Genomic DNA, 122,975 nt, shown 5'->3' on the forward strand with positions numbered 1-122,975 from the left:
TCTCTATCCCCCTCCCCCCACCCCCTTGAATGTCTGTCAGTTCATACTGATTATCCACGTATTTGTGAATATCCTTGAGCCTTTTGCCTGTCCTTTCCATTCCACGCCTCACACCTGTAGTTTTATTTTTATTAACCCCTCTCTGCTTTCTCAGATGTCACTGTTTTTATTCGCTCTAGCATCTTTGTTATTTGTCTCTTAGTCCTCAGTCCATCTCTTATGTAACCTAGCACTGTGGCAGAATGCAAAAACACTTTCACTAAACAAACAATTTGATGTAACACTAGTTGCCAGCCAAAAGAAGGCCTTGAATTGCAATACATGCTTTATTTCATTTAGGGAAATCTTGCAATTATGGGAATGAGGGGCATACTGGGAGTTTGGCAGGCTCACCGTTTTCCTGTTCTTGCTTCGGATAAGTTAGCTTTTCAATTCAAAGATAATTTATCATTTTTGCAGCTTGCCTCTTCTCTCTCTCTCTACTAACTCCTAAGCAATGATGCCAGAGCAGCAATCTTCATGTGTTTTATGTGTTCTGACAATAGTTTATTGGTGTGAGCTCAGGTTAGAGCATATGAATAGCTGATTTTCAAAATCATTCCTTATAAGAAAACTGTACTTTTTACTGAGTTAAAGTTTCAAGGTTTACTAGTTCTTACTTTAGTTTTTTTGTACACAGCATGGCTATCAGGGGTGTATGTCTTATCTTGGGGAAACAAACTTACATCTGTCATGTCAAACTCGTAGTAATGTTTGTGCTCTCATCGGGTGCTCGGGACGAGCTGCCCAGTTGGAGCCGTGGTTGGAGTGTGTTGCTGGTTGGTTTGTTTGTTTGTGTACTCTGGTTTGTGCAGCACATAGGGGAATTATGGTATGCACCGTTTAGGCAAAACCGCAGAGCCCCGTGCGAAGGAGGTGCAACCTGCACTCTTTCACCAGGCAGCACAGTAGATGTGCTGAGACAGCGAAATGAAAACAGACCCAAAACTGTTTACCAAGATTTTATTTGTCCTTAAGACATGCAGTGCACCAAGTTTATCATGAGAAAACATCATCCAGGTGTTCAGTATAACCAAGTACATAGTTTAGGATAAGGTTTAGGATTAGGTTGTTAGACATGCTGAGGTGGGGAAATTAAACCATTTTGGTTGTGGTTCATCTCAAATTTGCTTGAATTGATTAGGCGAGATAAACAACTAAAAGCTCCCCCCTCCGCATTTACCTTCCCCTTTCCAACACACCAGTTTGTAATCAGCTATTGTGCCAGATTAATCTGTGTTAATGTGCACAGACTCTCACCAGAGGTGCACTATTTGGATCAGTGTGTCTGACTAATCCCTCACTCAGAGACCTGTGCCAGTTCAGAGCCAGGACAGTGCAGGCCAAAACTCCTGGGAGGGGGGCAGAAGTATGTTGGACTGGGAAGCTAGCAGCACATCTGCACATGATGTAGCACCGTCCTGATCTGACGGTTGGCTTGGGACACTCAGTATTTAGAAAGACAACAATCTAAATGAATTCCCGCTTGTCGGCAGGCCATTTAATGCGTTTTGGCCATAATGAGGAAAAATAGTCTGTTAAAACAAATAATGCACAATACATGCAAATAAGTCGTATCACCAGAGCACAAAGAGAGAGATGAACTCTGTGTCAGGTTGTTACCAGTCATGCTTCTCATACTCTCATGTACCGTTGTGTCTCAGAGACTTTCCTTTTGCATAGCTCAGACTTTGCTTCCATAACAAAACCAATCTGCTGAGCGTTGACAGCTAATTACGCTGTAGGGCTACAATAAAAAGGCTGCCATCTTAACTTTGCTTAAAACGAGCTGAGAGACTGAAAAGGAGAGGCCGTGCCTGAATGGCAGCCAAACAGCATCGCCGAGATACGGAGTGACAGGGCAATTAGTGTTGATTTTCAGGACATGTTTTTGTATTAAGCAGTCGTAGAAACCTCTTTTGCGCTACAGTAATATTGTGAACAGCCCTTTAAATGCTGTTCTTTCTGTAGAATTACTAACAATACAGGATCTATGGACATTAGATGTAATTTGGAGTGGAAATAAAACATGAAAAATCATTGTGTTGCTGTGAGGTTTTTTTCAAATAGAATCAAATGCTCAAAGCAGCAGATATCAGTTAAACAGTGCTTAGCCTTGCAGTTAATTAATTACATATCCGTGGATTAATAAAGGACTTTTTATTAGTCTAGGTTGTCATTAGGTTGGTGGTATATGTTTTGGAGATTAGATATTTTGTTGCCCATCTGTGCGTGTTAGTGCACAAGCATCGATGCCCGTGCATTTATTACAGATTAAAGACAAAAGTGAGCATTTGAGAAACTCCCTCAGCTCTGCTTTTTTGGCTTGCCAAGTGTGTCAGTGGAGACAACTGACCCGCAGTGACATGTACGTGTGTGTGTTTTTGACCGTGGCTAATGCATTTCCCTCCAACAAGCTTACAATGTGGGTCAGGTGGTCTGTATATGCATGAAAGTAAAAATAGCAGAACACCCATTGGGCTCGTGCTTAAAAAGTGTGTCATCTTCATCGTACACACACTTGTTCCTTTTTGAAGTCCAGACACACTGTATACGATCAGCCGATTAAAATGTACACTGGATGGGGGGGGGGGGGACATGTGAGACAGTGTGTTGCTGCATGTATGTCTGACATGCCATGTGTCTGATGCGTTGACCCCGGGCTTATATCCACTTGGCCTGAAGTGAAGCATTTGACCCAACAGTTTACACTCTCAGCTCTGTGCTACTGTGTCGCACAGTCTGCGCCTTTGACACTGTCAGCTATACAAATTTAAACTGTGCACTGTCATAAACAATCAACTCCCTGTAAATAGAAAAATGATAAAGCCTGTCTGACTGCTTTTTGTTAGCATTCAATATTCAAAGCACAATATGTTTAGCTTGAACAGACATACTTCATTGTTGAAATACTTATGCTAAAATATCATATATTTTGCATTTATATCTTTCATAAATATAAAACTTACAAACACTGTGAACTATGTGTACTCGTTGTACGCATATTTAAAGGCCCTTGTGTATCCATGCTGGTCTTTTCACTTATTCTGCCTAATTAGACCTCTGCTCTGGTTCACATTGGTTGGAGCTATTTATGAGGTCACCAAACTTCCTGTCATAGCAGAAAAAGCATGAAAAGTGTAAATGATAAAATTAATTATAGCTGTATTCCATTTAGCTACTTCAGTTTGGGGATCCTGACTTGATGCATGCGGGCTCAGGGTCACACTGTTGCATCTTACTGGGACGCTGGAATGTAAATGAGTTGTTATTAGTAAAACCTGTGCTTTTCCCACTGTGACAAGTCTAAATGTCTGCTGTGAGAAAGGCTTATAGTCAGTGTCATCCTTCCAACCATAGGCACATCAAAACTAAGGGTAGGAGGGTCAGACAGGTGTTTATCAAGCACAGAATGAGCACCTACACAGTCCTCAGACTACACACTTATATTGCTGGACTATGAGGGGTAAGCCATTTAAGTGAGTAATTAAGTATACATAATCCTTTTCATGAGATGTCTCTAGATTTAGAAATAAACAAGAAAATTGAGACCAGAGCCGACATGACGAGCTGGAACCTGAGACTCATGCAGAAAAAGATCATCATCAGTCTCACGTGAGCTGCATATTCAAAGGGAAAAGATCTAACAGCATAGCATTCTCCAGTGGTGTGAAGCATTAAAGGCCCTGCACAAACACATGATGTATTCAGCTGCTGAGGCTCATTAGACCCAATTGGAGCAACACAGGGTATTACATGATGTCACCGATCTCTGTGTCCTCTGTGGGCATGGTAAGTGTAAACATCTGTCTAAGCGTGCTCTGGGTGTGGACAGCCTTTAAGGAGGTGCTCGGTGGACCTCATGTTTCTTGGCATTCAGAGAGTCAAACTGCAACTCCTTGTCCTGGAGTCTTTCACAGGCATGATGGATGTAGCTCAACTAATCTTAATGCCCAGCTGGCCAATGTAGTAGGAACAGTAGTAGTTGACAAAAATTGCTGTATCAATGCTGTGAATTCCTAATATAAACTGGATATTTTCCAGTGATCAAAGGTGATGACCTGAACATGAAGGTGGTGGCAGACTGCAGTGACGTTTTACCTCGGAGGACGCTGCCACTTCTACAACCCAAACTCTGTGTATCTCAAACACGAATCTCTTCAGACTGCAAACCTGCAAACAGCATGGCCTTTAATCTCCAGTGGGTGACACTTTCATGTGTTTGGGTCAGAGGCAATGAACCCTGACGGCTGATAGTCGTCACGGACGCAAAGTAAATTAGAATTGCTTTCCTGATTGGCAGGCGTATTGAGCCGACAGCGGGCACGCAGGACTAAGTGGGCACGACTTGAAGGAGTGTGACTGCCAATAAGGAGCACACTCATGGAGAACAAACATGTTCCCGTTCTGCACATTTCAAGCAGATATGCTCTCCTCATGTGTGACAGCTGCTGATAGTTCAGCGGTTAGTGGTCAACATTTTGTGAAGTTAGGAAAAAAATAAATAGATAATATATCATTTAGAAACTGCATTCAAGAAAAACTTGCCAAGGATGACAAGGAAAAGGTATTAAGGCAGAATTCATGTGCTTGCTGGTAATACTGACGCACTTGCTGGTGATTTCTTACTCTGTTGGGTTAGAATAGCAAAGCTGCAGCAAAGTCAATGCAAAGTATTGGAGCAATTCCTGCTGTTACTGTATAATTAAATGATGGAACTGATGAAGTAATGGTGGTTGAAGCTGATGAATTTAGAAGTGCTATTCAGCCTGGGTATGAAATTTCATCTCAGTCTCTGAATATTTCTCTGTTTGTTCTTTTCAAATCCCCTTTGCCAATCTCTATCAGGGACAATCATTCAACACTTTGAGTCAACAGACAGCAGACATAATCCTTCCTGGCCGTTTTGCCTCGCTCAGGACAGAAACAGGAAATGAAATGCGTCAATCATGACTCTCTGGCTAACCAGCGTGGCCAGAAGTCGTCACATTGTCTTGTACCATGCGGCATCATGCAGTAAATGAGCCAGTCGCTCTGCGGTTGCTGAGGTCAGGCAGAGACCAGGGCATAAGCATCTCTTGCTCTGTCTCTTCATGTAAATGTTATTCTTGTGTCATGTTTGAAATGCATTTAGCTTTGGGCTGGTACTATGCCGATAACTCATGCATAAGCAGAACGGATCAGATCCTCAGGGATCTAATTTCATGTGGTGAACGTGTACAGTACATTACCTGTGCATCCATTTACAAGCTAGATGTTTGTACTACGATATGCATGTGTGGCCTACTTTTGTACTCTCTTCTTCATGACATGAAAGGGATGGACAAAATAACAGAAACACCTTATAATACGTAAAGTGTTCAATGAAAAACTACCCAGTTAATGCAGGATCCTTTTAGAATAATGTTGTGCTCTGTCCTCTTAAACAGAGGAAGAACTATTGACAATTGAACACTGAATACTCTCACAGATACTAAAACGAGAGTACAGAGAGTTTGCACCTAGCATGCTGATGTTATGCAGGTAAAATGTTTACCATGTTCACCATTTTGCTTTAGTGTGCTAGCATGCTAACGATTACTAATTGGCACTAAACACAAAGTACAGCTGAGGCTAGTGGGCAGGTTATGTTTTTTGAAGGTGTTTAGTCATAAACCTGGACAGTTTTGACCAGATAATGGTGTGAGATGAAAAGTCAAGAAATTAAAGTCTTTACATGCTATGTATGTGTCAAATTTCACAGTAAATCATCCATTAGTTAAGTAGATATTTCAATAAAGACCTAAACTAATTAAAATAATGGTAATATATATATTGGTTTTATTTTTTTATCATAATTATTCATATTTTATTGTTTTATTTTACTTATGCTACTTGACTTGAAATGCTTGCGTTTTCATATTTTTCGACTCGCTATGCTTGTTGTTAAGCACCAAAACAACAAGGCAAAATCTTTGTACGTGAAAAACGACTTGGCAATAAACCTTTTCTGGTTCTGATTCTGAAAATGTCAGCCTCATGGTGGCGCTCAAGGAAAAGTCAGAGAATGTCTGCAGAATACATTGTCTGGGCACCGTGGATGTCTGTGCCAAATATTGTGCTAATTTATACAGTTGATGTTGAGAGAATTGACAGAATAAGTGAAAACTGTGACCTGGTGGTGCTAGAGGAATAAGTCAGAGGTTCAGGAAAGTCAGTAAGATCATCCTCTGTGGACCATGAATGGTATCATGGCAATATCACGGCAATCCATTCAATGGTCGTCCATATATTACAGTCTGGATCAAACCAACAGACCGACATTGCCGTCCCTAGGGCTATACTGCTAGCATAGCTGAAACTCATCCTCACATTTGCCACGCTGTGTCACAACTACTGTTGAATAATGCAGTTGTCCTTCCTCAGTCTTTGAAGAAAATCCAGCATAGTTAGGTTCACGACATCCAGTAGCTGTTCTTTTGAGATGATTTCTGAAAAAGGAAGATGTGAGTCTCTGTTTGCTGTTAAATGAAATCACTTGTATGCATGTCACCCTGCTGTCAGTGGGTGGCATGTTTGCTTGTGACTATGTAAAGAGCATCATCCCCACTGTTCCCAATGAACCGCAGTTAGTCCAGCTGTTTAACACATGGCTTGTGTCCTGGAAAAGGAACAACTGAGGTTTCAATAAACATGTCAACAAATCTTTGAAAATGGCGGGTTGATAGTTATTGCACCTAATGAGGCCTGGTGGATTTAGCGGATTATTCTGAAGGCCTGCAGAGATCATCCTCATCCTCTAGTATTCCCATAAAGTAAATAAATGTAAGATGTGGAGTATTTGACCTCTGAAAAATTGAAAAACAGAAGCTAAGCACTTTCATCTACACACAGTTGTTCCGTTGGAGTACCGGAGGACGGAGATGATCCCTGTAGGCTGTGGGAAAAATTATTTTCTGAATGTGAGGCAGTGTTGAAAAACTCTCTCTGGAAAGGAAATATACAGATAACACTGTGCGGCCTAGTTAAACTTGAAATAAAATGAAATTAGTAAAATTCAAATGAGGCGATGACAGAACAGGATCTGTGTACGAGTCACTACAGAAATAACCTGCAACGCAGTAATATCAGCTAGGATGTAAGAGCTAGGACACAAGCTACTGCTGTAACACAGTAATGACCAGCCTGATCAAAAGAGAGCACATAAAAACACTGAGCTGGCTGCAGGATTTTAGGCTGCAGCACCCATTTCACATCTTTTTCCTTTCTTTCGGATCAGTTTGCTCATTGACCAACAAAAACACCCTCAGGCTAAAGACTGCTTTTCACTCTTTCAGCCTTGTGATGAGCCATGTTCTTACCGAAAAGAAAGAACGCCTACAGGCTAATGATTTAGCAAACCATGGAACTACTCATGTGTCACACAGACTCAAGTGTGAATGTGTTTATTGATACACAGGAAGAAAAAAACGCCCGAAGATAGTTAAGAGAAAACAATATTAAACACCTGGAATTATAACAAATAAAACAAAAGAACCACAATATTAATAACCTAATTAACTCAAACAATAGGAATGTCACTGTACTGCTTTTCCTGTTGTGTCTTAAATGGAAGTCTAGTATGTTAACAGGCAACATCATTTTGAGTGAATGAAGTGCCGGATTTATTTACCTCACCAGTGATGCCAGGAGCATTTTTACAACTTAGCATCTACATTAGTTAAGAAATTTTTTTCCTTATGTACATACAAAGCATAATCCGGTCTGCATTACGTTTCCTACAACAACATATCTGTTGCAAATGAATTGTACATAAACAACTCCTTTTTCCAGGAGACAGGCGTGAGTACCATTCACATCCTGCTAATGTTTTCACACTGTTGTGCTCATTGGCAGTTGGTGGTAATAAGGTGCCAGGAAAAGAGAGAACAGTAATAAACAATACATGATTAAAAATATTCAGAGAAAAAAAAAAGAAAGACATGCGCTCAGTGCATTTGTTAGGCCTGGTGAGAAACGCTGAACGTAAATGTAACTTATGTTTGTTGACCAAAAACAAATGCCACAGGGCCTTCATCGTGAAGCAGATGTGATTTTGAATATGTACAATGTACACAAGGACTACTACATACGTTTGCACTGTTACTCTGGCGTGAATACTGTTTTCATGTGTCATTTTCCATTAATGTGTAGAACTAAAATAGTCAGTTTCCACAATATCGTGTAGCTCTGTTTACTGGAAACTATGCCTCACCAAGCATCCGTCACGCTGCCGTGTTCAGACCTCCGGTGGTTTGCATGTGTGTTCTTGTTTCGCTCTCATATGATTTTCTCCCAGAATTCTGCATCAGCTCCTCTGTTGTGCTTGTCTGGGTGGAGAAATCGACTGGCACAGACAGCCCTGAGTTAAAACATTCCAGTTAAGTTGTTCAATAAATTAAAGCCTTTGTCCAACCGTTGCCGAAAAGCCCTCCAATTGACTGTCGCTTTCCAAACCAATGAGTAGTAGTAAGAGTACTTTCAACTCATCCTGCAATATAGTTAAATTAAAACTATATATATTCATTCAGATGTATCTGAACATTAGTCAAGCAGTTAATATATATATTATGTACTGTATCTTTATTTGAACTTGAACTCGAGCCTTTAAGTTGTTAATACATCTATATTGTACTCAATGTTGACTTGACTCCTACAATTTAGCAAAGCACCCTATACCAAAAGTATAGGGTGCTTTGCTAAATTTAAAATCTCATTCATTCAAGCACTAATGCTGTCAACTCATGTCAAGCTTAAACAACTGCCAACTGCCAGTAATCTGCTTTTATTTTGTTTGTACACTTAAAATCACATCCTTTGTAAAAAAAAAAAGGGATTACATGTCACTATAATCCAGCACAGTTGTCAAAAGCCCAGAACATTTTTATTATTGTCAGTCAGATACTGTACTTTTCCATGCACCGTGACATCAAGCACGTCACACTGAAATGTGCTGATTGGTTGTCAACATGGGCAACAGTTTGAAGCATAGCAACCTGCCATCCACTCATCACTGTGTTAGTGTCACAATGCTCCTCTTTGCAAATCCAGTTCACTTCTTTATAGACTGTGTTAGTTCTTGGCGTTACCAATTAAAACAATAATTTCTTACTGCTCGAGGTGATCTTAAGAGACCTGAACAGCGAAGTGGAGGCAATCTCCTCCCATCTTGGCTTTTCCCCTCTCTCCATCAAGTGTTTATTTGTTTGCGGGCAACAGGAGGTGAAAAGAGGGGCTGGGTGTCAAGTGAGCGAGTGTTGCAAAGAGGGACTTGGGCACAGTCGAGGGCTTTTTATGTTCTGGCAGATCTGAGAGTGAGGCTGACTCAACTCCAAAAGACTGCCAACACCTTTTGATTTCTCTTCTTTGCTCTTTCCTTTTGCACGTCTTCATTTTCAGCCTCTTCGTCTAGTTTCATTATCTGTCTTTCTTCAGTCTTCTCCGTTTCTTACTCACTTCTTGAACTACTGTTTCTCATTCTTTTTTTCTCATTCCCTGAATTTCTCTTTTGTGGACTTTTCCCACTGTCTGCTTTTTCTCTCATTGTGCCTCCTTCTTTCCTCCCCTTCTAAGTCAGTCATGCTGGATGTTTCTTGTTGCCAGCTGCTCCATGTCTCTCCCCTCATATGCCCTGCATTACTGATGTCTTACCCATACAAAAGACTCCTCTCCTGGGCTTGATGCCAGCCAGGTTAGCCCCTCTCTTTTGCTGGACCCCTGGAGGTGTCAGATTCAGAAGTGACAGAATCCCTGTTTTTCTGAAAAGCCTCCAGGTTACCATGCCAACTGAAACTATGGGATTGGGCCTGTCACGTTGGGGTTAAACTATAGGGTTACAGAGAAAAGTAGAAACTGTGTCCAAAGCATTCAGACTTAATTGTTTTTTCTGCATGTAGGCTGTCTTCAGTAGCCTGCAGATACATTTTAAAGTCACCCTCTTGTCAAAAATTAGTTTTGCTTATTGTTGCCTCAGTTGGATGCTTGACCTTCAATGTGCAGAGTGATGTATGTGCAGAGTCGGACACGAGAAGACTGCTGAAGGGGGGAAAGTTTCTCGAGGTGATGAGTGTGTCCTCAAATGTGTTTATGCAACATCTCAACTAGAACAACTGTCAAACATGCAGTTTACTTAAATCTGAACCTCTAGTGCACATGCACATACAGTGAGGAAGGAGCTTTTAGTGAAGAACTGTAGAATATATACAGAAATATGTTTACAGTCACATTGTGGGGACTCGCCTACGTTGTGAGGACAAAATGCAGGTGTCCATAATGTAAATCATTAAATTTTAGGATGAAGGGTTAAGATTCTGGCAAGTAAGGTTAGCGTTATGATAAGTGTCCAGGGAATGAATGTAAGTCTATGTTATGTCCCCAAAAATGATGGAAACCACACTGTGTGTGCGTGTGTGTGTGTGTGTGTGTGTGTGTGTGTATAGCCTCTTGTACCCATACTTATGAGGGCTGATTCTTGAGAGTCTTGTATTCTTGTGAGCTCTTGATTGACCTTTTACACCCTTACAAATAGAACAAGTCCTCCACATGAAACAACAAAATACGTTGTTTGTTCCTTGCTTCCTGGATGACACATGCTGTATACGTTTTCTGATCTAACACCCCGACAGGACGGCATAACTATCAGTGTCTTCCACAACTGTTCCAAACGTCCTTTTGAAAAATAAATCTGTTTCAGGATCTCACGTCAGGTTTGCGTACGTTCAGGCACAAACATTGCTTGGTCAGGGTTAGGAAAATATTATCATTTGAGTTAAACAAGAGTACTTTGTTAAGATTAGAGGACCTTTGTTGTCATGGTTACAATAATAACCACATGGTTAATGGTAGGGAACCATTGTGGTTATGGTTAAAAGAAACGTTTTGAAACAGGAAATGAACAGCCGTCCCCCGTGGCAATGTCCTACCTTTGGTTGAGTCCCCCATCCACCCATCCACCCTGAACACCTCCCTATTTGGGGTGATGGCTGTGTAATAAGTCACCCAACTTCCTCCTTTGTTCCCAACTGGTGAGAACGCTAATTGCTATGGCCGCTTTGTCACTTGAATGTAAACACTTTGTTTTCGGGCATTTTCGAACAGTTGACGCTTGTCTTGGGAGGACAGTCTCTTGCAAGTGCACATTTTCCTGTCAAGCTTTGTGTACTTTCTCATACTTTTATTGTAGCTTTTAGTCAAAAGAATGAAATGATTTACAAGACATCTTGAAGCTTCCATTTTAGCAGCAGTAAATGCATAATGAATGGCATCTTAGATTGAGTATTTTATTCAGAATAAATGTGCTCAATTTGATATAGTTTCAGCAAAAAAATATATGTGTGACACTGTAATGCAGTGATAAAAAGGTGCTTTTTAATTTTGGACATTTTAAAGTACGTTTGTATGTAATGTGATTATTCCAACTTTTCACAAGGTTAACAGAAGGGTGCTTACACTCTTTGACTCGTGTTGGGGCCGTTTCGACTTGGTTGGCAGGGTTTGGAAAATGACATTTCACAGTCTGGGTTAGGATAATTTATCTCCCATGGTGATAGAGGTAGGGGTGTGCTGAAAGAGTATGGCAAAGTGAGGGATAAAAGGATGGATAGAAACACCAAACAGAAAAAGGAGGCAGTGGTTGGGTGGGGGGGTGGGGGGCTGGCTGTGGGGTTGCTGTGAGTGAAGTTTGAGAGACGGACAGGGAAGGGCAGAAAATGAGAAGGAAAGATGTTCAGTAAAAGATGTAGACTGATGTAAAAAGAAGGAAATGTAGACAGAAAGAGAGCGAGAGAGAGAAAGAGGGAGATCGGCATTGTGGCCCAAAGCTGAATGCCGCCTTTATGAGCAATAGTTAAAAGGACACTGAGGCGTGAGTCCCTGTAACCATAGCAACTTCCCAGGAGCCCTGTGACGGACAGATAATAGAGTGAGAGAGGAGTTCCTTTTCTCCTCTTCACCCCTCCCTCCTTCCCTCCCTCTCACTTGTTCTCACTTCCACTCCTCTCTTGGGCAGTTTGTTGGATCCTCGCATCTTACGGGATTTTCCTTGACTCGGTTGGCCTGTTTTTTGCCTTTTATGTGCGCTCTGAAGTTTGAATCCCAGCCCAGCGAAGGCTGCACCAGACAACTGTTGCCGTAATTGCTTGTTGTTATCTTTCTGAGTCACTTTTATGGACTCTCAGAACTATTTGAGGACTTTATTTTTGTGCATCCACAAAGCTGTTTTGCGTTGGCACAGAGGGAAATGTGCTCCAAAGGCACTGTCTCAGCCCGTGATTCCTTTGTCTACATTTCAGAGGCTGTGCTGTCAAACCATGGTGCTGCCCCCGAGACCAATCGCCCTGAGAATATGCAATGCTTAACAGTAAGTATAATCAAACCTTTTTTAACTTTCTGTGTGTACGTGTGCATGGTAAGCTGAAACATGCTCATATCCTTTGCTTTTTCTGGTCTCTGTGTGTGTGTGGGGGTGCATCTGAACTTGAGCAACAGAAATATTTTGGAAGTTTAATGGCTTGTGTGGGCGTGTGTACATACAGTAAATATCGTTTAACTCTATCGGTGTATTTGTTTGAAGTTTTGGCCAGTATTTCTCTCTGCAAGTGCATAAGTTGTTTATTTCTCTGATTGATGGTAGTTTGTCTGTGCTCTTTTGTGTTTTTTTATTTGTTGCGTTTGCGTGATGCGTGCACATTGAATGGATGGGCCTGTGTTTAATTTATACAAAGTAACTGACCCGTGACATTGCACCATGTCCAACAAACTCATCATGCATAAACATGCCTTCAGTAAGGATATTTACTGCATGAATTCCATGTTACGCATTCTCAGCAGCCATAGCAACTAATTGAATCATGCGTTTGAGCTTTGAGCAGTGAATGGAGCAAGATGCCATTTCTTGAAAGACAATATCTGTCAAAAAGCTCACTTGCGTGTGGAGCAGAATGATGGTTTGTCATGAGAAAGGGGAAAAGGGGACTGTGTAGTCGGATGTGAAGCCAGTTTTTCTTGTCTGTTCATGCACATCACAAATCCTTCCTGCCTCTCTCTCTCGCCCTTTACATCGTACAGCTTCTCAGTAGTGTCCTAATGTTTCAAGTTTGAAGTGTCTTTAAAGTCCATTTCCGCATTGTTGACTGTATGGTCGCCATGAATTAATTAAAAATTAATGAGGAACTGTTTACAGAGACACGAGAGCGTGACTGATGATGCTTTTACCCATTTTACAGCTGGGATAGGTGATTATTTAAGTCAGCATATGCTTGACAACAGCAGCAATAATGACTGCACACAAGAACAGAAAGATCTGTATATGTAAATACCTCAGTCCTCAGCTGTATTAAAGCATAGTTTGGGACCTGTAATGGACCTGTAAGTGGCAGTGTGTAAGTGTATTATTTTTAGCTTTTGTGGATTTTCCCTGTTTTTCTTCTGTTTGAAGTGCTCAATCCCCAATGACCCTGCGGTCCTTATCACTGCTTACTCTACTGCTGGCCTCCTGAGGGGTGAAGACAACTGCATGCTCCCTCCTTAACACATGGTTTTGCCAACAGCTTCTTTGCCAGTGTTGAGCTTCACTTTCAGGGTGTATCATGTTCTCGGCAGTTCCATTTGGTTTTTTTGGGGATAGATCCAATCAAAAACAATTAATTTTAGCAGCCTACAACACCTGCACCTTGGCAGGCTATTACAGAAAAGGTCCATCAGGGGAAGTGCACATCGATCTCCAGGCTAGTTAGCCAGTTAGCTGTAGCTATCTCCACATCTTAATTTTTTTTAATGCAAAGTGGAGCTTCTTCAGCTATCATTACACCATTTGTCCCTTAGCTTTTAAGCTGTAGTTAACAGAGTGTGCTGCCTACAATCTTGTCCCTGTCCCAGAATCAGCTCAGCTGCCAGTCAAAGACAAAGCAGTGCAAGGGCCTGTCCCCCCAGAGGCTTGAAGCTAAAGGAACCGTTCTGATTCACTTCCAAAACTGTTTCTTCTTCTCAACAATAAGATCATCTGAGCGATAAATTTGAAAATCGCTTTTCAAACTTTGGCTGCAATAAGGAAACTTTAAACAAACTATGACTAATCTAAAACAATTATTTGACTTTTTCCCTGTGCTGTACTTAGTGCCTCGTTGTACCAGCTAGATTAAACTTAAAGATTTGCTTACTTTATGCAGACCTGAAGAATTCAATCAATATTAATTTAAACATGAGCTTCTTTTCTTGTATATATGAGCTGTTTTAAGTGATGCTTAAATGCTGAGTGACATTGCCACAAGTTGTTCATGACATACAGACAAAAAAACATAAAGATACACATATATCACTGCTGGCAGAGGGCTGCGTTTGTCTTTACTCGCTGAGTCATTTGACCTGTCAGATATAGGATTGCCTTGTTGGCTGTGAGCGTTGCATCTTTTTGCATACTATTGTTCACTGCAGCTGTTTGGGAAGATTTATTCCTCTATGGCTTGCTAATCGTACTGTGTCCTGACTTGGCAAATTTCCAGAGTGACTTTCATGGAAAATTGCCACAGGCTTCTGTTCACACACATGCCAATACTTGAGCAAATTCACTTTAATAGGTTACGATGCATGTGTGACAGTGGCTATATTTAGATAGGATCAGCTTTTATTGAAAATCAGAGGGTCAGCTGTCATTTAAGACATACATACAGAGTAATATCCACCCCAGTAACAGCCTGTTCACCCTGCTGAACAGGCAGGCAAGCAATACAGATGTATCTGCTGCCATACCACCAGACTACAGGGCAGGGTAGGGGCTTCATGGGTATTTCTGGGATGCATCACTTATCTGCAGCACCAGATACGTGTTATATATGATACTTTAGTGGAGGTGTTGCAGTGTATGGAGCATGAATGTGAAAAAGACTGTACACAAGCACTTTCAATTCCAACTACACCAGCTCAGCTGATTTTTCTACTGCGTATTGTCAGAAAACAGCACCGCAGCATCAGGCAGTAGCCTAATAAAACATTCTGAGAGACCATAAGCCCAGAGACAGTGGAAGCCACAACCACACGAGGCCTGGCCGCCTGCTTTAAGACAAATGCCTGAGTGTGCTCCAACTACGCTCGCCACAAACAAGGAAAAAATTACATTGTGTGAAAGTGTCGCCCAAAACCTTCAACTTCCACTCGTACCGACTGCCTACAGGACAAACATCCAGCAGAACAGGTAACAGCTGCAGTAATCAGACTAAACATATAAGCCAAGTTTGAATGAAATGAGAGCCAAGCCTAACTTTAGTCTCTTGTTATTGTGTGGTGTTGCTTCACAGTAACTGTTGCGCTGTTGGAGTGAGTTAAATATGGTGGCCTGCATAATATTTCAATGTGCAATACAAATACAAATACAGAACATCCACAAAAAGAGTCTTTTTTTGAGCTGCATAGTTGATTTATGGTACAGTCTCAGTCTGAGCTGCTGCTCTGAAGCAGGTGCCGCGGTGTTGCAACCCTCTCTTCTAGAAATTGCATTCACATTGTACGAAATTGTTAATAATCTAAAAGCTGGCTGGGTTATGTTCGCTGGCAACATTTTTTTGAGTTAATGAAGCTCTGCTTTTATGTACCACACAGAAGCGGAACAAAGCACAGGACCTTCACACTTAAGCCTGGTTGTTTGCAACCTGAGTCTTGTCTGTGCTTAGCTTTCGGCAAAAGAAAAACTCTTGTGTTTGATGGTGCAGTACAGCAAAGAGGGAAAGTAAATAGTTTTTAATCACCAAACTGGGCACTGTTGGTTAAAAAAATGGTCTTAAAAATGACCGTAATGACTTAGTCACCTCCTGGGACTGACTGCCAGGCCTGTTCATGCCAGTGAGACAAATATCCGCGTTGCTTTTGAAACACTCCAGGATGTAAACTCTGTGGAAAGCAGTGGTCATATGGACTTACTGTAGCTAAGAAGCTTGACTGGACAGGATTAGACAGAGGCAACCACTTTACTTTCACCTTTCACACACTCTCCCTCTCTCTACACATGATGCACACACACACAGAAACATAAGTCAGGCATTACTTATCTCACAGTGTCGTGGATTTGTGGCTTTGTCTACCTGACACACTGTACTTGCCAGAGCGTATCATAAGCAAAACGCTTCATTCTTTGTTTCTTGCCGCAGTCATTAAATTCCTTATATTGCTAGCAGCATAGCAAAAACATCCAGTATGTCAGAAGTCTGAGCGGCGTTTGAAGTCTTATGGAAGGTGAAGAAGGCAGTAATGATGTGGCACAGCGCTGAGATGGAAAAGTTTTACATCCGTATTTGTGAACGCTCCTTTCCTCTCTCCTTCCTTTCCCCTCCCTCCCCTCTCCTCCTTGTTCTCTCTCTTCCTCTTTATCTCCGGGTGAATCAAAGTAACAGATGATTGTGCGGTTTGTGTGGGACAGTCTCGGGGGAGAGTTAAGGGAGGAGGGGTGGGGGGGGGCACATTCACAGACTAAATTAGTGGAGAATGGAAAACCTTTTAGACTTTTTCTTCTTTTCTGTACCCGTTTTCTGTTGCCTTGTCCTTGCTCCCTTCCAGACCGCTGCGTATGCCTCCTTCACTGTTGTGGCCTCCTCCAACTCCTCTCTCTTTCCTCTCTTTTCTCCCTCTATCACCCCATGGCATCACCCACACTGCACAAAGAGCTCTGTTGTATCATTAACTGCCCACTCTTTACCTACTCAACCATTTTTTAGTGTTTGATGATGGCCTTACACATGAATAATTTCAGTGATGAACACAGAGCTCACTGAAGGCTTTTGAACACTTCAGATGTTGATGAAGATGATACTTGATATCCACAAAGAAACGTCCCTCAGACAACCGCAACACTATTTCAAAAACATTTTCCTATCCACTGACTGCACTTTCACAACCTCCCCCCGCGTTTTTGCTTTAAATCATTGTTCTTATGAATTTCGATAATTACTATGTGTTTGAGAGAAATCATGCTTTAAAAAAATGTCACACCCATCAAGCTCTGTTCTTTTGCTGTTTAGCTAAGTTTCTTAGTTTATCCTAAAGAACCAGGTGTGATCATGGTTTGCAGACGTTTAGGAAAAATACCAGTCATAGTCAAAGTAATGACATTTTGCCATGTGAAGTGATCCTGCTTCTTTCAATCAGGGTGATATTTAGAGAAATTTCTGCTTTAAAAGACTCTACCCCAATGCCTTTTTGATACACCTCATTTGTAAAAACATCTGACATTGTTCCCGTTATCTTGATTCATAGGCATTTACTTAAAGTAAATACAGATGTATGGTGGCCTGTGAGAAAGCATCATGAAATGTTCACATCACAACAACGATCACCTGAACCAAAGCTAAAAGACCGGACGTGCAGCACAACAAGGATTCACCTCCTCAGCTGCCATGTCAGCATTTACAGGGCAAAAACATCTGCCCATGTCACTGACAGGGTGCCGGAGAATTCATGAATACTGTAAATAGTATTCAATAGTCACGCCCCAGACAACGTGTCCCCGCATCACTTTGCTTGTCAGGCAGCATTAGCTCCTAAACCGTCTCTGTGAAAATGGGTCTGACACGTCTGTCTGACGGGAAAGATGGGAGGGGAGGGTGAGGTGAGCTGAAAAGAGGACAGAGAGGTTAGATCTTCTGACCGGCGTCTCAGAATAAATTAAGAATGGTTAATTTTATTGCCAGAACGTATCCCTTTGCGAGTGTTCAAGGCCCACGGTCCTGGCTGCTCCGACGTCCTCTGCTAGATGGATCATGCTTATACTCTTTTCATGCAGTGTTTTCATCACATTGTACAGACTGTACAGAGTGAGTTGCCCAACAATGTTTGGGTTGTTCAATCCCTGCATTCGCATTTCATGTCCTTGAGCAGGATCCTCAACCCCAAACTGCTCCAGATGGCCAGCGCCTTGCATGGCAGGTCCGCCACCATCAATGTGTTAGTTTGTGGATGCATGAATGAATGAGAGGCTTTATGGTGGTCTTGTTGTCCCCACTGGATGAATCTAATGACTTCTTGAATATTAGGCTGCTGGAAATGCATGCAAAGCTAATGACAGTCCCCATCAACCTCAACTGTACTTTGTGTTCAGCGCCAGTTAACAAATGTTAGTATGCTAACATGTAAAACTAAGATGGTGAACACTGTAAATAGGTATATCACTAAAATTTGACAGATGTCAGCATTGTCTTTGTTAGCATTTGGCTCAAAGCATCACTAAGTGATCCTCACAGAACCGCTTGCATGTCATTTGTTATTCTTGTGATTTATTTTATTTCACTTCCAGAATTTTTATTTACATTTTAATTCTCTCTTTATATTTTGCCATTTTGTTCAACATCATCTGTTGTGCTCTTTATGTTACTACTCTCTTGTTCGTCTTATTAGTTTGTCATTGAGCTATTAAGTACTTACGTATGCTCAATGACAAACTAATAAGACGAACAAGAGAGTTTGACGAACAAGAGAATTTGAATTTTTAGTAGCCTGGCCTAAGTTATCTAAGATAAACATGGGACTGCTCATTTAGATTTATAGTCATCTCACTCTGTCTCATGTTATGCACAGTGCCAACTTTAAAATGTTGCAGTTGTCGCGTAGTTATGAATCCAAATGCCGAGTCCCCGCAGTTTGGATTTTAAGTCCGGCCTGAGCTGTGACCCTGAACTTGGCCTTAGACCCATCTTGTGTGTTCACTGGCTTGGAAGACGCCTCCCCCTTTGATAGCTGTTTATTCAGGTCAGAAAGAGAGAGAGAAAGAGAGAGAGAGAGATCCCACACTACCAAACACCAGATTGGCCTCGTCTGGCTCCCAGACAAGCTTTTCAAACTCTTCTTTCACTCCTCTCCCTAATACATGCTTTCTTCTCTCCCTTTCTTCTCTCCCTCTAATCCGTCCTTCTGCCTATTTAGAGGTGAACAGCGCAGCATGAAAGAGAGAGAAAGTGTTTTTTGTGTGCTTGACGGGTAACCCTCGCCCTTTTGAAAAGGCAAACAGGGAAAAGCTGCCATTACTATTGGCATGAAGGGATCTTAAGACAACGGCCTTTTCTGCCACTTTATTAGCATTGTAGAGACTAGTGCAGCATCGCTCCTCTTTCACCCCTCTCTTTCTTCATCGCTTCTCTGTCCATGTTTCAATACATGAGCCAGACATCCCAATGATAAAAAGGAAAAGAGGCAAGCCGGGAATTAATGGGGTTGCTAGGGGTTAGACTGGCCACTGTTTTAGCAGTAATTTAACAGGCTTTTTTTTTTTTGCTCTGTCGCCGAGCCGTTTGCTGTTATTTTTTTTTTGCAGATTACCACCTCGTTCCCAGGCGTACGGATATTGAAAACAAAAATAAAAGCGGTGTTTGGATAACTGGAAGGGGGGGGGGGGGGGGTCAGAGAGTTGCAGACCTGTGAATTTCCGTACCGTGCGTTTGGGAGTGAGGGGGAGCAGCTGAAAGGAAAAGCAGAGGAAATATGGAAGTTGAAAACATAACAAACAAGCATAATGTCTGGACGGAGATTTGGGAGTATGGCAGTTAAGGTGGAAAGAGTCAGTTGAGGTGTGATGTCTGATTTTGAAATATGTTTGTTTTGTGTTTGTGTGAGAGAGTATGTGCCCAAACAATACTGCTGTCACTCTCTTTTGTTGGGAAATGTGGTCATTAAAAGTTGTTAGCCATTAGAAACATTTCTGCTTACACTGCACATATGGTGCGGAGTTTAAGTCCTCTGTTACAGGTTTGCAGACTCAGGACTGCCCTACAACTCCTATTAAAAATCCTGCCTTTCTCGCTCTGATTCATCCATGTCTCCCTTTTACCACCTACATGAGTCACTACAGTGTATATTTGCAAATGACTGAGAGCTATAGCACCTCTCACAGCCTCATAGTGTGGACTCAGGAAGCAAACTGGCCTTATCGGGGGCAGACACACAAAGCTGTCCTGGCTGTGGGGTGGCGAGGTATGCGTAAGTGCATGTGTGTGTGTATGTGTGTCGAGGGGGGTGGCGGTGGGAGGCACTTCCTCCTATTCTTCTGCTGTTGAAGAGTTCCCATGAGCGCCCCTGCCAGGAGCTACAGTGTGGCCTGAGCAGGCCGAGCCAGCGCCAGTCTCGCCTGCATGACGCCACCACACACTCTCACACAGCTGATCTCAGGAGCTGCTGCAACTGCTGCTGTTGAGGCCACGGAGGACGGAGCGGTGTGTTATGGGATGGGAGACATGCAAGAAGAGAGGAGAGAAAAGAAAAGTTAAAGGAAAGACTGAACTGAAGTTTTAAAAGAGCCAAGAGGGAGACATGAAGCTGTGGAAGAAACGACAGGTCCAGACTCATTAAAACTTGTACGCAGGAATGTGCATTGATGGCTGGATTCGTTACTTACAAACCTTGAATGGATAACAGTGCGGTTGGAGGTCAGTGGCAGAGTGACGCCAATTTTGCAAAAGGACCGTTACCAAGAAAATTGAATCTACTTTCTCATTTAGAGAAAGTTGATGCAGAGTGAAGGCCAGAGAAACGGCTGAAAAAAGTCTCCAAGGACACATTTTTATTATACTGAACAGATTCCCGTCTGTCTTCCAGCAAGGTGAGACACAATATCATTATCTAAGAGCCACCTCTACTGGACTGCCACCTGGAAATCGGACATTTTGAATAGTACAAGCCTGGGCAGCTGCCACTGTTGAGATGATTCATAACACGCTCAAGTCCACCCAGCCAGCGGAGCGCAGCCCCAGGAGCACGCACTCAGCCGCACAAAGGAGGCTGTGGAGATACTCGGGCTGCAGAGGGGCCGGCCAGGTGGAGAGTCACCGTCGCAGTGTGTGTGTGCTGGCTGCAGACTTGAACGCTGGAGGAGGAGGAGGAGGGGGTGGTGGTGGTGGCGGCGGTGTGATGCACACTATCCACGGGCTGTGCCACCTCTGCATCGGATGTAGGCTGCCTCAGGTGTGTTTGCGTTACAGAGAGTAAGGCAAAGGGGAGGGAGGAAGGGGGGTCGAGAAAAATAGAAAAAGAGTGCATCTAGTGTGCGCTGTCAACCTGTGATTGTGACTGGGAGAAAGAAAAGTTTCAATCTCTGACCGCTGCCAGATCCATCAATGGTGCAACAACGTAGTCAGCTGTCAAACTAATACCAAAAGCAGTGTATGAAAAATTGATGTGGCAATATCTTTGGGATCCTGATCATTTTCCATTACTGTGTGGAAGAAAATGCACTTTCAACTGCATGTCCGACACATCCGGAAAGTGATGATTATCTGCGAGCGAGTATAGGAGACTTAAGGGACGTGTGTTTCTAGAGAGGGGAGAGCGCGCTTTCCTCTACATTATTTATCCTTCACATAGTGAGAGAAGGATAGCAGGAGTGGAGGAGAGGAGAAAAATATTTGCTGTGATATGAACTGATGCCTCTATCCTTATGTAAGCCACTTTGTACATTGGATCTGAATTGCACATTAGAGCAAATGGGAAATCAAATGTGATTAAACGGAATAGAATGTGAAATATGAATAGATGTGTATATCTTGTCGGGATTTAAAAAAAACAAACAGCTGGAGAGTATTTGAAAGACAGGGCTTACGTGACAGAAATACAGCATAACAATTAAGTTGTGTGTGTGTGTGTGTGTGTGTGTGTGTGTGTGTGTGTGTGTGGGTGGGTGGTTGGTGTGTTCTCCTTGTCTCTGAACAAACTCACCCTGATGTCGCTGCCTCACCACCGGTTGGTAGATTTAGTTCGGTTTATGCCGACCTGTCTGCACTCGGTGTTACCTCTGCTGCACTGCAGGAAAGCAGACATGTACTGTCATCATCAGATGGAGGCTGGCAGGAGTTCTGCTCCCGGCTCCATGCAGTCATGTCTGAAAGGGTGGTGCAGCACTGAGGCACGAATGTAAGAAAGGGAAGAGCTCTGTCACACATGCATGAACATATGCACACGTGGGACACGGGGGTCTCTCATCTAAATTCATTGAAAGAAAGTTAAGGTCTTCATCTAGTCAGGTCTTACACAGCCCCTTTGATTGTATTATTAATTCATCAATGAGGCCTAGCTCATACAATTTGAATATTTAATGCACACTGGGATTTCCCATTCATTTATCTTCATTTATTTTCAGTAATATGTCTTGTGATTGATGCACTGAAAACACACTCTCTTTAAAGAACATCCATGCAGATTTCTAGCAGTATTCCCAGGTTAGTCTCCTCTTTTTCTTTTCCAGTTTAAAAATAATACCTCTGCTTTCATTTACAAGTGGGAAAGGGGGCATGGAACTGCTTCTCCCAGGCAGACCAGAGGGGTCCAAGTTGTTGGACTCAACTATGCTTATAAAAATTGAATTAACGCTGTAAAGTCTCTGGAGTTTGGATGATTGGCCCAGGTTAGGCGGCTCTTAGAACTCCTTTAAAAAGGACACAGGGTCTGAAACAGCTCTGAGAGAATCGAGAGAAAGGTGAGACGCGATAGGTCGATGCCTCTCTCATTTCTGTTAATTCTGAGTCGCTGTCTTTGCTTTTCAACAATTTTGTTCATGCGTTAAATTTCAAGCTGATCCATCAAATCGTTCGACGACTGTTTGTTGTCTTCCTTAATTCCAGTGAAATGTTGTTTTCATGCCATCTGTTCCTGTTCGTCTCTCTCATCTGCTCTGTCTCCCACTGCCCTCTTTTATCACTATTTAATCTTTTATCCCTGTTTATCATCTTATCATCTCTCTCCACCTACAGTCGGTGTCTGTATGTCTCTCTCTCCATTCTCTTTTCTTTAATTTTGTCTGCTTTTCCCTGTTTCTGCTACACACCGACTCGAGGATTACTCGTTAACATCCGTCTGTCTTCACACAAAAAGTGCAACTCAATAATTGTAGCACCACCTGTACTTCTTGTGCAGTCATGCATGAAGATGAGGAGTTGTAGGTGCACCCTTGTGTGTGTATTTTAGAGCTTATTCAGCCTTAAAGGAAGAAGGTCAAGCTCCTTATCATAAAGGTAGCCCTGACATACTGTGTGTCCTTTCTAATTAGACAGTACATGGACGCTCCCACTGCTAGCGTTTGTCTGCAGTGACCTGTATGCTGTCAGAAACAAGAATTATAGAGACAACATCACATTGGCTTCATCGAGTGAGACGGTTAATCAAGTTTCAGACACATCAAAGAGGGTACATGCGCACAAAAATGGATGAAAAACCTAAAGCTGGGTGTCAGTTTGGAGGTTGGTTGAAACAGGGAGAAATAGGAGGGATGAAGGGTAAAGAAATATGGTACTGTGGCCCCTAACAGCGTGACACAGGGCAAATAAAATCATCGGACTATAAGAAACCACAATCATACTCGACATTTTAGGGTCATCACGAGCTTCGGGCCCCTCAATAATCACCATATTTCTCCAAGTTGCTGCGTCTCGCTCATGGGTTGACTGTAAGTTAGCAGCATACACATGTAGTTTTCCTCTGCCGGAGACAGAAAGGGAGGGACGGGGGGGAGGGAGGGGGAGGCGGCAGGGATGTCTGTGTGTTCTAGGCCCCTGGTTGTCAGCAGATGAGATGGAAAGTGAGATGTTTGGGACGGAACTATGTTGACTTTGGCTCGGACCAGCGGGCACAGGTACCGCATGTTTGACGATGCAGGGTCAAAGACAAAGAGAGACAATGGGAAAGAGCCATCATGTGTGTGTGTGTGTTTGTAATTGTGATGTTTTAGGTTTGTAAAATCTTAATGTCAGTAGAACTGATCTGGAAAAATAAATGTTTAAACAGTCTCTTCACAGTCAGTATTAGTTGTACTTACAAAAGCAGTTTTGTACCGTAGAAGTGTTCTTTTTGCATACCAACTTTCCAATATTTAAAAAAAAGAATAGGCGTGACTAAATAGGCGGTCTGCTTTTCAGTAGATTCAGTTTATTCAATTCTTCCCCGACTACTGGACAAAGAATGTCCGTCTTCCATCGCTGAGTTGTTTTTCCCACTAACTCAGCTAATTGGCTTCACCGGGAAACTGCTGTCAAGACAGTTTTAATAGGAAGTGGAAGCAGAATACAAATCTACTTAATCGTCCTGTAGGAAGGAAGTTGATTATTTTGCCAGCATGCTACTTTTGATTCCTACAGTAGTGTGTGTGTGTTTGTGTGTGTGTGTAGTGGAGAGGTCCTATCTTCCTATCACAAATTGACTGTGTGTCTGTGCGTGTCTTCTACAGGTGACCATCCTTCGAGGAAAGGATGGATATGGCTTCACCATCTGCTCAGATTCCCCCGTCAGGGTGCAGGCTGTTGATCCAGGCAAGTTTTGCACGCAAACGGCTGTAAATTAAACACACACTTTGCAGAAAGAGGCTGTTGTTTAAATTTTGCCGCCCTTACTGTTCTGCGCTGTCTTTAGGTCTTTGGACCTAAAATGCTTGGAGGTGGAGCAATATGTCTTTGATTTGCACTCTTTTTATGCTTTTGCTTATAATATTAACTTGAACCAAATCCACTGCCAACACCCAAAATCATTAATTTATAGAAGCATTAAAAGCAGCAGTAAACAGTTACTTTTCTAAAGTAGATTTGATTGTAATACTGTGTGCCTGTAAGTGATGGTTTTGATTGTCACTTGCAGGACTGCCAAGAGTAGATTCCTAGTTTTAACTGTATTAAGTAAATGAACTTGAGACTCCACACTGTTCCACAACGTATAAAGTATGTGGTATCGAAGCACGTAGCTGATCTGCTTTCTAAGCCAGAAAATATTGATTGTTTTCCCTGTATTCCCATTTAATGGCACTAGACTATGTAAACCAGGCATCTCAAACCGGTTCCATAAAGGGCCGCATGGCTGCAGGTTTTCATTCCAACCCAGGAGGAGCACATCAGGCCAACCAATCAACATCAAGGGATCACTTAGTTAACAGCTGAAGACTGAGATCAGCTGATTAATTGATTCCAGCCAGGTGTGTTCCTCCTTGGTTGGAATGAAAACTTGCAGCCACACGGGCCTTTATGGAACCGGTTTGAGATGCCTGATGTAAACAATATTGCTAATGGCTTATATTCCTCTAAAAGTTGCTTTCGCTTCACACTGCTTGACCTGAGTTTGGCATCTCATGAATGCACCTCACATCATGAAAGTTTCATGTCACCTGTGGGTGATTATTTATTTATTCATTTATTTATTTTCCGCTGGTGGTCGTAGCTTGGGGAATTTCTATTAGCGTCAGCTCAGCCAGCAGGGTGTTGCACTTAATGGGGAGCCTGTCTGTCAAGTGGACGAGCTGGAGAGATGAGAGGGAAGGCAAACTAAAAAATTTCAAAGCATCGTAATATCAGATAATTATGTTATTGTTTAATCTGTACTATTGTTGTAAAGATGAAAAAAAAACAATACTACTAGTATAAAAAAAAGAAGACTCAATACCTTTCAACACCACGGCAAAAAGGGAAAAAAGTACACAAAGGCAATTAATTAACAATCTGCAGACAGTACAGAAGAGGACACTGAACACATTTGTAATAGTTTTAACAGTAATGGTTGAGGACCAGGTGATTTTCTTCCCCTTTGCTTCATCTGCCCAGCCTTGGGTTGAAAATCTGATCGCAAAAGTATTGATACTTTTGGCAAACTTCATCTGTCAAGTAATACGCTGTACTGTACCTCCGATACTGCAGGAGGGAGCTCCATACATAAAGGAGCTGTAGCTGTGGATAGCATGAAAGGCACGTGAGAGCGTGCAATGATCTGAACGTTGTCTCTTCACTCTGGCAGGGGGTCCAGCAGATCAGGCGGGTCTGCAGCAGTTGGACACTCTCCTGCAGCTAAATGGTCAGCCAGTGGAGCAGTGGAAATGTGTGGATTTGGCCCACGCGATCAGGTAATGAGTCCAGCACACCAGGGGATTATGGGTGGATTTACACCAAAATGTTGGAGAATCCTTTTCATGAGCTTACTCAGGACTCAGCGCCGGTGATTTGTAACGATTATCTGAGAGACTGAGAGGTTTTCGCAGTTAATTTCGCCATCATGATTGACCTACAGACCAATCAGAGCCATTCTGATGTGTATGTATGGCTGAGCAAGGCATTTGGTGTATAAAGATCGTCCATTTGAAAGGCTGAGATTGCCTGTGGCCTGTAAGAATTCAGTTTACAGTCAGATGAGGTGGGAATTACTGATCTGATGCAGTGATGTCAGTGATTGAGTTGATTGATTGAGTTTTCCCAAATAACAGACTTTTATGATTCAGTTAATTTTAGCAACACAATAGATTTCCATAGATTTCTTTCTGTTTTGTGATTTTCTTTAATTTTTATAAAATAGACATGTAAATACAATAATTAACATTTCTTCTGATTCAGGGATTTACAGATACATGTGCAGTTGATTTAAAAAATATACATTTTGAAATTTTTTCTTTCTTTCTCATTGTAGAAACAGCGCAAATGAAATCACAGTGGTGGTGTGGCGCACAGGCCCTTCAGCTAAGCCTAATTTCGAGGGCCTCATTCACCGGCCCTCCTATAAGCCCTCCACCTCAAACTATGATGCCCCCTCGCCCCCCACTCGCAGACGCGCACCAGATGTTGGCACCAGCAAAACCCCCCCAGCTGTGCCGCCTCTCCCAGCCCACCATCGTGCCACCGCCGCCCGCAGGCTGTTGGTCAACGGCTCCGAAGCTGGAAACAGCAGCGGAGTAGGCGTGGGGACGCTGGGTTGGGGGGCCCAGGGAGGGTCGGCTGAGGAGCTGGATGGGAAACCGCGACACCTCCATCACCCTCACACTGCCACACTGAAGGGTACCAGGGTGAAGGCATCCAACGGGGACAACTACATCATCCTGGCCCCCATCAACCCTGGAAGCCAGGTACCGCAAACTGGTGCTGGGCTGCATCTTCATCATCTTCTTCGTCCTCCCCATCCTCACCACGGTCATATGGTGGCTCATCCTAGATATGTCTCCTTACCTTACATCCCTGGTGCTGGTAGATAGAAGGACTGTGTGTACAGCATGTCTAGGCCATTTGGGTTACTTCCATATCTCTGATTTGATGTTTTGAACACGCTGCATACATTACATACAGGTCAATGAAGTGTAGATATGGAGTTTAGACTGCAAGAGGAGACAATAACATGTAATATGTAGCTGTTAATAATACTTTGTTTGCCTGTACTATGTGAAGCTATGGCCATATTTCTTTCATTACATTCAATCAACTAAGCAAGGCTCATATTAGGAAAACAGTACATGTGTATCTGACATAATTTATCTTCCAGATTTCATGTAGAAGACAAAAACCATGTGCCATGGATTATACATCACTTTTTTTTAAAACTTATAGCATTTAAAAAAAAGATTCAACAAAAACTAGTATTTTAACGTCTACTTAATGAAAATTCACATATTGTAAGACTGGTCCATTGCACAGTATGCAGTTTCAGTATAATATGCACGTACATGCAGACTATGACATGTACTGTGTATGACATTTTAGACAGCATGTGCTTATTTTTTTCATCCAGTGACATCATGTATATGCGGCAAAGGCTTTTGATCATAAAAAAACAAAATAAAGAAAACTCATTAAATCAAAAAGACTGAACTGAATTCCTCAGCTGTAATGATGCAATACTAACCTGTTAACCACCTCAGGGTAAAAAACACATTGAACCACAACATTCAACATGTGTTTGAGGCTCTCTCCCTGCAGCAGTGCCCTCTGTCTTCTATTGATTATTCAGCCTACACTGCCTAAATAGTTGCTCAAGACTTCCAGAACATTTCTAACCAACTAAATTCTTTGGCTGTCATACGTAGAGTTGATAGCTACCTTAAATTGTCTTATTTCCTGTATCTCTTCCTCTGTGTCTGACTGCTTATAACTGTGTAACATGGGGGCTGCGCGTGTGTATATGCATGTGTGTCTGTGCGTGCGTCATCTTGTGTCCATCTTCATCTGTGAATGCTTCTCAGGTTGAGGTTCAGTGAAAGGGCACGGAGATGAGATTGATTTTAGAGGGAAGAACAGAAGTGGACTCGCAGAAAAGAAACTGAGAGCAGAGTGTCGTGGTTCGCCTCTGGAAAAAGATTAGAGGTTGCGCGTCGACGTAGCGAACAAACATTCCCCTTCAAACAGCCACCACTTCTATCCCAAACAAAAGAGAAGGCAGGGATTTGGTGAGATTTTGCGGTGGCCATCACAGGCTAAATATACCAAAGGCCCTGTGGAAATGGGTCATGTTGGTGACATATCACACTGACACAATACTCTAGCTCACAAACAAAGAGCTTTGAAAGCCCACACCGCAGAAAATATTTATTATGATGGGCTGGCAGAAAAGCAAGCTAATGATACGTTTTAAACATTTTTGCAACTTTCCAACCCCCAGTTCACCTTCTGTGCTAATCTGAGCGACATGGTGACGTGGTGGGCAGCTTTTCCGACTTCACTCCCTCGGCCGATTGTGATTTGTTATGACACGTGGAAGCCATCATTGCCTCGCTGAGTTCAGCTCAAATCAAGGGGGCTCAGCTGAGTCATGCAAGAAACGACACATGCTAATGTTCAGCTTGAAGCATAGGCTTGCAACACAGAAAAAGAGCGTGTCTCATGAGACCCTCTTCCTATCCAGATCATCTATGATGGCGATCAATATCACGTCATAGAAGGTTCATCCTCTGAATTGCAACTATCACCATTCTGTCAATTTAGCAATAAAACAATGACACACTGTATCTCGTGTCATTGTTTGAATGTCGTTTGGCTTCGTTCCATTCTAGATGTAGCTTAGATGTCAGCCCCCATTTTGCTGAAGCAAACCTTTTTAATATTAATGTCCTTTAATATGATTCTGCTTTTCAGATCTTGAGGCCTGTTTACCAAGACAGCCAGGGAACGTTAGGTAAGACGTGTGCAATGTTTTAAGCTCACACTCACACAACATTTTGTTAAAGGCGACAGTGAACTCTTAATTGGGTGTATTGGCTGAAAGCCTTTGTTTAAATTGGCTTTGATGCCTTTATTATTTTGGATCTAGCCCAATGTTAATTAAATTTTTGACTTTACATTTCAGGTTATTGTTATTTTAATGAATATGATTAAAATCACTTAACATTTGGCAACCCAAAATAGTCTCAAATTAAACTGACCTCAGAAATGCAGTGGATGCTAAATACTTTTGATGCTCACTTACATTTTACTGCCTTGTTGTTGTTCGTTTTATTTCTGGAGCCTGGCCAATAAAACAGCTTAAAATATCCAATATGTGTCCTCTGTCTCGTTCAGCATTATGGAGCTCTCTGTGGTGAGATCTCTGGCTTTTTCATGCCGAGCCAGCGTGGTTAGCCCAGCTTAGCGTGAACTTTTCAAAAGGGGAAACAGCTAGCCAGGCTCAGTCTGACGGTAGCAAAATCCTCAGTTTGTCATTCTTACACTTCATTTTTAATTGTACGGACTAAACAAATGAAGATAAGATGTTAAGTAGTTAGCTGTAGAGGTGCCGGTATGCAGATTTTGTAACAGTTCAGCAGAGAATGGCTAGCTTTTTCCCTCTGTTTGTAGTCTTTATGCTAAGCTAAGCTAAACAACACCCTCACTTGCTTCACCTTCCTATTTCTGTTCCACAGCTGCCAGGTTGTACCCCACACGGCAGGCCTCTGGTCCACAGCCTCAGGGTGGCGGTGGGGGTGCTTTTTCTGGAGGCGTGAGTGGCGGTGGCGGCGGTGGGGGTCTCTCCAGCCGCACTGGCTTCCTGCGGCGGTCCAACAACTCCAAGTCGACAAAGAGTTCGTCCACCTCCACTAATGCCGCTGCACCCAACTACCAACAGCAGAATGCCAACTTTGCCAATTACCAGAACTGCACCATTGTCCGCTCACACACTCCACATGCCAACTACGGATATGTCAAAGTGGCACCCAAGATCCTCATCTTCCCCATCTTTGTTCAGGTAACCCAGTTTACGTGAATATGTGTGTGTGTTTAGGTTTTATTCAGTGGTTTTATGTCAGCTTTGGGACATCCTGTTTTATGCTAAGCTAACCTAACCGGCTCTAGCTTCAATTTTAATGGAAAGATATACGAGCGGTGTTGATCTTCATATCTAACCCTCGGCAAAATGTCAAATCATTTTTTTCAAGTTTTCTAATCTCAACCTCACAAGAAATTAAATCTTAAAGGACCAGTGTGTAGGATATAGTGGCATCTAGTGGAGACGTTGCAGATTGCAACCAACTGAATACCCCTTGCCTCACCCATCCCTTTCCAAGCATGTAGGTGTGCTACATGGGGGCTTCCCGCACCCCAAGGACTACCTCGTTGCCTGGGCGACTCCATAGTTGAGTGAGTTGACTGAGTTCTGTTGAGGGGCCCAAGGGCTGGGCTGGGGCTAGCACAAGAGGGGCTGTTCATCCTCCAATTAGGTTATTATGCACTACTGAACACATACTTATGAATATATTCAATTTCTGCCATATTTTACTAATAGATCCCACCTTATCTTACACTCTGGTCCTTTCAAAAACCTTTATGTGTATGCACTAAAAGGACGGACAGGATATGTAGGGAGAGAGAGGGGGAGAGCATGCAGAGGCCAGCCTAAACTTGAACTGTGCACCACTGTAGCAGTTATGTGGTGTGGTTCTAAGACCACGAGGTCGCCCATATGCTCTGAAAAGCAGTCTTCAGTGGTCAAACAGGGAAATCCATATATAGTGGTGCAAAGGATAATATCATTCTTGATGTGATGGTTTTCCCCAGCACATTCGGGTCAAAAGGAAATTTGAGGTTTGCAGTTATGAAATTCATTAGCCTTTCTGTCAGAGCATTTTATATTTTGCAAGTCATGAAGGCTGCATTATCACACGTAACACATTTTAGATATCCAGACGTTTCTTTGAATTTCTGCCTTAAGGCCACAGCACTGCATGGTCTGTCTGTCTGTGAAGACAGACAGGAAATTATGGGGGTGTTAAAATGAACCGAGGAGGTCATTGTTTCAAAGTGAGCAACCAGGCTACTTATTTTCTGTACTTATCTTTTAGAGAGAGCACAAGAAAACAAGTGTAGTGATAAAATTAAAGGGCTTATTTTGATTTTTATTTATGTCTTATTTATAATTCTTCCAACTTGTATCTGTACATACAGTGTTGTTACATACAGTATATTTATGCTTCATAGTTGGACAATTGCAAAGACAGTTTGTGTTTTGCATTCAGGGGGAACTGTCCAAATTAGGATGCAGAGGCAAGTTATGTCAAGTCATGTGTCACTGCAAAATAAGTGCTCTCATTTCTGCTTCAGTACACGCAGTACACGGTTTTTGTAATGAATATTTCGCAACATCTGTGAAAATTGTCGTTGAATGGTATTTGTACCTCCTGCAACTTTTGAAATACTCTTGGTATCTTGAGGTCTTTCAGCCATTTGTGCACTCAGAGTGCAGGGATGGTGGTACTTCTGTGAATTCACACAGAAATGTGCAACCCTGACCTTGCTTCAAACTGTATGCAAATGTTACACACACACACACACACACATTGAATTTGCCCTCTGTCACTCGCTGGACTTGAGAGGAAGTCCCCTCCTCCAGTGTTCCCGCACTAGTTGATTTTAAGTGTCAGTGTCTTGTCATACACAGACCACACAAAGCGCCTTGCAGTCACAGCTCGCTGTCTGTTGTCATAGAATCAGTTTCAGTTGTATTTCCCACAGTCAAGAATAGGCTTTCTGTTGGCTGTTCTGCAGATCGTTTGGACTTCCGAGCCAAAATGGATTTGGTACTGCAACGTCTCATGTTTTATTTCGCTCTGTCAAACGCAGTATTATGATCCTGACATCAGGAGGAACACTTCATGATTTTGACAATTAATGAATGAACCTATGTCCAAAAACTGTGTGTTAATCTGTCTGTGTTATATGCTGCTGTTTAGCCTCTTGACCTGTGCAGCCGAGCCCTCATCATATCTGAGGAGATGATACTACACGAGAGCAAGCACCACTCTCTCAAGGTAAGTGGCAGTTAATGATGTTAATATGTGTCATTTTAATACATGTTAAAAACTTTTTTGTGTGTCTTTGCTACATGTTTAGTTTTTGTATAAGCTCAGTGTTGTGCAGGTAACTCTTAATTCACTTTAGTATTCTGCACAGGGATTTCAGGTGTTGTTATGCAGAATAGGACCTGAGACTAATCTAAAGAAAACCCAAAAGCTGTAGAACGGTAGTTGGAAGAGGCAGGATTGGATCTTGTTGATCTGAAAGCAGATGAAACACAATTTTCTCTTTGCTCCTTCAAAGAATTTTATTATTTGATTGATGCACAGAGATGGAGGTTCTCCTCTCCTCTCCTCTCCTCTCCAGCCTCTTCAGATTGCGGACAAACAGACTCGTAGCAAACATTTTGTTGGTTTGTCACAGCCAGTTATGCGGCCTGTTTTTCTGGCCAAACTGAAAGTGACAGTCCATTGCCCCGATGTGCATCTTAAGTCAAAACGTATGTGTGTTTTAGAGTTGCATGCACATAGAAAGAGGGAACAAGCGGAGAGGAACATTCTGAGAGGAGCAATGGGAGAGGAGATGTCTGAACGCCTCTCAAGAATTTGTAACTACTCTGAACTATCAAACCCATATCAGTCGAGGAATATGAATAATTGATAAAGTAGGAGAGTGCTTGAGATCTGACTGACAGAAATTCTGTTTTATGTATCAAAAGAAACTGTAGCTCCTTCAGTATATATTAATGATTCTTTCACAATGCGTTAAGCTCACCTTACCACCATTTTCTGCATTATGAGGTCTCTTACACAGTATATTGATGAAGTGGAAAATGTGGAATACTTTTGTATCAAAAGTTCTGTCAGAAGTTTCAGAAATTTGAAATTTTTATTTGTGTCAAAGTCAAGTTCGCATAGAAAAGCTGACTGCAACTCAAGTTAATATTAGCGACTGTTAGCCACATTAGTCTACTCATACTTACGTTACAAATATTAACATTACCTCAATAGACGTCCTGCAACATTTTCCCTGAAAGAAGAACTTGTGACTCAGGTCAGGTTTTCATATTTTGGGAGTAGAATTAATCACAACCAACATCACAGATGCAAAAACTTTAAAAACGATGGCTCTTAGAACGACAGGTGGATGAGGGAATGAGGAAATCCTGTCTGACGCGTCATTGTCATGATGTTTTTCAGGAGAAACGTGTTAGCAAAGTCTTTTTGTATTCGGGAAGAGAAAAGAAGGAGGAGAGAGCCCTGTTTTATTGAATTAAGCTCGTCCCGCAGTGCTTTAATTTGCCCTGTCAGATAGGCTTTGCTGTGCGGTGCAGTGAAGTGCAGTGACTGCTGGCATGGAAGGTAATTCCGGCCTCTCTCTGGGGTCGGTCATAAAACAAATATTTAACAGCCAGTGTTTGTCAGGAGGGAGTTTCTCTCCACTGGGCCACTTTATACAGACTGTTTTTAATGATCGGCCAGTGCTGTTCCAGCTTTTCCTCTTTACTCGCCACAGATTTGTGAGCCTGCCCGGGAGCCAAACAAACAAAGGCTGCTCACAAAAAACATCGACTACTTTCATTATAATATCTGAACACAAATAATAAGTGCAACAAAATCTGATTTAGCCCAAAGAGACATTTGAACAAGATAGACTTTTTCCAGATTAAATCATTGTAATACTTCAAAGTGCCATTTGGACATAACAGATTTAACTGGATTTAATCTTCTGAATGCTTGATAAAGAATAAAAAATGTCCTGAAAGATAGCTATTAACATTTAACGTAACAAGTAAATTATTTTATTTTCACTTATCAAGTAATTATGTAAGAAATTCAGTCAGTCTAAATGCAAAAAGCCTGCACTGATCAGTTTTACAACTTGTCTTCTTTCAGACTAGAGGAAAAAAATCTTTATTGAAGTGCGGCTTTCTGTTCTGAGCTTTTATGCAAATTGATGCATAATCAAGATATTTTCATTTGCGTATTTTTCAAAACATGCGCAATACAAAAAACAACGGACAAGATGTAAGTAATCAACAGGGGAAGTTTTATGGTAACATCTAATTAATTTATCTATTAACCTCTTTTTTTTTCTAAAAAATGTGTGGAATTTTGCAAAACATGTATTTCAAGGCCGAATGAGTATTTTTTCCTCGACTCTGAGCCAGAAATCTCCACTTCAGTAGCACTTACATACACAAAACTCTCCAGTTTTAATCCTACCTATATTCTGAAGGGTTTTAAAGAGAGATTTCTTCATATATCATTCATAGCCTGATTTATATAACATGTTATTCTTAAATGCAAGGCAAAAATGGTGGTTGACAGTAGAAGAGATAACCAGAACTCCCTCCGTAAAAACCTTTGTCTCAAATATGTAAAAAAACAAAAACAAAAAACATTTTTGAACCCGACTCCATCCAATCCAGATTTCTGTTGTGGAAATGCGTGCAAGAATTTCATGAGATAATACCTCATTTCCATATTCAAACGTCACATTTCAGAAAACAAGCAAATGTTTTAATACAAGTAATCGACTGGTCACGTATCATGGTGATTAAAATTGTTAACCTTGTTCACCTGTAGTGCCTCCTCTTTAAGAGAGCGTGTGAAGTCTTTGTGCATTTCTGAACAGTGTGTATTTGCGCTTGTATGCATGGGAAGTGTGTGTGTTTTCTCTGTATGAAAACTGTTCGCTGCTAGCCTCTCATTTGCTTCGTCCTTGTTCTTTACTCTTACTTACATCCTCTTCCACCCACTCAAACCTACACACGGACACACACACACACGCGCACAAACACACTCACACACACACTCTAACCACATACTGGCTGCATCTGAAATACCCTCCCTGCTATCTCACCCTTCAGAAGAAGCCACCAAAGCAAACACTGTCTGAAAGCAGTGCCCGTGTACATGAATTACATATTGCATGAAAGCACAAACTCACACAAGCAACATTCATGCGTACATCTAAGCTGTTTTTTCTTTGTTTTTGTCATCTCCTTTTTTCTCTTTATTCTTCATGCTTTGTTCCTCTCTTCATTAATTTCCATTATAATGCTTCTCTGGCATGACTTTTCTTTTCACTTAGCCTCTGCAGAAGCATAGTGCCAGTCATTGGCTGTTTTGACATGTTGCAAAACTCCTGGTCGAATCCCCACAGCCACAATCTGAGGTTTGTGTGCAGTGAATATGGAAGTTTGTAGGTGATTAGTTTTAGGCTGCATCACTGCCTCTTCTGCACACATTGTTCACACAGAGCATCAAAGATTCAAGTTTCATTATGTAACATAATGAATTGTAAGTCAGAAAGTATTGCAATGTGAGTTTGAAGTGTTACAACTTTGTATACATGTGCATGCCATGAGTACTAAAGTGTGAACTGCATTTCCTGTGCTAGGACATGAGGTTGATGGGGGGGTGGGCATGTTGAGTGCTAGGTGGTGTGTGTGCCTCTTACTGGATTGCAGATGTGCGTGTGAGATGTGATCACTTTGAGGTGTGAACTCCTGATGACAACATGTGAGATCGAGATGTGAAATAACATTTTTCTTTTTCTGCCTTGCTACCTGCCTCCCCTCTCCATCTCTGTCTTTGTAGGTGACAGTGTTTGTCTACAGTGACCTGATGCTGGTGACAAGAGAAGATGAGCCAGGCAGGTGCAACGTCCTGCAGAGTCCCCTGTATCTCCGACAGCTGAGGCTCCAGGATGGTACGTAAGCGCTAACACACCTGTCCCCAAACTGCGTGAAATCTGGGGTTTATCAAGCTAAACTGTATGCACATGTCAAACTGGCAACAAGTGTAGGATTCAGCATCTGCTCTGTCACTTTGAGCACACTTAGGTCATCCCTGTGATCAAAAGATTCTCTAAAGATGGTTCATGCTTCATTCAGCACAACAGAGAGATCAAATTCATGTTACTTATCAACATATTTCTTAAAAGTCCAAAAAGAACAGTGCAGCAGCCAAAGCTGCAAGATGTGACTAAATCTCTCAACAATCTTATCTGTGTGTCACCACATTAAACCACATTTGACCTTTAACAGTCAAACACAGACGAAAAAATTCAACACGCAGACACACAAATTGCACAACTAGAAATAAACACACAGCACTATGCTCGCAGTGATATTTTCAGTTGAGCTTAACCAGAGGATATTTAGGGAAAGGCTGCCCGAGTTCCTGTTGCTTTGTCTTTTTATTTCACCTTGGTGTAAACAACCATCTCCTCTAACAGTATGGAAAGAATAGTTTGGCCATCGGCGCCGCGCAGAGCCGAGGCAAATCAAATAAATAGGGCTCACTGTAAATATCTGTGTTTAGAGTGGTTGGCAAAGTTTGGAGTCACGCTTGGGGCAGAGCAGAGAGAGGGCAATGCTGAAAGCCGATAAGTTCATGGGTAAGAAACGGATGATAGGCTCTCTCCTGTCATTTTGGGTGTCAGGTCAGTTGATCATCATGCTGAGCAGGAAATTAAGCAGAAAACAAGGGATGCATGATTATCAAAAGGGTGTATATGATTGATTTACCAGGATAACATGTGTTAAAAGGATGCTGTTGAGAGGATAATGTCTGTTCTGTCCCCCAGAGTGATGATTTTAATGGGAGTGTAGCATTGTGTTCAGAGCCAGCGTGAGTGCAGAGTGACTAATAGGTTCGACGCTTTCAGCCCCCTACAGGTGTCAGTGTAGCCTCACAGAGCCACACATCCTCCCCAGGCTGCACTACTGCAGGAGATACATGTGGCAGAGCCCGCCGTCATTTGCCACATAACTCACTGGGGTTTTTGCTTAATATTGTGCTGGGGGAAATCAGCTCATGAAAATGCATATCAGTTTTAGTAACATTTTTGTCTTATTTGTCAATATTGGAGCGCACATCTGCCCGTCTTCATGGTTTGTTGTTTTGTTGACGCTTCTTGTTTTCTTGTTGTAATTCTCAGTGGAACGTGGCTACATTTACTTCAGAAATCTGCTTTTTTCCTCCAAGACTTGTTAGTATCAGTCAGCCATAATGAAACTGAAATGTAAGATGCTGCCCATTGGTGCAACAGGTCAAGCAGCTGAATAGACTTCTGTCAAAGAGAGAGCCTATGTTCTATGCACATCTTTCAATCAAGCTGCATTAAACACTATTAATTGCAAAACAATAAGGTTGGCATGGTGACGAATTGTACTGAGAAAAACATCCAGTGAACCCTCCCGCACAAGCATTTCTGCATTGCAAATATAGCCTGAGCTGCTCTGACCTCCCCAAAGACATCGCTGGTCTCCTCTGGGCCACTTCTGACCTCCACCCTTCACCCAAACAATTGGAGATCACCAGGGAGGAGATCCAGCACAACTTGTGTGTCCGTGTGTGTGTTTTACGAGAGGACACACACACAAACAGACGGACACGCATCTCCACCCTGCTGCCTGTCATTGTTATTTTGCTTCGGCAGCGTCACTCAGGAAAGAGGCGCCGGGGGATTGTGTTTGTTTCAGCAAGGGTGTGTTTGACGTGGGTGTGTGTGTGTGCGTGCGTGCGTGTAATGACACAGTACAAGTTCAATACAGGGGCTTTCCTGTGTTCCTGTCACCCCGATACTATGCTGAGGAGCGTGGGAAACACTCAGAATGGTATTAAACACACATAAAACCAAAATGAACACACGTCAGGCCAAACATTATCATTGCACTAAACAAAGTTAGACGACCAAGACAACTCCTGCACCGTCGTTAAAGGTAAAATGATGCTCTTTCTTTATTGGTGCGTGTCGTTCAGTAGCATAGGAAAGAACTGGACTTACTGCAGCTTCGACATACCAGTGGGTCAGTTATCAGGTGAAATGTCAGTGTCAGGAAGTCAGTGTGTCTTTTTAAAAGTATGGAAAAGGTTCTGATGATTTTTCAACCTAAAGAATAGAATCATTCTTTAATTTAAACAAAAAAACATGGACATTGTAAACTGTGTGTTTCCAGGTCTTCACCTCATGCAGCAGTAATATGCTGTACTGTGACTGCTGGGTTGTGAGCAGAGAAAGATATCCAACAGTGACCTCTGCTGTTGGTGCTGAAAATTATACATATATATATTTATTGATAGGTAAAATGCAGCATTTCAGACAGGCCCTGCTGTTCCTTACCACGACCTCTGCTAAAGCCATGCTAGTCTCTCCTCTGTTCAACAGCGTGGGCTTCATTAGTTCACTGACCTCGCATTCAGAAAATACAGCAACAGGAAACAGTAAAAGCTGCCTGCGGACTCCCGCTGCAGTGGGAGGCTGCTGCCTGTTATCAGTGTGAAGAGGTACACACTGGATTCATGCACGCTCCTGGGAGCATAATAAACAATCTTTCAGCGAGTGCAAGAAGTGACTGCAGGTGTTTTCTCCATGTGTGGTTGCCGCTTGCTCTGTTGAGAGAAAGATCTCTTCAGTGTATGTTTTAGATCAGGTTATTTTTAAACATTTATATGACGTGTTCGGTCAGTTCTTCATTTGAAAAGTGACACAAAATGTATGTGAAGGATGAAAAAGAGCTAGAGAGAGAGAGAGAAGTTCATAACCCTGCTTTACCTTTGCACCTTGGCACTGCTGGCCAATCATGCGGTTTGTTTAGAAAAATGTGATGTCACATCCTTCTTTGCACCAATCAGGATTTAGCAAGATTTGGGTCACAATCTGATCTCAGCTTGTGGGTTGTTTGATCACTGTCAATGAAATCAAACCACACTCACAATGTTAAAATAAAGCATTTTTAGGTGTTAAACTCCAAATAAATAATACTTAAAGATTTTCTCACTTTGATAACTGCTTATTTAGCGAGGAATATTTAACATATTAAAGAAATACTTCAGAAATGAAGCTAATTTTTTAATAGATCCATAGATACTGATGTGGGATAAAAGGAGGGATGGGGGAAAGGAGGTATGTAGGTCTTAATGGATGATCCCCGTCTCTCTAAAACACAGTTTCAATCATTTTAAATCTCGCCCCAGGGCCGAGCCACTCCTCTGCGTGACACCGGACAGCATTGCCAATCAGTCAGCACGTTGGCTCCTGTGTGCGCTTACTTCAAATAAAATAGTAAACATCACCGCAGCATGTATGAATGGTGCGGGTGTGTGTTTGAGTGTGAGCGTGTCTGTGGGTGGGGGTGGGGGTGGGGGCCGCTCGATTAAAACCATCTATCTTGACTCCAGACCCACGGGCCTGTCTCACAGAGTGCTACGTCAGTGAATTATGGGTGGATGTCTGCGAGGCCGATCCAAAGTAAAAGCCTTTGATCGATAGGAGTATTTTGGCAATCATAATCGGAAATCAAAGATGCCGCTTCGCGTGCGAGAAGGAAGGGAGTGAAATTTAAACAGAGGGAAGACGGTCGAGTTGTTGGCAGGAAGGAAAAAGATGGCACAGAATTAAAATGAACCTCTTTGCTGTTTCTTTGTCTTGCAGATTACGCCGAAGAGCTGAGATTCTACCTGATTCACATGACTGAGGTAAGAGACAGGACTGTGTGTGTGTTTGGAAGAGAAAGAGGGAAAACGAGGGTCTAATGTGAAGAGCCTATTTTGTCTGTGAGCCGGAGGGGCAATTGACTCTGGTGGAAATCACATTACAGGGCAGACACACGGATTAGCAGAAAGCTGCAGTGAAAATGTCTTTTCTCTGCGTGTCTCAGATCTGACCCCATCTCAGAGCCGTCTCTGTCGCACACACAGTTGTGTGTGCTTTTACATGTATGCCACAACAGGACATGCTAAAACACACACTGTAAAGATTTCTGACCCAGCTAGTGACCTAGTTGCACCATCATGCTATTTTTTGCCTTCCAACAGTTGGCTCAGTTGGTTTGGTGGTTATTTTGTACTATAATTGAGCAGAAAATTCCTAGCGTAATCCTCATTTTAAATACGGCTGTGGAGTATAAAGTACTGAGTGTGAGGTAGGTATTATGCATCCCTCTGTTTACATTGTGATTTGTTTTGTTCAGTTATTGTGAAAATCATCCTTTCTTCCATCTGCTGTCACGCCTCTCAAGTGGGCACTTTAAGGTTAAAGGAGAAAGCATAAAAGGAAATGATGAATATTTGATCACTGTGTTCACCAATTATTCAACACCGGGTAGCTGTAATGGCACTTTCACAGCTAACGTTTTCAATCGTTCCAGATTTCAGATTTGATTTCTAGAGCTATGAGGAACAAAACAGCAAAACAGAAACATTACATTGTTGCCTTAAAACCACTAAAACATGATCTCGACTATGTTGTTTGAGATGTGACGTGCAGTTTATTTGATATCACCGTGTTGGTGGTGTTCCTACAGCATCATAATTAATGTTGCACCAGCAAAATCCCCAACATTCACATAGGGAGCAGGTCTTGGTGGATGAATGGGTTGCGTTACTTTCACCTGGGAGACTGGGGTTTGTGTCCTGTGTGGAACTTACTGTTATACTATTGATTTATTACTGGTCCTGGGGTGACTTCAATTATGATGCTGTAGGAACAATAGCAAGACAGCAACATCAGACTATTAACTCCATTAATAAATGCAATTCTTACTTTACTGCAGCTCCACATAATTTGTTTTAAATCACTAAAAATGTCAGTAGAGGTTCTACATACTGTCTGTCCCCCAAGTAGTCCGTATGGTGTTTGGACAGTTGTTTTCAGATAAAAAAACTCAAATCAGTTGCACTCAAACAGAGCGGGAGAGAGGAGACAGAAGCCATAATGGCAAGCTGCTGGGAAGCGGGCATAAGCAAGGAGGATGTGATAGCTATCTGACAGATAGACCCTTTTTGGATATTTTCCAGTCTTTAAAATTTCTTTTGTCTTGGCAGATCTGTTGTAGCGAGTGTGTTTGTGTTGGTGTTAACCAGTCGTCCTGTCCTCCACCTCTTGAGCTGCCCCTTCCTTCCCACTGAATAAAACTGCAGGTTTCCTCACGCCTTTAATGTTGCCGTATACATGATTTTTTCATCACTTCTGGTCATGGCTTTCTTCTGCCTTCTTGCATCCTCTCCTTCCTCATCTTGCACGTATATCTCAAGCTGTTGTTTGTATCCGACTGTAACAGCTGCCTCACTCTCGCTGTTGAAGACATGTAAAAACATCATGTGTCTGGAGACCTTACCACCATCACCCCCAGCCAGACTTATCCTGATGTGAGAAATGTCATGTGGCAGAGCATAAAAGTGTGCTGAAAACTGCCTAAGATGCTATTTCATGTACTAACAAGGATGTGTAGCTGGGTGGCACCATGGTGAAGGGTAGGACTGAGATTCAATAGCTTTTTATCAAGCCCATAATCCAGCACTGAACCCCCTTACAGAATCCAAATCCCTTTGAATCTCTAACCAAATATATTCAGATTTAGTTTTGAGTGTCATAAGATCTGCATTTTTTTTTTTTTTTTGGACAAGACGGCAGAAACTTGTCGGTTTTGAGTGGTACCCTGATTAATATTCACAACCTCTGGCCACAACCTGAAAATGAGATGAGGAACATAGGATATGAAACAATGATTAAATCTATCTGATGCAGTCTACTTACCTTTGTACCCTGCTTTTCTTGAGGTACTTGCTTCAAAATGTTTTAATGTTAATTAGACACAGTTGTTATACAGTGATGTGCTGCTGATGTTGTTTGTCATTTTAAACAACAAAAGCGAAATCGCCGGCTTAAATAAGAAGCTGTTACCAAAATATTTTCTCCGTGTGCTCGTATTATTAAGAGTGAGGAGAGACCAGAACCAAAATGGAACCCAACCTTTATGGAAGGGGTGTTTGATGACAGACAAAGTTGAAACAGCCTTTTTAAAGGATAATTCAACATTTTTTTAAAAGTCTGTCCTAAGGCAATACTCACATGCCCAAACAGTGTGAGGCCTGTGTGAAAAGTTTGCTTGGAGACAAAAAGAGTTCGCCGTACATTGGAGTTGGGATCCCTTCACAGTCGGTGTGAACAGGGGGACCTTTTGGACATGTGATTAAAGGAGCTGGATCGTGTATCTGCGGATGCTGAGTCCGATCTGATCTGATATTTAGCTAAATGTTAATTATTATGTATCTGAGACACTGAAATAACAGCTGGAGCCTTCTAAATTTGGCACACTTTTCATGAACCTTTGGAGGATTTTGATCAGATTTTAGATTGACATTGAGATATGTCCGGAGTCTTTCTTTCTGGTCTTCTGGAAACCATGTTATTAAACTTATCAGCACTCCTCACTCATGCTGAAGACTGAAAGCCTCAGAGATGTTTTAGAATTAAAGCTCAAGAGTATAACTGAAGGAACAACTTCTTGCTTTATCCGCCCAGCCGCTGCGACTCCTCTGCAGTTTGTTGCGGCTGCAGATGTCTGCTCGCAGGGATAATCTTTTTCTCCGAGCGACTGCACGAAACCCAGCCCCTCCTGCCGCAGACACACAAACACATGCGCGCACATATCGTCACACTATTCTTGCTTTGAAATGTGCTGCATAACCTCATTAGCAGCTTATGAATCTTCTTTCAGACATTCCAGACAGAATGAGAGGGGCCTGATATCTGTCCCATGGGCTGGGAAAAGAGGAAGGAAAAGGCTCTAAAATTATTCAGTCTATCCAATTAGGCAACATATATAAATAGAAACTCTTACGTAAGACAGCATGGGAGAGAAGGAGAGAGAGTTTGACTGAGTTAAAGGCAGATTTTGGATTTTATGCGACACATTAAAAAGGTTGAATCAGCTCTTGTGTTGAAGCTTTTATTGTTATCATATTTTCTTTCTCCAGTGCTGCCTATCTGATGTGCTATTTCCTCCTGAATTGTTTATATTATTATTTTTGTATTCTCTGGGAAGCCCTTTGTTCCTTGTTGCCTTAAATATCTCATATAAATGGCATGTGTGAGCAAATAAATCTCACATTGGCCAATCACGCTCGCAGCAGCAGTGACCACTGACAGTTTGACAACTTAGGCTTGAAAAGACAGATCGATTCTCCGGCAAAACAGCCAGCTCAGGCAGCATTGCTCCCAAAACACCAAACTAGTGCAACACACAGCGCAGTATATAAGAGAAGACATACAAGAAGACAAACAGCAAAGAGATGCATTGCTGTGTGCGCGGGCTTGTTTCCAGTAAAGATTTACTCGCCTTAGCTTCCCCTCTCTCCTCTGTCAGACTCGTTCCTCCAGCTGTCCTGTCAGATGCCCACACACAATCACACACACACACACACTGTGCAGTCATCTATTATAGTAGATACACCTGTCAGCAGTTCATTTCATACCTCAGGGAGCAAACAGTAGCCACAGTAAAACACTGCATGCAGCTGGCTCTTGCTGTACCGTAGCGCTTATCTCGCTGAGGCACTGCCAAGAGATACAGTAAAAAAGTTTTTTTTTAGATCACTCATTTTGTCTTAAACCACCAAAATATGCTGCTTAATTATCAAACAACCAATGAGGACGCTCTCGCTGTATTTCAGGCTCAAAGATAGCATCTGCTGAACAACTGTGCCGCTGAATTATCTTTAAGTAATGGCAGAGTACGTACAGAGCGATTGACCTTCTGGTCCCGCTGAGAGGGCACACTGGTGTGTGAAATGGACGACGATGTGAGGTAGACGGAGAGAGGGAGGAAAAGATATTAAAAAGGACCAGCAGAGAACGTCTAAGGAGGTCTTGAATCGCTGCTGATCAGAGGAGATGAAGACACGCTTGAAGTGTTTGAGTGACCCTGACCCTCGCTGCTCATCGTGTGTGTGTTTGTGTGTGTGTGTGTTTACTCAAATGGGTGATGTGTGGTATGTGATGGAGTCTAATTGAATTGCTCTTTCTCGCCTGTCTGAGCAAAGGTCACGCACACAAGCAGAGAAAGAGAGGGATTTAGGACACCGTCTTCTTGCTCACTGCATGTTTTTAGTTAAACATTGCCTTTGCCTGGAAGACTTCTCTCCTGTATAATGAAATGAATTAACCGGTGCAAAGAGGAGCCATGTTTATGCTTTTTCTCATTTGATTTGTTATTTTACGGGTGATTTTTCTTGCTGATTCCATACCAGTTTATCTTTGGTTTGACGCCTCTTTCTCTGTGCACATAGGTTGTGATGAGTGATTTTATGCTTATGCAATATGTTTGAGGTCCTATGTGGCCGAGGAACTGTGACACAGAAAGTGAGATAATATTATATAAGTGTACATTTAGAAATAACTTCACATGTGGTGGTGTACTGAATAATAGAATAGAAACACATTTACAGTGCAAATGTGCACTGATTTACACAGGGCCACACAGCAACATATGCGGCTCCTGCGCATCACCTCATACAGCTTTTCCCAGCTGACTCACTCATCACGCCACAGACCACTTCACGTCCCTTCATCACAGACACCATGAAATGCAAAGAGAGTACGAGTCTCTCAAAATCGTGTGTCGCCCACGTCAGTTTATTCAGAATTTTCCACTGTGTTTCTCATTCATTTCGAAGACGACGTCCATCTTTGATATTGCCTCTTTGCACAGTGGCGCTTTCATTCTACAGAAGTAAGGAAAGCTCTGTTCGTTTCTCCTGAAAGTGAACGATTTCAGCCCTCTCCTCCATCTCGCGCTGCCACAGTCCGCTCTCCTCCCTTTGTCTGCTCCTGCCCTTCTCCTCCGTCACTGGAGGTCATCCTATTTTAGCGCTTGCTCAAAACGGAACTGATCTAACCCAGATTTAAGGAAAGTCAAGTGTGTGTCGTCTGTGTGTGTATGTGAAAGTGTGTCAGTGACGCAGGAAGCGAGGGAGCGAGAAAGCGTTGTGTAGGTAAACGGAAAGCACAGACAGCAAGGAGAGACGCTGTATGAGATTGTTGACCGGCGGAGCGCGTCAGGGTCATCACAGAGTCATCATGGGCAACTTGGCCGACCGGGTCGGGCCTAAGAAGAGGTTCGTCAGGGGGGCGAGCTCTCTTCAGCGGCACCTTCTATCTGACTCTGGAGATGTAAGTGCCACTGATTAATGGTTCTGCTCGGAGTACAATAACAGGTTTAGAGAAGCAGATTTGTGTTGTTCTCACTGTGTGGCTGAGCTGCATGAAACAGGGAGAACAGAGATCATAGCTGAGCAGAGCAGTAGTTGTAGTTTAATAGAAAAAAAAAGTCACAGTCTTTAGTGAATTATGTGGTGTACATATAATCATTTGCATGAAGTTGGAGTACAATTAGCTTACTGTATGCCAGACTTGATAAATTCACTGGCTATGCGTGATTACAGTAAGCCTTTGTGTAGGTTAAAGAAAAACAGCCATATGATTTATTGGTGTTTTCATTGCACTGTGTAGCACTGAGAAGGCCAGTTCCATTATATCTTACGTTATACTGTGCTGTTCCTGGTGTTATACTGTACCGACACTGGCTGTATAAATGCAGTTTCCAGTAATGGTTGATGATGTGTGTGAAGTCTACACAAGTGAAAACTGAGAATTCCATTAAGTGCGTAGTCACTTATTCACTTATTTCCCCCGCATCTACCCATTAGCATCTAACTGGCACAATGTAGCGGCTACTAATCACAATGAAATCATGAGTAATCTCCAATTACCAAAGCACAGCAGCAACAATGACTGTGTTTGGATACACGCTAATATTCCACTGTTATTCCAAATATGACAAAATTGCGAACTTGTTAGGGGTCATGTAAACAGCTTGGATTTCCCCAATTATGCCTTATTATAAAAATAGCATTTTCCGATTAAGACGTGGGATATGTGGATATTACATCGGTTTTAGGAGCATGTCTCAAATGGGGTTTTTACCACAGTTTGCAAAACATGGACTCTTGCCCATTTACAGTCAGTTCTGTGTAGAGGAGCGTTATAGAAATGCAGTCCATTTACAAGTTACCAAATACAGTATTAATTCTACTTTGTACGCACGGAACAGCATAAAGAAAGTTGTGACTGAGAAGATATGAGATAAGACACACCAAATGCAGAGAGATGCTGCCAAACTAGGTGAAATCACAGTGTGATGGCTTTCGTGTAGGCCGTGGAACAGCAAGGGAGCTCTGTGATCAGGCTAACAAAGCACAGCGCTGTACATACAAATAGTCTTTTTTTTTCTGCAAGAGGTCTGCGCCATAAAAGGTCAGAGTGTTCTTGGTTTTTTTATGCGTAGGGTGACGTTCATGTGACGTTTGTGGACACAGTAAATAATGGTGCAATTTTAATTTCATGGCTTCAAGTGAAGGCTCACTGTTGATGCTTTTTCCAGCACTAAGAAGACATCTTGAACATATCAATAAGGATGTATGCATATAAGTGCTTGTTTGCTATACCCGCATGTATATACAGATACAGATATATATTTCTCCGGGCCTTTAGGCACATCATTGACTGCATGATATACAGGCTGCCACTTATCATCTGACGGCAGGGTGTGAATAATATGCACTCAGGGGCTCTTGTCAGCAAAATACCTTCTTTATGGTCGCCATCCATAACATGGCCAGGCCAGGCGCAGTCTCTCAGGGGTCTGATTGAACGGAGGTGCACCCTCTTCTTTCCAGTTAAGCCACAACTTAAAGTCTACTTTGCCTTTTCTCTGATTTAATGTTCAAGCACAGATGGGCAGGATTGCAGTGACAGTGGCGATACGTCTAAATATAATCACTTAAAGACCTCCATCTTAGCGATATGATTGCACTGAGATCTACGACCACGAAAGTATTCTCCTGTACTGTACTAAACTGTGGTTTATCTTCCTGTTCCATCAGTTGCAGAGCAAATGGTAATCAGCATCTGAATTATTCACCGACCTTTATGGGAAAGTGTGCAGAAGTCATTTCCAAATGAATAATTGATCTTTCATTTGCATAGGTATGTACATACAGTATTTAACAACGATTTAACAAGTAACTATCAAGTTCATATGAAGATCACTTACATATTTATCATACATATCCCCAGTAAATGACCTGAATGCTAATCTTGTCTAAGGCTGGATATAGTGCATTCATGCTTATGCAATGAGAGCACAATTGATACAGTCATGCAAAAAGGCAAAAACGTGGCCAATGAGTAATGATCATGACGAAAGCAAACTGGCAAAAATACTGTTGCCAAAAAAGGCACCCAAAAACCTTTCCGAAACAGTACATGACTTCACAAGACTTTGTCTAGCCCTATCATGTGCTTATCATCCTACCCGGTGGCTATAGGAAGGGCCTTGGGCCAAGGACTCCAGTGTACATGCTTTTTTCATGGCTGCTTTGCAAACCGCAGAAGAGCTCTGAGGTGGAAACTGGAGAAACAATCTGGAAAATGATGAAAGGGAGTGGGAAAGCTGCTGAGTTGAGAGGAAATCACATTTTCTGTGGAATATAAAACATGCATTTGTTTGTGTTCAGTGCAATTTATTGACAGTTGAAGCCAAATAAAGGGTCACCTTTGAGACCACATAGCAAGCATGAAACCAGAACCTTTACCTTGGAGCATCACAGGGACTCGGTCAACTCCAACCTAAACTGAACTGGGTTTTTAACATGTTTTGTATTAGATTGCGCAATATTGTGCATGTGCTGTTACCGTGTCCACCTCCAGTGTAGAGAAGCACACTTATACCTTTGATGTCACACTGATTGTATTGGAATGAAATTTTCAGCCATCTCTCAATACAGTCATTCATGGGAGCGAGGATCCATTACCTTATCCTGACCTCAGCAGACTCTCTGGTACAGTCAGATGTAGTCTCTTGTTTCATGAACGGAAACGATTAAAAAAAAAGAAAATTGCTGTGGAGAAAGAACAAGACTAAGTCACGCTGGCAGTTCCAGCAGGCATAGTGGTGCTTTGAACTGAATGCTTTAGTCATGCTTACAATGACAATGCTAACATTGTGACATCAGTGAAGATTCTCAGTCAGGTCATGGTCATCCAAGGAGGGCTAGATCAAAGGCAAGTGGACCCTGTTGTAGAAACTTGAAAAAATTTCGCCTCGCCGGCTTTATTTATAACTGACTGCTGGGAAGTCCCGAATTTAACCTGTGTGTAAACTCAAGGACTCATCCTCTTGGGACCATGAATGTTTGTCCATAATTTAATGTCCTATCGATGCTAAGGTGTCTCTCTCTTATAAAGTGAGAAGGAGGAATTCAAAAAGATCACAGGAGAAGGCAAGCGATGATGAGATGATGCAGAAAATAACAGGGAAAGAGCGCACAGCATAAGTGGCTTCCACATCCAGTGACATTAGTGATGATATACTGTGCCAAGAGTCAGTGAGCTGCTTAAGCATCATTAGCTCTTGTTTACATGTCACTTAATTGGAAGCCATAAGCCCATTAAATGCTACAGTTACAAGCGTCACTGCTTAGAGGTGAAACCCTATAGCCCGCTGCAGAGAAGCTGAAGGTTTTGTCCAAAGGTTTTAGGCTCAAGAATAAAGGCTATATACTAGGGATAAGTATGTGAGACATTTTCTATCCCGCTATACACACTATCCTGGGAATCCATCGGTTTTATTTCAAGCAACAGGAAATGCAACAAGGGGAAATATTTAAAAAAATTGATGGTATTAATAATTACTAAGGCAAAACAAAGCCATTTATGTTTTATAAAGCTGAGATGGATTCCATATTCTGTTAGCGTTCACAGGCTGCTGGAGCGAGCCTTCTGTAATAGACAAGCAGTAACAGACATGGTACTGAAGTCAGTGATCACTCAAAGTTTAAAAGCAAAGCTCACAGATAGCTCTCACTCACATTCTGGAAGGATTCTTCAGGAGGTTATAGCCGTCTTTCTTCAGTGCTGCTCTGATATAGGCACGTGTCTCCATACAGTTATAAGCTCTCAGTGTGTTCCACTGGCGCGGACACACAGCTATTGCACAGGTTGTAGGACTACATATTTTATGAATATATTCTAAATGTTTTTTTTAACACAGAAAAAAACTTTATTTGCATGGATATTCCCGGGAATCCTGTTTCCAGGGATTAAATCCTTGGTTATATTAGTGTGCTCTTCTTAAGTAGAACTATGAGATAATAGGACGTGATGTGCTGGTGGTTGCATTCAGCTCAGCTGTGATGGTCACGATACCGTTTTCAGCACCAGTATATAGACTGTGACTAACAGGGTGTGACATTGCTTAGTGTTTCAGTGTATCGGATCTCATTATGGAGAAAAAACCCCTTTGATCTCTGAGGAGCACGATACGAGCACTTGATCTAACTTCATACGTCAGCGTTCCTGCTACTGTGTCTGGCAAGTATCCGCAAAGCTATTTTAGCCATTTACAACATTATAAAAAATGCACTTTGAAAGCATTTTCACAATCATTACCATAATCCTGTAATAGCAAGTGCTGCTAGTGACATTATGACTTCATTTAGACCTATTTTACTGCCTTATAGAGATTTCCATTGCAGCACTGAGGATATGTGTTCTCATTTTAGCGCTGCGATATTCAGCCGTGTGCACGTTAGATGGAGCAGATTCCACTTTCTTCTGTGTGTTTGTCATTGGATCACTCTCCCGTTATGTGCTTTTTAACCGTTTGTTTACAATCTACTTTGAAAACTGAGCCATATCTGCCTCCAATGTGTGCTTTCAAAACACTCTCATGTGTACCTGAACACACTTCAGATAAAAGTCCGTCCCGGCAGCAGAATGAATTTTTTACATCTGTGCAACACCGGAAGACAACAGGGGCAGGCATTTCAAGCAAATTATGACGAGCTACAAAAATAGTGCTTGTAAAAACACATCTGTTTGCAGGAGCTCCTGCCGAAGAAATACTCTTCACGAAGCTGCCTCAAGTCATTATGCTAAGCTACGCTAATTAGTTGCTCGCTGCTTTATATGTAGCATACAGATATAAGTGTGTTATCTGTCTTCTCATAAACTCCTCCTTTAAACATTCATGATATATACGCTATCTTTGCAACATGAGAGAAAAACATTAGACTTGGCCTTCATTAGCCGGCAATATGAAAAAAATGATACCTGAACCTGAGCCCATTCAGTGGTAGCATGTGCATTAGCTGCTAATATGTGCTGAAGCACCTTAGGTGAGCTGTGTTGACAGCAGTCCAGTGACACACTGAAAACTCATCTGCCAGATGGCTCAGGGGGAGGGTGCACTTTAATCAATCTGATTAAGGGGAAATGCTGCCTGTATTTTTAGCCGCTCCATGGCAGGCCAGTGGCCATTCATTGGATTTTGTTTCATTAGCTTTCATGTTTATCTCTTGGACGGGTGTATGTATAAAGGGGGTGGAGTAAAGCAGGAGCTAGAGTAAGGGAATCATTTGCTTTTTTAGCAAGTGTACTAATCATTTTATGAATAAGATAAATAGCCACTCCATTATTCACATAGCAATGACAAATTACAATTGCTCTTGGAAAAGGGTAACTTATTGTTTCTGGAGCTGCAGCCCGGGTTGCTGACCGGATGCTGTTTAATGCCAAGAAGCAGCATGACCTTAACATGAAAATCCCCACAGACCTGCTTCCACAGACGCAGGGAGATTCCAGTGAACTCCCCTCAAACTCAGAACAGTCCAAATGTCGAAGGTGCTTTGGTCCCAACACGAATATGATGTTATTTTATTCCGTTTATTTTCGTGTTAACCCTAAAAGGAAAACGAAGTTTCTGTGTGCATCGCAAAAGTGAAGTCGCACTTAAATCCGGTTCAAACTAGCAGACAGCTGTTCTGTAAAATATACAGCAGACTTACATGATAGAAAGCTCCAGCTGGCTCCAGAAGACTTCTGCTTAAAATATGTGGTCTGTGACCAGCTGTCAACAGTTTACTCATTTGCTGGCATGACTGATTATGTTAACTGATATAATGAAACGACGTGCAAGTCGCCGTCAGGGAAACTATCCCAGATTCCTGCAAAAATGCACACTTAAACAGCACAAAAACAGCGCCCGGTTTAATAGAAATAAACAGGAGAAATTGAAATTTATTGCTGGAATTAACAGCAAGAGACAAATAAATCATCATTAGTAGTCCCCCAGCAGAGCATAGTTCATTTTGAAGAAGTGATGCAAAGGACATGCACTGCCGTGTATGATGTATTACTCATAATAAAAGTGACCTCTACGTTATTCTATATGCGTCAACATCTGTTATTCCCCCGTCTTCTCTCTTTACTATAGGCAAAATATGCGTGATGTCAGTAAGTGGTTTACAGTATAGTATGCACTGCCACATATTTACACACCAAGCCTGTGTAAACATACACTCTTCCTGTCTTTGACACATTAGGATGTAAGCCTCATGCTGCTTTGAGACCTGTGCCTTGCTCTGACTCATAGAGCAGAGAGTCCCAGCTGGTTGCCTTTTCGTTGTTATGTTTGAATCATTATGTGCTGTTGATATATAGCCACAGTAAGACTGTATGCTGAGAGTTTAAACCGGTGCTGTGTACAGATTTGAGAGCTGGGTGAACGTGTCTGTGGATGCAGGTGCATGTGTGCCTCTGGGACCCTGAACTGCTTCATAGCAGATGTGTTTTCTTCAATGTTGGGCGGTAGGGAGTCGCCCGGAAAATCCCGGCCATATGAGGCAATGTCTTCTGGAAAGCCTGAACCTTTAAGCATTATTTTTTACAGTACTACACATTCCAAATATATATTAACTAAGGCTCAAAGGATTTGGAAGACAGAAACATACTCATCTTTTCTTTATCAGACTTGAGTGAAGTCGGAAATCAAAATGTGTGTGTGTGTGTGTGTGTGTTGGGAGGTGCTGCATGTGTGCTACACTTCTGACATTAACAAGTGTCATTAGCGTTACATGATTGAACGTCGGTTGGCTTGGGGTGTGACCGTGTGTCATTTTGGAGAAATTCAGACTGCACACTGCTCCATCTTCATTTTGTGCATGCATAGGTAGTGTCGCTTCGCTGTCTCCAGGCAACCATAAAATCAAGTGATGTCAATCAATCAGCTATTTAATGCCATTAGCTGAGCAAAGAGGAAAACTCCTTTAATTTCAACCTGTATACAAGCTATTTATTCATGTTCACTGTTCTCTCCTCCATACATTTGTTTACATAAATAAAAGCAAAGAAAGGCCGGAGCAGATTGAAATGTGTGTGTGTGTGTGTGCTGGTGTTAAGGGAATTATTGTGGCCCAGATTTGAAATATCTTCAGCTTTGGGTGTGCCGGTTTTCAGTCCACTGCCACACTGGAACCACTGTGAGGTGGAGTGGTGCTTTGAGCCTAATGGTAATGCCAGCATGCGAACATGCTCACAACGACAACGCTAACATGCTTAAACAATGATTACCACAGTCACCATCAAACTTTAGCGATGCTAACATTTGTTAGTCAGTAGTAAACACAAAAACACAGCGGAGAATGTTGTAAACGTTGCAGGTATTTGGCCACAAACTGAAGTATTGAACAAATTAAAATTTTGACCTGATGACTGAACCGGAGCAAACATCCAAAGTCATTCGGATGTTTTCTGCCAATCCATCAGTCCATGTTGAGATATTTCACTGAATGATTGAAAACTTGGACCTGTCGGTGATGCCGGAGGAAAAGTCAAAGGATCGTTTCATCCTCTGTTGGACCATGAAAGTAAACTTTTCAGGATCATCTCCAGCTCGGTGGCCGTGCATCCTCCACTTTACCCACTGGATTTTGAAGTGCCTTCGCTGACCTGTAGAATATCATGTAATCCTTTACGCGAGAACTCAAAGATAACCTCAAATTGAATTACGAGATTTTCACTGGCGATATTGTAAGGGTCTGCCCAGGGGCTCGTTGTTTACATTGAAGTCGGTGTGTGCGTGTGTGTGCATGCGTTTCAAGCATTACGGCCTCTGCTGCACCCTCTTAGACTCACATTCAGTACAAATGATGGATATCAGAGAACATCAACATTGATTTCTGTCCGCTCTGAAGAAGCCACTATTTCATCATCTTGTGGTGCAATTGGAAACAGTCAGGCTCAATTTCTTAAATGCTTTTGCTAGCTAACCTGCTTCTCTGTCTTGTTTTTGTCTATTTGTCTCCACTTTTGACTTGAAAAATTGTTTTTTCTGCCTGTTACTGTACCTCATGTGTTGTTCCTCTTTGCCCCCGTCTCTTATTTTTTCTTGGATGAGTTGCAACAAAATATTCTGCTCCCCTTCTCCTTCATATTGACACTTTAGATGAACACCCACCATGTCCTGTATGCAGTACATTTTATACTGCATACTTCAGGCCAAACAGTCTTGACATTAATACCATTAACACAGGCTTTATATGCCCTTTTACCCTGCATTAGCGTCACTAACAATGACAAGACTTTAACCACCAAACACTTTGTGCCATTAGACCCTACAACAGCAACATCCCCATCTTCAGCAGGACATTGAATGACATTGAAAGAGACAGATAGTTCACCAGATAGCTACACACCAGGTCATGCAACAGCCCGTGCAGCCAGGGAATGGGCAAATACACTAGCATCATGATTCACCACTGACCAGGGCAGCAAGTGTCAAGAAAAGCCCCGAGGACTTCAGTCTGAAGACTTGCACAAAATGGAAAAAACCTATTTATAGCCTGACTTGTGCCCAAAAATGTCAGGACACAAATGTTTTTCCCTGATGCCGCCGGAAGCTGAACAACCGAGGTAGATGGAAATGATCAAATTGGAGAGAGGGGGGAAAAAGCTGCACTCGAGCACAATAGGTTCCTTTCATGTTGGAGTTTAATCCGAAGAGGAAGGAGTGATGGAAGCAGTTTCTTCAGCTGAATATGCCTCAGTGATAGAACAGCAAAGGTGGATGAGAGGAGCGGATGTGAGTGTGTATGGCTGTTTGAGTGTGCAAAAGGATGGGGATTTGGTAGTTGGTGCCTTGAAAGCCATATGTTTTGTGCTTCAAAGGAAAATGCAGCTCCTCTAACGAGGCCTATAACCATGGACTGTCATATCAGAAGTGTGCTGTACCTGTGTGCGCTGAATGATACCAGCCTATATGTGTGAGGAGGCCTTTACTACTCGTTACATCACAGTATTTCCACCAGTATGTAAGGCTATGAGGTGGTGGGAGCTAAAATAATGGCCATCAATTAAGAGAGATTGCAGTAAGAGATATAAAGCCTGGGGACACTGAAAAGAGATATAAACTTCTCCATTATACACAGAGGGTTTTTTTTTTTTTTTTTCAGTTTTACACATTGCAGCCCAGACAAATCAAATGGGTCCATAAAACTATTAGAGATTTAATGTGGACATCAGTGAGATTAAACACAGATTCTGGATGTCCTGCAGAGTCTGTCGAGGGGTATTAATGTCCTTTTGAATGAAACGCTGTTTGATCGAGCTCTGCCAACTCTGACTCAACCGCTGGTTGTCAAATACTTGTATTTCCAAGCCGGGGGTTGTATTGATTTGTACTCTTTGAGGACCACCATCTTGCCATCGGCAACGTCATCATTTTGTCAGCATATCAAATTCCGCCTGAAGTGGACACTGGCCATGATCTAATTTCACTAATGCTAGCGTTTTGCTACCCGGTGCCACTTTCCAGTCTGTGATGACAACTGAATGTGCAAAAAGAAAAGTCACAAGCAGACAGTGACTCTACACTCTTGCACACGATAGCACAACACTTCTGATACTGCACTTGTGATGAATTATGCTCTTTTGTTAGTCATTATCTTATTGGAAAGCACTCGCTGCTCTCATCATCCCGTGCAGTGTTAGCTCTGCTGTTGAGGTCTCATTAAAGAGGGAATGTAAGACAAGAAAAAAAAAACTTTTGCCTTTCGTCCATTTTTTTTTTTTTTACATTCATACGTCCTGTTGCGATCCTGTAATTTGCTCCCTCTACCCTTCTCGAACCCTTTAACTACCCGAGTATTGGGAGACACTTCTTCCTCACTTCTCTGACAGTAGATGCCTAATTGCCCGCTGTCTGTTCCTCCACCCCTCTTCCTCCTCTCTCTCTCTCTCTCTGTGTGTCTCTAGAAGTGTGACTGCCTGCTCAGCCTGGAAGCCTATTCAGCGGACCAGAAGCGCCGCGTGTGCCAGTGCCTGAAGGACAACATTGACAAGCAGCTTCAGCTTCACAGGAGGGAGCCTCACGTTCCGCATTTCGAACAGGTACGGTACACAGACGCTCACACACACACACACACATGCACGCACACGCAAACACACACACATCAATGAAGATTTCCAATCTCATGTGAGGCCAAAGATGACTCAGAAAACACATGAACACATGGGAATGCATATATTTGTGCATTCCCCCCATCACAGATACCCCGTGAACATCACACACTCCCAAGCATGCACGCTCGATCAGTGACATATAACACTCTCCTGCAGCTCACATTACCATCATTCCGATTTCCCACTCAGCTCTTACATTTCTTTGGGTGAGTTTAATGCTGTCTGTTATCTGGCTGGATTTGAATAGTTGCTCTGCTTTAGTGGAGTATCAGCTCAGTCCAATTTAAGCCCTGCCTGGCTCGGTTCAGTTCTGCCAAAAGACTGATATTTGCTGGCAAAAGCAAGTTTATATTCTGCACTTTAAATGCATTAATTGAACTTGACAGAATCACTGTGATTACAGCTGTGGTAAACTGTGTTTGTTGCAATCATTTGAAAAACAGTAGAGTTCTGACGCTGTGAATATCAGGTGTTTTCTCAGTGAACCTGTTTAACTCTGGTGATTGACACTCTGCATTTATGTTCAGCTTCAGTCTCATTGTACAAAGTACTGAGCAATTGTCGTTTATTGCTGCTGTTGTTCTGACACATGAAGGCCAGTTAAACCAGGCGATAAGGATGTGTTTTTGGCCAAAGAAGATACCTGCAATAAGTGATTTTTGCTGTGGAAACAAGTTGTGAACACATCACTGACTTCTTCTCACATTTTAAGTTGATACGTATATATATGTATGTGCTGGCAGTAGCGGCTGCTTATTTACACATAAAACTACTATAATTACTATTACTCATCAACTTATGTGACTGTTTACCTGATAACTTTAAGACCAATATTTCCTTGAACTCTACCAACTCCTGAGGGAGCTATCTGGCTCTTTAGCTGCTAAATTCTTCACTATGATCGACAGCTATCTGCTAACTTCGCCTGTTGTTTGGTAATGGGATCTTTTGTGCGTTGAAGGTGAACCAAAACAGTAAAATTACAGGCTAGAAAATGAGCTGAAAGATGAAGCACCAGCACTGCTGGATCGAACTGTAGCACCCCTACTCGTAATGTGGCACAATGGTGGTGATGCACTGTAGTTGATCTTTAAAGTGCTCGCTGGGCTTCGGCCGCCCTGATTAAGAGGGTGGCTGCTGGGAAGATGAGATTACTGTGGCCCAATTCGGTCATTTCAAGCATTACCAAGGGAAATCTACTCAAAATCTTTTTTTCTTCTCTTGTCAAGTTCTCCAATTGCTATTTGAGGAAATTTTTTGTGAGAGCTGTGCGAGTCAGAGCCAATCTGCCAAAACCTTGGACTGAATGGATACACGTCCTCTGGAGCAGTCGGTGTGAAATCAAGATGCATTTAATCCATTAGATTTTAGCACATTATTCATTTTCTTTTCTTTATTCCTTCCTTCTTTCATTTTTGATGAGCGGCACATCCCATTCACCTCACGAATCTGAAAACAGCCCAACATTTGATTTCATTTGAGTTTAGCTGAAAGGTGATTAAAACGGATAGCCTTGTGTGGAGTTGTCACACCTGTTGTACATTAGGGCTTCATTTCATCAGCACATGAAAGAGAGAAAGAGAGAGGGACACGCCGACAGTCTTTCATCCCTTTCTCTCTCTGCATGTGTGTGTATTTATGTGTGTCCCTGTATATGAGTGTGTATTTTTGCCCATATGGCTCATCTGAAAAGATTGAGGATGGGACCTCATTAACCAGAAGTGTGAATGACCCAGAACTTGGCCCGTATTTGAATATTCTCCAATATTTGAACTACTTTAGGGTGAACTTCATGAACTTAATTAAGATTGCCACCAATTTAAACATTTAAACACTTTTTCAAACATAAAATCCTTTGGCCTCCACAGCAAAACGACCTCCCGTGCTCTGTATCAATCAGGTGCATCCACACATGTACACACACTGCATTGCTCAATACGTTCAATAACAAAACAGCTTCGCATGCATGCTAAGTCACGTAACTCATTCCCATTTGCTCAATCTCTACTGACCAAACCAATGTATTGATCAGTGTATATGTTAAAGGAACTGCTGTGCTTCTGAAAGCTTCGGCTTCATTTAAAAGAATTGTGTGAACTTGAGATGAGTCTCATGGGAGGAGGTACCTGAGGGAGACCTCCTCCAGGTGTGTTGTGGAAGTAGTTCAGGTGAAGAGAAAAGCTTCCTCTAACACACTCTATGATCACTCATTTTAAAGTCGCGGTGAAAAACATGTATGGCCCTCGTTTTGCGGCTTTCCCTGTCCACACCTTGGCCTGGAGCTCCGCGGCAGCAGCTCTCACCTTTGCTGCATCAGTCTGCTCTGCCCAGATGACTTGACGTGTATGATTTCTAAAACCAGAGAGAGAAGTTTGTGGTCTCTTTGGATGTTTTGATATATGGTCTTTACTGTGCGTGGTTTAGGCCTGCCCCTGCCCCTTTCATGCAAATTCTCCTGATTCTCTGAATCTTTTGAGGATATTATGGATTGCAGATAGTGAAATCCCTAAATTCCTTTATTCCAATGGACTACATGCCAACACACTTTCTTCACAAAGTGGTGCAGCTCGCTCCATCCTTGCTTGTGAACGACTGAGCCTTTCCAGGATGCTCCTTTCATACCCAATCATGATACTATCACCTGTTACCAATCAACCTGTTCACCTGTGGAATGATCCAAACAGGTGTTTTTGGAGCGTTCTGTTGCTCCTGTCCCAACTTGTTTGAAATGCATTGCTGGCATCAAATTCAAAATGAGTCCATATTTATAGAAAAACATTAGTTTGAACATTAAATATCTTGTCTTTGTACTGTATTCAGTTGAATATAGGTCAAAAAGGATTTGCAAACCATTGCATTCTGTTTTTATTCACATTTTACACGCATTCCAACTTTTTTGGGATTGCGGTTGTACATATGAAAGTATTCATTTTGTTGTCATACAACGCTGTGATCATAAAATTGTGATTTTATTGACAAAATCTGCCTCAGTTTTTTGCTGTTTACTGACCAAAATCAGATGAACTGATTTTTTTGTTATTGATATTTAGCAGCAGGACCATCATGCGTCATTTCCACAGATAAACAGTGTTCTCACATTTGGCAAACTTAGCAAAGAGCATGGTTTCAGACACACATGGTCGCACATATTGCTATAGAAAGGTAAATTCATCCAGCAAAAAGTGATGGTACCATCACAGTGAAATTCTGCATGCAAGTGTCCATGTGTGTCATGGCCTTTATTTCATTATACCTTCTTTGTGTAGTTATTAGAACCTCTTCCTGTAATCTCTTATTAAATGGAAATCTGAACGGTGTCCTGAAGGCAAGGGAATACATGCTTAATCAAAACATTTTACATCTTGACAAATTAGTTCACTTTTGATTGCATTTCTCCAGACTACCTTAGAGGCAAATAGTTTGTATTCAGTCAACTCCAAATGTGTTTAACTATATGCAAATCAGCTTTGTGTAGTACAGGAGATATGAGGACAATGCCCGTGTAGTATCTGTTACATGGGAGCCTTTAAAAACAAACCTGTGTATTTTACTCGGCTTCTTTGGAAGTAGTGTTTGGGTAGTTTCATATTGGCACAACAAAAGAGGGCACATTCCAATAGATAGATGTGTAGACGTATGTGGGTCACATCCTTCCGCTGCATTAAATAAACACTTAAAAAACTTTAAAACCTACGTAAACTACACTAAACTAACCACAGTAAAAAATTTTTTTTTTTTTAATTGAAGCTTTATCATCTCAGAATGATCCGTTAATAAAATGTAGAGTTCAAAACATCTCAAAGAATTTTCCAGCAATTTGACATGGAAGAATATTACTCTGGTAGCGCTTAAATAACATAATTTCTGCCCCTATTGTGACTGCTGAGTCAACACTGGAACTTATTTTGAAAACTGAATAGAGTGTATCTTTGATGCACTGTGTCTCTTCCTGCCAGTGAGTAAGAACTGCGGCAAAGGAGCTTTCGAAAATCACCCATTGACTCAGACATTTCTCTTTTGTCAGAAACTGCATTTGTCCTCTCATGCACAAAGCCGAGTAAATCCACACTCAGCTGAAGCATGCGCTTTACTCAGGAGTTATGTTCAAGTGTGCAGGGAGAGCAGAATCCACACACATGCTGTAGAAGCTGCACTGATTCTGTCTATTTATGTGACTTTGTTCATTCATGGTTTTCCAGCAAATGGGGTTACTCCTTCAGAGTGTTGGTGTCAGCAGCTGCCTTAGTTCCCCCAGCCCCTCAGTGCTTTGAATGCTTCCCTTTGGAAGAATGTTGGACGTGAGCCGTCTTCACTTGGAGACTCTCTAATCCTCCCGTCCCTCTGTGAGAGGGGCATGATGAGAGTTTGCCAGTTTCTATTTTGTGCAGAGCTTTATTTAAAGTCAGAGGATTTGGGGCGAATGTTTATGATGACTAACCTCAACTTGAATAACTGATGCCTCTCTTTCTTTCTGGCTTAGATGGGAGCCAGTCAAAGGGATGAGATAGTCATGGAGATGGAGGAGAGAATATTAAGCAGTCGGAGACGATGCACAAGTTAGGTTTCCATCCAAATGTACTGCAAACCTTAACCAAGTTTTGAAAAAGTCTACAAAAGGCAATGTGAATTAATGTGCATTTCCATCCACTACCATTACGCTATTATTAGAAGTTCCCTACTAGTGTTCCATTAAACCATTACAGAAGAAGTGGGCTTATTTAAGGCAATGTAATTAAATGAGCAGCTCAAACCTCATTTATGGTTGTTTTACATCATTTTTCATCACCTTGGTGGATGTTCAAGTGAAGGGCTTCACGTATGTCATGATTTATTCACTAAGTCTATTTCCACTGTACTTTGTCACATCTTGCTCTTATTGATACACTTTTCCATCTCAGACAACCGTAAAAACTATTTTGGGATATTTTGTCAGGTGTTATAACTTAGGTTGATCATGGCCAGAGACCCTTCAGAAGCTGTCAAAATGGCAAAAAAAAAAAAAACACTGCTCAATATTTATTCATTTCCATCGCATACGTCACCCTGATCACATCCTTTGCAGTGACTGAGCTGAACAGAAGCCAGTAGGGATTTTTGCCTTCAAAGTAAAAGCGAGAAAGTTTAAAAATGCTAATGTTGATCGTTAAAGTTGTGGTAGCAACTGCAATGCTATTTTTATGATCAGGGATCCTGAATCAGACCATCAGAGAGCATCCAACATGCTATAAACTGAGGTTTGGTATTTCACAGCCATTATGAGTCCTTCCTTGGAAAGCTTCCGGCACATTCTTGTCTGGGCATCATTAGCCATTAAGCTATTGGACAAATGCATTTGTTCAGCTGCACACACACACGCCTCCAAATGGGAATTAAAATTGGACAGGCCCGTTAGAAAATGACAGCCGTACTTCATCACTCACGGTTAGCATTTGATGAGCAATGGTGACACTCCTTCTCTGAGTCAGAAGAGGAAAGCAAACTATCTGCAGTAAAAGCGGCGTCGAATTTTGTACACGAGAGCATGGGCTCGCATGGACAGTGAAAAAAAAGATGGCTGCTGCGAATGAACGAAGTGTGTCTGCTGTGGTTTGAAGGCAACTTGTACTGCTGAAGTGGTTATAATACAGCATTTATGTTGGAGGAAGCAGTGACTCAAGGGCAAAGACCCTCTCTCATTCCCTGTCTGTTTATTCATGATGGAATTAGACAAAGCTCCTCTGGCTTCCTCCTTTACCATTTCCCTCCACCTCCAGGCAAACGTGTATGCATTCACTCGACGATAACCAAAACTCTGAACGGATAAGAAGCGTCGGCGAGTGTGCATGTTTCGAGAGGCACATCTCACTACGAGGGCACGCTGAATCTTAAGCAGCAACACAAAATTGCGAACAGAAAACAAGCCGATGACTCCAGTTCAGTTCAGGACTTTTCAGAAAACTGAATAATTCATCTTTTCCCCATTTTCCCACTACGCCTGTAAAGATGTTCAAGGGCCACACACGGCAGCATCCTCACTCGTGTTAACTTGTCAAGCACCGTCTTACCGTTTCTCCCAGCGTTGCATCCCTTCAGAGGAGCAGCAGTCTTATCACATTTACTCCCCTCATCGGCACATGCTGGCTAACGTACCTCAACTGCTTCTTCAGTCTGAGTGACGCATTCTGCGTGTGCTACAGGCTTCGTTTGAAGTTCGAGACTCCCCGCTGGTGCCTGTTACACTTCCGTCATTGATATTTAGCAGCAGGACCATGAATTGATGATCAAAAGTCTCACTGAGAGATTGAAGATGAAGATTTACATAAATCTGTTGTCCCTCACTGTATATTAAACAAAGACAACAAGCATTTAAGAAATTGCTCAAAAATCCAACAGCTCCTCAATGAAGAGTAGAATGATGAGGATACAAGGGGAGAGAAGGACTTGCAAAATCCCTTTGAGTGTGCTGTAAACATGAAACAAACCCCACAGTAGTAGTACTCTTAAAACTTAAAGTTTATGCACAAAATAACATTGCACTAGAACTCTTTTACTGTCTTTAAGTGTACTTCAAGTACAAAATGACACCATGAAGTAGTTCTGCAGCATAAAATACACCTAATGTGTATCTTGAAGTACACTTGTAGAAACCAAAAGTAAGTAATAATACACTCCTACAACAACAAGTATACAAACAGTTTATCCAACAGTATATGAACACAAGTGTCCTTGTTCCCAGAAGTGTACTTAATGGTGTGTTTACATGTTGTTTTTGTAAGAGGACCAATGACTCTGTGTCTTCAAGCTCATGTTTATTGCTCCAAATTGGACATCTGGTTTGCAACAGAACACAAGCTTCAAATCAACAGAAGAAATAAAGTAAATGAAAGATGACAAAGGCCAAAACAAAGAGCTGGGTCGTGGGTGGGAAAGGGACGGTGTAGAGCGAATGTGTGCTGGACCGGAATGAGACACTGGTTGCTTATAAACTGATCGAACAACACCCCTGGTCATTTTGGCAGGACTAAGGAAGAATGGCTTGTTAGGAAGACAGTGATGATAGAGGAGGGAGCATTTCAGAAGTGATAGTCTGGTGATGGACAGTGCGTCGAGACAGTGACGAGTACAGTTTTGAAGTGTACAGAGACCTTAGAGAGTTGGAGAGGAAGATGGCTTCACTGGTTACAGTTGAAGGCAGCGAGTGACATGGGAGAATGTGAGGAGAAAGCTAACAAGTCCTTGGAAGGAGGAAATTAGGAAGGGAGTGAAGGAAACTGCTGCACACCTGTCGTCTCATCAGAGGTGGGGAATTATAAACAGCGTAAATACAAATATTTACACCGTGCATGTCAGATATAAGGAATTTCTTCAGTCTGAAAATAACAAGGTCATACATGTAAAGTGTCTAAATATAAACTAAAATCTGGGCAACATCCGCACCAGCACATGTTCATGTGATTCACATTTCTCTTGCTCTCTTTGTTTCTCTGCAGCAGACACATACTTTCCCCTTCATTGTCTCTAATTAGACACGGATGAATTCCATTTGTCTTCTCTTTGCTCTTCCTTTTTCTTCACCAACACACACACAGGCACACACACACACACACACACACACACAACACAAACAGCACGCTGCATGCTATTCTCGGGATGTGTCGTCTTTCAAAGTGTGACATCCATATTCAGAACCTGTTCAACTGGAGCAGGAACGAGGAACCAGGCTGAAACACTCGCCATCGTGTTATTACTATTTCTGCTTCTGCAAACATGCTTCTAAAAGAGTGCGATGGAGTCGTCTGCTGGTTAGAGAGATCATCTCTCAAGAGGTTTAAATGCAGCATCTAAACCCCGCTTCTTAACGGAACCTCTTAGGGTAGCTCATCACAGGTAGTGGCAGAGGACTTGTCAAGGATCTGGAGCAAAGCTATCAAAAAGTTCTACACTCTGTGATGCATTTGCAGAGTTATTTCTGTGTGTTATCACGCGGAAGGAGAAACACGCCCAGGACAGCTTGTCCACAGATAGCTGCAGTACCTTGTCAGTTATTTTGTGCGTGTGAGCGACAGAGAATAAAGTAATAAACAGAAACTTTCCCTCTTTTGCAGAAATCTAGAGCCCACATGGTAAATAATGAGAAACTCCGGCGTATTCCGGATAATACTGCTCCTATGTGGATGCATATGTCAGTAGTTTGAGAGCATAGTGTTTGTAGTATTTCTAGTGCACATCATTCCACATCACCTCAATACGGAGGCTTTAGTTGAGAGCGATTAATTCTCCTCTCATCTTGTGTTCCCTAAAATCTTTGGTTTTTGCTTCAAGCACAATCTTCTCATGTCATTCGCCCCCTTTTTCCCTCTTCTTACGCTATACTTTTCTAATTTATGCAGTCTTTCTCCCTCTCTGTCTGCCTGTTTAGTTTCCCTCTGCTACCTTCCTCTCCCTCTCCGTCAGAAACACACACACACACAGACACACACACACACACACACACTCGCAGCTCAGTGATGTTATTCATTGTGGCTGGTAGTGTAGGATTAATTCCCATGTCTCGCTTTAAACATTAATGATTCCCCTTTGATGGAGTGGTGTTTGGCTTTATTTTAGCTCGCCTTTAACTATTCATAACTGCGTTACATAATGGCAATTTATGCACCAGCACGGGAGCCAGTATCGACGAGAGCCTCGCGGACTCAGTCGTAAGGAGGTACAGCAGAGCATGAAATCCATTCACCGTCAGTCTTAATTACGCACATTCTTTACTCGGAAAAATGATGTTTGCTCCGCTGAGCGTGCAACGGAGCCGGGATAATAGCGGGGCTCTTTTTGACATTTTGATTAGCGCACATGTTTGATGACAGCAGTGAGTGACGCTGGGAACTTTAAAACCTCCTGCCACCAATAAAAGAGCAAAGTGCTGGAAACAGACGAAACAGGCAAAATCTGGTCTGGTTGATTTGTCCACTTTCTGAATGTTGGCCATCACTTTATGCATCAGCTGGAAATGTTTCTACAGGAATACCTTTAGCTGGAGACGGTGTGGGAGACAGAGGTCTGCGTAGTGTTATCGACAGTGTTTAAATTAGCTATTTGAAAAGCCCATTATTTATTAGAACATGATATGATTAGATGAGGCCTGATGAATAGCTTACATGGCTCCCTTCAGGTCTGATGCAGACACATGGTCATTGTAACAGACAGGTGTGTGTGTGCGCGTGTGTGTGTGTGTGTGTGTGTGTGCACATGCGTGTGCGTGTGTGTGTGTCTTATTAGGTGTGAAAGACATGGCCCTTAACATCCTGCTCTTTGATAGGGTTTGATTCAGTGCTTTGATTTGCGGCAGAGCAACTTCTAAAAATAGCATGTAGAGGAAGAGAGGGGGAGACACACACACACAGACAGAGAGAGAGAGAGAGAGAGAGAGAGAGAGAGCATTGGTCTCCAGAGAGTTAGTTGCATTTGATCTTTTCATAGCCATCCCTCCCTCTACGTTTCTAATACATCACATTTTTTTCCAATTCCCCCTTTCACTCTCACACCTCCGTCTCATCCCAATTCCATCTGTCTTCATTTCCCCTCCTTCACCAAATCCCTCTTTTCCCACCCCCCTTGCCTCTCTTTTGCGCACACGTTGGCACGCACGTTATCAAGCTGGAAAGGGGGGGGGGACAAGAAGCTGGGACTGCAGCAACAACACAGACAAGAAACAGAACAAGGAGAAGAAAAGAAGCACTGACACGTCCTGAGAAACGGACAGGAAAAATAATCCCATATGGTCACACTGGATTAGCTGCCTGTGTCTGTTCGCGCTGCACACGTGCGCTCTCACAGTGTGTGAGACACACTTAAACACCTACAAAGCAAGCGAGCACACCACGAGTCCAGATGCCTGTGTCGAAGGTAATGTGTGTTATCTTTTGTACTGGTATGAAGGTCAAACTGAGAGCTCTGTCTGGAGACTTCTGCTGGTGCCGCTGTCGATCAGATTCAGATTATCGTGTTTGTCTTATTACTGTGATCGTGGTGTAAATATCTTGCCTGTATGTGAATCTGGCTGCGTTTCGATTGTGAGTGGAAGTAGCACTTATTTGCAAGCCGTGATCACAACTCTTGTCTCACATTTATGCAACCTGAGACGTCTTTCTTTACGTTAGTGTGTGCTGGATGTTTGGACTGTGTCGTTTCTGTTAACACATGTGCAACAGATTAAGAAGTATGGGAGAAATTGGGCAAATTTGATCACTAAACTACCTCTGGGTGCCCTATTTTTGCTGTCTATTTATGTATATAATTGTATTTTTGGAGAAACTCTACTACTGTTGACCCAGTATCATTGTAATTGTGACTAACACTTTTGAGTTTGTATTTTTCTTCCTTCACTAATAAGTACTGAAGAGTTACCGGCTATAAGCGAAACTGTCTTGTTTTGTGTTGAACATTTACCTCTCGAGGCGTACTGTCAGTGATGGATAGTTAGACCCAAGCAGCCGTGTAGAGAGACAGCAGGTGTGTGTGTGTGTGTGTGTGTGTGTGTGTGTGTCTTCTACCGTTCAGTGTCAAATGTTCCTTGTCACAGTGAGGAGATTAAAAAAAAAACCCTTTCCCCTGAGTAGCAGCAAGAGACTCTTGAGATAACAGAGTGAGGGAAAGGTGAGAGACTCGAGAGAGAGAGAGAGTGACTGAATGAGTGACAGAGCACCATTAGCCAATTAGCCATGCAGGTACAGCAGGTACAGCAGGTACATTTGTTTATCTAACAAATAGGTAGGTTTCCATCCAAATGTAGCACACATTTTAACTGAATTCCCAGAAATTGGCTAGTAGAGATAAGGAGTTGGTGCCATTAAACCATTGCAGAAGAAGATGGTGCAACAAAGTTAAAAGAGCACCAGTCAGACCCCAAATGGTGGAAAGCAATGCAGAAAATGCGATGGAAATATAGCATTTCTGTTCATTAAATGTGTTCATTTTGAAGAACAGTGCAGTTCTTCAAAACTCAGATCTGACGTTTTCGTCTGCAGCAGTTTTTAGTCTCTTGAGTGGATGTTTAAGTCACATGCTTCTTTTATGTTATGATTAATTTGCTAAGTCTGTTTCTTTAGCGCTTTGTGGCATTTTGTCAAGCCAAGTGTAAACTTTTGTTTTGTGCGAATAAAAACAGGTGGATGGAAACGCACCTACTGATTAATTCACTTTAAATGCTTTTATCATATGTATCATTTGTTGATATACGTACAGATACGGAGGGCATAAATGAACATTTTTGCACCTCTGCTTCATTAACAATGGCACTTTAGGATTGGCAATCTTTAGAAATAGTCCCCAAAATTAGTAATAGTTTAGTTTTAGTCAAATATTTACAGTTGGCATTCAACACTTGGTCACATTCTTTCTTGGTTAGGTTTCAAACTATAACTTATTTCCATATTTCCCAGCAGTTCTTGTACAGTTGCTTGTGTAAAAGCAACATTTGTGTTGAATTGGCTCACAAATTGAACATTTCTTAAGATACCCAGCCCTAATACACGTTTGTGTTTATTAGGATTTAGTGAAATTAGCAGCACTTGATACAGCTGTATTGCAGTAGATTTACAGTGTTTTCTTGTTGGATGTTTTTGTCTTATTAACCTCTGGAAATGTCATTGCCTGTCTGGAAAAAACAGTAAAATCAGAAGCTGCCATCAGCCTGGCTTGGCTAAAAGCAGCCCTAACATTTTCCAGCTATCTTGCTGGGATTATGAAGTCCTTCCTGGTCTCTGGTGCACTGATGTCATCCGAGTCAAGGATGTTGTGGCAGGCTCTGACTCAGTGCAGATATAGAGTGCAAAATGAATTTTATATACAGCCATACAGTGCATATCTACAGCCACTTAGCACCCATGCTTTTACAAATGTACGCTTTCGGTTGGATTCTTATTTCTAGGCATTCAAAAGAGGAATTTAAGAAGAACTTAATTTAGAGATGTGGCCACAAAACCAGGAAGTATAGCATAGGGACCCACACTTTTTACAGTGCACACATTTGACACGTATGACCTCTCAGGCTTATGGCTGCAATTAAACAGCTGTTATGTGTTAGTGTTTCCTTTCCAGATAGGACATTTTTTACAACACGGTTCCTGCTCCCTATATGGCGGCTGTACGGCTTTGTAGCCGCGTTGTGTGTCATGTACGCAACATGTATGTGCGTTTCAACTTGTACTGCAGGTGTTCGCGTGTGTTTCCAGTGGATGTGTGTCCGTTGTATGCTTTGTGCATCCTGTGGGACCTGCCTGTTGTGCCTTAACGTCTTCACAAAGAAATGGAGGGTGTGGGTGTTGTGTGTGGGCACAAATGGACACAATATATGTGCACATATGTTGGACAATATTTGTAGACACATCTGCGGTCGCGGAGAGCAGTTAGTATAAACACAGATCATATGCATGCATACGCTTCTCTCTGAGCTCTCACCGCTCATTTATCTCTTCTCATTATTGCTATCTCCTCCCTCTCCCTCGTTCCTTCTCCCTTGTTTGTGCAGCTTGGGAGTCTACCTTCTTAGCCTATTGGGCATTTGCTCTCCCTTCCTCTCTCTCTCTCTCTCTCTTCCCCCTTCTCTCTCTCTGTCTCTCTCTCTCTCTCTCTCTCTCTCTCTCTCTCTCTCCTCTCGCTATATGCACAGTTCAGTTGACCTAGCCCACACTGAGAGAATCACACACACCAGCCCCAGCTAGCCAGCCACAAACACTCTCACACCAGTTTGACAGAGGAAGTAGGCCACTTTAATGGGGATGTGTGGAGTGCCTGTATCTGCCTTAAGTGGATTGTAACCTGGAACTGCTTCCTCTTGCCAGGTAGGGCTTATAAACCATCACTTTTTTTTCTCCTCTGTAGAGTACATCTTCTTTTGTGGCTAGTCTGAAAGGAGAGGCGTCATGCACATGGATTTTATGGTGCTTTTCTTTGGCTTTGGAGGAAAAAAAGGTTGTTTTTGACAAAAAAAAGGGTATTCATGCAGTTAGTTTGAGTTGCTGATATTGTGGTGCTGCTGAGGGGCAGGGAGTGGTTTGGCCATAAGGAGACAGAAGCAAGACAGAGAGATGGGAGGAAAGATAGGAAAAAGCAATAAAGGCTTATTTATCACTAGTCATCTTTATGGTAGGCTCATATGAGGAGGAGATGGTGTCAGTGTATTGCGCTATTTTGATTAATTTAACTTCACTATCTCTACCCTCCTGTTTGTTTGCTTTCTCTTTTCTTTGTTTTACTCTGTCTCTACTAACCACCCCCCCTCCACTTTCAGAACTCATAATTACCTTTAACAAACAAGAGTTGTGGAAAGCGTTTTCCGAGCAACAGATTGTTTACATCCCTCCGCTTGGCACTTTTATTCCAGTCATTTCTGCTCTGGCTGTATGCCAGCGGCGTGATTTAGCCCTCCACATGGCTGGGGGGACTCGTAGGGTAAGAACAAGGGGACTGAGAAGGGAAGAAAGCCATGTTAGAACCAAGCTGAACGTGATAGAGACTAGAGGAGAGAGCAAACAGAGAGACCAGAGGGGAGGAAAACAACAGGAAGCACACTGGGGAAAATTGCTTCTCTCTTTTCCTCATTAGGGGAATTGTGGGGTTAGTCTCCACTTAGAAGGAGAGAGAGAGAGAAAGAATTGGTGTTGTTTGTAGGAGTTTGTGTTTTGCCTGTCGGAACACAAATACGCTGACGATCAGTAATACACCGTTTGAGCAAACGGTGTCTTTGTGTTTGAATGAATTTTACAGTGCAGTGGTGTATAGAAATGGAGTGTCCTCCCCTCAGTCTTTCCCTTGTTCTTGATCAATAGTAGACAGTGTCAGTGACCCATCCCTCTGCTGCACAAACACACACAAACACAACACACAAAAGACTGAATGCTGCTCTTGCACAGCCAGGCCCAGCTCGAACAAATGAGATGTTTGTTATAACCTGGGAAAAAAACAATTCCACACACACACACACACACACATCACAACCCCACACACACAAAACGACGCAAAGGATAAATGCTTCTTCTCTCGCTCTCTCTCTCTCACACACACACACAGGCTCACACATTTCCCTCCGCTCCTCCTATGAAGGCCTTTTGCTGCCTTTTTCAGTGGTCACATTGTCTTCAGCTGCCTGGCGTCACGGGGCAAGTTACGTCAATGACATTTTCTCCCTGAACCCTCCGCTTCTATCAATAATGCCTTTGCATCTTTGGATGTGACACACTCACACACCCCCAAAAAACCCAACCCCCATCCCATTTCTCCCCTCTGTCATGGGCTGTGGCTGGTTTCTGTGAGGGAACAAGCAAACTGATTCCTCCAAAGGTTTTTTCTAATTTATTTCTTAATGTGAGTTCAATTGCAATGACTAAAACGCGGACACATCCAGGAAGGCTACGTCACCAGCTGAAATATTAATGAGAAGAGGCGTCATGCTAATAAATTGCAGTAGACATCTGCAAGGTATTGCTGTGCCATATTGAGCCACTGTATTTCTTATGCTGTTCAATTAGTGGTGCTGACATACAGAATTAACCTGCTACCCTGCAGCTCTGGTACCTGAAATGAATAGCAGCGTTGTCGTAGGTGAACTTTAATTACATAATGATAATGTTGCAATTAAAACTAAAAATCTAGACTGACGTAAATACTAGAATAGAAGCATTTTATTGTGACTCCATGCCAGTGACAGCTGTAGCTGGAGGCTTTGTGTTTTTAGGTTGTCTGTCAGTCCCATTCTTTTGAACGCAATATCTCAGGAAGGCCTTGAGGGAATTTCTTCAAATTTGGCACCAACGATCACTCAAGGACGAAGTGATTAGAATTCGAAGGTCAAATGTCAAGGTCACAGCCCTCACAAAGCACAATTTTGGCCAGAGCTCAAGAATTCATAGGCTAATAAAGACGAAATTTCACACAAATGCCTCATAGGATAAAACCATGAAGTGATGACATTTTATATCCGAAGGGTGAAGAGTCAGCCTCACTGCAACATCGTAATGTTCTGCAGAAACGCTTTTCGGCCCATTATTCAACACCATAACTCGGGAACAGAAGAAGAGATTGTGACCATATTTCACATTTCAGATGCTGAATTGGTGACACTAATCTTTGGCGTCCACCTTCACCACCTGTGCTGATTGTACAGATCTTCTGTGCTTCCAGGTTGGAGATGTGTGTAAAACCTCATTGGTTCTGCTGATATTGAGATTCAGGTGATTGTCGTTGCATCATGTTATGAAGCTCTCTATCAGTCCTCTGTGCTCCTCTGGAAAAGTAGTCTCTAAGCGAAGACAGCATGTTTCTCATTGGAAATTATTTACTGGAATCACATGTCAATATAGTGATAACTTCCATTTAAAAAATACCTTTATTAAATTAATTGAAAGTCCTCAGTAACATTTAAATCTGGGAAGACAAGGATGTAAACTGCAGTGTGACTGGTTGGCGGAGACGGTAATTCTAGTGACTCTCTCTCCATTAATCTTTTGGTACCTTTTTTTATGGGTCAGTAGAAAAAATGTACTTTTATGTTCCCAGTGTTTACCTCAAATCTTGTCCTTCCTCTTCTATTCTCTGTTTTCTCCCTCCCTTTCAGCCCGATCACAACGGAGGGGTGCGACAGCTAAACGACTATAACCATCTAATCGCTCCTCTCTCAGTGAAATCGAGGGTAAAATAGGCCGGTGCATTGCGGCGCATATAATGAGGCCATTCAGAGATTGATCATCAATATGGTCTGGCCCCTTGATGAGTTATTGGCATTACGCAAAGCAATAAAAGCTCTTATATCTTCAGACCGCAGATTGTTCTGGATATGTCAACACATGCCTAATATACGTTTAGTCGGCGCAGACATGCACACAAATCTACGGATACACACACACGCTATGTCAAAGAAGCAAAAGGCGTAAGGATGATTATCATACAGGATACTGCATGTCAAGCGTATCAACACATACACCTCTTCCAAATCAGACAGAACATGTGGGTTTTGTAATGTGTAACCTGTGATTGCAGGAATGTAGAAAATGAGCGAGTTTACGTAACAACCTGTGACGTGGGCTGGAGCAAATGATTTCACTTAAGGCAAATAAACAACTTTGCTTATGTGTGCATGAAAAGGAGTTAGCGGAAAATGATGAGGTTCACTTCACAAACACTGTAGAACAAGTTCGCTGTCGAGGGAAATAACAGGCAGCATCACGCCCAGAATTATGTTTATGGTCTGTAAATGACAATTTTGCACAGAAACACACACTGATTTTTGTTCAGCTTTAGATTTAACAAGAATTTTAAATTTAGCTTTAGTCTAAGTTGTTCACTGAAAATCGTGGCTGGTTATCAGAGACTGATAATGACTAACAAACTTGACAAAACAGACTATTCATATATTAAATTCGGCGTTACGTTGCACTCAGTAGAAGAATTTGATAAATTGTTAAGGCAGATGAGCGTCACCTGGGACGTTCACTTTGCATGGAGCTAAAATGAATACCGACTTATGTTAAATGTCTGCCGAATGAGCTATTGTCTGTTTACAAGTCGTAAGAAATCATAAATGATCTTTTAGAAGGAGTATAAGTTTACATTTCGGTTCGACTTTGTTAAATGTAACAGTTTATTAATGGAGTAAGGCAAACAGGGCAGAGCATGTAGAACAGAGATTTCACAGTAATTTTTGTCGGTATTTTTTCATTAAGGTTGTCGTTACAGTTTGTGGCAGGGTTTGTGGGCGGGAAGCTGTTGAGGGATCATGTCTTTGCTGCAAGGCTGAAGGGAGGACCTCCATACAATTATTGCCCTTCATGGCAAGCAACTTTCTTGTGACTAAAAAGCAACTGTATGTCACTTGATTTTAAGAGTTGCATATGGCTGGACATACAGTACCACCTCCAGATAAACATTAGAGCTAGAAGACGGACTACATGTATGAAATAGTCCATTACAAACTGGGTGAGAAGGAAAAGCATGCAGGCAAAAAAAATCTATATCGAAACTGCTTTCTTTGGAAAATGGTCATCAGTATTCTGGGTGTGTGCTGTAATAACTGGGCCAAAACAAGCAGGCTAAAACAAAAACTCCTGATGTGGTTCTTCAGTATGTGACTGAGGAGAGGGGAATACTTGTCTCATCCGTCAGTGTAAGTAGACAGTGTAAATGAAAGGAGAACAAGTGCGAAAGTACCCGGTTTGTTCCTTGTTCTCACTGTGTTCATTTTATGATTTCTCTCTGGGCTATGTAAGCAGGAAATCTTTGTCTAGACTCCACTGACCTCACATGTCCTTTGAAGAAATCAATGAGCTAAGGCAGCGGGCAAAGAAAACTGAAGAACGGGGTAAACAAGAGTAATGCAGACTGATTGGGTGGAGTTACATCACCTAGGCATCCTGCCAGCCAACTTGCTTTCATACAGAGAGAGGACGAGAGTGGAGACAGAGGGAGCGGCGAGGAGGAAGAGAAGAGAAAACACGTCCTTTTGTTTGGCAGTGCATAATATTTTTGCCAGCATCGCTAATTGAGTTGAGATGGATTCATTAAGGTTGGACGTGGATTTGGCAAGTTCAATGGTGGAAACATTAAAGCATTAATATCGGACGAAGTACAGTGAGGCAGGGGAAGACTTTAATGCTCTTTAATGTAATGTCTTACTTATAACAGGAAAGTAAAAGGAGAAAAGGGAAAGGAGGAAGAGGAAGGAAAGAGATACGGATGACAGATGACACCTTGAAATTGAGACGCGGGAGATGTTGAGGGAAACCACGATGGTAAAGTTCAAAGGTACAGCGTTAGCTTTTGGAGAACGCACAGCACAGCTGCTCCCCTGGGATGGGTCTCTCATCACCATGGTAACTGTGGGACAGAGTTCACACGATTGTCTCTGGCTGACTGTCCAAGAGTGTGTTTGTGTGTGTGTGTGTGTGTTTTCCTGTCATTCCATCTTTATGAGAAGATTCTGACCTTCAGAATGAGATTTTTTTTTTTTTTTTGCAAAGGAGGTCATTTGTGTCAGTCTTTATTTCTTAAGGGAGATATGAAGGAAATAGTACTTTTGGAGGTGTTCACTCCTCTCACCTGGTTTCTTCTGGGTTTCTTTCCCACCCAGTCGACATAGTTACTCCAAGCATGAGCCACGAGTGAGTAATTTGGCAGATGCCTCTGGAACTTCTTAGCAGGTAGTGATAGAAACTGTGTTTTAAAAAAGCTGTGAATTTTTAAGAATTTGTTAGTTGGAGTAGGATCATTAGACAGCTGAGTGCATGCGCAACATCATTTCTATCCCTATTGCATCAGTGCTGGGAGCAGGTAAACCCATTAATACAATTCAAAGTGTAATACGTGTAGAATTGTGTTCAATGTTCAAACTCAATTTGCGACATGTAAATTGTGACATAACGAAAGCATGTGATGTCCTACAGTTCTGGATACAGTTTCTGAACTCTGTGTCTGTAGTTATGCATTTACTAGTCTGTGAATGCAGGAAACAAGGTCAAGGGCAGCTTCCCTCCACGGCCCATTTCGACTTTAAAAATCCAAATTTCCTATTTTGAGACTCCCAAGACTACAAGCATGCCTATGTATTTGGCATGCACTGTTTGCGCCACAAGATTTGTCTGTGTGCAAAAAGTTGTACAGTATCTGTGTTGCTGCATTTACCATACAGACTACAGTGATTATGCCTCAGGGGAAGGGACATAAAAAAACATAATTTAATTGAGTTGGCCATTTCAAGGGCTTTTCCCCAGTATTTTTTTCCCTCCAGTCTTAAATTTTGGACCTAAGCCCAATTGCACTCAAAGGAAATGGGACTTAACAGACCCAAATATAGGAAATGTGATAAAGCTCACCATCTGCTGATGTATGAGTTTCCTCTAAGCCCACATACAGTGCTTGTGTCTGTTGCCTTATCCAGCTCTTAACTGATACATTACCAAGACTACCTAGCTGCTTTGTCAGGCTGTTATGCTCATTGTAAAGAAAACCAAACAGATATTAAGTATAAAAAATGGCCAGCGGGGGACGTTAGAATGAAGACATTTCGCAGCCCTAAAAGGGTAAAAGTGTTCAGGGATGTGCGTGACAGTACATAGTTTATTTGTGTGGGTTTTGTGTAACTGTAAGCACAATATGTGGTGATGGGCAGCAAATATGTGAAAAAATGTGTTGGAGACATGTGAAATGAAAGGTGGAGAGAGAGAGAAAGAGAGACAAGGTGTGTTTTCTGCACATTACACATGAAGAATTGTGTAAAAAGAAAAACAGGAATTCACCAGGGGTCACTAACTCGTGGTGGAAAAAATGTCAGGAGCCTCTCGGGCTGCCTCCAGGCCTTGAGCACAAGTAACGGGCACAATCTCTAACATGATGAAGCGTAGTTTTAGCTCATCGAACACGTGGAGTTGGCTCGCCAGGAAGGCATTAAATCACATCTTCTCAGTGAGCTGAATCCAATCTTGTGCTGTTTGAGCCTTCACCACACAATTGAAAAAAAAAAAACCCAAAACACTTCCACCTCCAAAATTATCTTTGGAAATTCATATTCGCACAATTCATTTATCGTTCTTGGTAGCTTATTGTTGTATGTGAGAGAAATGTTGCCTGGGAGGGTTAGAGTTCAGGGGCCATTCGCCTGTTAGACCAGTAATGCTGGTCATGGTCTAATCAAAGGTAAAAAAAAAAACAAGATGGACAGTTTCCAAGCTTTATTCTTCTCTTCTCTTCTGCTTTATGTCGTTCTCTCTGCCCTCTTCTACTTACTCATCTCATTTCTGTGTCATTACCGTTCACTGACTCCCCTCCTCCATTCTGCTTGTCTTATCCACTTTGTCTCCGCCATCTATTCACTCCCATGCCCTGCATCCCACTCGCCCTGCCTTTTAGCGGTGGTTTTGTTTCCACGCTTAATTGAGGCAATGCCAGAGATTGTATTGTGTTGAATCATTGATGACTCTGAGTACACGTGTATCGTGCTTTCATGTATACGTGCATACAAACGCAAGCGCATTAGCTTGTGTCCTTTCGTTTGTCTCTTGAAGCCGGCTCACTGGAGAGAGGATATGAATGTGGGAAATGTCAGAACTGGAAAGTGTCTTGAAGATGAAGACGTTCGTTAATCCTTCATGAGATGCTCGGATGAGACGCGAGGACAGACTAGAAAGACGCAAGGGGTTAACTTGATTTTCCGTGTGGTTGTGTTTCTGTGTGTGTGTGTGTGTCGGCTGTGAGTGTGAGATGGAACGAGTGTATCTGACAGGACAGGTGGCTCCATTGTGTCTCAAGCCATATCTTCAACAGTCAGGGTTTTATGTATGTAAGACAGGGGAAGAGAGATGGGGGGTCAGGGAGGCCGAGAGAGGGAAAGAGAAGCTATGTAAATCTCAGGTCCACATGAATGACGGTTAGACGAATAGATCAAAGAAACAAAGAAAGAGCTGGAAAAGGAGTGGCAGAAAGGGATGAAGACAGAGGCTTTACTTCCACTTTCCTCCAAGGGTGCTCTTATGAAAGTGCATTTCATTCTAAAAATACCCCTCATGCACCGAGTGCATCAGTAAGAAGCCTCAATGTCTTGGTTGTAACACTGCTGTGAACCATTTGGATAGGATCACGGGGAGGTTAAGAGGGAGTTAGAAGGGAAAATGAGAGGTCTGGATCACCGTGGGCCACTTGCGTATATCCATGAGCATCAACACGAGTGAAGTTTATATCTGTAGCTCTGAGTCACAGGCCTAGTCTCCAAGAGCTTCACTGTGGCCACAAATGGTAAATGAAACCGACACCGGCCAAACAAACAAGCACGGTATAAGGTTTGATAAATGTTGGGTCGTGCTGCTCAGAGGAAGATCCCTTACTAGGATGAGACGTCATCCTGAAGGGAGGTGGCTGCCAACTAGGTGTGACCAAGGACCGGTTTTTCAGTTCTCCTCTTTAGGAGTTTGGAAGTTGCCAGAATTTGTTTAATGTTTGAACCACCGGGTCCTTTAAATGCAAAGGAGCAGCGGCTTTGCTAGCTCCTTCCGGATGTCTGAGCTCATTACCCCGTCTGTGAGGATGAGCTCAGCCACTCTACTCTCCATATCCACACTCATTCCTTCAGTCCCTGCCCAAAGCTTGTGACCATAGGTGTGGATTGGATTGGAGATCGACTGGTAAACCAAGAGCTCAGTGTGAAAATGGAGCTACTCCTTCAACGCAACAGTTTGGTACAATACCTGCATCGCTGATGCTGCTGCACCAATACGTTCGATTTTACCCTCACTCTCGAACAAGGCCGCAAGATGCTTGATCTCCTTTCCTTGAGGCAGCAACTCACTCCCAACAATCCACCATGGCAGGTGAATCTTAAGATCCTGTTCATGAAGATCTGGGACAGCCATGGCAGAATCCAAGACCCGCTGATGTAGTGCTTCATTGCAAGCCAGACCTTTAGCCAATGTGTTACGCTCAAATGTCTTTAAGCCATGACTGTTGTGGAGTGATCAGATTTTGTTTATGTGTTTGAGAGATTAAACAGGTCTGCCAATAATCGAGGCTGCAGTCAAAGCCCTCTAAAATCTATCAAGTTTTGTAAAAAAAAAAAAAAGCAGCAGATAAGAGGAGTTTGAGAAGAAAATGTTCATTGAAGGGTGTATTTATCTTACTGTTTTTGGCAAACAAAACTGTTGCTGTCAGAAAACTGCAGTCTTATTACCACGCGCAAGGCTGTAATTTGAATATGCACAGCAAAGCACTGAGTTACTTTCCACATGGGAAAATGTATTATCAGATGGTAGAATAGTGTCATTTTCACTGGGATTCAATTTGGCTTGATATATGTCATTGCTGTAGGATACATTTCTGAAACATGACTAAACCCTTTAAAAATGGCCAGCATGGGAAAATGCCCCTCGACCACCATGTGATAAACAAAAGCATGCAAGCCTCTGTGGGATATCTAAGTCCGGTGCAAGACATCAGAGGTAAAGGTTTGCAAGCAGTTATTCATATGTGTACACAAAGACAAAAAACGAGACTGAACAGCGTCTTGAGGTTCTCCACAGCCCACGTTACAATAATATGAGGTCATATTGTTGCAGGAGACACAGTGACCCTAATTCCAGATCTCAGTGTCCTGTGTCCAGACAAACTGTTTTCAGATTGTGTCTGTATACATACCGATCATAATCACACCATTCAGTATCCAAATAACCACATACTGTACATTTCCATTTCTATTTACAGACTGACAGCATGTGATCTTCAGACAGTATGGTTAACATTAGTTCAAGGATTGTTTTTCTGAGTTGATCTGAGCTAAACGACCTCAAAGGTCTTAGGTCGAAAGTTTAGAGGCGAGTGCAACCAGGGCAAGAGTACCTGGGGAAACTAATTTGAGCTGCAAAAGTACACAAACAGCTTGTGAAATGTCATGCGAGCTGTCTGAGAGGAGGCAGCATTATCTCCAATTAGAGCAGAGCGTCTTGTGACTGCAGCTTGTCATCATGGGTTAAGTTGTGCAGCACAATGAGGCCCTTCATAGGAACTTGCTGCAGATTTGAAGGAGGTAAATTGATTTTTCTTGTTGTGATACATTTTTAATACTTTGTTAAAGTTATACTCATCCTTGCTTGTGTCATTATGTGAAATGGAAAAAAAGTTTTCCTAACTTTCTAAAGCTTTTTCTTAACTCAGCTTGACATGTTCAGCGTCATCGAGAACTTTGCGATCTTTCGTCGAATTTGAAATCCAGTTCTGTGAGTTTGAGTGATATTGTCCCACTCAAAATGCATTTGTAATGATCCTCCCACTGAGGGCTCTGCAAGCTTTCAGAGGTTTCTGCAGCATTTTGAAGTAGCTGATTTTGGGAAGGAGCTAATGCAGATAGATCGCCAAAGGCAGAGGGCGAGGACAGGCAGTGTGCTGTGGGTGTGCGTGCACTACACACACGTGCACATGAGTGTGTGACAGGAATATTGTGTTTGGCCCTGGGATGTGGGTGAGGGCAGACTCGTATGTGTGTGGTCATTTAGGCTAGAGTGAAAATTACAGTATGTTGGAACGATAGAAACATATCAGGGAGAAGACTGATGGGTAAACAGACGTGTGGCTGGTGGTAACACTTTGTAGCAGTAATTGCATCAATTTCTGCAAGAGATTCAGCTTGCTTTTTACTACATAGTGCCTAAAGGCACAGTACCAGTTAGTTTGACGGAATAAGTGCAACAAGCTCCAGTGTAGTACTGTAGCTATAGCAGCACAAGTGAACAAAACAGCAGTATATCACAATATGAACTCACTGGCACTGATATTACAATGTGGTCTCTGGTAGTTTCAGCCTTTTATCAGTTTCATGAATGAAAATTAGCATTCAGCACAACTGTTTTTTTTTTTACAATAAATAAATAAAACAGAATGTGTCCTTTTTGGACAAATACTCAATTAAAAACAAACATAAACAATTTATCTCATGTTTGACCTCGACAGCTTCATTGATTTTTGCAAATATCTGCTCATTCTGAATTTGATGCAGCAGCACGTTTCAAACAAGTTGGGACAGGAGCAACAACAGACTGGGAAAGTTGTGGAACGCTCCAAAAACACCTGTTTGGAACATTCCACAGGTAAACAGGTTGATTGGTAACAGGTGATAGAATCATGATTGGGTCTGAAAGGAGCATCCTGGAAAGCCTCAGTCGTTCACAAGCAGGGATGGAGCGAGGTTCAACACTTTGTGGAGATCAGATTATATATAAGTTGTAAAATACAACCTACCCTGCATCAGGACGCCTCATGAGGCCCTGATGGAAATACTGGGATTTCATTGTTCTTATGCTGTCATTCACCTAGTTTGACAGCATCCACGATGTGCTTTGCAATGCCATGGTTGTAGACATTCCAGGAAGTCCAGATCTGGCCCCCCGATTCCCAGCTCACGGATCATGAAAGACTATGTAGTCCATCTCTCGGGCTAGTCACAGCAGGACTATCATCACTCACTCTATAATTGTGATCTTCTCGAAAGCCATAAACGTCATCCAGTCTGATGCTACTTGTCTGATCCAGCATCTAGCATGACGGCTGTTTCAAGACCAAATTCAATAACTGGTGATGGAATAGTTGTGATAAGTGGATTTGCTCACGGCAACAAAGTAAATCTCAGTCATGCTGAGTTAAACAGTGCATTAATTGTCCAAACAGATCTGGCTAACTCTTTTCTCTCTCTGTCTTTCTTTGTGCCCTTTTCTAGATGTTGGAGCCTAAGGTGGATGCCCCCTCATGTGAGCTGGGCGGAGTAGGAGGAGATCGGGGAGGCGTGTGCCTCCACCTGCCCCCCCGCAACTCAGAAGGTGAGGAAAGCAGCCTGTACCCCTCCAGCCCCTCAGAGCCCCCAACCTTGGGCAGTCCTCACCCCTCAGAGCCTCTCACCCCTTTGGATGATATCTACATGCCCCTTGGGGGTCTGATGGGATCCGAGGAGCGGCACAAGGTGCCTCCGACACCACCTCCTTCCACCGAGGGTGAGGATTGCAAGAGTATGGAGGGGATGGAGATCTGGAGAGAGGGGAAGGAAGAGGAGGGCAGGAGAGAGGAAGATGAGGAGGAGGACGAGTATGGGGCCAGCAGAAAGAGTCCAGGGAGTGAGGGGGAAGAAAAAGAAGGAGCAGAGGAGGAGGAGGGAGAGAGGAATGAAGAGGAAGTCAACTTAAACCTGGTGGTGTCTAACACAGATGAAGACAATGCCTCAGAGCCACCCAACACCAACGCTCCCCCCTCCTCCTCCTCCTCCTCGTTTGTCATCCCCGAGTTGCGCCTTGATCGCTCCTTCAGTGCCGATGCCCTCTCCTCGCCCAACACTGATGAAGAAGAGTACGATGAAGACGAGGACGAGGAGTCCGAAGAGGAGGACGATGAAGATGACAGCGACGATGCCTACCTGCAGCGCAGTGACAGCAAGCGCCGCAGCATGGTGGAGGGCGCCACCTGTGAGAAGCACGGAGGCGGCGGGCTCAGCGTGCAGAACTCCCTCCGCAGGCGCACCCACAGCGAGGGGAGCCTCCTGCAGGACCCCCGCACGCCATGTTTCACCTCCGACAACGCCATCAACTGCCTGGAGGCGGGGGGTGCGCACCACAAGGGCGGCTGGACACTCCCATCACCCAAAACCCTGAAGAAAGAGCTGACGAAGAATGGAGGCTCCATGCATCAGCTGTGTATGCTGTTCTCTGGGAGGAAGGTGAGCAGCCTCACACTGACATGATATAGAAATACAGCGCTTAGAAATTCTAGAAAATTCAGCACCTATCATGGTTGTTTTGCAGACTTTATTTACAACTGAGGAAGTGAAGGAGCAAAGTTATTGAAAGACACACACACCAGCACAAACATGCACAATTAGACTGGGATTTGGTCTGTAATAATGCTCAGAGTATTTCAGTTTTTCTCTCTGACCCCATTTACAGAATGAAATGTATGATACAGCTCCATCCCCACGTGTCTCTCCACTATTGCATCAGCAGTGGTTGAGTGATGCAGGCCAAATGTTCATATTACCGGTTTCTGTAAAAAGAGTGACATCAAGTGGTGAAATAGTGCAAGTACACGAGAATCCTGTGGCCATCAAGGCGTGTTTAATTCTAGCAAGAATTTTCTGTCTGAAATGCTTAATGTTAAGTTTATCTATGACAAAATGCCAAGTGATTTCCAAAACAGGAGACCAATCTCGTGTCTGAATGTCTAGTATATTTATAGCACAAAAATATTGATTAATTGTACAACAGAATTGCTTTTCAATTATTTTCCGTCTGATTCGAGTGTAAAAATATGTTTAAGATGCGTTCAAGTCTCAAAACATAGTATGCGGGTTTAGGATGTTAAAATATTAACTGCACAAGAAAAGGCACTCAGCTTTATTTTGCATGTGTTCGCCTGCTGAAGTCAAACCTAAGCAGTTTTCTGACTCTAATATGCTTCCACTGCACAGAACAATTACCTTGTAGAAAGTGTTATATAATCCTATAACACACAAGGCTGAGTTGGTCAACATAAGAAGGGGGAGGGTGAAATAGGACGGACTCAACAGTTTTTCACGCTCCCTCATGTACTGATGCTATAAACAAGACGTCCCAAAACATGACAGAAACTGAAACAAAGAGCCTATGAACCAAATCAATAGTAGCGACTATTCATGCCAGCTTCCACACAAACTGCACACTTGTTTGCCCCTTTTTGCCAAACACTAACCTCTCCTCATATGAAAGCACAAAACTTAAATGTTTACATACAGACAACGCTGTCATTGAGTATATAAACTACTGAGCATGAAACTAAATTCTCAAACTAAAATTTGATGTGTGTTGTTTGCACATGTGAGTGAAAAATGAGGCTGTTGTGAAATTATCAATACGAGTTAATTGATGACTTTTATAGCGGTGCGCTCCTCCTTTTCTTACCATTGTGTGTTGTTTTTGTGTGGCATCTTATTGCTGGGAGTCACAAGATAAAGAGAATACCATGTATAATTGAATATATTCATTCAATATTTGGTTCCCAAATAATAACTTTTGGACTTCTGTTAGAAAAGGATTTGTGCTGTGAATTAGGTAGCAGTTGTTCTAGCTGTCCAACAGAGGGAAGCATGCATCACAACTTGTGGGCCCAGCGGCATCTTTCCCCACTTCGCTTCAGTCAAAGTTGCATAATTCTCAGAGTGACCGTGGTATGTTTTCTCGTTAACTGTGAAGTAATGTGTTTTATAATTTCTCCAGAATGATTACGCTTCAGCTGGAATGCAGACAGGTCATCATCTCTGCAGTGATTTCAGCCAACAGCATTGTTTAAAGTAGCTTTTTACAGCGCATCTGTTTCATCAGTATGCGTTTGGCAATGACCGCTTCTCAAAAAGACGAATAGAGCCAAAATAGAAGAGAGGGAACATGCCAGCGATGTCGGAGCTGCACAGACATAATGATACACAACTGACGGAGGTGATCAAGCTCTCCCTCTGTCATCGTAGACAATCAGAAGCACTGCTCCTCTTTATCTACCTCTCCTTTCACGAGTCTGTCAGCACTCTCGGTAGCCTTAAATGGCAGTGTGTGTGAGCTGTGCTGAGGAGGAATGCAGCACACTGGGCTGGAGCCTATTGGTCTTGGCAGATTCAAGGGTAATTTTACTACCTATTGGCGTCATGGACACAGTTCCTTTGAGGCTTGTGTTTCCATTATTTAAAGTTATCTGTCAACCTCCCCTCAATTCATAAATCTTGAGACATCTCGAGGTGCAGAACCTGAGTTTGTGTGTTAGTGTGTGTGTCCAACTTCTGACCAACAGGATCTTATGGGATTATGGGATATATAATACTATGCTACATGTTGTCTTAGTGATGGGATAAAAACATGAAAACGTACAACTTCCTTGAAAATTTGCAAAGTAAAGGCTAAATTGGTTTTAAATGTATTGATGTGCATTTTAAAAGATGGTCATAATTTAAACATTTGATATCAACAATACAAAGTAAACCTTAGCTTCCCTGCAAATATGGCAAGTTTGATCAGATGGGCAGAAATAATGCAGTGTAGACTGGGATTAACAGTATACCACAGACATGTTTTTCTCCATTTTTTACAGCGACTTCAACGCTCACACTTGAAAAGCAGGGAATCAAGGCTGTTCAAAGAGATGCATAGTACTGTGTGTGTGGTGCATTATATAGAGAGAGGAGTGTGACAGAGGAACAGACACAGTGTGAATTTACCGTCTATCGTTACCCCCCACCCCATTCCCTGCCTCTTTCTGTCTGTCACCTCTATTTTCTCTTGCCAGACAGTGTTTACTTGCCCTTTAACGAGCAGCCGCTCTGGTCCTGTCTTTCTTTCCGCTCTGCACCTTTTCCTCTCGCTCGACGTCTTCAGTTGCCTATCATCACTGCGAGGAGAGCCAGGGACACACAGAGTGCAGGTCGAGAGAAATAACGTCGGTTTGTTTGACTGAGGGATTCTTTTTGACTGCCACTTAAAAGAAGCTGTGTCTTTGCTGCCACTGAGTGATCGCGTCCAAAGCTGCTTAATCAGACCTGGCTTATGTGTCACTTTTCAAAACAAGGCCTTAAAGGGGTTTGTTGATCAAAAGTAATCTAAAACTAATTTAAAAAAGAATTAATCCAAAATATGCAGTAGAAAGAGAAATGTTAGTTTGATGTGTCTACATTGTTCAAGTCCACATTAGTCATATCAGCATTTAGATTAGACTAGAAAAGGCTACTACAAAAATACCTTTGATCAAAACATCTGGTTGAAAAGGTATCACTAACAGGTTCTGGTATTTCAAGACACAAATTATTTAAGACCTAGAGTGAGTGAAAAAGGACAGTGATATTGGTCGTACATATCAAAATGCTGCATGACTATTTAGCCTTATGGAGCCAGCAAAGTCATCGATTTTATATAAAACATTTTCTGTCACATTTGATAAGACCCAGTTACCAATAGATTGATTGAAATTCTGTGTTGAGTATTAACAGACAAGTGGTTCCATTTTAATGTCATTCTAAAAGATCAATCACAATACAATAGACAACAAATCCCGATATACAGTTCAGCTAAAGTGCTGTACCTGGAACATCATCAAAAACAAATCCTCCAATCACAATATACAACCCGTTTCCAAAAAAGCTGGGACGCTGTGTGGAACGTAAATAGAAACAGAGTGTGATGACTGCAAAACACTGAATCCCTATGTTTAACTGAAAATAGCACAAAAATGACAAATCACATGTTGAAACTGAGACATTTCACTGTGTTTGAAGGTGATATTTAGAATTTGATGCCAGCAACACATTTCAAAAAAGCTGAGACAGTGGCAATAAAAGACTGACAGAGCTGTGAAATGCTAAAAGAAAACAGCTGGTGGAACATCTCACAGTTAATTAGGTCAGCTGGCAACAGGTTACTTACATGACTGGGTATAAAAAGAGCCTCCAGAGAGGCTGAGTCTTGCTGAAGTTAAGATGGGGAGGGGCTCACTACTCTATGATAGACTGCGCTGGCAAATAGTGCAACAATTAAAGGATAATATTTCTCAAGAATTTGGGGATTTCATTGTCTACTGTACATAATGTCATTCAGAGAATCTGAGGAATCTTATTGTCAGCGCACAGTTCAAAAAACATCATCCGTGATAGTATGGGGGGGGGGCATTAGTACACATGGCACATTGGTAACCTTCACATTTGTGAAGGCTTCATTAATGCTGAACCATATATTCAGGATTTGGAGCAACATATGCTGGCAAGTAGGCAACATCTTTTTTCATGACGATGCCAAACCACATTCTGCTCGTCCTCCAACAGCATGTCTCCGTACTGAAAGAGTTCTGCTGCTAAACTGGCCTGCCTGCATTCCCCACTTGTCTCCACTTGTCACCCATGGAAAATGTTTGGCGCATTATGTAACGTATGTAAAATACGACAACGGAGACCCCGAGCTGTTGCGCAGCTGAAATCGCACATCAAGCAAGAACGGGAAAACACTCCACTTTCAAAATGACGGCAATCGATCTCCTCAGTTCCCAAACGCTGACAGAGTGTTGTTACAAAAAGAGGCGATGCAGCAGAGCGGTGAACATGACCCTGACCCGACTTTCTTTAAATGTGTTGCTGGAAGTCTTGTACACCATGCAATATACAAACTCCAAATAAATTATCCATCCAATCATAGCAATACACAATGCAGATAAAGTGCTGCGGCTACAACATCAATCTAATATCAGGTGCTCTGCGCTGCTCATTTATTTTTCAATGAGGACTTAAAGCTAACTACAGAGTTCATCATCTTAATGCTCATTAGTCACCTATTCCACAGAATTGCAGCTGAGTACAGGAAGGGCTCCTTCCCCAAACGGCTCTTGAACCTAAAGGGAACCGAATCACTTGTACTCCTCATAGCGTTATTATGGGATTCCCCAATTCTGGTGAAGTAGTTGCACAAATACTTCGGGACGTGATTATAGACAATCCTGTGAGCTGGACCCATTTTAGTCTTCCAAGCTCTCTCCTCCTCTCTCATCAATCTGAGGCTGATTAAATAAGCTGGAAAGAGTTGCATCCTAGTGGGAAGTTTAAGGATCAATCGCACCAGTTAATTTTGAGCAAACACAGAACACAGAGCTCATTCAGCAGGGCAGCATTGGGAGCTGCTGCTAATAAAACCTCTTTCAAATGACACAGAGACCATCACTGGTTAAAGAAGAAATGAGTTACTGGATTATAAAGGTCAACAAAGAATTTAGTAATAGTAACACTGAGGTTATAAAACACAAAAGTGGAAATTTAAAGGAATGACAGAAATAATTTCACTGATCTGTTTGACAGTTTGTAGCCTAATTGGAACTTCAGACTGAAAAAAACAAACAAAAAACTCATTTCCATCAGAAGGCAATGAGAGGCATGCCGTAAATAGCCATATAAGACGAAACCGCTGCATGTTCTTTCCAATCAGACCATTAAATTAAACTCCCATCCCGCTGTCCAAACCCTCAAATCCTCCCTGTTTGATCCACACGTGTGGATCTGATCCCGGCGCTTTTGGCTTAAGGGAGCCGCGTATTTTGTTTATGGGGTCTGAATGTTTGTTTGACATCTGGATAAATATCGACTGTCTGTCCAGACATGGGGGGCAAACAGTTTTGATGTGTTTACTGATGGTTGTGAGAAGACTTACATTCTGGCGTTGTGGAGGGAAGGATGCACATGCTTGCATAGTATAGAATTAAAATGGATAAGCATGCTTGAAAACAGGTGTGCTAATGGGTGGTGCTGCCTGTGCATGCACACACACACACACAGAGGAGTTGGTATGTTGGAATACACACCTACGGGGTTATTCTGAGGGGCTGCAGAAATGGGTCGGGGGTAATTCCAGCCAGGTACATTACCACAGAACACATTTGCAGTTCTCAGGAGGGGACGGAGCTTTGTTGACAACCGCGAGGAACAAAACGAAACAGAACTGGAACATTTGCTTCTACCCTTTATCACTTTTGTGTCATCACTCCTCCTTTTCATTACGCAGTCTAGATATGAAACAGCAAAAACAGGAGTTTATAAATTACTTTTTTTTTCAACGCTGGCAACAAGAGGGAGATAAAATCGCTTGTGTAGCTTGAATGACATTCAAATTCAGCACTCAAGCAGCCAATTGCCTTTTAATGTTGGTGCACCGCACATACAATCAGCCCATCTATTATATCTGTCTGAAACAGACCTGTAGGCTACTGCACAACTAAATTACTGTTCTAATGTAAATTAAATATTACTGCTATAGCCTGGTCATAAAAGAGGAGTGAAACAGGGGAAATGGAAATGCAGTATTGAGACTGCTGTCAGCTACAGGAAACGCAACATATTATGCTATATTTTTGAGGCTAAAACAAGCAGGCTGAACACTACAGGGTGGTCTAATACCAGGCCAACATTACACACAGCTTTGTCTCATCTAGCTAGCTCACCTAAGCCATTAAATATCAAATAGAACCTATGCAAAATGTTGTGGTTTTGTAAAAATGTGTCCATTCTGCAGCCTACAATAGACGTTAAAAGCCAATAACAACAATAGTCAGGTGTTTGTGCAATAATATTTTGCTAAGAATTGGTTTTACCTTATAAAGATACCTTTTAGAATACCATACTGTGTATGTGTTGGTAACGTGTACAAAAATGAGTCTGGAAACATGTTTGGATACCTTCAGAGTATCGTGTCTTCAATTTCCTGGACCTCCACTAAATGTCCACTGCACTTTAAGAACCAGGATAAACAGGAACAGGAACCCAAACATACTATTTTCGGCCCCCGCAGAAAAATATTGGTAAACTTCTTGTACTGTTAAGTCATCTTAAAGTACGTCAGCTGCAAGTCTCGGCTTTTAGCGGTCTTCCAAGACAAAGCCATTAGTGCTGACCTCCCATCATTCTCCAGGCCCTAATGTGCACGCTCCTTGTTGTTTAGCTAATCTTAGCTCAAAGGTTATAGCATGAAAGAGGCCCAGCACTTATCAGGACTGGGATGCGTAGCTCACATGTGTCAGGACGCATGACCAGAGCTATTAATAGTATGTTTTTTTACTGAATGAGCAGCATAAGAGGTTCATGGAAACAGTTTAAAAATACTGCGAAAATATGAGCGCCGGTCTCGTCCTTTCAAGTGTTGTTGGTCCAAATCTGAAATAAAACAGATTCCGCAGGCAATTTGCCCGTAAAGCCAAGGTGTAGAGTCCGCATGTCTCCTGGGACAGCGCTTTGACACACTGAATAGATGATACTGTGGACAAACAGCAGGGTTTTCTTCTGTTTGGCTGTACAATAGGTGGCCTGGAAAGGACAAAAGGTCCCCCAGGGTTCAAATCCATGTGAGACAGAGCGAGGGCTCGATATGACCAGTGAAATGCTAAATGAGTAACATGTAAATATTTATGGAGCAGACTGAACAAGCTTTCAGGACAGTCAACAAAGTGTCCAGTCACCCAGGAATGTATTGACTAAAATGTGAATGAACTCAAACGATGTTTTTCAGTTTGTGGTGCTTTACTTTTCACAGCGTACAATGAAATATCTATCTATCTATCTATCTATCTATCTATCTATCTATCTATCTATCTATCTATCTATCTATCTATCTATCTATCTATCTATCTATCTATCTATCTATCTATCTATCTATCTATCTATCTATCTATCTATCCTTTGCAAGTCTCAGGCAGAATTAAATAACCTCTCACATTCTCCTTCCATTATTCCACATGACTCCATTCTTGTTATTTACAACCTTGGCTCAAACAGTCGCCACACATTATAAGAAATGGCGCTTTTAAACCACACACACACACACACACACACACACACACACACACACACACCATGGCTACAAGCATGCTCCAAATAAAGCAAAGCACTTGGCTTTTGGTGGCTAGTTGGTTAGCATTAGCGAATTAGCTTGTGTTAACAGCATGAAAACAAAAGCCCACATGGTGGCAATGAGGCTAAAGTAATTATTTTAGGTGTATTGGAAGGTCAACCTGCTACATTATATGCATATAATGTTCATTAACATGCACTAACGATTTGTGCTTTATTATTTCACTTTCACAAGAGGAAAGACAGTTACACTTGCTAAGCTGTCATTGGTCAGTTGCTGTTCAGGGGAGGGGTTTAGCATCAGTCAGTTTTTGTTTGCATCTGGTTTACTAAATATACACATCTTTCTCGGATGGTGACCTCTTGCAGACTGAGACGAGGGCATGAGATGTTCTGTTCATTGATAGCCGGCCACACTGACAGGAAGGGAAATCAACTGTCAGCTGAGCAACCGTGATAATAAGTGTGAGTCTTCTGAGAGGAGCTGTCACTTTCACTCAGCCCCAACAGACACATTTTTCCATGACTTTGACTGTCAAATGAAATATCTTATTATTGAATGAATTCTTCACATCTGCTTATTGCATTTGTTTTTCCACCTGCCAAAGGCCAAACACTCACCCCCTATTTACTCTCTCTCACTCTTTCTCTGTACTACTAACACTCAGATGGCCCCACATGGACTTACCCCTCCACAAATCCCCACCTCAAAAGCTAAGCTAGCATTCGTCTTGTTTATTTGCTTGCAATTGTTTGTGATTACTGGCGGGGTTTAATGAGCTACCTGGTTACTGTTGCTGCGAGCTATGTGTGGGAACATGCTGTTTCCATTCATTAACTCTGATATTGCTGTAATACAGTGCAGTACAATGTGAATCAAAGATATAATAGCGTCCTTTGAAACTGATTCCAGAAGATTATTTGTTCCTGGATGTCTCCCATTTGAACAAAGGAACACAAGCAAAATAAAACACGTCAAACAGTGAATGTCAGCACACACAGCTCTCTGGCTCAGTACTCGTAACTCTATCCGCTCGATCCACAAGGGCGAAATCTTCAGTCAAACACGGGAGGGGGCAGGCGTCTTTCAGTGGTGGCAGGAAACCCCAGCGTTAACAGAGACGGGTGAGAACCAGCTTTGTGATACCGACTATCCAGGATCGCCAATGGTAGTTTCAGTGAAGCAAGAATCCTAAAGAGAGACAGAGAACTCAAGACAGCAGCTAGCAGTATGGAGGCTGGCTGCTATCCAGGTTCTTCAAACTTCTTTTTACTCACCCTGGACAAAAATAATGAACTTAAATGCAACACGCGACATGCCGCCTACAGCACTGTTATGTGAGTGTTGTTTGAGTAACGCAATGTCTTGTAGCTCACCTCGAACCTGCACCCTATCAGTCCGCTTTCTGTATCTCCCTTTGTTTCCTTTGTGGCTTGCAGCTACGCACAGCACAATGAACGCTGCCTCTGCCCGGCCGAGTGAAATTAAACACACTGGACTTCACACCCGTGGTCCGCATGCTAGCAGATTGCCTCTATTCCTGATACTTGCTGAAAGCACTGACAAAATGATTGACCAGGCAGCAGCAGGGGTATTGTTCCTCATGAATGATTTGGTACATATGGGTGGACAGTATAACATAAACACTTTTTTCACAACACAATCCGGCCTGCCAAAGCCTGGAGATCTTGAGACAGGGCATTGTTTCAGTTAGCATCAGCTGCTTTGAGTGAACATGGCTAATGCAATAACACAAAGGCACATGACATAGAAAGTAGCATTATGGGGAAACCAACTTCGGGGAATGTACAAGAGTTATTTTCAGCAATTTCCTCAGTGACCTTTAAATTGAAACGTGGTTCAGGGCTTTGATGATGTCTTTCTTTCATAAGACCTGATGGCCTGATGTCACGGCACTGAGTTATTGAATGTATGTCAGCAGCCCCGTGATTTACCCCCACCATAGTGCCCTCCAGTGTATGCAGTTAGGTCATTAAGTGACAGGACTTTGGATGCAGCTAATCCGAGAGAGGATCCAGAAGGCCCCTTGTTCCATAATTGGGTCTTGTATGTGTTTTAATGGAGGTGTTTATGGCACTTGTTGCCATAGCAGTATTTTGGCGGCGGGAATTGGTTACATAAATGTTGCTAATGATTTCTCGCACATCCATACACACGCACAAACGCGCAGAAACCTACGCTACCCTCGTCTTTGGATCACAAATGTTCAAAGATACTAAGTAAAGTTGACAACAGATGATGCACTTTGAGCTCCGCGCTCCGTTATAATGGTCTAATTTAACCATGACCGATGCCCTCGCGGACATAAAACTGTGCATACACAAAGATGTATTTGAAGTGCACTGAGAGATGTGCAGAATGCTGATCACACTGTCTCACCTGCTCTCTCAAGGCTTTTGCCCTCCAGCGAAGACAACTTTTCGCTTTCATATGTGTTTTCTGACACCACTAAATTATGCCTCTCACTAACTCAAGTGTTAGAATAAAGTGTTTAAGGCATGATATATTGATTACATGTATATCATATATCTCTTTGTAGTCATTTGATTAACATATTTCATAAAAATATGTGAAATCAGTGTTTGCAGCACCTGAAATCAGCTATTGCACCTTTAAGTGCTCGCCCAGCACCGTTTTAGGGAGCCTTTTACAAATTGTTCAGTGTTGGATAGTTTTTTGTCCGAGTCCTCGTGTGTTCTGTCTCTGCAGTAAAAAAAAACGGTGCACAGAGTGAGATAACAAGAACATAGTGTACTTTATCTGCATGCCAGCTATGTGGTCCACATCAGGCCGAACCCTGGCAAGGTTTTAATTTCAGACACACGCGACTGTGCAGCAGCACATGCAGAAACAGGACACAGACACACACACACACACACAGTCCCTCACACTCCCCAGGAGGCCAGAGGTCGGATCTACGCTGGTGGGATGATGGGAGCACACATGCTGTCCTCGCAGGACGGGAACAGGGTCAAGGGAACAACCGGTCCTGGAGGTGGAGGGAGGGAAGCCAAAGTTCACTCCTTCGTGTTAGAATAAGGCGTGTATTATGAAATGAGATGTTGAGTTGAATAATCTTTTTTTCATCCAGACACTGAAGTTTGATGCAGTCACTTAAGGGTTTCTGCTGCTCGCTGTTTGCTGCTATGACTACAACATATACAACATATAACTTTACCAGCAATTCTTCAGCATCCATTCTTCCTTCTGCTCTTGCCTGGCCTTCATTTCTCATTATCTCTGCAATGAACAGCAATAGCAGGATAGAACTCTTGAATATATGCTTGTTTTAGCTGACTTTTTTGGTCTTATTCTTTTTACCCAATAGACGCAGTTATTTTTTTAGTGCAGCTTGGAGTCTGGTCTTTCAGAGGCTTTGACAAATTTATAACTGACATGTGATGTGTGTTTTCAATCTTCCTTTTATTTATGCATCAGTTGACGTTTTAATGGATTCTTTTTACATGGAAAAGAGTGACGCTACAACGACAGAATGCACCTTTTTGAAGACGTCGAGGCTAACTTGACTCAATAAGTCTTGTAACTTCCAGCCGAACTGAAAAAAAAAAAACAGAAGGAACAGATGCTTCAGTCTTGCCTGCCACTCCACAAACAGAGGTCAACAGTAAAATCACGTGTCATGATTGCTATGGTGTTTGCTTCCGCCAGGAGGTGAAGCACGGCCTTGACATGGGTGTGTGTGTGTGTGTGTGTGACCCACATCATTCCCCAGCTGCCACAATCGGAATCTCATTCGCAGCGTTCCTCCCTTCCCTCTCGCCTGCTTTGCTGCTCATCCCGACGTGCTGCTTTCCTGGAGATCGTGTTGCCTGCGTGGAAACGAGCCTTTCACTTTGGCTGTGAACAGAATTCCTGCAGCTGCTAATGGGTATGGAGCAGCACCTGCACGGCGCAACACCTTCCCTCTTAAAGAAGAGTGTTACCACATAGAGCGCTGTGCTGCAGACCTGTCGGCAGGGGCGGAGTGGGAGCGGAATTTGTAGAGGAGTTGTCAATCAGCCCCGTGTTGCAAGGTCAAGACAGTGTGACAATGAGATGGACGTCACTCACATAAAAGTTCATTTAAGCATGAGGAATGCATTTGCAGTGATGCAGTGATCATTCTATACATTAGCAGCACTTCACCTTAGTAATACGTGAATAAGAATAAGGACCAATTGAGCAGGAATGCTTTTATTAAGTATTTAAACAAGATAGTGGATAGAAAATAGTGAAGTACATTATGTTTGTATCACAGCAAAATTACACTAAACACACTTTATAAGCATATTAAATCCAACTTGTCCACTGTAATAGTTATTTATTCTAAGACAGTGATACATTACAGTAATTACTGTACGTGCAATGGCTGTGCAGCTGTAATAATGAAGATATTTGGATTCTGCAATTAAGCCCAGATTAATCTCTTAAATACAGTCAAGCAAATCATGCTGAGAAAGACTGTTTGACCGTACAAGGACAGCATAGTATTATTTTTTTATTATCTCTTTAGCTATTAAACACGGTAGCAAGAGAGATGAGGGCGTCATAAGATGTTTTCATGTACCCCGAGTTCATAAAGTGGTCTTATAATCCAGAAATAACAACTTTCATGTGGTAATTGACCGGCGGAGCATGTGCCACTAATATTTTCTTCCTGTTGCTGCCTTATTATAAGCGTGAAATTCATCATCTTTGCTAATTGCCTTATGAGAGCGTCTGCCAACAGGGGGACCTCAGTTTCTGGCTGCAACAGATTGCAGGCTTTGGTTAAGACAGTCATTACTGTCATTAAGCGACTGATAACAAATAATGTAATTTAAGGGGCCAATGTAGCACAGTAAGAAAATATATATTCATGGTATGCCTCATTATGGCTGCAGCCAATTGGGAATCATTGGCCCATCGGTGCTCCTGATGGCCAGTCTGTGCATAACTGCCAGCTTTGGAAAGAATTGTGACGCCGCTGCCATTAAAATTCCAAGCGGAAAGGTCATCCGCTGGTCACAAAATGTCAATAATGTTTTAATAGATAGCACCAGTTCCAGGACTGAGTAACCTGACAGCTTTTCAGGGCAGCTCGGAGAAGTGACGTTGTTACGGGCATTGTTCATTAACATCCTGTGACACGGGAAGTACTTACACAGGAAGCAGCCATCTCCTGAGCGGTGCTGAATAACAGGAGGCAGAGGAGAGTCCGATCAAGAACGCAACACACACACACACACACACACACACACGTAGACAATGCTCCTTTTGTATCTGCTTTCATTATGTAGTTTGAGTAGGAATGAGTCAGTATCCTGTCTGTAGGTCACACAGTTCAGATATTATTTAATACGACTGTTGTGACATTTTACTGTACTGTGTGTGTGCATGTGTGTGTGTGTGTGTTAGCAGCTGCCATTAAATAACACAAGCTCACACGCTCTCACAGAAACACACACACACATACCGCAAGTTTATTTTACCCCAAAATTTCCTTTTATTTGTAAAGGAAGTTGGAAAAATATTTCCTGCGACATAAATTGGAACAATGAAGAAGAAAACAAAACATGGCATTAAAACAGTTATGTAATCCCACATCAAAGATAATTATAGAGGCAAAGCACACCAGGAATGTTTTCTCAAGGCTTAAGTAAAACAGAAAGAACTGTGAGAAAAACTTTAAAAATACTGAAAGTATCACCTCCATATATGGATTAGATTGCTTGATAATCATTCAAACTCCCCCACTGCGCTCAGCATTTGGTTTTGTGATCTCTCTCCCATGTTTCTTTGTTTAAACATCAGTTTGTGCCATTATTAAATCTTTTTTTCTCTATATCTTGTTGTGTTTTCTGGCTCTCATAAAGGCTCCATTGTTCCTCCAATGCCCCTCGGAGAGAGAGAGAGAGAGAGAGCCCGGTCTTCTGTTTTCTGTCTCCTTTTTCTTATTTTCTTTCAACTCTCTGGCCAAGATCTACGAGGAAGTGCAGACACGTCGGAAGGGCCAGATTGTCATCAAAAAGCAAGCTGTGTCCAGTTATTTGCTCAGTTTGCTAATACTTGTTGTGCATTCAATAAAAAAAGGCATGTTTTGCCCAGAAAGAAGAACTAGAACTATAATAGATTGTTAAATCCTAATTTCTGGAAACAGGTGCTTGTGGGATCACATTCCTGCAGGGCCTGTATTTATCAAAGATCTTACTCGTGGGAAGTAAGACCAGGACTAAAAATATTTCTACTTCAGAGTATGAGCTTGAGAATTAGCCTCACTGTCGCCATGGAGTAGAGATTTGAGAGTGACAGCCCTCAGTGCAGTAAAATGGAATGAATTGATTTTCTCTCTGTAGGTACTATTTGTGCTCAACACATTCAAAAGATTAATCTAAATAGTATTAAATAAATGATATTGATACACCGCTGGTTTTTAATGTAGACCATCTTGCACTTTTTATCCAGGATGCCTACTTGCTTGTTTAATTAAGTGTTTCGGCTCTGTCATTGGTCCATTCTCATGGTTTCAGCTGCTGCGACATGGACGATTTGGCCACATAAAAGATTATTCGTGCACAACCGATATGCGTTGAAGCTCTTTTTGTATGGTGACTGTGTAGCAGATGCAGTCACAACTTTTATGTCTCAGATCATCACTGTTGCAGTTGTATTTTCTTTGCAGTTGCATTGGGCGCAGATTAAGTGCAACTTGTTTCTGCAAAGTGGGCACAGATTTGTAAATGGAGCCATTATCCAGAGTCGGTCGAAGAAGCGTTTAACCTGTCATTGTCCACCTGTTAGGAGCCGGCTGGGACAGTTATTTTCCAAGAGTTTTCTAGTTCATGAATTCATGATAGGACTATGCCTGCTCGTGCCAAAAATGTGCCACTCTGACAATTTTGGGTCAGTTAGGACTGATTTGCTTCTCCGAGAAGCGTCTGCCAGAAAAATCGGACTCCCTTTTATCTTCTAGTTGTCGTACAAAACAATCTGCCGCCTTGGATGCCGCAGGCTATTAAGTTGTTAATATGTGTGTCACACTCTCACCCAAAACAGCGAGTGATAACTGACAGTGACTGTGATTCACATGTCATCCCGTGCCAGGCTAACCGACTGTTGTCTATCGCCTATTCATTGTCAGATGGCAGAAGATGGAGGAGGAGGTTAATGCTGAAAAGAATGGTACGATTTCAAGTGCAGACTGACCCATTTTTCTGTTTATCAAATATCACCCAGTCCATTAAAACGGTCTGGTTTGGTAAGTCACATGGAGACAATCATGAGAATAATTTCCTCTCTTTGTGCGCTTTATAGGTTCCACATCCCGATAACCATACGACTTCGGTTAAAGCTGTCATGCACTCTTTCTCCTTTCTTTAATAGTAGAAAGTGAAAGTAGACAGAAACAGAGGAAAATGAACCAACAGATGTCCCTCTCTGTTTTCTCACAAACATTAGCTTCACAAATGGACCATGAGGTTTCAATCACATTTAACCCCATTCAACCACATTAATTCCAGTTCACAGAGTTTACAGGTCTGCAAGCTCAGCACACGTTACTGCTGGAGAATTATGCCAGACACTGCGTATGTACTTTGTTTATATAAAAATTTGTAAATTAAATTAGTCAACTTATGAAAAGTAAATACAAGCGAAATGTTCAAGTATCTATTGAGATGAGCAGAATTTACGGTTAAACAGGCTGTTAATACTGTGATATTTCAGTAGTTGTATAGTGATTCTGCAGCTGCTGTGTTCACATCAAAGCCAATCAGCGTCGGAGCTGCTTTAAAAGAAAGGCAGGAGCAGGGTAATGATGCCAGGCTGGATGACGTTACTGCGTCATTCTAAAAGAAAAGACACAAACACACATGCACACACAGGGCAGAGCAGAGCCACACAATGTCAGGAAACTGGGGTCTAACGTAGTGCAAATCCAAGGCTGCACGAAATGGACTGGGAGATTGTCTGGGTCCCCATAACATTGTTCCGACGCCAGCTTGTAGATTTGTTTTTAAATCAAAGAAGAAACGGGGGAATGAAAAGGAAGGAAGCAGCCAGAGGGAGGTCTGATGAAGAAAAGCAGCAGGGGTTGGAATGGTGGGAACAAGTTTAAACACACAAAGACCAAGATTCATTTCTCCACCTCTGGGGTTTTGAGTTGTTGGAGGATTTGGGAGTCTGGGTTGACTGGGTCAAGAATGTTTCAGAGCTGTGTTGTGAATATTGTTCCTACGGTGTGTTTGTTAGTGCAGAGCACAACTGAAGAATGTGCAGTTTGTTGAGACAAAGGTAGACAGTTTTGCCCCATCCTATCAGGAAATCAGCAGCCTGTTGGTGTTCCAGACTTTCTTTGGCTTTGGCAGCCATGTGCTCGGACCATGTCCATATGCTTAATGTTTTCATTAAGTTACTTTAAACACCGAAACGTGTTTGCCCATACGATTGCCTTCGCACGTGCATGCATGTATAGATGCTATACATAGGACTGGCGGCAAAGACACGTGTGCAGCACACATGCAGCCAGTTTACCTCTATCTGTGCATCTGTGCAGTCATGCTGCAACCCCTAACAGCGTGTCAGCATCTGCATCCCACGTCTCAGGGGGCTACATTGTCTTGTGGTCTTTGGCATATTTGGTGTTTTCTTACTGTCTTAGTGAGGCATGTCCACAGTCTATATGCACTAGCTTGCACACGCTTGCATGCACGCACACACACACACACACACACACACACACACACACACACACACAGACCAGGGTTATTTTTAGAAAAGACTCAGACTTTTTTATGCTCCACTGGCCATTGCCAGGCAGTGTGTGTGTGTGTGTGTGTGTGTCTAAGTCTCTTTTTTGTGTGGGGGCCCGGGTGGGGTCTCGCTCCCAGAAGGAACACAGAGAAAAACAGAAACAGAGAAACCTGAAAATGAACCTGTAATGCTGCAAGATTTAGTAATTTTAACAGAAAACTACTCAACTGTACTTATGTACTCCGTTAACAATGCTGGTAACACCTGCAATATGCGATGTAAAAGCTCCAATTAACTTGGTGGTCATGTAGACAATAAGTTTAAAATAACTTTTCTACTTTATGCCCTGAATCTATGTTCTATTAGAGGCTGGTATTCAGTGTTAGGCAGGAAGTGGTTTGCTGAAGCCCATAACGACTCCTCTCTCACAGATTTAATCAATGTGTTCCTGTAGATTTTATCCTCACTATGAATGAGAATTAAGAGGAAGCTGGAAGGACATTTTTGAAACTGTGGTGTTGTCATTTGAAGACACCTCTTCCTTTTATCTGATTTCCCTTTGACAAGATGCGGCAATGTGCTGTATCTTGTGCTTCTGCTGTTGGACGTAGACAGAGATTTGGCACTATGTGTGTGTGTGTGTGTGTGTGTGTGTGTGTGTGTGTGTGTGCGCACATATAGCCTCGCTCACACAGGGTTGCTGGTTAATTAGTGGGATAACCCTTCAAGCATCGGTTGTAATTTTCACTATTCATACATGCAGCTACATTCATTTCCAGCTTGGGCCTTTTCACACACACCATGTGGAATAGATGGGGCGACGGACATACTGGCATTTTCCCTCAAATGTTTGTGGGTCTTGAGGCGGGACGTTGGCGTAACAGATTTCCCTGCTCCCATTCACAGATGACCCTGTGCAGGAAATGTTCCTGAACATTTCAGGGATGTGTGAAAGGGGCTTACAACAGGGGAGGCATGATGGGAAAAGTAAAGGCCTTTCATAGGTCCTCCAGGTCTCAGAAACACTCTGTTTTTTGATCTGTCATTGCCCACACCTTGGATGCCATCCACAGTGTTCTTAAAATACTGCTACAGGTGTGGGTGTGTGCATAATGATTCTCAATGCTAGTTGTAGGAAGAAGGCAGGCACATTTCACCATGTGTGAATCCATGTGAACCTCATCCAGCTGGAACATAGCAGTCTAGTGTGAATGAGCATCCAGTCCTTAGGGCGCAGGCAGGTAGTCGAACAAACGCTGAACCATCAACAGTCCACCTCACACAGCATAGTGTTCCCCTGGTCCCCCTGAATAATCCCGTCCTGTGGGTGCTACATTAGGACAAATGTCTCTGAGGAGGGCAAGTTTGCATCATTTGCTACTTGTTTTCTGTGGTAACTAATAATATAACCTGTTTGCAGCCATTTTTGGAAGGATTATTTAGTTGCTTCTAGAGGTGGAGGATATATAGCAAAAATTTTATTGTGGTGTGAGAATATGTCATCTGGGTTTTGGTTATAGCACAGGAGATATAAGAGGAACTTTCTGAACTTTTCTCAAACATTCATTTTGTGTAAATCCCTTCAAGCACCAACAGTCAACAAATATTATTATCCTTGGTGAAAAACATGAAGCTTTTTGTACAATGCAACATTAGCTTGCATACATACACAAAGCCTATTTTAAATCATGCAAACAGACAGGGACAACAAACCCACACACAGTTCAACAGGTCTTTATACCCATCAAACCGCAGCTCTAAAAATATTTTGTTCCTTCTCTTAGCTTGCACTTATTTTTAGACAGCTCCTACATAACATACACCCATTCACCTTTCACAGTCAACTGTGACTTTAGTCAGAGAGCGTTAAGTGCATCAGTGTACACTTCCTATAATGACAGTCTGAGTCTCAGGCGGAGAGATGCCCTGCTGTCATCCAGGATTGTATCAGACAGATCCTGTAACGGACACCAGGAATTACTAGATAGTTGACTCATTATCGCTCCATGTGGGGAAGCAGTGACTCCTTCAATAAGGGCGCCGCAGTCGACGGTATCAAGAGCTACACTGAGGTCAAGGAGCATTAACGCAATGTACTCACCCATGTCAGCATCGAACAAGGTTTAATTTCCAGCCCTGACACGAGGACTTTAGGTGCTGTGCTGCTGGCAGAAACCTGACACATGTTTTAGAAATCTGCATTTCTCTTATCTTCTGTGTGAGTTGTGATGAGTTGTGAAAGCCTTGTCCAAAACTTTATAAATGAAAGCTCTTTTCAAAATCAGCTTATTTTTGCTGAGGTCAGGATGATGACTGCCAAGGTTTCTTTTTGAGAAGACGCTTTCCGCTGGTCCAGGAGTATTGATCTGTTCCTCGACCCTCCAGAGACTCAACCATGTTGTTAAACAGCATTTGTTAAGGCACTGGGTGAAGATTAAGATGGTCAAAAAGTTCTGAATTACAATAAATAGATGAAACAGTCCACAGAGTTACGGCTTTATAATTTATGTCTCATAGAGCAGTTTCATCTTATGCATAAACATATTTCCCCCCCAGGTTTCTGGTGCTCTTTGCAGTTGTAGGTCACTGAAACACCTTGATGAGGGTGATGTGTTCCAGGTTCAGCAACAATGCTAAAGCCTAACAGGATATTTCTCCCGGCAGCTGGTTCGTGTAGGGTGGCTCAACATAGATGGATGCACAATGCCGGAAACATTTGCTCATGGGACTAAACGTTATTGTTTAAATACAATAATCGGTTCACACCCACAGCATGCACGTACATTTTCATTGTATGCATGCACAACTGGGCGCACAAATACGCATCAGTGTGTTTGTATTAGTATACAAGTGAGGGCCCTCATTGATGTGATGCATTTTTACCCTTAAACTGCACTCAAATTTGCACCTTAAAGGAGCAGTTTCACATTTTAGGATATAAGCTAATGACTTTATAGCAGAGAGTTAAGTGAGATTGATACCACTCTCGCATCTGTCTGTTAAATATGACGCTACAGTCAGGATACGATCAGCATAGCAAAGCGTGAAGACTGGTATGGAGCTTCTTTTCTAACTCCCGGCAAAAAAGCGAATACATGTAAATTTGTCAGGCTGTTCCTTTAAAGGGCCGCTCCACACAAAACCTGTCCATCTCAACACTGTAGGAAGTTTGTAGCCTCCTTACTGATGGATTACAACAGCTGTGGTCAGCTTGAAGTCAGGCAGTCACTTTGAATTCCAAAGGTAAAACGTGTTATATGGCAAAAAAAACTGTGAGGAAAGTAGATGGATTGCTGTGTTACTACTGTTTGAGGGGTTTTTACAGGTACTTCATATGAATCCATTATAACTGACTGAACAGTGACAAAACTACTTTACAGCCAACTTTAACAGTCACAGGGTGAGTGTTTTGGGGCAGAGCGTCACTTTAACCTCAAAAAAGCAGCTTGAAGAATCACTTCTTGAGCCACGAATGTCCTCAATTTGCCAAAAAACACCCCTCGCTCCGAAGGTCGAAACTCAAACCGGGTCCCACGAAGATAGAAAACACACAGCATGTGTTACCAGCTGTGGCCAGTATCCAGCTCAGATTCAACCGTGTGTTCCTGTAATACAATGGCTCATTATTTAGAGCCTCACACACACACACACACAATGGGGCAGCTTCAAGCCATCAGATTAGTGGAGATTGACCCTTTCCCCACCCTGAGGCAACTTCCCTTTCTCTCTTAGCCAATCAAAGTGGTGGGTTGGCAGAAAGCGTAATGTGAAACCAGGGGTCTTGGCTCAACACTTCAAACCCAGGGCACAGTTGGAGGCCAACAGAAACAACAGCCGTAGTCTTTCACACTCTCTCATTCTCGCAGAATTTCCTTACTTTGTTATACCCAGACACATACTGTTTGCAAACACCATCTGCCGCATACACACACTCACATTCATCCAGCAAGACGCAGACACACATCTCCGAGAGCTTTTGCTTTGGGGGATTTACACTGTGGACCCGCTGCTATGGATTAATCATTTTGGTGGCTGGCTGCGTGTGTTACAGGCTGGACTAGTCTCAGTCAGGCCTTCATGGAAACACCAAGGACTCACTAGTTTACCGGCCAGCTTAGGTTGCCATTGCCTGCTGGGGGTTGGTTAAAGCTAGCTGCAGTATCTGCATGAGGCTACAGGGCCCTCTTTCTGTGCGGAGGGTGGATGATGCAGTGTGTGCTCTCCTTCATCTCCCCTCAGCTGAGCTCCGGATCCCCCTGTAGCTGCGAGGTCGGCCCCGAAGGGACAAAGAAGAAGAAATCCAAGAACCTGTAAGTACTCAAACCTCAGTTGAGTTTTCTGTGCGCTTCCTGTCTTGTGGTTAGTTTCAGTTTCACCGTCTGCTCACCGTGGAAGCTCTGTTTATCCTGAATGTGGATTGTAACATGTGACAATATCACAGCATTGTTTAGGAAGACAACGCTTTGACTTTTGGACTTGAATTCAAAGGATAATTCATTATTCATGAGCGAGAAAGAGGAGGGATGGGAATGAGAGTGAGTGAGTGGCAGTGCAATAGCTAAATCTTTCATAGTCTCGGCAGCTACAAGAGCATTCACCCCATCTGTTTTCAGTGCTCAGTCATTAGGCTTCTATTTTCATGCTAATTTCATCAACATGTCTCTCGTGTCCGAACTAATGTTGAATGATAAAGACCTGTTTCTGCACATGGGGGGTTAATTGAGGCTCATTCTGACTGTGTGTTAGTTTGGATGTGATTGGATTAGTGGGCTGAGGATGTTAGGACATCTATCTGAAACCTTGCTCTTTCCTCTCTATTTTGGCTTATTTAATTGATACGAATTTAAGCTTCAAGCACAGATGTTTTTGCCATTTCTACCGCCTGTGCAATATCTGCATCTGTTCACAGGCACATTTTAAGCCTAAGATGACAGTGGAAGTTGAAGCGAACCATTTAAAGCTGATCATCACCTACTTAATTAAGTGTTAAATGATTTGTGCGCAGCTGATGAGCGCGGTACCATTTGTGTGTCTCACATTCTCGGCGGCGCGAGGAGTCAAGGTGCGCGCGGAGAGTGGCGGGTGTTTGTTTGTGTGCGTCGACACCTCTGCGATTCATCAGCTGTTCAATGAGCTTTATTCACGCTCCCGTTCATCAAGATGAAAGCACATTTCACGCCGCGAGGACAATAAAACCACTCACGCTGGCTGTCCTTGGGCCTGATAGCTGCCCATTCTTCTGCACAAGCTGTGTTTTATGTTGTTTAGTTAACCGGCAGATTAAGCGATTAAGATTCCACAGGCCTTTTCTGGACTCCGGAGTGTGTTGCCTTTTTTGTCAGCTGTTGCAAACAGCTTCAGACCCGCTTAATGCTTTAATAAAAGAGAGACTTCTTTGATTTTTAGGGATACATAAAGTTTTCTTTGTTTGCTTTTAATATAGTTTTAAATCTTGATTAGTTTTTGTCAGTTGGCAGAAAAGCAGATTTCCAAATCAATGCCTGAAAAAGTGTGTTTAAAGACTTTTAAAAAGACAAAAAATCTTCTGATTCTATTTAACTTGATACAAAGTGAGGCAGCAGTCACTCACTGTGAAATGTGTACCCTACAAGTTCAGTCACGGGCACACAGAGTTACTCAGCTCAGCAGCGTTTGTTGGCACCGGTCATGGTTAGCAAACAGTGATCTGGTCACCAACAGTAGGTAAACAAACATGCCTCATGATGTTAGCTCATCTAATATTACACATCACTCTGTCCCTGAGGAGGATTCTTCCGGCAGCAAAGTCCATGTAGAGCAATATGATACCATTAACTATAACAGCATAGAGTAATATATAATTAATAATTAAGATCAAGTAATTATATTTAGAGTTCTCTGTACTAATATTGAAAATATGATGGGGTGCATTATGTAATAAACTGTATAATATTAATATTAATAGCTTTGTACCATTAATATCCTACTAACTATCAGTTAGTCAGTCCGCACACATTTGTGTATTGTACCGGTCTCTACTTTTCCCTTGCTCCACTGCGGAAAGTTGATGGCTTACTATGTAAATGTCTGATGCTAGTTATCCTAAACGGGTTGTGTGTTTTTTGCTCTTTAAGAGGCACCTGTACTGCACAGTTGTGACATTGATGACGGCAGCATGGAACACTCTTCTGTAGACAAAATTACTCCTCATCACTGAGCGCAACCCTTTCCTGTACTAATTAGTCACCATAACGAGGATCACTCATCAAAGCTCTCTGGGTGCGGTAGACATGTGTACACACTTGTCTTCTGTCTCCAGTATTTGCAGCCTTTGTTTCCATTAAACCCTCAATGTCACGAGCTCGTTATCGCAGGAACATTTTTTCATCGTCCAATATTCGAGACCCATTTTTAGCCAATTGTCATTATGCGACGCTGTAAACCAATAATCTGCTCAGTCATATTAAATCCCACCAACAAACATAGCCTCAGTACAATATCTTTCTGTGTAACTCAGAGGAATACAAATGCAATATGTTGCTGCTATAGATAGAAATCTCTAGCTTTCTATATACAGTAACCAAGCATGACGGAAATTAAATTATTCCCCCAGATGTTGGAAACTGATATACGATGTAAAGAGAGAGCCAGTGGAACAAAAGATGCACTTCAGTGGCCAGAGGCCAGCTGAGCTGTAGTAGCAAGCTTAAATAAGGTACTCATTCTTATTTGGTGTGTCTGGCAATTAGTGGCAGTATATCTAATCACTGCAATTATAAACATCATACTATGAACACTCTTCTTCTTGCTCTGTCCTCTTTGAAACTTCCTCTCTCCACTCCTACAAAGCACTTCATTTGCAACAGCAAACACACCACTCACCTCTTATTCTTGCTCTCCTTTTTGCACGTTTTGCTCCCTGTGTCTAGTTTCCTGGATCCAGCACAGCTGTTTTCCTGAAATTGTCCACATTATCTCTGCCTCCCCCTCTATTATCACCTTTTGTTTTTACTCAGTCCAGGTGTTCTGCTTCCCAAAGCAATGGATCCCTGCACAGCTACACCCCCCCTCCATCTGGAGGTTTCCATGAAACCATAAACTAGCATCAACTAGAGCAATGCATCAACTGGAGCACCAGAGTAATGTGTGCAGAAGTGTGAGCTTGTTGACAGGCTGATTTAAAAAGTCTAAGTGGCAATGCTTTTCTTTTTTTAGCTGTATGTTACCACTGCAACAAACATGCCAATACTTCAACTTTGGTTCTTAAAGGCAGGAAACAAACAGATGGAGAAGGCAAAACACAGAGTGTCTGTGAAGTGTTCATTACAAACACAACACAGATGACCATATGTGTGTTTGACATGCGTATGGTTATACTTGACTTTATATATATATATATATATATATATATATATCACCTAGTTTGGCTGCCAACTTGGATGTAAGGCCCTTTTTGTATGCTGTGAAAGTTGACCAAGGTGTTAGTTAAACATGATCTGCACTGACCTTGTTGTAGGACCAGTGTTATCTGGTTATCTGCACTGACCTTATTGTCGAACCTGTGTTGAAATCACGAGACCTACTAAACCAACTAAACATTCTTGGTTATCCAGGTTATATGTAAACACCTAGAAGTGCTACATCAAAGATAACTGGACTTCCTGAAACTGGAATTTTTCATCTCCTAATGAAAAATGTAACGACGACCAAGAAAGAACAACTGGAACTCCAGGTGTGGACATCCCATGGAGGTTTAAGTTGGTGAAAGTGACGAAACCTCTTGGATGAGTGTCGAATTTCTGTGATCGGTGTCGAGACTTTATCTATTTTATTATTTAATGAATTCTTCTTGCTCGTCAAAGCTTGACCGCCGACAGTTTGGGTGGAGTTATTTACGCTAGCAACTTAGGCTTTAAACTCCTTTACTTCACACAGTATGCAGTCATCCTCCTACCGTAACCACGATGTGTGGTTACATTTGTTAGGAGACGCACGTCAGCCACCTTGCAGCACATCTTTGGTGGCTTTGTGTGCAGTAGCTACACTGTAGCCCCTTCCATTAACAAAAAAGAGTAGGAGCCACATTGAGAAGATTTTCGAGGTTCATCTCTTTTGGGTTCCTGATTTTGAACATTAGATTGGATTCTGACATATAAAAATTTAGAGACAGCTACAGAAATTAAACCTGCCGTCGTTTTAAAGCTGATCAGTTAAGTAAAGTTTTATGCAAACATCCACACCAGATGCAGAGAAATCTTTCTTATAGCCTGGTAGCAGATTTAGCACAAAGCTACAAAAAGATCATTACAGTCGTCTTCTTCAGCTAAAAAGACAAATGTCATCTCAACTTACTAACCCACAAAACTAAAAACCCGTCCAGGCCCCAGTGGAAGGAATCTGTCCTCTCTAAACAGTGCGTGGTGATTGGGTGAGCCCAGGGTCCGCCTTCTCCAGACCCCCCGGACTATATAAAGCTCCACCACAGCCTCTCAGGGGTTAGAGGAATGTGATTGTCAAACAAACCCCTGGACCCCGAGCGCCGGCACGCCTGACACACGCTTACATGCAGTCACATTTCCACACACACCAAGAGAACCTGCGGACAGGCTGGCACCCATGTTTCATACTATGGTCGATTTCTCAGAGAAGTACCTTGAAAGGTAAGAGCAAGGCAGTGGACGTGTGTGTGTGTGTGTTCATCTGCACGTTGCTTATCAAGAACTGGAAGCATCAGAAGCGAGGGTGAGGAAGGTGTGGATGGGGGCTGTTTCACCTCCCACAGGGATCGCTGCTCTCAAGCTGGTAGGAAGCTATCTGACCTCTACGTGGATCTCATTTGTCAGTCGCAGTGAGGGAGAAGAATCCCCCCGTGAGGGTGAAGCGCTCCAACTATTTTGGAGGAAGCGGCTTTAACTTCTAACTGGAGGCTGCCCCTTTTTCTTAATATACGCAGCCTGGATTTCAAGAATAGGATTGCTCATGTGGTCTTTGTGGCTAGGAAGGTGAGTTTGCTCAGAAATAGAGCTCCTTTTTTTGGTCTTGATTGAGGGAGACTGTGAATGAGATGGTGTTATATTTATGGACAAGATTTAGGACAATTCCCCTTTTCGTTGTTCTTCTAGGAATAGCGCAGAGCGCCATTTTCTTCATGATTTCTCATCCATATATTGTTGCTGTGTGTTCTTTATGTTTTTGGATACATTGCACCTCGGGACTGTTTCGTCTGCAGAGAAAGTAGAGGACAAACGCTCACAATGTGTTCCCATATCTTTTTAGAAACAGCCCAAATAGTCTAAATGTTATTTAAAGTGTTCTCGACACACTGACACAACCCTTGACCCGTTACACTCACAGTGACACAGATGCAGCTTGTGTGCTTTGTCCTGTATTCACTTCACAGGCACAAAGCCTTTTGTAAATAGAACGTGGCTGAGGGGATGAAAACATGCTTGAATGTTGTTCACCTTGCTGCTGTTATCACCATCTGGACTTCAGCTCCTCCTCTGTAACCGTTGCTGTACCCCAGATCTCACGGGTCAGGCTTCACCGAGGGTGAGCGCCGATCACTGTGGGAAACAAAAACTCGTGTAGCGAAAACAAAACAAAACAAAGTGGGATGAAGTGGGCCAGCGTGCTGTACGTTGTGATCTGCAGTACGTCTGTCTCCCCCATGTGCTCCCAGAGCCTTTCCCTGGGAGTGCGGCCTACTTTTCAGAACACCAGGAATAGCCAGCGGGGTGCTATTAGTGCGTCTAATGTGAGCCAAGCAAAGAGGGAATAAAGAGTACGGAAACCTGCAGATAATTGCGGAGCTGAAGACCTCTCGCTCCTTCACTCAAGCACATGAAGCATCCTCTCTCTCTCTCTCTCTTGCACAAGCAGACTCTCAGGTGTGTGTACACATGACGCCCGTGCTGCAAAAATGCTGTATTTAGCGTGCTCGAGGGGCGGTGCGGCGTACATTTCTGGGTGGCAGCGTGTTAGTTCAAAGACCATCCTAATTTGATAATCCTTTCCAGAGCATGTGTCAGTGTTTTAGCAGATTAAGTTAAGTGTAGGGGTCATGGGATGTAATAAATCCAATGCAGCGCGATGCAGTACATTGCTAATTGCGTTAGTGCAGGGGAGCTATTATCAGGCTCAGCTGGAGAGATGCAGTGGAGGATCAACTTTAAATACAGAGGTACTCAAAGTGAGAGACTGTGAGAAGGGCCATTAGCATATAAAGAGCAGAGGTGCACAGAGCATGGGGTAAAGAAATTTCGTTATGAAGGAACGCTAGTCGAAAAATGTGTACCAGTGGGTTTTTTCTGGCAGAAATAGCCGGCCTTGTTAGGAGGAAGAGTGCTTCCTCCCTGAGGCTGCACGCAAGTCAAGGCAAAGGGTGTTTCACCTTTACTCAACATGCTCCGTGTTTTCCCTTTGTTAAGTTATATTTAGGGTAGCTGATTATGCAAATCTCTGCAGTTACAACAATGCAAGTCTCCACATTTGGAGGACGCAGACATGTCTGCGCCCCTCTGCATGACACTGGGTAAAGAATGTGTCTGCCCTTATTGAGGGAGTTGTTGACTCACGTTGCGCGAGTAATCACGCAGGCGGTTTCGTTTAAGGCTGTGTCAGTTGAGTTGCCATGCAGGAAGAAAATCTGTCTCTCAGCTAAGCACCAGAAACCTCACACCTCCTGGAGGATGACTTATGACCTAACACGCGGATTTACAGGAAAAAGTGTTGCTGCTCTCACTGTGTAGTGATTTAAATCAGGCAGCTGTGTGATATGTAGTGTTTATCACTTGTTTTCAAGCGTAGTGCCTGTGCTGTGCTTGAGTTTCTGAAAAATAATTGGACTAATAAATCACTGGATGATTTCAGCTCAAGTTGTTTCCAGTGTTGACACCAACTATTGCAGGCAATCTGTGCTGCTGGAGGCCTGAAAATGTTTGCAGTATCCACTGACGGCCACATGGGGGCAGGATAGAAACATACATTTCCCTTGAAGTGACATCATTGTCACATCGTTCCCATGCAGGCTCGGCTTGTATAAAACCCAGACATAAATAATAAAGTCGTATTTTGTCGGGCCAACAAAATATTTGCCAGCCCTTGTAAAAGCTTCTTCGTCTCCTCACATGCACTGGCAAGACAGAGGCTCTCTTTCAGCTCACACATGCACAGCTCACGACCTAATTGCCTTGAGCGCAACCTAAAAATAGAACAACCTAATGAATCCCGCTCTGATGTTGTGAGTTTATTTAACAGCAAGAGAGTTTTTATTTGGGCAATAATGTCCTTCAGGCTGTGAGCTATTCGCAGGTATACTGTGTGAGAGCGCCCTGTTGTTTCCATGAAGGAGAGGCCTGAATGCTGTTCGGCAGTTCAGCATCTGGTCTGAGCCTGCTTCACACAGGGCAGTTGTGTTATTCCAATCAATGGATGAGTCATCTCTCCACCAGTGATGCTGTGTCGACGTTTAGGTGTTTTAAAGTGAGTTTTCTGGCTCCTCTGAGAGTCTTTCGAATGTCTTTTGATCTATTTTTCCCTTACCTTGCCTGGGAGAGGGGAAAAAAAAGCTTTCACACATCTTTTTCTAGATGCCACACCAATGCATGTTTTTACTTTCTTCATGTATTGGTAGTTAATTCATTTTCTAAGTCACTCATTTGGCACTTCTCCTCCCCCGAGCCGCGCAAACGCTTTCAAAGGCCTCTTGTGGGTCTCTGAGCCGACTTCTCAGCACCAGCTGAACCTCCCCAAAACCCGAACACACCCCAATCGATACACCCACAGAGTCACACTCATCCTGATGTCAAAGGAGCTATTCAGCAGCAGCTGCTGCTGCTGCTTCCAGCGGCTCGTGCAGTCGTGTTGTATCACTCTTCTACCTTTGCTCTCCTGCAGCAGTTGGAAAAACTCACACCAGGCGGCTGACTGTGCTCTCTGTTCAGCCTCGTTGTGTGACCGCTCCGCGTTTACGCATAAATTATCCCACTTCCCTTCAAAGACACATGCGCACGCTGGTGGAGTCGGGGTGTTTTCCAACACCTGTGACTGGCATGAAAGCACAGATGAAGTGGGCATGAGTTGGCACAGATACGGGGAGGAGGGGGGGTTTCTTTGAAATGTTTATATCGCAGTATTTGTGCTACTCTGCAGTCTTGTGTTCTCCCACCGCCCCGTGTGCGCATATTTGAATGATACGTGTCTATAACAGGAAGCCCTGTTTCTTAATTTGGGGTGTACATGCTCTCCTGGGGGCTGTGGGTTGGCAGTGGGACAGCTGGCAGTGATTAGGGCCGGCGAGCGCACGCTGCCGCGCTGCATTATTAGCGGGCCAGGCAATCCACAGTGGAAATCAAAAGCAGGGACTCAGGAAATGGTGTTGAGTGAGGTCACATCCCAGTGAGGTAGCACGTGCTCCAGGTCGGGAAAAGCCAGGACACGTACCAAGGGATTATGGGAATGCGCAGAATTCTGAAGGCACCACGGGGACTGACGGTTGGTGTATCACCTTGTGTGAGATTTTGGGTGGCGCATGTGCAGCAGGGGGGGTCCGTGTGTGTGTGTGTGTGTGTGTGTGTGAGTGAGTGAGTTAGTTCGAGGGAGGTGAAACATCTGAGGTGGGCGGTCAGGAGGATTTTGGGTGCTGCTGCTGGATTGAAGCGGCAGAGGGGTGAGGAGGTCACTGTGCCCTGTTGCCTCGGCCCTGGGTCAGCTCCCTCTCAGCAACCCCTCCAGGCACATGTAGAATGGCGTGATGAAACAGAGGAGTGAGGATTGAGTCTCTCTCCTCCTTCTCTGCCACATTCGCTCAGTCCCTGCCGAGGAACCTGCCAGGGACGCATCCACGGGAAAGACTGTTAGCGATACTAGATTGACAGGAGAGGCGCAAAGCGAGGAAGGGGAGCTTGACATCCGCCTTTTGGAAAAATTCTGTCCCATCATACCAACACTCCTGGTTGAAGACTAAAATGTACACAACACGGCATTTATTTTCATCTTTTCTGGCATTTGCGGGTTGGATTTACAGTGCTGAAGAAGTTAATTGGTGATTCCCGTGCGTTGGATTGTTTTAACTGTGGACTTTGGACTTGGACTCAACACACTTTCTTCCCATGTCTCTTTTTGTCCACCTCTCTGCTTTTTCCCTCCTTTCACCCACATTCCATTTTCCTCCTTGTTTTGTCTCAACTTTCTCCCTCCTTCACCTCATTCCGTATTCATAAATCTTTCTTTCCCTCTCCTCTCTCTCGCCAACCCTCTCCTTCTCTCTCCCGTCTATCTTCCTTTTACTCAGGGCCAAAGACATGAAGAACCGGCTGGCTTTCCTGCGGAGGAGGAATGAATCCCCAGGAAGCAACCCAGCCAGCAAGTTAGACAAATCTATGAAGTCAGTCAAGTAAGTGGCCACTTCCTGAAGGCATGTGCATGGGGGTGTGTGCGAGGTTGTTTTCCGGGTCTCGCCACAACTGGCGATGACCTGGCCTCGGAAGACAGACATGTGGGCAGTGGCAGCGACGGGAGTGTGCCAGTGATGTGTGGCATTTATAGGACGAATGAGAGAATGTTTGTGGACAAGTGAATCGTCTGGAAGCAGGTTTTTAAACGATCTAGAAAATAAGTTTACCAAATGCATTCATATCAGATATCACATATGTGAAGCATTAGAGGTCAATGTCATGTTTTAGGCTGATTTTGTTTCATTTTTACTGTTGTATGCTTTCACAGGAAGCTAAAAAAAAACGTTAAAGAGTGTCACACAAGTACAAGTATGTACTTTTTATATATCAGCATCCATTAGGTCTCAAACAACCACAACCCAGATTCCAAAAAAGCTGGGACAGTGTGTGAAACGTAACTACAAACAGAATGAAATCGTTAGCAAGCGAACTGTGTTTACTGACAGCGGTTTTACAAATTTTCCTGAGTCCATGTAGTAACATCCTTTATACAATCATGTGTTCACAAAGTGGTGAACCTCGCTCCATCCTCGCTAGCGAACTGAGGCTTTCCAGGATGCTCCTTTCATACCCAATCAAGATACTATCACCTGTTACCAATCAACCCGTTTACCTGTGGAATGATCCAAACAGGTTTTTTTTACAGCGTTCCACAACTTTCCTAGTCTTTTGTTGCTCCTGTGCCAACTTGTTTGCCATCAAATTCAGAATGAGCAGATATTTACAAAAATCTATGAAGTAGATGTAACAGATTTTTACACTAACATTTGGCTTATATTACAAACGTAAATGTGGCAGTGCATTTTGCCAAGCAACTGCTTCAACACATAACTGCAGTACGTGTGCGTTCGTGCTCTGAAAGACACGGCAGTTAGAGAAATGAAGTACATGTTAAACTGCGAGAGGCAATTTTTGCTGATTTATCACGATGGATGTCAGAGTGTCCACTAAAACTGAAATCCCATCATCAGAAGGCACGGAACAATGTCCAAAATGGACTGAAAAGTGGCTGAAATTACAGAGCAACTTCTCTCTTACTGTGTCAAAAAAGGCCAGAGATGTGGATTAGAGTGAGTGTGAGATGAGCCTGAGGAGGCAGGCTTTATAGCCGAGTACAGACAGGATGAGAGGCAGCAGGGGGCAGACAGACACCGATGGGGGTTGGGAGGGAGGTCTCTAAACCCGACAACACATCCCCATTGGCCGGCTGGAGCCCCTCCTCCTCCGCCTTCCAAGTTGCGCTCAATGGGAATATAAAAGCCTACCCCCACCAGGGTGAAGCAGATAGGCTGTCAGTGTTGTAGGCATTCGCAAGGCTGAGCTGCATGTGAGGGAGAAACCAGCAGACACAGACTAGAGTGGAAGGAAGCAGCGGAGGGAGAGGAGTTACCCACTTCCACGTTTCCACTCATCGATCCAGCATAGACAAAGTTCTGCGGATGGGTCACACAATGAGAAACCTGGCTGAGATGGGCTTGTTAAAGAACCGCTCTGCTTTCATCTGCAGGCCCACCCCAGAGGAAGCACTGAAATGGGGGGACTCACTTGACAAGCTGCTGGCGCACAAATGTAAGTAACTTTTAATCCATTTTCCTGATATTTGTCCTCTTTTGTCTCTCATCTCCTCCCCCCACACATACATGGAAGTCTGTCTTTTGGATATTTCCTAATGCGATTATTAGTGCAATTTGGTTCTAGACAGTGGGTGAATATAGACATAGAGTGCTTGCATGAGGTGGTGGGGGTGGGTGGAAATATGCAAGTACTGATATAAGGATTACACACACACACACACACACACACACACACTGCCGCAGTGCATTGCAGCAAGTCTCCCTAATCCCAGCGGACACAGTCCATGTGTTACAACAAGAGACGGGGACAGACCAAAGCAGCCAACCTGCATGTGTTCTGCTATTTTTGTTCCCCACATTTCGTCCTCCACTGTTCGGCCCCAATCCTTCTCACAAGCAGCGAGCTGATGCAAAGCCAGCGCAACATCTGTTCCTCATTCAGCTTTCTTGGCCTCTCTCTTCTCCCTCTTCTAATTTCCTCTCTTCCACCTCTTACCTCACTCCTGCTTACCAGAATGAGGTAAGAGATGACGGCCTGCATCGGCTCTGCTTATCAGCGTGGGTGATTCATGGGAACGGAAAGGTGCAGACGGGAGCCGTGGGTGGACACGGCTTCCTGCTATTCTTTCTTGTGGATGCCTTTTCCTCAAATCATTAACAGACTGAAACTTAAAAAGCCCAGAGTGCCAGAATTAGTCCTCTCCCCCCCACACGCTAAAACAGTCGTCTCTTTGTTCATTCCCAGCATGCGTAAAGGGGAATGCATAGATGCCATGCTGAATAATGAGGAAGGACTGGGTCAGCGGGGTGATGTCACTTAAAGGACTTGAATCTGTGCTCCGGCGTTGAGAGCGTTTTTTTTTTTTTCTTTAATGTCTTACTTTTTTCCAACCACATGACTCAAAAAGGCTGTCACAGAGCTATTTTAGGCGCTGAAACTCCAAGGAGCGCTTCAGCTGCGAGGTTGCCATGGCACTCTAGTCAACTTCCCTCTTGTTTATTCTCCTCCTCCTCCCCGCTCTCCCTCAGATGGCCTGGCAGCGTTCAGAGCTTTCCTGCGCACAGAGTTCAGCGAGGAGAATCTGGAATTCTGGCTAGCATGTGAGGAATACAAGAAGATCAAGTCGCAGTCCAAGATGGCCTCAAAAGCCAAGAAAATCTTTGCAGAGTACATCGCTATCCAGTCTTGTAAAGAGGTGAGTGAGAGCGTGCACAGCTCAAAAGGATGAAAAATGGCATGAAACCAGCCTCCCGCACTTACAGAAACTGTGCATTCTTGGCACTTCGCTCACTTGTTTTATTCTGTTCCTCTGCAGGTAAATCTGGATTCGTACACCAGAGATCACACTAAGGACAACCTGCAGAATGTGACGCGCTCCTGCTTTGACCTAGCGCAGAGGCGGATATACGGGCTGATGGAGAAGGACTCATACCCCCGCTTCCTGCGCTCAGAACTCTACTCGGACTTAATCAACCAAAAAAAGCCCAGCTCCACTCCGACTCCATCTTCATCATAAGAGACCAGGAAAAGAAATGAGGAGCAGAGAAAGATTGTGATGAGAGAGAGAAAAAAGGGGCAGACTTGAAAAAAGTAGAGCAGGTGGGCGGGATCTGAGGTTCTTTGATTGCCTTTTTTTTTTTGTTTTTATTTTTTGTGTGTGTCTGTCATCCTGTCCACTATGATTATTTTTTGTTTTTGTTGTTGTGAGAGGACGCGGCAAAGCAATGGCACTGCAAAGGAATGTAGTTTACACAGTAACCAGGTGGATGGGCGAGTGAATGGGCTGATGAATGGATGGATGCATGTTACTAAAAACACAGAAGCCCACGAGGTGAGGGCTGAAGCAGGAGCTGGACGCTTGTCTGATCACTGTCTCTCTTTGTTTATCCGGTGTCAGTCTTTTTAAGTTTTTGTCCAGTTGTACTGGAGAAAAGGAGGGGTTGCTCAGAAAACCCAGCTGACATGAAGACAGTCCGGTACTGTTTTGTCACTTTTTCCTCTTAATTTCCTTCGAAAAACTCCCTTTTTAAACCCCCCTCCTTTCCTCCACCTCGTTCTCTGTGAAGCCACTTCAAAGCTGTTGGTACGACACAAAGCCCTTCTTCTTTGTGTGTGTGTGTGTATTTTTTTTTTTCTTAAATCAGGCTCTAAACCGTATAATGGAGAGGAAAAAAAAACAAGATGATGTCTGAATGAAAGTTAGCGCAATGGCTCTGTTTCACATGTGTCTCTGTTAAACACCTTCACCCCTCTCAAAGCTTCTATAAACAGCTTTCACCTTATTCAGTTCATCCCAAGACTGTGGAAAGATACTGTGAGCGCTCAGCAGGGACAAAGACGGAGACAGCGGCGGGCAAAGAAGACAAATGTATAAGTAACGGATGGACCGGAGCTGTGATGAAACACAGATATGTGTCACTCTCACATTAAAAGACATTCAAAGTCACATTCAAAGCCAGTAATGGGGGGGGGGGAGACGACTTGCTTCTTGTCTCCAAAGACTGTTTACAACAAGGAACGACAGCTCAAGAAGGAAGAGAAAAAATGATTCCGTGCAGCCAAACGACATTTCCTGTAACATTGTAGCTCATCCTGGACTAATTGAGGAAGCATTCTCAGGACATTGCTATGACAGGTTCCTGCTTGGTTTATCTTCTCAGCTGTTTCTGTTTTTCTACACACTCACTGTTTTTATATGCTTTAGGGTTCCAACCTGCACTCCCCAGTTCTTCTGAGCGATACACAAGACGTTGCTCGTTTCATAGCCAGAGGAAGAAGAAGATGCTTCATGTTGTACAAAAGTCTGCCTATTTATTTAGATTAACTTGCTGGATGCTTCTACAGACACCCTCACCTCCTCTAAAGCACTCAGCTAAAAGCTCTCACTTTCCTCTTAACCACCAAACAGGTCCAATGCTGTCCTAAACTTTAAGTGCAATATTTTTTTTTATTTTCTATTTTATTTTATTATATTCCGTTTGTTCATTTATTTGGATAATTTTGAATTTTTACGGGGAAAGACGAACAGCTTGAGCTCTGTATTAACTTTATTTGTTAAGAGAAGAAAAAAACGTAGAGCTATAAGGTTGACTTACAACGCAAAACTTTCAAGAAACATAAGTAGTTAAATGAATTTTAAGCAAGTGATTCTAACTGTGTGTTAACCCCCGGCAGCAGGCAGCTGGGGGCGTTATGGTTGTAAATATAATTCTTTAAGAAAAACTATGTGATAACACATTAAAAACAAACAAAAACAAAAAACCAATAGGTCTCTGCTGGTGATGAATGTGGGACCCAGCTGTATCTATGTAAATATGAGAGACAAAACTATAAGATGACATGTATTGTTAAAAGAAAAAAATAGGTGAGCGAGAGCAGGTACAATCTGCTCTTTTCCCTGGTCATACACTGCTTGTAAGGAGTTTTCTGAAATGCATTTTATCATTTTCACTGTTTACAATTCAAAATGCATCTCCTATGATAGCAAGTGAAAACAGTAGAGTACATTTGGTGTCATTGCTAATGATAAATAAACCAACCACCTGATGAAGTGAGATGTGTTGTCTCCGTATTTTTCTTCCAATGTGCCTTCGCCCATTCAAACATGCCAAGACTTGCGTGGCTGACTCAAATGGCCCATGAGCGCCGAAGCACTGATGACGACAGGCAGTGGTATGAAGTTGCTTTAAAGGAATAGTTCGATAAATGCGCTTATTCGCTTTTCTGTAGGGAGATGAGAGGCTTGATACCACTCATGTCTGAACATCAAATATGATGTTCTTAGCTTAGCATAAAGGCTGCAGACAGGTGCCTAGTAGCACCCCTAAAGCTCACTAATTAACTCAAACTAGTTTCACATTTAGCGTGCAGACATGAGAGTAGTGCCGAATTACTCATTTAATTCTCGGCAAGAAAGCCAAATAAGTGTATTTCCCAAACCATTAATTTGAGTAACTGAGTAACTAAAGATAAAAAAAGAAATATTCTGTCTTTGGTGTTATTTTCATGGTTTTATATCCTGGAATGAGCCAACAATGCTGAAAATAAATCTGATTACAGATAGATTCCTGCTTGAACATTTGAGCTATCATTCAGTTTTCCTGCACAATGGGGAATTATTTATTATTTTACATTATATAGGACTTAATTTTGCTTTTTCCCTCAAATGAACTGGTTTCGATAGCTAAACTGATCGCTAGTGTGTCCCTTCCCTGGTCACACTAGCAATGCCGCTATGTTCCCAGATCCCATGTTATTATCATAACCAATAGAAATGATGGCCAAAACTACTAAAAGAAAGAATGTTCTTTAATTTTCCACAACATCTGTGAACACCCACACACACTGGAACAGTTTTTTTCTATATGGACTGTCAGCAGTCTGACATGGATGGAGTAGAGTGCTACTGAGACGTGACGCGGAACATCCAGACTCATCCTGATCCCAGCTGTCTCGCTGTTGTGGAAAGGAGAGCGGGGTCGAGTGTTGGCCCGGTTGCTGAGGTGGGATGAGAGGAAACAGTTGAAGCAGTGTGTGTGTGTGTGTTTGGGGGGAGGTTGATCAGTCTGAAGTGGTGTTGGAAACAGTAGCAACAGCGCCTAATCTTCTTAACCAGCTGCCATCTGTTTTGACAGACACAGCTTCTTTTTCCAGAAGGAATTGTCATCGACCTCTATCGCCTCTCTCGGCCTGCTTCCTCTCCGCCTCGCTCCCCGTTGACCGCCTCTTTGTCCTCAAAACCCACGCTAGCATTTTTTTTTTTAATGCTGTACAACGGAGGTCCCGCTCTTGAGCTGGATTCCTTCTTCTTTTTTTTTTCGAATCCTTTTGTTCAAATTTCCTTCCCCTCTCTAATCTGTGTAAACCATATCTCAGCGTCTGTCATTGTTTTCAAATTCGGCCGTCACATGAGCCACCAAAACCCGCCTGCTCGCATTTCCTGCTCACATGTCTTGTGTCTTGCTATACCAAATATGGCCGTCGGCGATTCCTCTGCCGCGACAGTCTCTTATCTGACTTTCCTGTCAGGAGAAAATTTGTCACCAGGATATGGTGTGCGGGGTGTTATCATCTTTATTCACAGCAGTGTTATGCAACATTATGAAGACCCATGTCTGGCTGGGCTTAGTGGGGAAAAAAAACTTCCCATACTCTTTTTCTTTATTGCTCTGTTAGTTCAGCAGAACTCACAGTACACATGCCATGTCATGACATGACATGAAAACTGAAGCCTTGTATGCAGCTTGTTGTATTTTAAGTTCTAGCACACACAGATGGGAAATACACTAATTTACCATCTTGCCAGGACTTAGAGGAGAAGATAGATGGATACATAACGCCCCATAAATCACAATTTCATGGTTTAATCAGACAAGATATGAGGTGTTAATTAGTAAGCTTTAGAGATGCTTTTAGCAAAGTTTTTAAACTTTCGACAGCGTTAGCCTAGCTATCAGCCTTTATGCTAAGCTAAACTAAGCTGCTGGCTTTAGCTCCATATTTAACAGACAGTTCTTAGGGCGATCAAGCTTCTTATCTAATTCTCTGCCACAAAGCAAGGAAGCATTTGTCAGTAAAGTTTCAAGTTTTTTAGTTGCAGAAGAGCAGATATACACACTTGAAGGTCCAGTGTGCAGGATTCAGGATGAACTATTTGCAGAAATGGAAAATAAGATTCATAAACATGTTTCTACTGGTGTATAATCACCTGAAAATCAGAATTGTTGTGTTCCTGTTAACTTAGAATGAGCTCTTTGTACCTACAGAGGGAGCGGGGCCTCATCCACAGAAGTTGCCATGTTGCCATGTTTCTACAGTAGCCTAGAATGGACAAACTAAACACTGGCTAGTGAAGGACTTTTCTGCTTTTCACGTTTTCAGTGGCCATCATAAGGGAGGAGTGATGCAAGGGGTATTCACTTGGTTGCAACCTCCCCACTAGATGCCACTAAATCCTACACAGTGGTCCTTTAATATGTTGCAACCACATTTAAAAAAATATGTCTTTGCAAGTTATTTTAACATTTGCTTCATATAGATGAATTTCTCAACTCTTTTAATAGTGAAATATATAAGTAGTTCCCAGGATCGGATTTCAGTGTTTATTTTTTCACCTCGTGAATTGTGCAGATACACAAGAACGTGAAGAGTTGTTCAAAACGTTCCAGTTTTTTTACGCTTCTTATCAGATGACCTCAAATAGATAACTATCTCGAAAGCAAGCTAAATTGTGTATTTGATATCTGTTTTTAGCAACACAAACTCACAAGACCCATAACAAGCAGTCACGCTGAATTCAGCAGGACTCCCCCTCTTGTCTCTCTGTTTGTGCAGCAGTCAAGGGGCTTATAAGCCTTGATTAATCCTTAATTCTCAGATCAGCCTATCCTTTCAACTCTTGGCATGTTTACAAAAGAAACATCACGTCTACCCGCTTGCCCTCGCTGACTCAGTGGATCCCTCAATCCTGTTTGTGGCGTGTTTGTTGTCCACTCCACTGACTGTGCTGCATAGAAAGAGTTTGTTATTTTCACCACAATGGCCCATCGTGTCTCATTCACACAGTTTAGCACAAGATGTGATGGACAGACAGCAAAGGATCAGTTTGTATGAGTCTTCCTCATACATATTTGTCCTTCTACATTCACCACATCTTCCGACCTGCTACATGAAGTGATGTCACCCAGAACGTTAAGATACGTTTATTTTCTTGCACCCATATGACTGTACCATCTGTTGACTCACAGGTACATATGTTTCCAGGTTTTCCCTCACCCTGTGGGTTGAAGGAGGCAAGGGGGCCCTAACTGCGCTGAGCTCACCTTTATTGTGGAACATTTCGCACATGGCACACTACCTGCCTCATGCACAGCTCCACCACTTGTCCAGTTTTCGTTAGCTTTGGCTCGGCAGCTTTAGCAGATGTCGTCATTGCTGCTATTAGACAGGGACTTTAAAAAAAGCAACAGACAGAGGAAGGGAGTGGAAGGAAGCAGAATGTAATTGTCGTATTCCAGTGGTCTAATCAGAAGAGGCAAGCTCTCTATATAGATGACCTTTATACAAATAGATACGCTTTAATAAAGTCTTGGTGAGAGTTTTGCAAACTACTGGACTTGGAGGACTTCAAAGGTCCAGTATGCACAATTTAGGGGAATCTACTGGCAGAAATAGAATATATTATTGACAGCTATGTTTTCATTAGTGTATAATCACCTGAAAATAAGAATAGTTGCGTTTTTGTTACCTTGGAATGAGCTCTTTATATCTACCAAGGGAGTTCCTTTTCCACGGAGTCCGCCATATTGCACCGCCATGTTTCTACAGTAGGGATAGATAGACTTGATTGCGAACTTGAATGGGGTAGGAACAATATTCCACACATTTAGCTTTTTTTCATTTTGAAATAATATGGAGTGAGTGATGAACATGATGATTCATTACTGATACTGACAACTGGTAGCTGAGCTCTCAGTCTAGATAACCACACGCCACACATCGCACCACTCAATAATAACCTTAACTAATTACGTAACTAACCATGAGGTGTTGAACATTTCTGCAACACATGCCAGTCACATGTTGGGAGTTTGTATCAGTTTGAATGTCTTTGTTCTGTATGTAAGCATGTGTGTGTGAGACCCTGAGGAAAAACTCCTCAATTCATTTTTGCAACATGACCAAACTCTACAGGAGATTCAGTCACGCACATCTGGACTGAGAGGAAGTAGCTGTGGAATCAGACACATTGAACGCTTGGAAAAATCCTGTAGCACGATTCTGATTTGCACAAGAGAAATTGCTAGTGTGACCAGCACTTACTTAGAATAGTTTGACATTTCGGCAAGTCTGCTTATTTACTTTCTTGCCGAGTCAGGGACAAATTTGAATCTACAACCAGCAGCCGGTTAGCCTAGCTAGCTAGCTCACTAATTCAAACAGTTAAGTATATCTGTCACATGGATTTAGTGACCATTGGACATAGCCAGGCCAGCTGTTTTCCACTGTTTCCAGTCCTTATGCTAAGCTAAGCTAAGCTAACAGGCTGTAGCATCATTTTTAACGGGCAGTCCACTCATCTAACTCTCAGCAAGAAAGCTGTAAAAAGATATAAAAACATTGAAGTTCGAAAAGCCCCACTGTTTTCTTGTCTTGCTTTGAACTCGACTGAGCTGAAGTGGGAGTGGGAGCAGTCGTGTGCAGCACGATGCAATTTTGGTGTCAAGGACGGGCAGCTTACTCGCCCCTGTAGCCAAACTGTTCCTGTGCATAACTGTTAAACTCCTCAGTTAATATCATGAAACCATCAATTACATTACACAACAGTCCTTTTGGGACCACACCAGCACCTTAAACCAACATGTTGTCTCATTGTCTCCTCCCAAGTTATTTTAAGGCTCCGTATAGCCAGTTCTGCTCCTCCTGAAGCTCAAGGACAGAGTTTTCTTCCTAAGGGAAACTTTGGCAAATGATGGTTCCAGATGGTTCCTCCATAATGAAACAGCATTTAATCAACACCATGTAGCACTTTATTTTAAGATGAACTGTGAAATTAAAGCAACCTTCTCCAAAGTCAACCTGAAGAAAAAAAAAACTGAGACCAACTGGAAAGCATTTACATGCAAGTGAAGCATCAGGTAAGAGGTGTTTTCCTGGCTACAGTACAGGCTATACGCCCACTGTCAACCATCTGATGTGTGAGAGATGCTTCCACTTTCACCAAGTTTGATGACACAGAGACATGGGAATGGTACAAGAAGATATTTTTTTCCGCTCATAGTTTTATGTTTTTTTTTCATAGTTGTTAAAAGAATGATTTTTGATTTTTTCGTCATTAAGCTACATTAAGTCATTGTTTTGACATTTTCAGATTTTTCTTACACATTATGTCAAACATGGATTAATACACTTAACTCTGAGTTATGCCCATATGCTACAGTTTTTCACTGTGGCCCACACGTTTTCAGTTTTTCCTTAAAGTTTTTGTCTCACCCTGCTGGATGCTTCATCCCAGAGAGAAAAGGCATGTGGGGTTTTTCCACAACAAAACACTTTAAATGATGAATGTTTGTAAGTACAGTAACACTAAGCTACAATAATGCACTTCACTAATAGGATTGTAATCAACCAAAAACCTACTGACCTCATCAGATTACTCTACTAGTCAATTAAATCCTACATTACCACAAGTGTTATTTCCTAAACCTGCTTCTTTATCAGAACAGGAGACAACTCAGGGCATGGCACGTAGAGAGCAGATAGGAATCCTAGAGCAGAAAAAACACAGGAGATACTGCATACTGACATACTACGTCCTAGGATGTGCTAAATCTTTATTTTCTGGCATACTAAATAGTGTGGTAATATGGGTATTGGAACCCAGCAAATGCCTTGATCGCCGTTGGATGGATCACCAGGCAGCCATTATAAACTTTGGTGATCCTCTGACATTTTATCTAGCACCACTAATGGGTCAAAATTTCCATTCAAATACTTTGGTTTATCTAACAGTTTGTATTTCTTGGCTGCTAGCATGACTGTAGACTCTTAAGTCTTGTTTTATTCATCTCCTACTAGACAAAGAACTTCAAAGAATAGAAAACAATCATGTGGTTTTGTTGTTCACTAAACCCCAAATCCAAACCAATGTCTCTTCATTTCGCTGTCCAGGCTAATTTAACATAATCTGCATCTGCAGTTTCAGCTTCTTCATGGAACATTTTTTTCCCCTCTGTGTGAGGCGTTCCAGACTTCTCTGCGTAGCTTCCAGACAGATGTGCACACTCTGCCAGTTATGACACTATTTCCTCCCCCTGTGCTTTGCCCTGTTGATTGTGTGCCCTGATTCACATTAATGGGCCGTTTGACGCTGTGGTGATCTGGCATTAACGAGTGTGTGCGTGTGTGTGTCATTCAAAGTGGGGAAGTGAACCAGCGGAAATGAATCAAGCTCATGATGTCAGCATGGCACGATCTACCTAATGCATCCAAAATCTTGTTTGACTCATGGTTTGGTTCGTTGTTGGTTTGATCACACATATTACAAAGTAGCCAGTACTGAGACATGAGGACTAATCACTGTAATAAGAAACTGATTTCTACAGGAACCACCATCCAGTGAGAACACCCACACAGAAACACTGATTAAATTTTGAGTCAAAAATGTGTACTATGCTTGAGATGTGAAATTATTCATCTAAATAGAAGAATTTCAGAGGCACAGTTTCTCCTTTTATATGGAAAAAGAAACTGGGATGAAAAACTGGAAAAAATGAGAGGCATAATCACAGGAATGTGGATCCATGACTGTGAAAAGATGACGCTCACACGTCATTTCATGTGACCATGAGCTGGGTTGGACCTGAGGGCTTTCTTCCTTGCAAATGACGAATGTGCAATGTTTCTCCCCAGTTAGCCGATTTCATGCATTGGTGTAAAAATAGAAACAACATCCTCAACAGCGTCAACACCTCGTCACCTGAGTCAGCCAGGGGGGATGATCATAAATGCACACATTATTTCCATTTAAATACACACCATTAATGACACCACAAACCATTAAAGAAGTCAGGCTTCCTAGTAGTGTGGCTGAAGGTAAAATAAAGGCCAATGCTGGTGCCAGAAAACAGATAAACGTGCAGCTGGTCTGATGTGACGCTGATGTCTTGCAGCTCCAGTTCTGAAACCGGACTATATGGAAACAAGATTTCATGCATGGAAACGTCAAGAGAAGACAGGAATTAAAGTAATAAAAGACACGCTCCATACATGTCTCCATTAATTTCTCTGTTTCTGCTCATCGCCAGATACACAGCAAAACTGGAGCTCTTGAAGCCATGCATAAACAGAGAGACTCTCGTGACAAGAAAGCAGAAAAAAGAGGGGGCACATGTGACAAATAAGCTTGTTTAGTTAACATCATTCCAGCTGTAACATGAGGAAACATAAACATCAGTCACCTCTGGTCCTGTTTACTACAGTCCTGTTTCACCAAGCCATGTTACAGTACAGCCAGTGCTGGGACACCTCTTAACCTTGCCAGATAAGGTCAAACTACTCATCTATCCGCTGCTGCCATGTGGCTCTGGATTATCTTAAGGCCAGGGCTTGGACCATACATAGAGGCTGTGAGAGAATCAGGGGAAGCTCAAGTCAGAAGGATTTGGACAGTCTGGATA

At 42.6% G+C, this 122,975-nt stretch overlaps 1 protein-coding gene across 5 annotated transcripts; it reads left to right on the forward strand.

Moving 5' to 3' along the window:
- Positions 1 to 12,081: 12,081 nt before the first annotated feature.
- On the forward strand, positions 12,082 to 115,352 carry rgs3a (regulator of G protein signaling 3a). 5 transcript variants are annotated; one of them, XM_041959583.1, is made up of 16 exons: positions 12,082 to 12,415; positions 24,239 to 24,320; positions 25,786 to 25,891; positions 26,449 to 26,881; positions 28,878 to 28,917; positions 29,642 to 29,964; positions 31,946 to 32,023; positions 35,615 to 35,726; positions 39,456 to 39,499; positions 54,957 to 55,091; positions 79,378 to 80,364; positions 101,027 to 101,097; positions 110,061 to 110,162; positions 111,731 to 111,792; positions 112,827 to 112,993; positions 113,114 to 115,352. In XM_041959583.1, the coding sequence occupies exons 1-16, from the start codon at positions 12,296 to 12,298 to the stop codon at positions 113,312 to 113,314; spliced, it is 3,063 nt and encodes a 1,020-aa protein (XP_041815517.1). In that variant the 5' UTR covers positions 12,082 to 12,295; the 3' UTR covers positions 113,315 to 115,352. The 5 variants fall into 5 exon arrangements, with proteins under 5 accessions (XP_041815517.1, XP_041815516.1, XP_041815518.1 ...); XM_041959582.1 differs by lacking the exon at positions 12,082 to 12,415 and adding an exon at positions 20,930 to 20,988; XM_041959584.1 differs by lacking the exons at positions 12,082 to 12,415; positions 24,239 to 24,320; positions 25,786 to 25,891; ... (1 more) ...; positions 28,878 to 28,917; positions 29,642 to 29,964 and adding an exon at positions 31,664 to 31,792.
- Positions 115,353 to 122,975: the final 7,623 nt, after the last annotated feature.

This window comes from Chelmon rostratus, chromosome 19 (genome assembly GCF_017976325.1).
Source record: "Chelmon rostratus isolate fCheRos1 chromosome 19, fCheRos1.pri, whole genome shotgun sequence".
Lineage (NCBI taxonomy): Eukaryota > Metazoa > Chordata > Actinopteri > Chaetodontiformes > Chaetodontidae > Chelmon > Chelmon rostratus.

Bases quoted from the DNA above. Each gene is read 5' to 3' on its own strand.
- rgs3a (XM_041959583.1), top strand. From the start codon at position 12,296: ATGTGCTCCAAAGGCACTGTCTCAGCCCGTGATTCCTTTGTCTACATT. The intron at 12,416-24,238 runs GTAAGTATAATC...TGTCTTCTACAG, and splicing joins AGAATATGCAATGCTTAACA to GTGACCATCCTTCGAGGAAA. The intron at 110,163-111,730 runs GTAAGTGGCCAC...TTTCATCTGCAG, and splicing joins AAATCTATGAAGTCAGTCAA to GCCCACCCCAGAGGAAGCAC.